Source organism: Oryctolagus cuniculus, chromosome 6 (assembly GCF_051225735.1).
Source record: "Oryctolagus cuniculus isolate XC-2025 breed Fujian yellow rabbit chromosome 6, ASM5122573v1, whole genome shotgun sequence".
NCBI classification, from domain to species: domain Eukaryota; kingdom Metazoa; phylum Chordata; class Mammalia; order Lagomorpha; family Leporidae; genus Oryctolagus; species Oryctolagus cuniculus.
In genome coordinates this window covers 64,758,311-64,880,237 of record NC_142872.1, presented here as the reverse complement: position 1 = coordinate 64,880,237, position 121,927 = coordinate 64,758,311, and the positions used below count along the sequence as shown (strand labels likewise).

General features: G+C 59.4%; 7 protein-coding genes across 31 annotated transcripts; 4 read left to right on the top strand and 3 right to left on the bottom strand.

Moving 5' to 3' along the window:
* The first annotated feature begins 3,326 nt into the window (after nt 1-3,326).
* PDLIM7 (PDZ and LIM domain 7) lies at nt 3,327-17,601 on the top strand. Of its 17 annotated transcripts, none has more exons than XM_051843656.3 (13): nt 3,327-3,409; nt 4,309-4,415; nt 7,622-7,773; nt 7,868-7,898; nt 8,874-8,890; nt 9,119-9,255; nt 9,370-9,406; nt 10,246-10,307; nt 10,458-10,695; nt 11,561-11,741; nt 16,805-16,925; nt 17,016-17,131; nt 17,268-17,601. In XM_051843656.3, exons 2-13 carry the CDS (start codon nt 4,320-4,322, stop codon nt 17,352-17,354), a joined length of 1,275 nt encoding a protein of 424 aa, XP_051699616.1. In that variant the 5' UTR covers nt 3,327-3,409; nt 4,309-4,319; the 3' UTR covers nt 17,355-17,601. The 17 variants fall into 17 exon arrangements, with proteins under 17 accessions (XP_051699616.1, XP_051699613.1, XP_089191261.1 ...); XM_051843653.3 differs by lacking the exon at nt 8,874-8,890 and adding an exon at nt 8,364-8,482; XM_089335135.1 differs by lacking the exon at nt 8,874-8,890 and adding an exon at nt 8,284-8,482.
* Nucleotides 17,602-27,045: 9,444 nt separating this feature from the next.
* DBN1 (drebrin 1) lies at nt 27,046-40,722 on the top strand. Of its 4 annotated transcripts, none has more exons than XM_051843252.3 (15): nt 27,046-27,323; nt 31,596-31,651; nt 32,266-32,378; nt 32,529-32,603; nt 32,717-32,863; nt 33,014-33,091; nt 33,316-33,467; nt 33,544-33,607; nt 36,785-36,844; nt 36,934-37,057; nt 37,762-37,899; nt 38,210-38,380; nt 38,722-39,428; nt 39,666-39,768; nt 39,865-40,722. In XM_051843252.3, exons 1-15 carry the CDS (start codon nt 27,238-27,240, stop codon nt 39,933-39,935), a joined length of 2,145 nt encoding a protein of 714 aa, XP_051699212.1. In that variant the 5' UTR covers nt 27,046-27,237; the 3' UTR covers nt 39,936-40,722.
* A 256-nt stretch (nt 40,723-40,978) lies between these two features.
* PRR7 (proline rich 7, synaptic) lies at nt 40,979-49,194 on the bottom strand. Its single transcript, XM_051843652.3, has 3 exons — nt 49,007-49,194; nt 41,752-42,407; nt 40,979-41,532 (listed from the first exon to the last, which is right to left on the bottom strand). The coding sequence occupies exons 2-3, from the start codon at nt 42,167-42,169 to the stop codon at nt 41,135-41,137; spliced, it is 816 nt and encodes a 271-aa protein (XP_051699612.1). The 5' UTR covers nt 42,170-42,407; nt 49,007-49,194; the 3' UTR covers nt 40,979-41,134.
* A 3,247-nt stretch (nt 49,195-52,441) lies between these two features.
* Nucleotides 52,442-66,630, bottom strand: GRK6 (G protein-coupled receptor kinase 6). Of its 5 annotated transcripts, none has more exons than XM_089335131.1 (16): nt 66,406-66,630; nt 63,091-63,186; nt 62,111-62,250; nt 61,941-62,018; nt 61,509-61,609; nt 61,167-61,259; nt 61,001-61,064; nt 60,752-60,892; nt 60,352-60,542; nt 59,656-59,693; nt 59,479-59,568; nt 57,438-57,646; nt 57,214-57,351; nt 54,406-54,543; nt 54,180-54,314; nt 52,442-53,594 (listed from the first exon to the last, which is right to left on the bottom strand). In XM_089335131.1, the coding sequence occupies exons 1-16, from the start codon at nt 66,455-66,457 to the stop codon at nt 53,484-53,486; spliced, it is 1,815 nt and encodes a 604-aa protein (XP_089191257.1). In that variant the 5' UTR covers nt 66,458-66,630; the 3' UTR covers nt 52,442-53,483. The 5 variants fall into 5 exon arrangements, with proteins under 5 accessions (XP_089191257.1, XP_008253692.1, XP_008253694.3 ...); XM_008255470.4 differs by having other exon boundaries at nt 52,442-53,592; nt 62,111-62,223; nt 66,406-66,611; XM_070076459.2 differs by lacking the exon at nt 52,442-53,594 and adding an exon at nt 53,867-54,001 and having other exon boundaries at nt 66,406-66,591.
* Nucleotides 66,631-89,907: 23,277 nt separating this feature from the next.
* F12 (coagulation factor XII) lies at nt 89,908-97,235 on the top strand. 2 transcript variants are annotated; one of them, XM_008255466.4, is made up of 14 exons: nt 89,908-90,036; nt 90,403-90,460; nt 93,459-93,558; nt 93,707-93,777; nt 94,039-94,149; nt 94,271-94,402; nt 94,526-94,630; nt 94,763-94,928; nt 95,043-95,257; nt 95,392-95,623; nt 95,849-95,985; nt 96,076-96,225; nt 96,721-96,869; nt 97,104-97,235. In XM_008255466.4, the coding sequence occupies exons 1-14, from the start codon at nt 89,980-89,982 to the stop codon at nt 97,119-97,121; spliced, it is 1,701 nt and encodes a 566-aa protein (XP_008253688.1). In that variant the 5' UTR covers nt 89,908-89,979; the 3' UTR covers nt 97,122-97,235. The 2 variants fall into 2 exon arrangements, with proteins under 2 accessions (XP_008253688.1, XP_008253687.1); XM_008255465.5 differs by having other exon boundaries at nt 96,954-97,235.
* A 697-nt stretch (nt 97,236-97,932) lies between these two features.
* Nucleotides 97,933-98,954, top strand: PFN3 (profilin 3). Its single transcript, XM_002710428.5, has one exon. It carries the CDS (start codon nt 98,067-98,069, stop codon nt 98,478-98,480), a length of 414 nt encoding a protein of 137 aa, XP_002710474.1. The 5' UTR covers nt 97,933-98,066; the 3' UTR covers nt 98,481-98,954.
* Nucleotides 98,955-99,751: 797 nt separating this feature from the next.
* SLC34A1 (solute carrier family 34 member 1) lies at nt 99,752-110,884 on the bottom strand. The gene is made up of 13 exons (NM_001082673.2): nt 110,845-110,884; nt 109,775-109,911; nt 109,477-109,626; nt 109,261-109,389; nt 109,040-109,183; nt 108,108-108,219; nt 107,788-107,983; nt 107,599-107,694; nt 103,164-103,233; nt 102,775-102,942; nt 101,638-101,754; nt 101,397-101,521; nt 99,752-100,765 (listed from the first exon to the last, which is right to left on the bottom strand). The coding sequence occupies exons 2-13, from the start codon at nt 109,890-109,892 to the stop codon at nt 100,262-100,264; spliced, it is 1,929 nt and encodes a 642-aa protein (NP_001076142.1). The 5' UTR covers nt 109,893-109,911; nt 110,845-110,884; the 3' UTR covers nt 99,752-100,261.
* Between the last annotated feature and the right edge of the window lie 11,043 nt (nt 110,885-121,927).

Genomic DNA, 121,927 nt, shown 5'->3' with positions numbered 1-121,927 from the left:
AGCGACTCAGGCTCATGACCCAAACTGGAACCTGGACTCTGGCGTCCTTTACTTTTTTATGAGCCCAGGTGTCTTTGTGTCCTAATGAATTCTGCGGTGGTCCAACCAGCCTGCTGTGCACAAGAAAATCCTTGGAAACCTCCAGGACCCTAGAGGCCTTGCCTGGAGCGGCAGGAGTCCAAGCCACCAGGGAGCGCTGTGTCCTAGCCCAGGCCCTGTTCCCTCCCCTGAGCTGTGTGTGTCTCAAGGCTCCCGCTCCACCCAGCCCTGTGAGGACCCCCAGGCTACCACGACTTTGCCCGTTTGCTGCTTCCCCCCCCCCTTTTTTTTTTTTTGACAGGCAGAGTGGACAGCGAGAGACCGAGAGAAAGGACTTCCTTTTGCCGTTGGTTCACCCTCTAATGGCCGCCGCAGCCGCCGCACAACGCTGATCCGAAGCCAGGAGCCAGGTGCTTTCTCCTGGTCTCCCATGCGGGTGCAGGGCCCAAGCACTTGGGCCATCCTCCACTGCACTCCTGGGCCACAGCAGAGAGCTGGCCGGGAAGAGGGGCAACCGGGACTAGAACCCGATGTGCCGGCGCCGCAGGTGGAGGATTAGCCTAGTGAGCCGCGGCGCCAGCCACCTGCTTCCCTTTCTCAATCTGTTCTTCATCTGCTCATTCACACTGCATGCAGGTACACAGCGACATGCGGGACAAGACACAGAGTCCTGGTCTCCGGGTGTGGGGAGCAATCCGGACTAGACTAGGTTACTCGAATTAAGACTTATTCTATGCATCTGCTCTCCCACAATATGGCGCTGGGAGAGAAGTAAACAGCTTCTGCACAGCTGCCTCCAGTTCAACTAATAAATTGTAGGACTTGCTCCTGATTGGAGGAGAGCAGCGTACTCGGCGTGTGGGCAGCCGAGTTGGGATTGGCGGAGGAGGACTATAAAGGAGGAGAGAGACGGCATGCACGGGGAACATCTATGGGGAACATCTAAGGGAACCCGTGCAGCCCCCGAGAGAACCGGCCGGCGGTGTGCCGCTCCCCTGCGGAAGTGGGGAATGTGGCCAGGGGGAACTGCCCTTCCACGGAGGTGGAAGGGATAGTAGCCAACCCGGGAAGAACCAGCAGCAAACCCGGGGAGGGCCGAGCAGACGAAAGAACAGCGCAGGGTCCTGTGTTGCTCCTCCACGAAGAGGGGGAGCGACATAATGGTGCCGTGACTCGGATATGAAGCCTAGGCAGGGCTTAGTGTCGTTCCTCCACGAAGAGGGGGAGCGACACCGGGGACTGACATTCTGATGGGAACAGGCAACAACTAAGAAACAAACATGGCACAGTGGGTAAAGCTGCCGCCTGCAGTGCCGGCATCCCATATGGGTGCCGGTTTGAATCCCAGCTGCTCCACTTCTGAGCCAGCTCTCTGCTATGGTCTGGGATAGTAGGTAGAAGATGGCCCAAGTCCTTGGGCCTCTGCACCCATATGGGAGACTCCGAAGAGGCTCCTGGTTTTGGACTGGCCCAGCTCTGGCTGTTGCGGCCATTTGGGGAGTGAACCAGTGGATGGAAGACCTCTGCCCCTGCCTCTCTGTAACTCTGCCTTTCAAATAATCTGTTTTTTTTTTGAAAGACACAAATGTTTAACATCAGAGGGTGGAAAGTGCAAGGGGATAAGAGGGGCGGGTGTTGGGCACAGAGGCTAAGTCCCCCCTCTTGGGGCACCCCACGCCCCTCATCAGGGTGCCTGGTTTGGCTCCATCTACTCTTCTGATTCAGCTCCCTGTTAATGCACATTCTGGGAGGCAGCAGTTGATGGTTAAAGTCCTTGGGTCCCTGTCACCTATGCGGGAGACCTGGATGGAATTCCGGGCTTCCGGCTTCAACCTGACCCAGCACTAGCTGTTTTGGACATTTTGGGGGTGAACCAGCAAATGGAATAAAAACTTTAAAAGCAGGGTAAAAGGACCAGTGTGTACTGTGAATTGCTGTTACAGATGGTGACCAGGGAAGACCCCTTAGAGCAGGCAGCATCTCAGCGGAGACTTGAGCAAACTGAAAGCAGCCAGAATGATCCGTGTAAAGGCCCTGAGGCCAGAACATCCTTGGCACATGGAGGAACAGTGAGGAGGCCACCTGGCTAGAGCAGAGTGAGCGAGCAATGGGCCCTGTTTACTACGGTTATATGAGTCTTCTTTATTTATTTGAAAGTCAGAGTTACACACAGAGAGAAGGAGAGGCAGAGAGAAAGAGAGAGAGAGAGGTCTTCCATCTGCTGGTCCACTCCCCAGATGACTGCAACGGCCAGAGCTGGGCCGACCCGAAGCCAGGAGCCAGGAGCCAGGAGCTTCTTCTGGGTCTCCCATGTGGGTGCAGGGGCCCAAGGACTTGGGCTATTGTCTACTGCTTTCCCAGGCCATAGCAGAGAGCTGGATCGGAAGTGGAGCAGCCAGGTCTGGAACCAGCGCCCATATCGGCTTTATCTGCTATGCCACAGCGTGGCCCCCAAGTTACATGAGTCTTAAGGCTTAGTTTTGAGCCTACTGGAATGCTAAAAGCTGAGTGTGAGTTCCCTTTAACAGTATCAGTTGAGCTGGTCCTTGGAGAAGGCCCCGGAGGGGACCAGGGTGAAAGCAGGGGCCCATTAGGAGACTGCTACAGGTCACCAGGAACAACCGGGGCCGCAGCGACCAGTGCGTGCCCCTCTAGGACTGGGGGCCGCGGAGGGGCGTGGGTTCAGGAGAGAATGTCTGTAAAGCGGAGGAGCGTGGGCGCCGGGCGCTCACCACGGTGCATGCGCTGCGCGTGGGGCCGGGCTCCGAGCTCCGGAGACCGGCGCGAGGCCGAGCCGAGGACGCCCTCCAGCTTCGTCCACTCAGGTTGTCCACGGCAAATGCAGCTGCACGGTCACTCCTCGTCCCTCTCATCCTTCCTCACCCCGACGCCCCCATACCGACCCTCTGGCAACCCCAATTGGGGAGCACTAGCGCCCCATTTTCCCGAGGACACGGCTAACGTCCAGTGGGGCCTGGCTTCGAAGGTCTCTCTCCCCTGCTGGCGGGAGGCGCAGGGGGCGGGGCGAGGCGTGGGCGGAGCAAAGTCCTCCCGACGCGGCGTCCCGCAGCCAGGCCCCGCCCAGGCCCTGCCCCGCTCAAGGAGAAGGGGCGGGCAGCGCCGTGTGCTCAGAGCCAGACGGGGCTTCGTGATTGGACAAGGCGGAAAGCTTGGGTGGGGCTCTCCCCCGGCAGAGCGACCGCCTGTGGGTGTGGACACGCGGAGGGCGTGGTCTCCCACTCCGCCCCCTTCCACAGGCTCAAAGCGGGCGGTGTCCGCGGGGGCGGGGCCAGAACGCGGTCTGCCGATCCGATTCCAGCGCGGCTCCTAGGAGCCCGCCGCGGAGCAGCGCCCCGGCGGGGCAGAGCAGGTACCGGCGGACGCGCGGGGCTCTTGGTCCGAACCAGGCGGGGGCCGGGGGCCTTCTGAAGACTACGGAGCGCACTGGGGGTCTTGGCCGGCGCTGGGCCTGCTCCTGCGGGTTCGGCCCCTGCCTCCGCCCCCGCCCCCGCCTTCCTGCGGCGAAGCCCGCTTGTGGCGGGGCCGGTTGGCGCCTGCGCCGCTGCATGGTGCCTGGGCTGGGGGCTGGAGGGAAACTGAGTCACGGCAGGGCGGGCACAGTCCTGTGCGGGAGGCACCAGCGTAGCTCCCCTTCCTGGCCACGTTTTGGGGTCCCCACTGCTCTCCGCTGGAGACTCGTCCCACTCCTGCCCCCAACCGCTCAGAGCGCCCAAGGGGTCCCGCCCCGGCTCCCAAAAGCCTCGACCTGCCCTGGAATGGCCAGGACGCGCTCCAGGCGCCTCGCGCCCGTACCCCTCCCCCTCGCGCGGAGCCCCCGTGGCTCCCTCCACTGCTCTCCGCGCAGTATCAGCTTACACGCCTTATATAGTCCGAGCAGGCTGCAGCCGCGGCCTGCCTGCCGGGACCTGGGGGCGGGGGAGCCGAGAGCCGGCCCCTGACTCACCCCGCTGCCCGAGGCTCCAGGCTGGCTTGGGGGGAAGCCGTGCCAAATTAGTCCCACCCGTGGATACCGAGAACTTTAAGCCTGGGAAAGGTTCACCCTCCCAGGCCCTGGGCGGGGGGCTGCCCTTGTCTGTTTTTTTTTTTTTTTTTGGAAGTGAGGTCTGCCAGCCAGCCTCACAGCCTAGCCTGGCCAGATACGTGCCCACCCGGGCCTGGGGTGCGCTCAGTGTCTGTCTTGCCTGCTTGGCACCTGTTCAAGGCTAGCGTCCGCAGCTGGGACGCTCACTTTCCCATTTCTCCTCTCAGGAGCCGACACCATGGACTCCTTCAAAGTACTGCTAGAGGGTCCAGCACCGTGGGGCTTCCGGCTGCAAGGGGGCAAGGACTTCAATGTGCCCCTCTCCATCTCCCGGGTAAGCCTGGTTGGGAGAGGGGCTCCGAATAGCGGCGGTGGGGTGGGAAGGTTGTCTTTGATTGCTCAGGTCTCCAGGGGGAATCTAAGCAGGAGGCCCAGGTGTCAGCAGGCCAGGAGGTGTCTGTCCAGGTCCAGAAAAGTGGTGGCTGCCTACTCCCAGGACCCCTGCCTAGGTAGACAGGGGAGTGGAGCCCCCAGACTCCCATATCTGTGCACTGTACCTGATGCCACTTCACCGAGCCTCTGCGGTCACCTCTGGGGGCCGAGCAGAAGGGAGAAGGCCCATTGGTGTGGGAGGGAGCTTGATGAATTCAGCAAGGATCTAAACTTGAGAACAGTGCTCGGGAGCCTGGCCCCAGGCAGAGCACCCTGTGGAATCTTACCACCGCCTCACTGCCACCTAGGGGATAGCAGCTGCCATCCTGTTTGTCCAAAGGAGGGAACTTGGAATGGTGGAGGGCTTGTCCACGGCAAAGCAGAGATTTGAAACTGGGCAAGGACAGCCTGCGGGTTTTACAGGTCCCCAAGTCAATGAGAGGACCTGTGTCTCCATCCAACTGGTCCTGGTTTAGGATGTAGTGGCCTTTGACCCTGAGCGAAGGTGTGGTGAGGCTAGGCTGTAGGGCTGGGACCCAAATTCCTGAGAGCCTGCCCTGGTGGGGCGGAGCTGGTGGCTGGCTCCTCCCCATGGCAGGGGGATTGCCTTATAAGCCCAAGAATGCAGCCCCAGGCTGGGATGGCCAACAGTGGCTGGAGTCTACCTAGCTGAAAAGGGCTGGCCTGTGCCTGGACCTCCGAGCCCCCTCCCCTGGTGGCCAGGCTGTGACTCCTGGGACCCAGAAAAGAAACCACCCGCCCAGAGCAGTGAGGCCAGCACTTGGGCCAGTCCCTCTCTCTCTCTCTCTCTCTGGCCTGGGGGTCAGGAGGGGGCGGGGACTTCCTGCCCCTACATCCGCCAGTGCAGGGAGGCCCACCCAGCCGCCTGGTGGGCAGACAGCTGTTGGCAGGAAGCCCAGGGCAAGCCCAGCCTGAGGGGCCTGAGTGTTGTCCAGGCACCAGGCAGTCTGAGAGAGGCCCAGGGCAGAGTCTGTTCGTGGCGGTTTGGCCTGGTGGCCGGGGCAGGCAGTGTTCTGCCCCCCGGTATCTTTCTGCAGAGTTTTGGGGCAGGCAGGTCCCTAACACACACACACACACACACACACACACACACACTCCACCCTGAAACCTACCCTGCATCCCCCTCCCTGGGAAAATGCCACCCCATGTGGCTGGGAGACTTGGTCGGACTGGTCTCCGCCTCACCTCTTTGCTGATGAGAGTGATCTTTCAGATGTGGCCTGCGGGGGGCACTGTGGGCCCAGGCTCCCCTGTCTGCCGCCCCAGCCCAGGGGTGGGACCAGCAGCTAAGCCCAGCCTTGGAGTTGGACCCAGGCCCTGGTGGTGGGTGGATGGAAGTGGTCTTTTTCAGCGTTGGGCCAGCCCCCTCCTCTTCTCCTGACCCCAGAATGAAGGGAGGCGGGAGGGGCGAGGGCTGGCTGTGGGCCCAGGCCTGGGAGATGAGGTAACGTCTGAGACTGGTGGGGGGAGGGGTTGGGCTGCCCAGTGGAGCCCTTGGGCTGACTCACGCCCCCCTCTCCTGTGTCCAGCCCCCTGGCTTTTCTCCTCCTTGTCTCTCTGGCCTTGCCCTGCCCCTGGCCTGAGCTGCTCCCTGCTTTTTTTTTTTTTTTTTTTTGCCAGCTGCCTTCCCCATCTCTTCTGCTTCCACTCCCCCCACTCCCACTCACCACCCGCCACCCCCTCAAACTTCCTGTCTTCCCAGTCCCAGGAAGGAAGTGGTCCCTGACCCTCATTCCTGCTCTGGGCCAGCTGATCCTGGCTTACTCCAAGGCCCCCGCCACACGCTCACCCGCACCTCCCAGTGTGGGGAGGGAGTGGCCGGGCCAGGTTCTACTGACTCACTGGTGACCGGGAGTAAGTCACTTCCCCTCGAGGGCATCACTTCCTCATCCCACTGTAAGAGACCTGACTGAACCAAAGGTGGACGGACATACAGGAGCCGGGTCCCAAAGCCAGCCGCCCAGGAGGGAGTCCTTCCAGGTGGACTGACCCCTCAGTACGCCCCATTCAGCAGAGATAGCCTAGAGTGGTAGAATCTTAGGGATAGGGTCACTTCCTGTCTCTGCCTCTTATCAGCTGGGTGACTTGAGGCAAATTGCTTAACCTCTCTGTTTTCCCGTGTGTAAACTGTATAATCGAAGACTCCTCCCCAAGCTTGTGGGAGAGTTCAGTATCTATGGCAATGCCAGGTGCTCATTAAATGCAGGCTGCTATCCTTGCTGGTTGGTCCTTGGCCAGTGAAGAAGGGACTGCCCGGGGCTGTCACACTTCTAACCGCACGCAAGCATGGAATTGAGCGGCAAGCCCAGCTCCCCTCCTCGTCCCAGTCTCTGTCCTCTCTCTAGAACAGCCCCACCCCAGGAGCTAGGAGCTTTCAGGGCCCCCTGTGGGCTCAGACCCATGGGCAGCCAGAGCCACCCTTGCTGTGTTGTGGGGTAGAGCTACAGGGCTTGGAGGGCCCCGTGGGGTCTGTCAGAGTCAGGTCTATCAGTGGCATTGGAAATACTCACCCTAGTTCCTTAAAACTGTTAGTGCCCCCCTGCCCTTGAGGTGGGGGCCAGGTGCTTCCCCCACAGCTGAGACTTTCATCAGGGGGGCCGGCCATTTCCATGGAGGCTTCAGCTCGTGCTGGTGGGATCGGGCCTCCCAGCCTGCTGGCATCCCCTGGTTTGCCACAGGAACCAGGAGTTCCCAACTCAGAGCCCACAGGGCTGGGCTGTAGTGGCAGTGGAGGCCTAGGGGTAATGCCCACTGATGGCCCAAGAAACCCAGGTCAGGCACTCCGGCCCTCGGGGCCCCAGTCCCCGCAGGTGGCCCCAGGACTGGGAGTTGGGAGGTGTCAGGGGGCAGGGACACGGTGGCACGAGGGCGGGCGGCTGTAGCCGAGAGGCCTTGGTTTCGGCCTGAGGTGGTTTGCCGATGTCCTAGCAGGTTCTGGACCCAAGGGGCAGGCCATGTGAGCAGGAGGCTGGAGAAGCTCCCTGGGCCTCCCGCAGCTCTCGCTTCCTGCGACCAAGGACAGTCCGGCCAACGACCGCCGGCCTCAGCCTGGGTCTCCGGGCTCTGACCCCTGCTCCCGCCCCACAGCTCACTCCCGGCGGCAAAGCAGCGCAGGCGGGCGTGGCCGTGGGTGACTGGGTGCTGAGCATCGACGGCGAGAACGCAGGCGGCCTCACGCACATTGAAGCCCAGAACAAGATCCGCGCTTGCGGGGAGCGCCTCAGCCTGGGCCTCAGCAGGTGTGCGGGTGTTGCCTGCCAGGCCAGCGGGCGGCAGCGGGTGCCGTCTGGGCCGCCCATCCGCCTGCCATCACCGCTTTCCCTTCTCCTCCAGGGCCCAGCCGGCTCAGAGCAAACCGCAGAAGGTGGGCGGCGGCCTGGGGACGTCTGGGCGTGGCGGGGGGAGGGCCCTGGTGGCTGGGTCGCCCGGGCTGACCCGTCCACCCCGTTGCAACCTCGGCACCCCGTCCTTGTGTGGGAGCAGGGGGCAGACACCAGAACCCGGGAGGGCAGGGGCTGGGGGACGGGGAGTTGGGCCCGGGGCTGCCGCACGGTCCGGCCCCACGCATGTGTGCCTGTCTGTCCGCCTGCCTGTGCTGCACCCGCGCGTTGCTCTGGGTTCTTCCCCCAGCCATGGGGGCTGACGTCATCGCTTCCCAGTGGACCTCCTTGAAACCCGAGTGACCCCCCTCTCGGTGGCCACCAGCCAGATATGTGGGGACGGGGCTGGAGCTGTGCTGTCTTCTCCAGGGGCGCCCCGCTCCCACCCGTGTCCCCCATCCCCGCCCGCCTTGCCCTGCCCTGCCCTGCCCGGCTCTGTCTCCGCCCAGGCCCTGGCCCCTGCCGCGGATCCCCCGCGGTACACCTTTGCACCCAGCGCCTCCCTCAACAAGACGGCCCGGCCCTTTGGGGCGCCCCCGCCCGCTGACAGCGCCCCGCAGCAGAATGGGTACGTCGGCCCCGCCTGCGCGCCCGTCCACCCACGCCTGCCAGCGGCCGCACACCTGCCCGCTGCGCGCTGCCGCTCCTGCACTGCGCGCTCCAGCCAGGCCGGAACCGTGCTGCAGCGACCCCTGGTGGCCGGGGCGGGGCTGCAGGCACCGGGCCCCTCCCAAGGGTGCGGCCGCTGCCCCTGCCCAGGCACTGCCCTCCTGGGGGGCTCTGGACGCGGTAGTGTGCCCTCCCCCACGCCGGCCGCCTGGGGTTGGGGTGGTGTTGGGCCAGCTGAGCCCCACTCGATGCCGCCTTGCCCAGGCTGTTCTGACCCCTCCCCATCTTTCTTCTCCCCCTGTGTCTGTCCCTTGGTTCCTTTATCTGTCCATCTGTCTATTTCTTCACAGGTGCAGACCCCTGACAAGTCAGTGAGCCCCCTCTGCCTGTCCCTCTCTTCCTTCCTTCCGGCACTCTGGGTGGTAGCCCCTCCCCACCCTGACTGCCCCCTGCCCTTTCGCCCACCCCCCCCACAGCCACTCCCCCCATCCTCCCCCTCCCCCACTCTCCCCCCACCGAAACTCCCCCCCTCCCCGGGAGGGGCTGCCCCCACCACGCCCACGACATGAAGTTCTGAGCCACCCCCTCCCCACAGACAGCCGCTCCGGCCGCTGGTCCCGGACGCCAGCAAACAGCGGCTGATGGAGGACACGGAAGACTGGCGGCCTCGGCCGGGGACAGGCCAGTCGCGCTCCTTCCGCATCCTCGCCCACCTCACGGGCACCGAGTTCAGTAAGTGCCAGTCTAGGGCAGGGCGGCTTTCTCGTGGCCCCAGCCCAGGGCTCTAAGCCGGAGGGGGGGTGACCCTGTGCTACTCTCGGTCACTGCCTGCCTCTGCCCTCTCAGTGCAAGACCCGGATGAGGAACACCTGAAGAAGTCGAGGTAAAAGGACAGGCACCAGCCCCGCCCCTTCCGCTGCGGCCACCAAGCTGTACCTGCTCCTGGTGCCCCCCCACACACCCACTTGATGCTGCCTTCTCCCTCCTTCCTCTGTCCTCGCTGCCGCCTGCCGCCTGTCCTTCCACTCCTTCTCCTTTTCTCTCTGTCCCCCAGGGAAAAGTATGTCCTGGAGCTGCAGAGCCCACGCTACACCCGTCTCCGGGACTGGCACCACCAGCGCTCTGCCCACGTGCTCAACGTGCAGTCGTAGCCTGGCCCTCTCTGGCCGGCTGCCCTCTCTGCCTCTCTCTCATCTCTCTCTCCCTCCTGCCCAGGGCGCCCCCTTGGTGCCTCCAGCTTTGCCTACCCCGCCCATCCCTCTCCTGCCGCTGGCCTGGCCCCGGCAGCCTGCCCAGCACAGGTCCGGCTCCGTCTGGCACTGCCTTCCCTCTTTGCCCTGCAGCCCTGCTGTCTGTCAGGTCTGCACTGCCCTGGGTGTGGAAATAAACGCTCTCAGCCCTGCTTCCTCTGCCTCTGACCTCCATCTTTGTGGGGCTGGTGGGCACGGGGGCAGGGGGGTGGGGGGCGGTTCAGAGCTGGCTCTTGGGGCTGAAGGGAAGTGGGAGCCCTGCTCTGCCTCCCCGCCCTGGACCACAGACCAGCTGGCTGGAACCTGGCTGGGAGACGCTGCCCCTCCCAGCCCTGCCCCAGAGGGACCTGGATCCAGCCCAGTAGCTCTCACGCACCCAGGCATCTCCTGTGGAGCCAGCAGGACCCAGGGTGGGGGTGGGGCCGTGACAGGAGCTTTGGCTAGGCGGGGCTTTGAATGGCAGATCTTACAGCCAGGTGCCCAGGACAGAAATCCCTGCCCCAGCCTCAACTACACCCCAGGAACCCTGGCCTGGTGAGAGAGAATGGGCTTGGGCCTGGGGAAGGGTGGGTAGCCCCTGGGGTTGTGGGGGTGGTGGGCTCTTCTCACCTGCCCCAGGCTTCACCCCCTGTCCTAAGGGGTCCCCGGGCACCTCTGTGGAGCCACTTTCCTTGGCCTTGGCAGGCCCTACCACCCCCAGCGCTACCAGCCGCCCACCCTGGGCCGTGGACCCTGCATTTGCTGAGCGCTACGCCCCGGACAAAACAAGCACGGTGCTGACCCGGCACAGCCAACCGGCCACGCCCACGCCTCTGCAGAACCGCACCTCCATCGTGCAGGCTGCTGCTGGAGGGGGCACCGGAGGGGGCGGTGGCAGCAATGGCAAGACTCCTGTGTGCCACCAGTGCCACAAGGTCATCCGGTGGGTGACCCTGTTCCTCTCCTGCCTTGACCTTTCCTGTCCCAAAGCCTGATCCTGGCCCAGCTGCCCACTCTTCTGGCTTCAGCAGCCACGGGAGCAAGATAAGATTCTAGTTCCCAGGGGGAGTGGGGGAGGGACCTGTCCTGGCTCCTCAGGTTCTCAGTCCCGCAGTCCATATCCCACACACACACCTCACTGGCATCAGCCACTAGCCAGCCGCATCTGGGGACGTGACCGCAGGTGCCAGTGTGGTCCCAAAGCTCACTGCTGTCCTGGCAGAGAAGGGCCAGCGAGGCAGCCACCTGTCTCTCCTTCCTGCTCGTTCAGTGGCGGCTCACCTCTGCCCTCAGAGCGCATGGCCAGTCAGTGTACCAGATTCTAGAACCTTCCTTCTTCTCAGCCCTGGCCTGCTCTTGACTCCCATCAGCTTGTAGGCAGAGACTCCGCAAAGCGCTTTGCCTTTCAAACACATGTTTAGTTGGGACCAGCAGGCCAAGGTGGGCAGGCAGGCCGGACAGGGTGGGCACGGGGGTGTCTGCCCATGTTATTGCTTGGCCCTCCGGGCTTTCCGCTCCCAGGGCACCAGCTCCTCAGGGTGGTCTCCTTAGGCTCAGGTCATCAGCCGCACCCAGGTCTCTTCTGTCATCAGTCAGCACAGGGCAACCACAGAGCTGGTCCCTTCACGCTTCGTCCCGCCTTGCCGTGGGACCTGGGGCAGGCCACTTCCGGTGCTTGTCTTTGCTGTCCTAGTTGGGAAATGGGGAAAATGAGGTTTGCTACCTGGTGCTTCCAGTGGGTGACCAGTAAGCCCGTGGGGCGCGTTCTCGTCCCACACTGCCTCTCACTGCCCTGCCCTCCCCCTCAGGGGCCGCTACCTGGTGGCGCTGGGCCATGCGTACCACCCCGAGGAGTTTGTGTGCAGCCAGTGTGGGAAGGTCCTGGAAGAGGGCGGCTTCTTTGAGGAAAAGGGTGCTATCTTCTGCCCGCCGTGCTACGACGTGCGCTATGCTCCCAGCTGTGCCAAGTGCAAGAAGAAGATTACAGGCGTGAGTGGGGCTGGTGGGCGGGCAGGGGTGGGCTAGGAAGGAAAGCACACCTGTTGGTGTGGAAAAAATGGTGAGCAGCCTGAGCCTCTGTGAGCCCTTTGGCTTCTTAACGGCCTAAGAAGTGGCCGCCCTTGACATTAGCTAGAATCTTCTTAACAAATGACCAAAATCCTCCTGGCTCAGACAAATCCCTGCAAAGCCCAGGGCGCCAGCTTCAGACCTGGCTGAATCTGGACACCAGTGTCAGAGGACTCTGTCTCTTGTTTTCATCTGCGTTCACTTCCTCTCCTGGAAGGCAGCAAAGATGGTGCCACAGTGTCCCCATGGGTGACACCGCCCCAGCTTAATTAGCACCACAGACTGAAAGACAGCACCTGAACCAAGCCCTGGGACTCTGATTGGCCAGGCCTGCGTTATGCCCATCCCTGGAGCTGAGGGTGAACCCCAGATAGAGAATGAGGGAGGAGTGGGTCCCTAAAATCAAGCCAGGAGAACATGACCTAAGAAGGAAGAGCCGGACAGGCCGGAAGCTGCTGCGGGGAGCAGTTGGGTTGCATTTGGCTGCGGTGACAGAAGGCTCCACTGCCGAGACTTGGACAGGGTTATTAGCTCAGGGAGGAGAATCCCAGGGAGGCCTCTAGGAACCTGTTTTCCCCACCTTTTTGTCTGAAATCCTTAGCATGTAGAGAACTTTGTTCAAGTCAATCATTCTAGCAGCTCAAGGTCGAGACCGACATTCTCATCCCAGGCAGGAAGTGGGGAGAGCAACTGGTGTTCCTTTAATGAGGTACTGCCTTTGGAAGAAAAACTGGAGTCTGGAGCTGTTACCCTAGGACTGCCCTGGGCCAGAGGGCCAAGGGATCGGGGTGAGCCTCCACCCTCAGGAAGGGAGGAAGGCAGCAGGGAAGGGGTTTGTGAAAAGTTTCTTTTATCATTATCTTTTTTTTTTAAGATCATCTATTAGAGAGAGAATCTTTCATCCACTGATGTAACTCCTCAAAGGGCAACAAGAGCCAGGGCTGTGCCAGGCAGGAGCCAGGAGCTCCATCCTGGTCTCCCACATGGGTGGCAGGGGCCCAAGCACTTGAGCCATCATCCAACATCTTCCCAAGTGCATTAGCAGGGAGCTGGAATGGAAGAAGGGGCAGCCAGGACTCAAACTGGCACTCAACATGGTGTACCAGCATCGCAGGTGGTGGCTTAGCCCACTGTGCCGTAACGAGGGCCCCTGTGAAAGGTGTTGGAGGCTGATCCACAACACCTGCTCCTCTAGTGCACGACTGGGAGATAACTAAGGGGCTTTATCTGCACAGGACTGGTGAGTAGCAAAGCCAGCAACGCAGGGCTCAAACACCGGTGATCCAAGATCTTTTTCCTCCTGTGGAGGCTGACAGAGCTCAGCCTGTCCCAGCTTCAGACTTGGACTTGAACTTGGACTTGGACATCAAGAGCTGACCTGGCTGGGCCCCTTGCTCGGGTCACATGGACAAGACAGAGTGCACACGAAGGGAGGGGTGGCAAGTGGAGGGCAGGTGTGTTGTTCTTGTACACGCATGGAAACAGAGGCCTGGGGAGGGCGGCAGCTGCCCCGGACAGCACAGGTAACGGTGCGGTGGGGAGGGAGCCAGGGGCAGCCCACGCCAGACCACCCCTCCCACCATGGGCTCTCTCTGCCTTCCACTTCCTCCTCCTTTCTGAACCAACAGGGAAAGCTGCCAGGGAGTTCTGTGATGGGGGTAATCTTGTTAGTGAGGTTACCTTGACCACGAAGAATAGGAAACTCGAAACAATGGCGGCTTATTTCTCAACTGAAAAGTCCAGAAGGGGATGGCCTGGCACAGGTGAGGTGGACCCAGGCTCCTGGATCCCCTTGCTTGGCCATTCTTGGCCTGTTTCCTTACCATTCAGAGTCCAAGGTGGCTCCTGAGCCCCAGCCAAAGTGTCTACATTGGAGCCAGTGGGATGTTGGGAGGGAAAAAAGGGACAGAGGCCCATGGTCCATCTGTCTCCGTCCCACTGGTCAGAGTTAAGTCATATAACCCCACTGAGCTGCAGAGGAGGCTGAGAAACATGGTAGAGAGGGGCCCAGCCAAAAAGATAATAAATAAAAAAATAAGAGTTCCCCCAGCAGGCAGGAAGAGAATGGACATTGTTGTAGCCAATGTCATAATAGCAGGTCCCTTGGTGAGGGTGCTTGCTCTGTGTGGGCATCCTGCTTCACCATCCCATGGGAACCCAGAAAGTTTGGTGACAAATGAGGGCCTTTTGCCCAAGTTCACAGTCATTTTCCTGCCAGCCTAGGCCTCACTCCGCGGAACTGTTCCAGAGAGAAGGGCAGGTTCCCAGGACCTTTCTCGAGCTGGGCATCTGGGTTTGCTTCCCCAGGTCGAGGCCATGCTGCAGGCTGACCACTCCTGCCCTCTGCCAGCCTTGCATACAACACCAGAGGGGCCCAAATGCCTGGCTGCCTCCTGGGTCCTGGGGTGCGCCTTGGTGGCCAAGCCAGGGCTTCTGACAGCCCCTAGAGGGCTCCCACCTCACCTTGCTGGGGGCAGGAATCACCACCAGCTGCTCCAGGAGGGGCTGTCAGGGCTCTCATGGCCCATCAGGTCCTGGGAACCTGTGCCCACCTGCATCCAGCGCTCAGAGCTGCACCTGCTCTCAGAGCACTGAGGTGGAGCGTGGTGGGAGCAACACAGGGGAGGCCGATTGTTTCAGCGGAGGTGGAGGAGAGCTGGGGGTTTTAGAAGGGATCTGGCACAGTCAGTCATCCAAGGACCCCTGTGAACTCAGGTGTGGGCACTCGCTGCAGCCCCCCATTCGTCCACACGGGCCTCTCTGTTTCACCAGTGAGCTCTGGTCTGTCTACTGCAGGGCCTTTGCACATGACTGATCTGACACTCAGATATCAGAAACACTCATCCCTGGCACTGGCACTCCCAGCCAGGCCAGGGCTCTGCACTCTGCTCACTGCACCCCAGTCCTTCATTCAGGTCTGAGTCCCCCGAGGCTGAAGGTAGGGCTGCCTGCAAAGAAAAGGTGATCAGCAAACACTTGAACAAGTAGATGGGCGTGGCCTTTAAGTGGAATGCACCTGGCCAAGGATCCCAGGAGGGATCCTTGTGTGTGTGTGTCTGTGTCTGTCTGGTAAGGCGACCCCTGGGGAGGGTGTGGGGGGAGGCGAGGGAGCAGGCGAGGGACTGATATCAGAGGTGCCATGTGCAGCTTCCTCCAGGGCAGGGTGGAAGACAGCTAGCGATGGAAGTGGGGGCTGCTGGGTCCTGAGTCAGGGCAGTAGGGGTAGCAGAGGCAGAGACTAGGATCCCCGGCAGGAGGGGAAGTGGACGTGGACAACAGGCCTACAGGTGCTTGATAACCAGGAGAAAGCTGCTTGCCCGCCCCAGCATCACCCCAGCTGCAGCTGCCTCTCCCAGCAACTTGCAGCCCAAGTTCCCTCACTTTGACCCCCCCACCCCGGCCCCGTCTGCCCCCTTGAGAAAGGGAAGACCAGGCAATTGAAGAGCCAGCCAGATGCAGCGCCAAACCCCTTGCTGTCATCATTGTTGCTGTGTGAACTGGGGTGAGGCATCCTCCTGGGCGAGTGAGATGCGATACACTAGAGGGCGCACGCGAGCTGAGCAGGAGCTTGGTGCCACCTCGCTCAGGTCGTGCTTGGCTGCACTGGGTCTTTTCTCATCAGTGGCCAACATTGAAAACTCCCTGACTGGTCTTTAACACATAGATTTCACTGGAGCCCTTCCTGGCATTCCTGAGTGAGCCAGCAGCACCTTCCTTAGAGGCAGGGCAGGTGTGCCCCATGACAAAGCCCCACCCAGCCCTGGCTCTGCAGGGCTCCACTGCAGCCACTGGAGCTGTGCCCCTGGCTTCAGACACAGGGCCCTTCCCACAACAGCCCTGCAAGGCTGGGATGGGGCTCCCAGTTCACAAAGGAAGCAAGCAGGTGGGAAGCGAGGGTAAGGCAGTTGGCCACATCTCCAGGTTGAGAAGCAAGGTCCGGCCAAAGCCACAGATCTCACACTGCCCACCCTGCCTCCTGCCTGCTCCAGCTCTGGCTGGCGAGGGCAGGGAGGGTCCCGGAGATGTGGAGCCCCACAAGCCTCTGCTTCCTCCAGCTTTAGTTGACCCCTAAACCCTTGCTGAGCTCCCACTGAGCGGTAGGTACTGTGGGCACAGAGCTGTTACCAAAACAGTCAGGGCTTCCTCCCTCAGCCTTCAGATCCAGGAAGTAGGAGGGGAGGGGAGAGGGGAGAGAGTCAGCAGGAGACACTAAGTAAGGGATGTGGCAGGAAGTTGGTACCGTGAGTGCTGGGGGGAAGGAGAGAGCAGAATAAGAATTCCTGGGGCTGCAGTGTGAGCGGCGAGAGGGCATTAACTGGAGTGCACCTTGTGGAGAAGGTGACATTGGGGCAGAAACTTGGAGGTGAGGGGTGAGCCTTGAGCTACCTGGAGCACAGCCCAGGACGGGTGCCTGGTACATCAGTGATCTGGCCAGAGGCCAGCGTGGCAGAATCAACAGGCAAGCAGGAGGAGGGAGGGAGCAGCCTCCAGCCCCTGCTCCAGACTTGGCTTTTATTCAGATTGGAAGCACTGCAGAGTTGGGGGATTTTCTGTGGGGTGGGGTGGGAGTGGCCTGGCCTGTCTTGAGCTGCTGGGGCTCACTGTGGGATGAGAATTGTCTGAGAGACCACGGTCCGAGCACAGGGGCCACTCTTACTTAGCTGGAGGTGGTCTGTGGGCCTTTGCATCTTGCAGCATGGGGCTGTGAGAAGCAGCCAGGAACTGGGTGTGCCTTGGGGTTGGAGAAGGAGAAGGGGGTTCGGCTTGAGCAGGTAGAAGGGTCCAGTTGCCATCAGCAGAGCTGGGGCAGCTGTAGGAGGGATGAGTCTGGGGGAGTTTTGGACATTTCATGTCTGCCAGATGCAGTGGACGTCCACGTGGAGACCTTAGGTTGGACTTGGAGGTGTGCACACAATACTTTGAGAAGGAAGAGGCGTGCCGGGGAGGGGCTGAGAGCCCCCTGAGTGACCGTGGCCCCCTTGCAGGAGATCATGCATGCCCTGAAGATGACCTGGCACGTGCACTGCTTCACCTGCACCGCCTGCAAGACGCCCATTCGGAACAGGGCCTTCTACATGGAGGAAGGGGCGCCCTACTGCGAGCGAGGTGTGGGGCTGGCCCTGCGAGGGGGAGAGGGGGACAAGGCACGGGGCAGGCACACACCCAGGCCCTTGGCCGCCTCGCCTCTGTCTTCAGATTATGAGAAGATGTTTGGCACCAAGTGCCGTGGCTGTGACTTCAAGATCGACGCCGGGGACCGCTTCCTGGAGGCCCTGGGCTTCAGCTGGCACGACACCTGCTTTGTTTGTGCGGTGAGAGCCCACCCCTGCCTCAGCCCCAGTCTCGCTCCCCTCCCCACCTCCACCTCCCCGCTGTGGGCCCAGTGAGAGGCTGGGGCGGTCCCTGCCACTGCTCCCTCTCCACTGACCGCGGCTCTGCTGCCTGCAGATATGTCAGATCAACCTGGAAGGAAAGACCTTCTACTCCAAGAAGGACAAGCCCCTGTGCAAGAGCCACGCCTTCTCTCACGTGTGAGCCCTCCAGCCCACCGCCACCTCCGTCCCACTCGGCCCAAGGCGTCTGGAGTCATCGCCTGGCGTTTCGGGGTAGGGCTGGCAGTGGCTGCCCCAAAGCCCAACTCCTAGCCTGAGCGTGGGGTGCCCTGGACCCTGTTCCATCCCCTCACCCCCCACACACACACTCCCTCCACCACAGTCACCGCTGCTGGCCACACCGGCCCCTGTTCACCTCCACTGCCACAATAAACCTGTGTCCAGCTGCAGCTCTGCCCTTTGCCTGGCGCTGGGTGGGAGTGATGGGACTTGATGCATACAAAGGGTTGGAGGTTCCAATAGTTTTCCAGTTTGCCCATCTCGGTGGCCCTTGGGAAGAGAACAGCTCAGGGAAGAGGTCCAGGGAGGGACCCACTAGCCATAGATGTGATGGCAGCTGCTGGCCTGGTGTGAAGTCTGGAGAAGAGTGACTGGGGCTGGGGTACAACGAGCAGCAGAGGAAGGCCCCTAGGTGCATCCAGTGCCCACCTTCATCACGCTTGAGAACTGGGACGGGAGAGGGTGGGGCCGAAGAGCACAGCCCCCAGGTCCCGGGAGGCTGCATGTCCAGGCGGGGAAGCTGGGTCAGACATCAGTGGTGTTGGAGAGGCAGGGCCTGAGGGCAGTGAGCGTGATGGACAGTGGGGAAAGACGGGAAATGTTGGAGCAGTGGCTGCAGAGGTCAGGGGCGAGGGCACGGCCTGGCAGAGGCAGATCTGGGCTGGGCAGAAGGCCAGCGCCTGGGACGTACCAGGTACCGCTCACAGCATCTCACAAAGTTGTCATGGCAACTCCTTTGTGGTGTCTGCAGTTTCTGTTTTTCAACCTGGACATTCTTGGCAGAACGAGAGAGAAAAACAAAAGATCTTCCACCTGCTGGTTCACTCCTCAAATGCCTGCAAACAGCTGAGGCTGGGCCAGGCTGAAGCCAGGAACCAGGAGCTCCATCTGGGTCTCTCGAAAGACTGGCAGGGGCCCAAGCATTTGAGCCATCACCTGCTGCCTCCCAGGATGCATTAGCAAGACGCTAGATTGGAAGCAGCGTAGTTGGTATAGGATGTGGGCACCTCAAAGGGCCACTTAACCTGCTGCACCAGCAGTCCCCACCCTAAAGTTACTGTTTAATTGTTTTTTAGTGGGAGGCATGCGAGCAAAGTTTAATAAAGAGGAAGAGTGAAGAGCACACCTGACAGACCAGGCGGGCATCTCAGCAACGAGCTGAGAGCCCAAGTTACTTGTCTTTAGGGTGCAACTCCGGCTGGGAGGAGACCTGACTAGTTATGCACAGCGGCCAGGCCTGAAGCTGTGGGCACTGTGCTAGGACTGGCAGGCACCGGGTGCTGTTCCCCAGCCAGTGCCTCACTGGGAAACGCTACTTCAGACTGCACCTCGAGGACTGGACATTTTGGTGGTGACCCTGCTGTCCCTGGGCCCCCCTGTTTCCCACTGATGCCCTCTGTCATCCTGGAAGGACTGTCATCTCTCTACCCAAGGCCTGTACTAGGAAGCCAGGACTACTGGCACACTTGTGGTCAGCCATCCTTTGTGGGGGTCTCTGGCATGGGGGGCTTTGGCACATCTACCAGGCACCTCAGCCATTCTTTGGACTGTTCCCCTTTAAGAGAAGAGCAGGGTCTCCATGGCCCCCTGGGGAGTAAGCAGAATATGCTGCTAGGGGTTTTCCTCTCTCGCCTGCCTGCTGGGAGAACGCTGCCTGGCATGTGGCCAGATGCCCAATACGTGGATGAGGTGCCTGTGGGATACGGAGGGGGCGCATCCAGGAAGCAGCGGAGGGATCAAGTCTGGATTCACTGATTTGCGACTGCATCTGGGACAGGCTCAGGATGACCAATACGACGAGGGTTGTAAGTGGTGCCCGGCAGGGCCTGGGAGTAGAGCAGGTGGGTCTGGCTTCCTTTCAATCTAGACATCCATCCGCGGCATAGTCAACACATGGTACCTTTCATTCCACAAGCAAATGCACTCCCCCCCTCTTGAACCGTGGAGCCCTCTCAGTCCACTCTCAGTTTCCATGGCTACAAGCTCACAAGAGCACAGGGGCGGCCGAGGCGGCGTGGCCTGAACCATGCCGCGTGGGAAGGCAGGGCAGCGTGGCGGGTCTGCCAGCCCGTCGGTGGCATCCGGAGGTTCAGATTTTTATGTGAGAGCTCAGTTTTCAACATTGGCAGCTGCACTCCTTTAAAAAAAAAAAAAAAAAAAAAAAAAAAAAAAAAAAAACAGATTTATTTGAAAGGCAGAGTTACAGAGAGGCAGAGACATAGAGATCTTCCATCTGATGGTTCACTCCCCAGATGATGCCAGCGCTGCAACGATCAGGAGCCAGGAGCTTCTTCCAGGTCTCCCATTTGGGGTGCAGGGGCCCAAGAACTTGAACCATTTTCTACTGCTTTCCCAGGCCATAGCAGAGAGCTGGATCGGAAGAGGAGCAGCCGGGACTAGAACCAGTGCCCAGTGCCCATATGGGATACTGGCACTGCAGGTGGCAGCTTTACCCACTACAGCATCGGCCCCTACACTCCATTTTTAAAAATCCTATTAAAACAATAATAGACACAGACCAAATCCAGTGAGAAGACGGCCGAGACCTCAGCATAGAGAAGGGACCAGAGACCCAGGCCCAGCCTCCCAGCGCTGGGCAGAGACCGCCAGCAGGCAAGCAGCCAGAAACAGAGAATGGCAGCCTCCATGGAGCGCCGGGCAGGGAAGCCGGGCAGGGCGAGAGTGCTTCGAGAAGCTGCCAGCAGTGTCACCCAGGCAGATAAGGCCAAGGAATCCCCGTGGTGTTGCATAACAAGGTGACAGTTGCCAGATCAGTTTATCGGAGAGCTGGGGCGGCTGCCAGGGTTAAAGAGACAAGAGAGGGAGGGGTGAGGAAGTGGACCGAGAGGGTGCAGACAGCTCTTGTAAGAGGTTTGGCTGGGGTGGGCCGGGAGGAGGCTGAGCGCTGCTGAGGGCTTGTGGCTGAAGATGGGAGGGGTTGAAGTGTCCCCAGAGTTGGGAGGGCAGTAGGGGACTGTTGAATCTTAGGAAGGAAGAGTGAATACTGGGCATTTCTCCAGAGGCCACCCCCACTATACTGGAAACAAAACAACTGCCCGTGTGTCATTTACACATCACTGTAACTCAAGAGTTTTTTTTAAAGCATTTTTAAAAGATTTGTGTTATTTATTAGAAAGACAGAGTGGCAGAGACAGATGGACACAGAGAGATGCTCCCTCCACTGGTTCACTCTCCCAGTGGCCACAACAGCCAGGACTGGGCCAGGCCAAAGCCAGGATCTGGGGGCTCCATCTGAGTCTCCCATGTAGGTAGCAGGGACCCAAGCACTTGGGCCATCCTCCACTGTTTTCCCAGGCATGTTAGCAGAGAGCTTGATCGGGAGTGCATGGGACTCAAAGCAGCACTCTGATATGAGATGTGGACATCCCGACTGATGGCTTAACCTGCTGCACCACAAGCCCACCCCGAGACAGATGCTGCTAAAGGCACGTTCCAAATGATGGAGCTGAGGCTCAGGAGGTAAGACTGGTCTGCGCAGGGGCCAGCACCTGCAGCACAGCGGGTTAAGCCATAGCACCTGCAACTCCAACATCCCAGGTGGGCACCAGCTCCTCCACTTCCAACCCAGCTCCCGGCTAATGCACCTGGGAAAGCAGCAGAAGATGCCCAAGTCCCTGGGCCTCTTCCACACATGTGGGAGATCTGGCTGGAGTTCCAGGCTCCTGGCTTCAGTGTGGCCCAGCCCTAGTTGTTGCAGCTGTTTGGGGAGTGAACCAGTGGATGGAAGAGTCCTTTTCTCTCTCTCTCTCTCGTAACTCTGCCTTTATAAATATATATATATTTAAAGATTTATTTTATTTACTTGAAACAATTACACAGAGAGGAGAGGCAGAGAGAGAGAGAGAGAGAGAGAGAGAGAGAGAGAGGTCTTTCATCCACTGGTTCACTCCCCCAATTGGCCACAACAGCCAGAGCTGTGCTGATCCAAAGCCAGTAGCCAGGAGCTGCTTCCAGGTCTCCCTCACAGGTGCAGGGGCTCAAGGACTTGGGCCATCTTCTACTGCTTTCCCAGGCCATAGCAGAGAGAGAGCTGGATTGGAAGTGGAGCAGCTGGGACTCGAACTGGCACCCTTATGGGATGCCGACACTACAGGCTGCAGCTTTTTTTTTTTTTTTTGACAGGCAGAGTGGACAGTGAGAGAGAGAGACAGAGAGAAAGGTCTTCCTTTGCCGTTGGTTCATCCTCCAATGGCCGCCGGCGCACCGCGCTGATCCGATGGCAGGAGCCAGGAGCCAGGTGCTTTTCCTGGTCTCCCATGGGGTGCAGGGCCCAAGCACCTGGGCCATCCTCCACTGCACTCCCTGGCCACAGCGGAGGGCTGGCCTGGAAGAGGGCAACGGGGACAGAATCCGGCACCCCGACCGGGACTAGAACCCGGTGTGCCGGCGCCGCTAGGCGGAGGATTAGCCTAGTGAGCCACGGCGCCGGCCCAGGCTGCAGCTTTACCCACTACACCACAGTACCAGCCCCAAATAAATATTTTTTAGAAAAGTGATCTGTACGGAGCCACCCAGCAGAAATGGCCTGGGTCTGCTTCTCCAAGGATCAAAGGCCATAAGAGCGGACTCCGGCCCAAGGGTTAAGACATCTGCATCCCACTTTGGAGGACCTGGGTTTGATTCCCAGCTCCTCTTCTGACCCCAGCTTTCTGCTAATGCAGACCCTAGGAGGCAGCATCGATGGCTCAAGTACTTCGGTTTTTGCCACCCATGTGGGAGACCTGGATTGCATTTCTGTCTCCTGCCTTCAGCTGTGGTCTTGTTCCAGCTGCTGTCTGTCTGTCCCTCCCCTCCCTGGTTCTGCCTCTCAAGTGTGTAAATCAAAGTGAAGGAAAAAAGAAAATGGCCAAGGCATTCCTCACCAAACCAGCCAGCCCGTTGCATGCCCCACCACCATCCGTTGCTACCGCAGAGCTGCAAAGATCACAGTGTTCCAAAGCTGGGTGCAGGTGGAGGCCACAGGGACTGGGAAGTGAATGTCTTTGTGCCAGGCAGGGGAGCCCATTAGCACCCTCGGAGAGTGCAGTGTCCCCAGCCGAGGGGGCAGAGCCTGTGGCAGGGGGCTGAGTGGGCAACCAAAGAGGCAGCAGGCAAAGGAGGGACGTTCCCAGCTCCAAGCAGCTGGAGCTCACTGGGAGTCAGCAGGGAGAGAGGCGGTGAAGGGCGAGGGACTGTTGCGCCAGAACTGATGATTCTGTCACTGCCTCCTCAGTACTGGGCCCCACATGGCCTCGGTACGCGCATAAGGCACGCACCCTCCTAGCCCGGGCTGAAGCCCTAGGCTGACGGGCCTGGCTGCAGGTCATCCCAGGAGAAGCACACAGACCGGGGACTTGGGCTGGGGTTGGCTCCAAGCCAAAGCCACCCCTGAGAAGGGAGGAAGGGCCCCTCCCCAGATGGGGCCTGATGGGGAGGGGGCCAGGGGCAAGGGTCAGGGTTCTGGAGTCACAGTGGGGCATGGAGCCTGCCAGCACACAGAGGTCGCTTCACAAGTGTCCTCCCTCAGGACTTGGACAGTAGCAGGTGGACTCAGGTTCCACCCATGTCTTTGTCACAATGACCACTACTTGAAGCCATCGCCTGTGACACCTGCATCCCAAATGGGAATGCCAGTTCCAGTGCTTGCTGGCTGCCACTAGCTCCCTGCTAGTGCTCCTGGGAAGGCAGAAGATGGCACAAATACCTGCGTCCCTGTCATTCATATGGGAGCCCTGGATGGAGTTCCTGGGTCTTGGCTCAATCCAGCCATTGCAGCTATTCAGGGAGCGATCCAGCAGATGGAAGATGTGTGTGTGTGCGTTCGTTACCACTACCTGGGGACCAGGCAGATTCCGAAAGACTGTTGCTGCCATTCAAACCAGTTTAAGCAAAACCCCAGATGATGGAACTGAAATGGTGAATGGCTTCAGACACGGCTGGCACCAGGAACCCAAGGACATCACAGGCAGTGGCACACTCCCCATCTCTCATTCTGCTGTTCTCAGCACTGGCCTTGGTCTCAGAAGAGGAGCCCCAGAGGCAGCCTCCAGCTGCCCCAGGCTCCAGCAAAAGTCCCCTGGGCCAATGCCATGGATTGACTTAGCTCGCACGTCACAGGGTCGGAGCCACCAGGTTTGGATCCTGTAGCAGAACAACAGCATGAAGCTGGGGGGGTGTGGGGGCGGGAGCCCGGATGCTGAGCAGGCAGACCACAGGTGTCCCTCCACGCTTGGGACACCTGCTCCTGACCCCTGTCCTGGCACCCCTGAGAACTGCTTATCACCAAGCTCCAGGCTGGACCTGGCCTCTGGATGTAGAAGTAAGGGTGCTAAAGTGACACAGCTCCCCATCCGCCTTGGTGCCTCCATGCAGGGTGGTGCCCCTCCCTGAGCCTTGGTTCCCCTCTGCCAAATGGTGATGACAACCAGCCGGGCCACCCACTGTGCACACCCTTTTGGGACACTTTATTTATTTATTTATTTATTTGAAAGGCGGCATTACAGAGGCAGTGGCAGAGAGAGAGAGAGAGAGCGAGGTCTTCCATCCACTGGTTCACTCCCCAAATGGCCACAATGACCAGAGCTGTGCTGATCCAAAGCCAGGAGCCTGGAGCTTCCTCCAGGTCTCCCATGGGGGTGCAGGGGACCAAAGACCTGGGCCATCTTCTGCTGCTTTCCCAGGCCATAGCAGGGAGCTGGACTGGAAGTGGAGCAGCCAGGACTTGCACCAGCGCCCTACACGGGGTGCCAGGACTGCAGGCGGCAGCCCCTCAGCCCCTTGGGACACTTTTTAAAAAATCCTTAAACTGACCCTGTGAGGTGGGTTCCCTCACTGCCCCATATCAGAGCTGATGCTGAGTGAGGCTAAGTTCTCATTGTCAGCAAAGCTGGCAGTGCTGCACCAGGGCCACCGCAGAGCCGGCCCTGGGGCCCAGGGCTCCTGCCCTAGGGAAGTGCTGGGCGCTGTGCAGGAGGAGGTGGCACTTGGGAAGGTGTGCCTGGGAGGCTCCTGCAGAGCAGGGGGAGGCCAGCGAAGGCTCCACCAGCCAGCTCTTGCCACCCTCACCTTAACACCTTTTCTGAGAGTGTGAGGGGGTGCACAGAACAGGAAGTGGGGGTGGAGGGTGGGGTGGGGCTTCTTCTCCCAAGCCTCCCTGCAGTGGCAGTTACCCTTTGCCCCAGGTTCTCAAAAGGAAATGCAGAGGAGGGAGGTGTTTCTGCCAAGGTCACCCAACCAGGGACCTTTCTCCACTTTTCCAAGCTGGGGGCCCAGGAGCCCCGGGCTGGGGCTTGTAGCAGCGTGTAGGGCGGGCAGCACAGTCCTGGGGGACTTGCATGCAGAGATTGGCATGTCAGCACGTTGAAGGGTGATTACGGCTGGGGAGTGGCAGACATCAGGGCTGGGGGGAGGCCCTCCAGGGAGGCAGCCACCTGCCACCTCGCACCCAGAGCCTGGATGTGTGAGTGTGTATGGGGCGGGGCGGAGGGGGGGGGTGGGCAGCCAGTGGCCTACAGGAAGCGTTCTCAAAGGCTAAGTGACAAATGGCTCCCATTCCCACTGCTCAAGGAACCTGAGGACCACGAGAGGGCCACTCTATTTGTCAGTACAGGGGTCACTCTGACCACTGCAGTGCCAAGGAAAATAGGGGATGGGGAGACCGTGCACAGGTGTTTGATTGCAGTCTATGAGCCACAGGGGAAAGATTGTATGGAAGTATGGAGAGAGAGTGAGGGGTCCGGAGCAGTGGGCTCCACAGCCCCAGAGCAGGAGACCCTCTTGCATCCTGCAAATACCGACTGCTGGGAGCAAGGTCCTTGGGAGCTCGCTCTGCGCTACCTTTGCAATTTTTTGCTGTAAACCTGAAACCACTCTGAAATAGAAAGTTTATCCCAAAATAGCGAAGGCAAGAGGTGAGAGAGTAGGTGTGGCTGAAGAGAGATGTAGGTGGCTCGTGGGGAGGCAGGAGTTTGAGGAAGGGAGAGCTGGCAGGCACTTAGGGGGTTTTGAGATGTGAAACTGGAAGAGCAGGAGGCTGGGGAGGGAGCCGGGGTTGGCCACACGGTGGGTGGAGCTGTGAGCTGGGACAAGTCAAAGGGAGCAGGCAGAGGCTGAGGCCAGAGAGCAGATGCCCGGCCATCTGCCTCCCCTCCCAGGCACCCCCAGGCCCTGCAACAGGGCGTGTCCTCCCCCCCCAACCTGGGGCGGGGGGAAGGAGGCTGCCACTGCTGCTGCTCTCTCCCTGTGGCTCCTCACCCCTTCCCTTCCTGCCCTTTGTCACTCAGTCGGTCCCTTACTGATTCCCAATGCACCCCTTCTGGCCAGCAGGCCAGGGGCTCAGGGGCTGGATCTCCGTGGGGGCCACAGAGACACTGCCAGGTCCAGGGGCTCCGGGGCGTTGGTGGGCACTGAGTGCTCCTGAGGCAGGGGTCTGGGAATGTTTGCAGTTGTGAAAGGGTCCTCTCCACCCCAGGATGCTGGGAACCACTGCTGGAGCAAAGTGCCCACTCTGCTTTCTCCTGGCACAGCCGGTTACCCAGCTCAGAACTGAGAGGCCCTGTAGGAGCCAATGTCCTCCTCCACCCCCGGCCCCCAACTGCACCAGATGGAGGTGCCCGGGTTCTGCCTCCCCTGGGGAGATGGGGCTGGGGGGCTTCCTGATGGTGGGACAGGATTCTAAGGGCTTGGAGGGTCCCAGGGGCCCACTCCAGCAGGGAGTTGCCATGCCCCGGGAGGCCCTGGCTCTGGCAGCTCCTCCCCAGCCCCTTGTCTTTCCCCTGCTTCGGGAATAAAGGTGCCGGCAGACAGGCCCTCAAGTTTCCCTGGAGGAGCCCTGTCCTGGGAGTCTGGGGTTAGATGCTGCTTCTGGGAACTCCCCCTGGGATTCCTCTGGGAGCTGTGAGGCTGGGGAGGGAAGCAAGGGATTTCCTAGCCAGGCCCCATCCGGGAAGGCACAGCTGTGAGTGGATGGTGGCATTACCAGCTGGGGTGGCCTGAAATGACATGGGCACGGAGCAGGGGTGGAGGGATCTGCTTAGGCACTGGGATCAGGATGGGAATAGGACAGGCTAGTCTGCAGGGATGCAGCCAGGGATGGGTAGGTGCACAGGTGTACAGGGAGTGCACGGAACATGGGCTTGGGGATGGGGTGGGGGTCGGGGGTAGGGGGGAAGATGTGGGGCTGGGACTCATGGCACTGCATAGTGATGGGGGTGGGCCAGGAACGGCCCGTTCAGAGGCAGAGATGCGCTGCAGGCAGACAGGTTGGGGGAAAATGGGGTTTGGGGTGTGAATGGGATTGGGACGGGGTCGGGGGTGAGCTGGGATGGAGCTAAATTAAGTGGGCACTGGGGTGGGACGGGGTTAGACCTGGGTTTGAAATCTTCGTGAGGTGGGGACTGGGCTGGGTAGGGGCCGGGGACTAGGGGGCGACGGGCCATGCGCGCGGGGCGGGCGTCCAGACTCAGGCCGCCCCGCGAGGGGGGCTGCGGGCGAGGGGCGTGGGGACGCCCCAGGGCAGGCCGGGAAGGGGGGGCGGGCCTCCCCCTGGGCCGGGCCGCGGCGGCGCTAGGACCAAGCGCGCGGAGGGAGCGAGCCGGGCGGAGCCAGCGCCCCCCGCCCCCCGCCGGCCGGCTCCCCTCCCCCGGCCGCTGGCTCGCTCGCTCGCAGCGCTGCAGAGGCTCCGAGGCGGCGGCGGCGACGGCTCCGTCTTCCCCTCCCTCCTCCTCTTCCTCTTCTTCCTCCTCCTCCTCCTCAGTCAGTCAGTCCGTCCGTGCGTCCGTGCGCTTGGCCTCCGTCCGGCCCGCAGCATGGCCGGCGTCAGCTTCAGCGGCCACCGCCTGGAGCTGCTGGCGGCGTACGAGGAGGTGATTCGGGAGGAGAGCGCGGCCGACTGGTGAGCCCCCCGCCCCCGCCCCGGCCCCTTTGTCCCCGCGCCGCCGCTGCCGCCGCCGCCGCCGCCGCCTTTGTCTGCTCCGGCCCCGCCGCCGGGAGGGAGGGGGCGACCCCGAAATGGTGCAGCGGGCCGGGGAGGGGCTGCCTTTGTGCGCGCCGGGGAGGGGCCGGGCGGGGCGCGGCCGGCCCGGGCGCCCGGAGGCGGCCCCAGGCGCGCCGGAGAGCGGTGGCCGGACGCAGGCCGGGAGGACTCGAGGTCCAGATGTGGGGCCAGGGCCGCAGGGCCCTGTAGGAGCCCATCCCCCCCGGGGCCCCGGGGACAGGTGTGCAGAGGCCGGCCAAGGGCACCTTCGCCACCTTCGAGCGGGCCAGGGCCGGGCGGGGACGGGGCGGGGACCGAGCCAGCGGAGCGAGCGCAGCCTTCCCGGCCCCGGCCCGGCCCGGCCCGGCCGCAGCACAAAGGAAAGCGGGGCGGGGGAGGAGCGCCGCGGGCTGGGCACCGGGTGCCCCGCCCACTGGGGGGCTTCTCTGGGTCGGCCGCCCTCCCCCCACCTGGCTTGGGGTGTGACGGATGGATGTTCCCTGCTGGCCACATGGCGACCGCGAAGTCACTGCTTTACCCCTCGCCCTGGCGGAGGTGGCTAGGCTGAGCCCCTTGCCCCTACCTGAAGGGGATAGCGATTCCGCGGCTACAGGGCAGGGAAGGGTTGAGGACATCCGTAGGGCCTCCGGCCCCTTCACCCTGCAGCAGGCTTCCCTGTAATGAATGAGCCTGCTGCACCTCTCCCCCTCCCCGGTGTTGCCCCCCCCAGCCCTCCCACCCCGCCCAGCTGGGGGAGGGGATGACCACCACCTGCTCTCAACTGCTGCCCCATCCTGGATTCACTGGCACCCTGAGGACTCACTCTTCTCTCAGGGCAGGAGCCCATCCTGTTCCTAGACCTTCTTCCCCAAGCCCTTTCCAAAGAAGCTGAGGCCGGGTGTGAGTGCAGGTCTGAGGGACCTCACTGGAGCAGCAAGGTGGGGACACGATGGCCCTGGGGGCTGGCAGAGGGCTCAGGATGACCAGGCATCCATGCTGTGTTGCTGCAGCACTGGCCGGCGGCCAGGCCTGGAGGGATGGACGCGGGAGGCAAGCTGTGGTGTCCTGCAGGTTGGTCACGGGAGGGGGCCGGCACAGGCTAAGCAGGCAGGCGGCCCACCCATTGTCCCAGCCCTGCCCCAGGGGTGCTGAGATCATAGGAGGAGTTCTGGGCAAGTGGCCGGCTTGGCCGGTGGAGGAGCTGGCCCTGGGATGTTGGAGAGGCGTAGTCCAGGCTGAAGGTCTCCATTGCCCTTGGGTCTGGGGGGATTCACTTTCACCACCCCCTTCTCTCTTACCCCTTCCCCGAATTCGGGTGCCCCGGTGCTGGGGCCACACAGCCGCTGCTGCCCCATATCCTGGCCAGCAGCAGCCTGGGCCCCCACCTCCCAGCAACTTCCACGTGGCCAGGGCGAGTTATTCATCACAGGCATGCGTCAGCCCCCATCTGTGTTGTGTGTGGGACACACACGCAGATGCACACATGCACCCTTGCACATACACACATATGCTGGATCCCAAGGGCCCACGTGGCATTTGCTGAGAAAGGCGTGAGCATCACATACTGTAGAAGGGGCGGCAAGTGCCCCCAGCAACCAGCGTGGAGCCCGGAGACCGTGAGGTCTCAGGCTCAGGGCAAACAGCTTGCACTTGCAGTCCAAGGGGAGGGGCGTTTGGGTAAAACTGCTGTCTGGGCAAAGGGGAGTTGGCACTTTCCTCCCCTCCCTTGCCTCTGAATGGGGGGAGCAGCTTCAGTGGGGGAGAAGGAGGGGCGGGAGGGGGTTTGCTCCTGGGTGGCAGGGCCTCTGAGATAGACAGCCCCTGACACTGGGAGCGGAGCCCCGGGAAGTGAGGTTGTACAGCAGAAATGGCCCATGATGCCCCGTTGTGGAATGACTCACGGTGTGACTGCTCACAAGTTCCTGCTCCTCTCTGGTCTTGAGAAGACTGGGCTCAGTGTGGGGAGGTCTTTTCAGCTTAAGCCTCTGAGTGTGGTGGTCCGAAGGGACCCACCCACCCCAGTCTTTGCACCCCCAGCCCCGGCTGACCCCGGGATTTTCCTGGAGCTACCACATTCCAGCTCCCACCTCACCCTAATCCAGTTTCTTTGGCCTAGATAGTTTCTAAGCGTGTGACAGTATCACAGATGCTACTAATGTCACCCTACGCTGGACACGGGGACCCCCAGAGCCGTGTGTGGTACCTGAGTTCCTGCCTTCACAAAGCTCACCCTGTGGGCGCTGCCTGTCTCCAGGGGCTGGAGCTGGGGAGGTGTGTGCTGATTCCCTGTGGATTCACCAGCTTCACCCCTCTCACCCTGGCCCAGGGGGTCTGAAATGGGGTTGAGAAGACTGTTTCCATCGGATCGGGGTGGGCGCAGGTGCTTCTTCTTGTCTCTGCTGGTGTATGACAGATGCCCAGGGGAGGTGCAGCGCAGGGAAGCTGCTGGGGGCTGGTCCCGGGTCCTGGGCGTGGAGGGGAAGGTTGCCTTGTGAACAAAGGCTTTGGGAAGACATTTCCAGAGCATACTGGAGCTGAGAACCATCAGGGAGCTCGTGTGTGGTGTGAGGGGAAGGGCAGGCTGGGGCGAAGGGTGCACCTCCGGTGGGTTCCTCTGGGGTTGGGGGGTTGGGGGAGGGCTACGGCCCTAGCAGGAAGGGGTGGTGGGGAGGTGAGCCTCAGAGAGCCTGCCCCTGGCTGAGACCAGCGGCCCAGTGGCCTGGGACCTGTGGATGTTTAGAGCAGTGTCTAGGAACTAGAATCCCTGGGCTCTGCCTCAGTTTCTCATCTGCAAACAAAAGGGGCAGACCCTACTTCTGTGAGAACCCTTTGTTCCCAGCAGGGGCTAGGGCAGCTGGACAGGTGGTGGGACAGCTGTGCCCGGAAGCAGCTGTCCTCGGGGCCTGGGCTGGGGCAACAGTTGGGCCAGGAGCTCCCAGCCCAGGGCCCACCTGTGCTTTTAGCTGGGGGCAGAGAGGGGAGGGAGGCAGGAAGAGGAGGGGCTGGGGGTCACCCAGCTCTGGCACTGCTGACCCATGGGGATGGGGCCGTGCCTCCCTCTTCCCTCCTGGTTTTCTCTCCTTCTGTTCCTCCCTCCTTCCTTTTTAACCCCTTCACTTCCCTCCTTTCTCTTCTTCCTTGTCACTGCCTCTCCCTTTCTCTTCTCCAGCCCCCCGGGCTCCTGCCTGTCTTCCTGGCATCTCCCAGCCTCCTGCTTTGGCAGTGGGGAGGTGGGAGTTTGGAGAAGGGTCTGAGCTCTTCTGAGCCTCAGGCACAGGGCCCAGGCCTCTCCGCCCAGTGGGTCCCCGGCTTGGGCCGCCTCCTGATGGGAGGCGTCTCTGCATTTCCTTCCGTGAAATGGATGCTCTGCCGTTCGCCCAGGGAGAAAGAGCCAGGGCAGAAGAAGCCAGGCAGGAGGAGAAAGGAGGCGGGGTGGGGGGAGGAAGGCTGCTAGGTCAGCTTTCTGGCCGGAAGCTGGTAGTCCCAGGAGGCCCCCACTAGGGCGGAGGCGGCCTAGGGTCTGGAAGACCAGGAGGGTGAGGCCACCCTGAGGCCAGTGTCTGGGCAGTGACCTCATCCCCATTTCTGAGAGGCGGAGATGGAGTCTGAGGGCGGGTCCCTGGGGTCCTTTGTGTGAGAGGAGAATGCAGCTCTGGTGGGCCAGGCGAGTGCCAATTGCTGAGTTGCCATGGTTACCGGGGGATGCCCAGAGCTGTGCGATCACTAGGTTCTCTCTCTCTCTCTTCCCCCTCCTTCTCCAAGAGGGGAGGGGCCTCGGGTACCAAGGCGTGCGCCAGGTAGGTTCCTGGCCCTGGCCAATGGGGGATGAGGATTGTGGTAGCCAGGGAACGGTAACCAAGGAACCGTTGCCTTGGAGTTTCCATCGCACACCCGCTCCGCTGGGTTGTGGGCTGCCAGGGCCGGGGCTGGACGCGCTGAGCTCCATCAGGAAGCGGCTTCGCCCCTGATTCTCTGCTCTGCACCTGACCCAGGCCTCCACCAGGTTCCCAGAATGCACCCTGCCGGGCTGCAACCAGAAACACTCCTCGGCCCTGTAGTCATGGTGACAGCAGGAGCCTCCCCGCTCCGCCCAATCCCCTCTGTGTCCCTCTCCCTCCCCAGAGCCATCCCCACCCAAATTTGGCAGCCTGAGCCCTGACAGTTCCAGGAGCCTCCCCTCCCTCTCCCCAGGGCTCTGTACACATATGAGGATGGCTCAGATGACCTCAAGCTGGCGGCCTCCGGAGGTAAGAATTCCAGCCATTCCTCCGCCTTCTTTCCCGCCCCCTCCTCTGGTTGTTTTCTTCCCCACCGCCTGGCTCTTCGCGCGGCCAGCCTCCCGCCCGTACTGGTCTGGGGGCTGTCTTCCTCCTGGTCGTCCCTACTAGCCCCGTGCTGGGCCGGGAGGGGGCTCTTGCTTCCTGTGTGATCCTGGAGATGGAGTCTCAGAGACGGAAAACCACTTGTCCAAAGTCCCACAGCTCAGAGGGAAGGGGGCCAGCAAGAATGGCCCAGGTCAGCCCCACATTCTCAAACCCGGAAGGCTTTGTTAACGAGAGCTGTATCTGACCTCTCTGGGCACTAGCACCTGGGGAGATGAGTGTGTGGAGAGTGAGAAATGTGGAAGGAAGTGTGAAGAACAGACGCTTCCTGGGGCCCTGGAGGATTCAGAGGCAAAGTTAGGTCTTGTAGGCACCCCCAGCACACAGCGCGAAGCTCTGGGGGACCTCCCGTGCTCAGGGCCCAAAATTCCTGGAGGGTGACTGCCCAGCCCACCGAAGTCCTTCCTTGGGGTCCCAGGCCCTTGGCTGGGTCAGGGTTTAGGAGGCCCAGAGGCCTGACGCCTTCTTGACTCCCCCAGAAGGGGGCTTGCAGGAGCTCTCAGGCCACTTCGAGAACCAGAAGGTGATGTACGGCTTCTGCAGCGTCAAGGACTCGCAGGCGGCTCTGCCAAAATACGTGCTCATCAACTGGGTATGCAGCCGCCGGCCGGGCACGGGAGTGCGAAGCCCTGCACCCCCTCTGCCCGCTGACGCGGGGCGAGCAAACCCGCTGGGCCCTGGGGCCTCGGGCTGCTGCCTCTCTCCTCCTTTCCTGATCCCTGCTTCTCTGGGGACTTCACAGGTCGGCGAAGATGTGCCCGATGCCCGCAAGTGTGCCTGTGCCAGCCACGTGGCTAAGGTGGCTGAATTCTTCCAGGTGAGTGCGGGCCCAGGGTAACCACCCCCAACCTGGGTGGGGGCTGCGGCTGTGCCCTGAGTGGTGACGGGAATGGGGCTCACCGCTGTCTGAACACTGCCCTCTTGTGGTAGGGCGTGGATGTCATTGTGAATGCCAGCAGCGTGGAGGACATCGATGCGGGCGCCATCGGGCAGCGGCTCTCCAATGGTCTGGCCCGGCTCTCCAGCCCCGTGCTGCACCGACTGCGGCTGCGGGAGGATGAGAACGCTGAGCCTGTGGTCAGTGCATGCCTGGGGCCAGCTGGCCTCGCCTGGGCTCTCTGCTGGCGTGGCCTGGCCTTCCCCCTAAGCCCTGCCCCTTGGTGTGCGGGAAGCTCCCGGAGCATACAGCCTGCTCTGGTGCTCATGCCTGCTCACCTGACACCGCAGGGCACCACCTACCAGAAGACGGACGCCGCGGTGGAAATGAAACGCATCAACCGCGAGCAGTTCTGGGAGCAGGCCAAGGTGTGGGACCCCCAGCCTGGCCTTCGGGCCGAGCTGCACCCCCCATCACCGACCCCACGGCATAGCCCCGAGTTGCTCACCTTTCACTGTGTGTCCCATCCTCGCGTTCCCCACCTATGAGTGGGAGCAGCCTCCTCCCTGAGCCCGAGTGAGCGGGGTGGAGGGACGGGGCACCCTGGGCACCTAGGCTCAGGGCCTGCACTTGCTGGGCGTGGGGGTCACAGAAGGAAGAAGAGCTGCGGAAGGAAGAGGAGCGGAAGAAGGCCCTGGATGAGAGACTCCGATTTGAGCAAGAGCGGATGGAGCAGGAGCGACAGGAACAGGAGGAGCGGGAGCGGCGCTACCGTGAGCGGGAGCAGCAGATCGAGGAGCACAGGTGAGCCCTGCCCAGCCGGTGGCTCGGGACCCCCGGGGCCACCGTGACCCAGGCGCTTGCTTCCTTGTCATTCCAGGCGGAAACAGCAGACGCTCGAAGCTGAAGAGGCCAAGAGGCGGCTGAAGGAGCAGTCCATCTTTGTAAGTCCTTCTCCAGGATGCTCGTCTCCTGGCCAGTGCTCCCCACATTCCTGGACCCCTGGCTCAGGGCTGCACTGGGTGTTGTGGGGGCCTGCATGGGCCTGGCACCCTGTCCTGTGGGGCTGTGGCCTCTGGATGGAGAAAGACTTCTTGACTGGAAGAGAAAAACCTGGACCCAGACCCTCAGTCCCTATGTGGTCTCAGGGTAGATTCCACAGGGCTCCTGTGGGTGGAGGGCTCTGGCTGCAGAGCTGTGGGAATGGGGTGGGCCTGTGCTTTGAGCATCCACCCCAGGCGCGCAGCGTCTCCTTTGGGGTAGCCCCCATGTCCCAGGGCTGCCGTGGGAATCGCCACAAATTAGCAATGGCCCCAAGAGCCTGTGGATTGGTCCCTGAAAATCCTAGCAATGCTATCTTTGCACTTTGAATTGAATTGAGTATTTCAGAAGCCACTGGGGTTATTCAGGACCCAGCCTGGTACAGTTCAGGAAGATGAGGTGAGACACGGAATGGGACGAGGGTGAGCAGATGTTGGGCAGTGGGGACTCCAGTGAACTCCAGGACACACCCACAAGAAGACAGAGGGAGGAGGCAAGACAGGGCTGCAGGCCCCTGCAGTGAGTGCTGGCCAAGGTCACCCGAGTTACATCAGCCCATTGTGGGGGTGGAGAGGGTGGGGGGGGGTGAGCTCCGGGCTCTCTGGTTCCTGCGGCAAACACTTGCTGCCCGCTACGTGCCAGGTGTGAAGAACGTGGTGGAGAAGCAGATGGGAAGTTGATCCACTCTTTTTTAATCGTGGCGCCATTTACATAGCCTGAAATGCACTGCTTCAGTGAAATGCCACTCTGCAGTGTGGCATTTGGGACGGCCTCACAGTTGTGCACCTGTCGCTGCCATCCGTCTCCGGAAAGCTCACAGCTCTGAAGCTCTGTGCTCCTTAGCCATTCCCCAGCGTTTTTCCCGTGTCCAGGGGAATCACCCGTGTCTGTTCCTTTTGCCTGTGGATCTTTTCCTTCACGTTGTAGTGTGTCACAATTTCCTGCCTTTCCAAGGCCAGATAACATGCCAGTGGGTGGATGGAGACATGTTGTTTATCCATTCATAGCAAAGCCTTTTGGGAATAACCTGTTCTCATGGAAAATTCCAAACACACACACATGTACGTACGTGCGTTCACACACAAGCACACACCTATGAAGTAGACGGAAGACGGATGGCTCATCTTCGCCAGTTGTCAACATTTCAGGCAATCTGAAGGAACCCACGCCATGTCTTAGACCTGTCTATCCCTTAAGGTGTAGCTCACGTGACAGTGGCCGTTCTAGCAGGTCAGTATGGTGGCCTTGCAACCGCACGTCCGTTACAGAGGGTTCCACATGAGACACTTTGCAATTGAGTTCTGTCACATTCTTTCTTTGGGTCTCTCGGAGGTGTTCTGCTACCTGTCCCCTGTTGATAAGCTGTTTCTGGTCTGGGTTCCCTTTTTGCCTGGGCTGCTAGGGAACTCCCACATACCTGAAAATGCTTCAGCACAACAGAGCTCTTGAGCCCAGTGGTTAGGGTCTTGATCTCTCCACTGCCTTGTTTCTGTGTGGTTCACACAGTTGATGGTTAGAGATGCTGCAGTCCAGAGCTCCTCTGGTTCTGAATGAGACCCGGGAGGCTAGCAGGATGATCCAGGGGTGGATCCAGGCAAAGGCTGGTGGGATGTCTATTGGAAGGGAAGGAGCTGGGCCCAGCTGGAGCGAGGGGGCTGAGGAGCAGGGCAGATTGGTTGGGAAAGGAGAGGTTAGAGTTCATTCTGGGAGACACGGCTATTGGAGTGAAGTCCTCTTGCAGTGGGGATGGTGGTGGTGGTGATGGACTTTTCTCCTGATGCACCCCAGTAGGAATGTTGAGGTTCCAAGTTCTTGTGGAGTCTTATCCCCCCACCACCTTACCTGCAGCTTTCCTCCCAAGCCCCCCTCCCCCAGTGCCCTGGAGCAGTTGGGGACACTGAGGCAGAGGCATTTTGGTGTTGTGAGTTCACTCAAGCAACCCTGTGTCCACCTATGCTGGTCTCACACAGAGACCTGAGCCCTCCTCCTGTGTGGTTCATGGAGCCGGGGAGGTGAGCCTAGAGGCAGGACATCAGGCCACAGAGCCACGAACACCCTATGGGGACTCCGAAAAGGGAGTGAACCTCAATGGACCAGGGCTGGAAACTAAGGGGTTGGACCTGGGTCAGTGGGTGGGCATTTGGTAGAGCTGGGTGGGTCCCCCATGCCGAGGCGGAAGTGGAGAAGTGGGGTGCACTTGCTGGGAACTGTGACCCCATTATGCTGAGAACTTTGTGTCTGCACCCCAGAGTGTGTGGGTTGGGGCTGGGGGCAAGGGGTAGTGGTGGAGAGGTGGCAGGGGCTAGGTCAGGAAGGGGGTGGGGGCTAGGCCAGGTGGGGCCAGGCGGGGCCCCTTCTACCTGGGCTCCTGGGTTACAGTCTCCAAGCCTGGCACTGAGGTGGGCCGGGGACATAGGAGGGAGGGAGGCTGTCCTGAGCCGGACAGCGCTCGCCTGGCGCAGTGTGGCTGAGGCAGAGCTCTGGCCAGTGGCTGCTTCTGCGGGCTTGTGGGCAAGCGCTGCCAGGGCTTCTGGCGTTTCCAGAGAAGCCGGGATCCCAAATTCAGTGCGCAACTCCCTGGTTTTCAAGTGGTGACAGCTAATTACTGTGCTGTGACAACATCCAGCTGTGGGCCATGTTTAGCCGCTGCCTGCTGTGGCTCCTGGGAAGCCCTGATGGGTTGGAAGCTCTAGGGAGTTCTAGGTCTAGGCTGGAGCATTTTTGGGGCGCAGAAGCGGGAGGTGGCGGATAAATGCAAAAGCCTTGGCCTTGGCCGTCATGCCCAGCTCTAGGTGGGGACAGTGGGAGCACGCAGACCTGTATGCCTGGGGGTAGGTCCAAAGAGTCAGCCGCATAGTAAGGGTGCTCCCGGAAGTCCCTGGTGCCTGGTTAGTTATGGGGTGAGCCAGTGAGTGAGTCAGTCAGTGAGCTGAGTGCCAGGGACCTGACGAGGTGGGAGGGTGACATGATGGCCTGCAGAAAGGTGGTGTGGCGGGTGGGGAGGGGAGGGGGCGCCGCCTCAGGGCACCTGGTCCCCCTGTGGGAGTGGATGGCCAGGACACTGCCCCCTTGGTCTCCAGGGTGACCAGCGGGATGATGAGGAAGAAACTCAGATGAAGAAGTCGGAATCAGAGGTGGAGGTGAGAGCTGCGGAGACGGGGCAGGGGAGATGGGCAGGGGCTCCTTCTGCTGGGCCCAGCCCCGCCCTGATCCTTCCCTGCGCCGCCAGGAGGCAGCGGCCATTATCGCCCAGCGGCCCGACAACCCCCGGGAGTTCTTCAAGCAGCAAGAACGAGTGGCCTCGGCCTCTGCGGGCAGCTGTGATGTGCCCTCACCCTTCAACCACCGGCCAGGTAGTCCTCGGCCCTACCCCCACCGGACCCCCATTCCTCGGGGTGTGGCCCTGAGCCCCTCTTAGACTCTTTCTTGGAAGAGAAGCCTTGCCCAAGGACCCCCACCTTGGAGAAGGCAAGACCCTCATCCAGCGTGTCCCACCCACCACTTCCCAAGTGGCAGGACCTTCAGAGGGGCTGCCAGTGGTGTCAGTGCGGGGCCTCGGCGGAACTGAGGGTGGTGCTGGCAGCCAGCTGGGCCGCTATGGCATGGGCTGAGGCACACACTGGCCTTGGGGAGCAGCCTTGCTGGGGTCGACTCGGTCGGGCCTGCAGGGCCTCGGGTGCATGTGCAGGCAGCCCTGGAGCCTGTCCCCAGGCTTCCGCGTTTGGCTTCTCCACGTACAGCTTCCGCTGTCCCCGAGCCCTCTTCCTCTCTGTCTGCCGGCCTGAGCGTGCCTGCACTTGCTGTGTGCTTGGTGCTGTGCTGTGCTCCCGGGGCAGTGGAGGCTGCCGCTGAACCCAGCTCCTTGCTGTGTCTGGTGCTGGTGGGAGGCATTGGCTGGGTTGTGGCTGTGGTGCAGCTTGGCTGAATGCGTGCCCTGGCTGAAGGCAGCTTGGACATCCAGGGCCAGCCCCGGGGTGGGTGAGGCCTCCAGGCGGGGGTGGGGGAGACTGACCCTCTCTTGTCCTCTGTCTCTTTCTCTGTCTGTCTCTCTCGGCAGGTCGTCCGCACTGCCCTTTCATAAAGGCATCGGACAGTGGGCCTTCCTCCTCCTCCTCTTCCTCCTCTTCCCCTCCACGGACTCCCTTTCCCTATATCACCTGTCACCGCACCCCAAACCTCTCTTCCTCCCTCCCATGTAGGTAGCAGCCTCAGGCCTCGGCGGGCGGGGGTAAGGAGGGCCCCGCTTCCCCTTCGCTGCCCCAGCCTGATCGCTGGTCTCAGGGCAGGAACTGCCTAACTCATGCCCCTGGCCCTGCGGGGCCCTGGCTCCCAGGGGCCTGGCTTACAGGGTCTGGAGTGGTGTTCTGCTCCCTGGGGGCGGCCTGGAGAGCTCCCAGCCTCCCACCCAGACTCCGGAGGAGGGGCTGGCCAGGCCCCAAGGTGGACAGTCCTGGCGCCAACCAGCTGCCGCCCTCCTGCTGACGCACTGGGGGTTTGCTCCACAGGCAGCCACCTGGACAGCCACCGGCGGATGGCGCCCACCCCCATCCCTGCCCGGAGCCCCTCAGACTCCAGCACGGCCTCCACCCCCGTCACCGAGCGGATTGAGAAGGCCCTGGATGAGGTCACGTCCTCGCAGCCGCCACCACTGCCACCGCCACCCCCACCTGCGCAAGGTGAGGAAGGGGCCTCCCGTGGGTCTCTGGGTTGGGGACCCCCGGGTTGCCATGGTAACAATGCCCTAGGGCTCCACGGCTGTGGCAGGGGGAAGAGTCCTGAGTGGGAGTGGGACCTGCCTTCCCTAGACCTCAGCATCCCCCCCTCTGGAGTAGGGGCTGGGCCACCTCCCTGGGGATCGTGGCTGCTGTCGGTGTGGCAGAGCCTTGTATGGGGTCTGAGTGGAAGGATTCTTGCCTGGAAGTCCCCACCTCCCTCCCTGCTTGGGGTGGGGCTGGGGGTTGGGGCTGCAGGGTCTCCATCATTCCCCAGGGAGCTAATTGCCTCTGTGCTGTGACAGAGACCCAGGAGCCCCGCCACAGCGAAGAGACCAGCAAGGAAGCCCGGGCAGCGGCAGCAGCAGCTCCTCAGGCCTGGGCCAGCCCCATAGAGGAGCCCCCTCAGGCCCAGGAGCCTCCCCAGGGGCAAGGCGGGCCCATGGAGGACTTGGTGTTGATGACGTCTCCAGAGCCGGCCGATGCGCCGGCCCTCGGGGAACCTGCCACCGCAGAGACCACGGAGGCCGATGCTTCGGTAGCTGACGCCCACGTGGCTGATGCCGATGAAACCGACACTGCCGCTGCTGACACCGCTGTTGCCAACAACGTGGCCCTCACCACTGCCAGCTTTGTTGACCTATGGCCTGGCAATGGGGAAGGGGCCTCAGCACCCCAGGCCGAGCCCAGGGCCCCCACCCCACCCTCAGGCGCTGAGGCCCCTTTGGCAGAGGTACCCCAGCTGAATGAGGTGGCTCAGGAGCCACTGGCCCCTGCGGGTGAAGGCTGTGCCAACCTCCTCAGTTTCGATGAGCTGCCTGAGCCGCCAGCCACCTTCTGTGACCCAGAGGAGGAAGCAGAAGGGGAGCCCCTGGCTGCGCCCCAAGCCCCAGCTCCGCCCTCGGCTCCAGAGGGGCCAGAGCAGGAGCAGGAGCTGGAGCAGGAGCAGGAGCTGGGACCCGAAACCCATCTACTGACCAACGGGGAGACCACCCAGAAGGAGGGAACTCAGGTGGGGCAGGGGCTGCCTGGTGGGAGGGGTGGCTTGCTCTGTGACCCACATTGTGAGTCCAGTTCGATTCCCGGCCCTGAGCTCGGCTCTGCCGTGGTTCCCTAGGCGGGCATCTCTGTTTCCTTGACAACCACTGAGGGAATCACTGGTTGCCGGAGAAACGCCGAGCTCGGACCTGATAGGCCAGCCCTCGTTCTGCTGGGTGGGGCCCAGGGACCTGGTGCTTGTCCCCTGCAGGCCAGCGAGGGGTACTTCAGCCAGTCGCAGGAGGAGGAGTTCGCCCAATCAGAAGAGCTGTGTGCGAAGGCTCCGCCTCCCGTGTTCTACAACAAGCCCCCAGGTAGTGTGGGCGGGGTGTCGGGAAGGAATTAGGGCGCGGATGCTGCGTCCACCCCCTCCCCACCATCGCGGGTCCTTTCCTCTCCCAATGCCGTAGAAATCGACATCACGTGCTGGGATGCAGACCCGGTCCCGGAAGAGGAGGAGGGCTTCGAGGGCGGCGATTAGCCTCGGCGCCCGCCCTCAGGCTGCCCTCGCCCAGGAGGCCACTCGCCCGCGCCGGCCTCTGGTCAGACGGCCCGCAGCGCCTGCGTTCACCGCCCCGCCTGGCGCCCACTCGGGATTCTGGGCCCTCGCCGGGGACTTGGCCGCTTCCCCACTCACAGGGCCTGACTTTTACAGCTTTTCTCTCTCTCTTTTTTTTAAAGTTGATAGGACACTTGTACAGTTGACTGGTTTTCCTCCGGTTGGTAGTTGAGACGCTGTTGCAAATCCCACCCCCTCCCCGCCCGGTCCAGTTTGTAGCTCTTAGCCCTCCCTGCTCAGCTGGCCCGGGTGGGGCCTGGCGTGGTGGGGGGAGCTGTGGAGGGAAAATGTGCCCCCACCTCTTTTCCTAGTTTTATGTTTCTTGGAAAAATATCACTTTGTATTCTCTGTCCAGGGCTTCGGATATTTTGCACGAATTTTAAAACATGGCAATAAAAGGCTCGTGGGCTCTGGCTCCCTGGGACCCCATCCCCGCCCTCCCTACCTGGCCCAAAGGAAGTAGTAGGCCCAGCTGGGGCCCCTCGGCATCCCGCCCACTCCTGCCGGGCAGGTCCCAGGCTGGAGGCCCCAGGCGTGATTCAGGTTGGGGCTACGGATGGGGCCCAGGGGCTTGGGAGGCCCCTCCCCAACTCCTCTTTGCTTGGGCTCCTTTTTCCTTTTTCACATTCAGTACATTTTTTTTTTTTTTAAAGCACAAACTTCTGTAACGGGTCGTGCTCATGTCTGTTAATAAAGAAATCCAGATCCCTTCGGGTCTGCTGCTCTGGCGTGGGCTGGCGGCCCTGACAGCGCCCCCTCCGCAGTCCTCCCCACTCCAAGGCGGCGGAGCGCAGGGCGCCTCACTGCAGCCAGGGGGCACCTTAACGTGACCGCAAGGGCGGGACCAGGGTTCTGCACTCCCAGGCTAGCTTGTAGCGGAAACGAAGACAGGGGTCCATCCTGCTGGGGCCCCAGCGTGCCCGGTCTTCAGAACCTTGGGCTTAAGCAGCGGGTGCCCCCTCCGCTTGTACCAAACCAGATCACACAGCTTTATTATCCTCAAAATGTAACAAACGGGGTAAGAAATCCCTCCCCCCCCCCCAACCCGTCCCCGCAGTCCAAGGGAAGCGGTTAAAAAGCCCCGCCGTGAGGCCAGGAGTCCGCCGGGGGTGGGCGCCGCTCTATACGGCTGTAGTCCTCCCGAACAAGGGGATGGAGACCGGCAGGCGCCAGGCTCCGTGCTCCATGGGCTCGCGGCTGCTGAGCTCCGAGTCGGTCCAGCTGGGGAAAACCCGGCGGCCACGGTCGGCCTGCAGGCAGAGGGCAGGGCAGGGCGGCGCGGGCCGCGGGGCGCTGGGCAGGTGCAGCGCCGACGTGTAGCCCCGGTCCAGGAAGAGCGGCTTATAGCTGGGCGGCGGCTGCTCCTGCTTCTCCGCGCTGTCGCGGCGGCTCAGGAAGGGCGTGACGATCTTGCGGTAGAGGCCGCGCGTGTCCGTGAGCACCTCGCTGTAGGGCGGCGGCGGCTCCGCCATCAGCACCGCCTCTTCGTAACACGGCGGCTTGGACATGTCCGATTCCGCTGTGGGGCGGGATACGGCCCGAGGGGGTGAGGCCACACCGGCCATCGGCCCCCTGGCTCCCACCCCACCCCGCAGAGGCCTCAGCCGGCCGCCGGCTCCAGCGCTCTCCCCAGCTTCCCGGGATCTCGCAGCGAGCGGCGAGCCCGCCCCGCTACCGGGCCCCTGCCCTGCCCAGCCCCGGTGGTCCCGGCCGCTTCCCAGCCGAGAGCGACCCTTACCTTGGCGCGGGTAGCTCCAGGGCCGCGGCGGCACCGCGAGGTGCGGTGGCGGCGGGTGAGGAAGAGCGTGGTGGTGCGGGTGCGGGTGCGGGTGCGCGTGCGGCTGCGCGGGGCCGTGGTGCAGCAGCGGGTGCACGTGCACGTGCTGGTGGGCGTGCGCCGGCGCCTCCAGGCGGCCGCGGTGCGGGGGCGGCGGCGGCGCCAGGCCCGGGGGACTCCCGGCCAGGCTGCCCTCGAGCTCCAGGGGCTCCAGCTCCAGGGCTCGGAGGTTCTGCTCCCGCAGTCGCTCCTCCTGGCGCCGTTTGAGGCGGCGGCGCAGGAAGCTGCAGAAGCAGCAGAGCAAGACGATGAGACCCCAGATCAGCCAGAAGCCGGCGAAGCACGTGAGGAACGTGTAGGTGCCCTGGGACATCACCATGGCGGCGGCGCGGGCGGCGGTTCTCGGCGGCTTCACTGGACACTGGGCTCCTCTGCGTGGCCCCTAGCCCGCGCCCCGCGCCCAGGTGCCGCCAGTGTCACTCGGGAACCCGCGGCCGGGGGCTGCCCACGGCGGGGCTCAAGTCGTGCGCGCGCCGGCGGGGGGCAGCTGCGGCGCCCGCTCCTTCCCATGGCGCCGGCGGGCGCGCGGGCGTGCCTCACCCGCGGGCGCGCGGGACCTGTGGGGAGACACGGGGCGCGGTGAAGGCGCGCCGCGGCGCGCCCTGCGCCGTCCCGGGGAAACCGCCTCTGTGGGAACCCCCGCACTCCCTTGGGGGCCGGGGACGTCACCGCGGCGGATGACGTCACGCCCGGAGGTTCCCCCGGTAGGGTTTCCCCAGATCTGAGTCGGGGCCTCCGCTCGGCGGCGAAGCCCTGGTGCCCAGGTGGGGGAGGGGGAGGGGAGACCCAAGGTGGGCCAGCAGGGGGCGCGCGAAGGCCAGACTTGGACTCAGAGGCCGCCACCAGCGAGATGGGCTGCTCGCGAAGCCCGGCCCGGGGTGGCCCAGCTCCGGGAAGGGTTTCCGAGGCCTCTGGACGCCAAGGCGCTGAAGAGGGGCCTGCGCTGCGGGGAAGGAGTGTGCCACCTCTGAGAGTCCCAGTGCACACGCCGCCGGCACGGGCGGCTCCGCCTGCTCTGACTGCTGCTGCGTGCGCGGCCCTGCCTTTGCCTGCTCCTGACGCCCGGTGCCGGGCGTGGGCCGGTCCCTCTTCCTTTGCTCCAAGTGCCTCCGCCCGCCGGATCCCAGCTCCAATTCGGCGGCCCCCGCCTCCTCCCCACGCACAGCCCCACTTGGCTCTCCTACTCGTCTCCAGGCCGCCACCTCCCTTCCCCCAGGAAAGCTATCGAGGTTCCGAGCCTGTCTTTCCTACGCGCTGGCGTCCCCAGCTCCATCGCTCCGCTCGGCAGTAGATGCGGAAGGAAGCCGGGCATCCCAAGCCATATGCAGGAGGGACCGGCCAGAGGCGACTGCTCACCGGCCCCTTGGAACAGAAACCCCCTCCTTGAATGTGTTCCTTATATACCCGGTGGCTTTAACACACAGCCCTCTGGGGGCACTGGGATTCTTACCCCACAGATGAGGAGTGGAGGAGCAGCTAGCCATGCAGATGGCAGAAGCCAAGCCTGGCCGCCAAACGTTAGCCTGAGTGGGTGGCAGTCCTCAGCTGCTGGAGACCCCCTCCCCCCCAGCCTCACCTCAGCATGGCCGGGCACACACACTCGGTGTTGGGGGGTCATAGTCTGAAACCCAAGCTGGAAGGAAGCCAGGGCGCACGCCACCCTTCTCTGCAGGTGGCTCCTGTCTGACTCCAGGGCTGCCATCAGCCATGTGCCCCTCCGGGCCCGTGCCAGTCCTTTCTCCTGGGCCCGCGTTCCAGAACAGACAATAGCAGGAACAATAGCTCTGCCCGCCCCCTCTACAACCCCACCATGAGGCTGCCATGGCGACACAGCCCAGATAAAAACCCGATGCTGCCAGTCACTGGGAGTTAATTAAATCTGCTGTCTGCTTTCCCGGAGCCCTCAGGAGCGGGAATGACGGGAGGGCCCGCTGACCCTGGGCAGGAGCAGCCCCGGGTTAGAGAAGGCGCCGCGGGGCTGGAGGGGAGGCATTTGCTGAGTCAGAAGCACCTGTCAGGCACCAGCAGGCCATGATCCGGTGCTGCTCCGTGCAGAATCTTACACCCTCACTGCCACCACCTTGTCACTGGTGGTCCCACCTGTTCCATGGAGCAGGCAGAGACGGATGCTGCCCCAGGGCACACAGCTAATAAAGGGCAGAGCCAGGATTTAGCCCAAGCCAGAAACTGCACCGTGTGTCCACACACTTTTCCCACGTGACGGGTGGGGTGTAAGTGCAAAGCCCAGAGCTCAGGAGTGCCCAGTCCACGCAGACTTAACAGCCATGGGGGCAGGGGCCAGCCGCAAGGTGCATTTCCGTTCCTTCCCCCAGCCCCCTCTGTGGAATAACTCAAGGGAGGGAAAGGGCTCCAGGATGAGGGAGAGGGGAGTAGCATTTCCAGGGTTACCGATGACTAGGGGACAGGGACCGGGCCCCATGCACTGGGCAGACCAGGATCCACCAGGTGCCACCGACCCCCTCAGCCAGAAGGCAAGCGTGTGGCTGCACTAGACATAGACTGCGGTCACAGGGAGGCAGTCTCTTGCCCAGGGCCTCCCAGTCAAGCTGGTCCTCAGCCCTAAAGCTGGCATTCAAGGGGGCAGGGGCTTCATGCCAAACACTCTCCCTTCAGGAGCTGCGTGGAGCGCTTGTTAGAGCGTCCCGTGGGCAGCTCCCTGTCCTCTGTGTGATCCATCCACAGCGGGAACTCAACATACAAGCAGGGAAAGGCTCACTCAGACCTTCCAGAACGCTCTCCTGGCCTGGCTGACCGCCTGCAAGCCGCGCCCCTCCCGCTCCAGGCCTCAGGGCAGCTCTGGCTCTCAGCCTCTGCCCTAGCGCTCACCTTGCCCACACCCTCCGGCCTGCTTGCAGCAGCCCTGCGCCGCTGCTCCAGCTCAGTCTGCCATTTGCTCAAGTGTTTCTGTCTGTTTCCTCCATTTCCCTCTCCTCAGGCTCTTGCAGGCCACTAGAACACGTTTGTGGGGTTGCGTCTTAACTGGTGAGCAGTAGCTCTGTGGTTTCTGAGCTCACATGCAATCAAGACCCCAGGGTGAACGAACCTTGCATTGCTTCAGTGTGCTCATCAGCAGCCGTGGTGAAGCTCCAAGGGCTTGGAGATGCCCAACAAACAACACCAGCTCTGATGAAGCAGCCCTGAGCCGGGCACAGGGATGAGTGTGTCCCCCAAGGCACTGCACCTGCAGTCACCTCCATGTGACAGATGAGAACACTTGGCTCACACAGATGAAGTGACACCAGCACACACCCATCTCTTATTCTAGGACCTGATGGCATTGCTGCAGGCACCTCCCACAATGCCCCTGGCACCTCAACCTCAGACTCCCAGGAGCCGCTGCCAGGGCCTTTATCCCAGCAGAGGGCTCACCACTGGCCCGCCTGCCACATCCGCCTTCTCCTCTCCCCAGTGTGTCTGTCCACTTTCTCTGGTTCTCCTGCCACTGAGTGCCTTGGCCAGGCCGCCATCACCTCTTACCTGGGCTCCTCTGCTTGCCACCCTGCCCAGGTCTGCCAGGCGCTCTCCTGTGTGCACCCTGCAGCGCCCCCCCCCCCCCACCTCGGGAGACGGTTCCCACAGATGCCTCACCAGCCCCGGGGAGAGCTTGTTACAACACCACACTGCGCTCCCCACCCTGCCTTGGAGCCAGCAAGTCTGGGGAGGGGCCAACAGTCTGTATTTCTGACAAGTTTCAGTGGCTGCTGGTGCTGCTGGCCCACACTTTGAGAACCACTGACCTTGATCATGATCTCCAAGATAAGCGTCCGCCAAGGCCTCTTGGCCTCACCAGTCACTTCCCTGCACAAGTCACCTGAGCCACCTCTACCCCTAGTGCTGGATGAGACTCGCCTGGGCCCAACACTGAGATGCTGCCTCTGTCTTGATCAGCTGGCCCATGGCAGCTCAGAAACCACCAGTTACCTGATTGGTGTTTTAGTCTTAGGACGGGGCACCTCAAGAGCTGGATCCGCATCCAGTCCACTCCTGGTAAAGGCCGGCCAGTCCCCAAAATGTCACTAAGAAAGAAGCCATGGCCTAGCTCCCCTGGCTCCTGGCTTGCAAATGGTGTCTTATAAGCAAACCGTGAGCCTGTGCAATGGTCCAAAGGAAAAGACCACATGGAGGCAGACGCCAGAGTGGAGAGAAAATCCCCACAGAGGAGACAAGGCCTGGGCGTGAGGCTTCCGTGAAGAGGCAGGGGCTCGCAGCAGGACACAGAGGGCAGAAGCAGTGTGTGGTGTGGTGTGCAGGGCCGGGTAGTGCCTGTCAACCAGTCCCGTGGGCCTCACACACACCAGGCAAACACTGGTCTCCCTACATTGTCTCCTGCTGACTCAGGAGGCGCCGGCCCTCAGCCCTTCCACAGACAAGGATGTCACAAGGCTCAACAAGGAGCTGGTCCAGCCCAGGCCAGGGCAGTGGTTGGGAGGCCCTGGCAAAACCCCCAGTCCTGGCAGAAAGGGCATTTCAGGGTGGTGCCGGGAGCGTTTTTATACCCCTGCCCCTTGAAGATCAGAGAGAGGAGGAGGCTTGTCCCAGCTCCCAAAGTCACAACCATTTGCAGGTGGGCCAAATACCCACCGGGCACCTGTTATCTCATCGGTACACCAGTCAGGAACTGGGGACTTGGGAAGTGGCAAACAGGAGTGCAGAGACGGTGGCCCCAGTGGGCCTGTGGGTAGAAAGGCCTTCCTCAGGCCAGTGTCCACTGCACTCGTGTCTGCGCCTTCCAAGGGCCATCAGAGACCAGACTCCTGCACCCAGACCCCAGACCCGTGGTCCTCCGGGGCCTCCATCCCTTTCCAGCATGGATGTAATTTCTGTCCTTTTGAGGGAGCTGCCGTATGCCGTGTGGGGGATGTGATGATGAGACCCTCTTAGGGGGCAGCTGTGTAGCGCTGAGGGGAGCTCTGGCTTTGGGTCCTGCTTCTGCCCTAACAGGGTAGGTCAGGGGTGATGGGGTTTATCTGGCACAGCCCCGATGATGGACATGGCACCACTTCCAGCCCAGGGTACATGGCTACACCTGACCAAACCGAATGCCAGCATCTCGCCGGCTGCCCCTTTGGAGGAATCCTGCCATGTATGTGGGCTGGGGGCTGGGCAGCAAAAGCTGGTCTTGGTATACCACGGCCCAGGGGTCTCTGATTCATTACCCCCAGGCTAAACCCAGTCCACGGATGTGTTTTGTTGGCTCATGACCTATCTTAAACTAGTCCAGTGCACTGTCAATGTGAAAAACTCAGATTGCTGCATAAGGGTCTTGGATGCCGGGCTCACCTTGAGAACTGGACCACCATCAGGCCACAGAGCCCAGAACCAAGCACGAGCTGCAGGGCTCCCAGCCCTCACTGCTTGTCTCACCCAGAGAGAAAATGGAGGGAGGGAGGGAGCGGAGGGAGGGGGAAGCCAGCTCGGCAGCGGCGCAACCCTAAGCATGGCAGGAGGGGGAGAGAGTCTGGCTGGTTTTGCTGGAAGAAAGAAAGGGATGCTGGGGGCTGAAGGCCAATCCTGAGGGGATCTCACTGCATGGTGGAGTGGGAAGGGAGGGGAACCACGCTCCTGAGAGGCCTCCACAGTCCCTTCCTGCCTGGGTTACAGGACAAGTGCACAGCAGGTGGAAAGAGTCACACTGCAAACCTGGCCTCCTGGCCCTGCCACTTCCTGGTTGTGTGACCTTGGGCGAGTCATTGCCCCCCCCCCCGGAGTCTTTCACCGCTCAAATGGCAATGACTTACCTTGCCTGACTGTAAGAGCTAGGAGAAAGTGGACGCAGGGTGCACGAGCCAGGTCTCCCACAGAGCAGGGCCAGAGTGAAAAGAGCGCCCGGAGCTAGTTCTAAAGGCCTCCTTCCAGTGGGGGAAGCCGGGCACCTTCCACTGAGGGCACCTTATGCCCAGCCCTCAAATGTCTCTACCACCAGTCACCTCTGGTGCCCAGCACACCTCCCCAGCAGTGGCTGTGGTCTCTGGGGTGGTGCATCCGAAGCCTGTGGCCGGGCCTGGCATCTGCTGAGTCAGCCTGAGAGGGCTGGCAGGAGGGCGCTTTCTCTCCAGCACACTGCCCGCCTTGCAGAGGGGAGCCTGGGAGGGAAGCCAGAGATCACTTCCTCTGACTCAGCTGCCTGTCTCCCGCCAGAGGAGCTCCCCTGGAGGACCGGCCACCTCCATGTGGCGCTGGCCTCCGTGCCGGCCAACCTGCACACCACCCGGAACAGTCGAGGCATTGTGTTCCCACAAGAAAGGGGCACTTGTAATCCAGACAATGAGCTGGGTGGCTCCTATCTGGCCTGGGCTTCAGCTTCCCTGGGTCAGCAATGTCCTTTCCTCGGCTCCTGCCCACCCCAGGTCCACCCCTCCCTCGGGAGAAGTGTGGCCAGGCCCTGGGAGCCGAGCTCCACTGCCAGCCCGGGCGGCGGTTTTGGCACACGCCTTGGCCCTGAGGTGGAGGGATGTGAGTGTCTTCCCTCTCCCCTGGTAGGGAACAGCGCCTCTGGGGAATGCAACTTGGCCAGGCCCCGTGGCCGTGGCCCGCAGATGGCCAGGCGGCAGAGAGCCCTGATAGTTGGTAGGGATGGTGGGGGTTATGGGGCCCAGACTCGGCCCCTCCTCCCGTGGCAGGCCCGAGGTCTGGGCCTCCTCCACGTTTGCAGCCACCCCAGGAGCCCTGCGGCGACGACTGCAGCCACGTGGGAGCCAGCTCGTGCCCACGGAGACGCTCGCCCCCGCCCTGGCCGGGCTCGGAGGCAGGCACACCCTGACCAGGTCGGAGGGACGCCGTCCCCCGCCCGGCGCCCACCCGCGCCCCGGCGCTGTGGCCCCGCGTGGGGCGGGGGAGGGGGCGTCGCCATCCCACAGTCGCGTTGCCGGGGAGCGCAACCCCGTTGCTGTGGCAACGGTTTCCAAGCGAACTGGTGGCGGCTCGCGCCCCGTTCGGGCTCCCTCGCTCACTGGCGCTCTCCCTCCCTGCCTCCCTCCAGTGTGGGCTGGGGGAGGGGCTCCCGGGACCAGGCGGGGGTCCGGGGAGGCGACCCCGGGCCCAGGCGCGGAGCCGCCCGCGGGGAGGGGTTCAGCCACCGGACCATCTTCCGCCCGCGCTCCGTGCCCGCCCGGCCCGCAGCCGCCGCGGTACTCACGGGCCCGGGCATCCTTCTCGAGCTCGTCTCCTCCTGGCTCGAAGCGAGCAGCTCAGCGGACAGAGCCCTCGATCTGAGGGAGACGGCGGCGGCGGCGGCGGCGGCGGCGGTAGCCCCGGGGAGCAGGCGGCGGCAGCGAAAGCGGCTCCCAGCGCTGGGCTGGCGGCGCGGGGCGCGCGCACGGGCGCGTACACGGCGCGTGCCGAGCCCGGCGTGCGCGCGCGCGGCCGCCAGCAGAGGGCCCCCCACCCCCAGCCACACGCCGCGGAGGCGGCCGCTCCGGGAGCCCAGGGGACGACGCGACCCCCCACCCAGCACGCCGAGACCAGGCACCCGGGAGTCCTGGTCGCGCCCCCCGAGGGCAGCAGGCATGGCGAACGCGTACGCAACAGGCTGTCCGGCCGCACACAGGGATCGTACACGCGGGGTGTCCAGCCTTGCGGCTGAAGCCAGATTCCCGACGTGCACACGGCTCAGCCCGAAGAGCACACGTGCAGCGAGCAGGGGTTCCAGCAGGCCGGCACGCCGCCGGTTCCGTTCTTCCTCACCTCTAGGGCCCTCCCGCTGTGTCCCCCGCAGCCATACATCCCCGCATACCTATAGGAAGTAGCACAGGCAGGAGGACTTGGTGCTCAACCAGTAGGCCCGGCTCCCACGGACGTGCTCACCCCAGGACAACAGAGAAGACCCCTCTGTCGACCCTGACTTGAGTCTGCCTGTCGTAACTGGGTTCCACTCTGCCTTCTCTACAGCTTTGGTGGGACTTTGAAAACACCCGCCACCATCACATCAGTTGGCGCATTATGGGTTGCAGTCCCCAAGAGTTTCTGGGTCACACAAGTACAGTTGATTCCAGGTGTTCCAGCAATGGCAACAAGCCTGAGTTTGCTTCTCTCCACTGCTTGCTTTCCCGTTTGCCTTGTCCTTAGGCAAGTTCTCCCCAGGCTGTGGCAGGGGTCACCTCCACAGTTCTGAGCAAACCAAAAATACCCACAAATGACTCTGGACTGCTGGCGAGCGGCCCTTAGTGAACTAATCCCCATGGCCATGCCGGGGGGAGGGGGGGGCGCTATGTGCTCGACATGGAATGGCCATCCCGTATCCATTCCCTTCCCTCTGGGCACAAGCGCTCTGACTTCTTGGACAATCATTGCCCGCCCTCTCCCTGCCCCACTGTCACCATGGACCCATATGCTCTACTCCCCAAGCACAGCATGGGCGGCCTGGCCATTCGGACTCCTTGGGTTTGAAGTTGAGCGCCACGGTGCAGACAGAAATGGCTGTAGCATCTCGCTTCTGATCATGGCTTGGTGAGAAGGAGGTCTGCAGCTAAGACCCCGGAACAACTTCAGTTGTCTAAGCCCCCACACAGCCTTTGAACACTTCGGAAGAGCTGGAGGATGGGACTGTCACTTGGAACACTCCCACTTGGGTCACACCACCTGGGTGGGTGTGGGGCTAACTATATGCAAGCTCAGAGACCTTTCTCTCTGTCTCTCTCTCACTGTCCACTCTGCCTGTCAAAAATAAAAAAATATATATGCAAGCTCAGGTGCATCTAGACCTCATGGATGGGGAGTGAGAGTTCTCCAAAACAAACTTGGGGTGCATCTGTAGATGCCAGGGCAGACACCCCACACAGCCAGTGAAACCTGCAGAGTCCCCCACCACCTTCCAGGGGAGGCCCTGAGTTCTGGGTGCAGCTTTCAGCTTTCTCACTAACAGCTGTGGCCACACCCTCCAGCCCACAGTCAGCCATCAACCGCTGGAGGCCTTTGGCCACCCATCTGTCCTGTGTCCCAGATGGCACCAACCTGACAGTCTTGTGGCCTGCTTGGTACTGCTCGCCGGCCCTGCCAGCTTGACTCCTCTGCCACGGCACTCATCACCTGGGAGCCCACTGCCGGCACCTGCCTCCCTACCAGGCTGAGCTCCAAGCTAGTGGCGCCTCATCTCCATAAGGGTCCCCCTGCTCCCACCACAGAGCTGGGTGGGGAGGAGATGAGCTCCAGGAGGGCTTGTTGGGAAATGCACTCTGCCAAGGATCCACCAGGATAAGATCCAAGGTGAGCCTACCCCTTGCCAAGAAGCTCCCCGGATGCCTCCCTGGCCTGAGGAGCTTGGTGGAAGGGTCTGCATCCCTCACAGGGCAAGCACTGAGTCCTGCACGTACACCTGGTACCACTCACCTTCACACACCTGCCCAGGGCGGGGCTTTGGCCATGCGTGCTAATACCTACCTAACCACCACATCCTCACCCCCCAAACAGCCTGCAGTTGGTGGTGGTTGGTGTCTCAGACCCCAGCCTCACAGCTTATGAGCTACACCCAGCATTTCATCTTCCCCTGCCTTTCCCTCCAAACCACAGTGGCCACTTGCCAGCTGCAGGAGCCTGAGCAGCCCCTGTCCCCCACCCCCTCCCTGCCTCAGCACCATTTCCCTCCAGTTGATGAAGAGGCTGCAGGTACCGCATCAGACGACCCCTTCTCCTCACCCTCAAGATGGCTGTCAGAGTGGCACCTGGTACCCAACCCCCAGACAGCCGAGTCCTGGATTCTCACAGCTGCCCCTGAGATGAGGGGCCTTATGCATCTTTCCAAGGGGAAAGCCTGTGCAAAGCCAGCTGAAGTGCCGAGCTGGGGTTTGGACCCAGAACTGTTGACACTGAAGCTCACATGCCCAGCCCAGAGGTCAAGAATAAAATGGTGGTTGCTGAGCATCCTGGGCGGGGGGAGGGAAGTAGGGGAACCCAGGGAGTCGCTGGAGCAGATGGGTTTGCAAAGTCTGGGACAGACTTGGGCTGAAAAACTCTCACCCCCAGGTGTTTGCATAGGTGGTTCCCCCAATTAGGGTTCTCCCTAATCCGTCTTTGTCCACCAGACAACTGTCTCCTTCAAGGCCAGGTTCAATCGCTACCCTCAAAGAACCTTCCACGATGCCCATGTGGATCCTCTCCCAGCGCAGCCTTGTGCCCAGCAGCGTTCCCACCTTGGAGGTCTTTGCTCATTCACACTTCAGTGTTTCAAGGGGTGGGTTTACTACATGTGCACCTGCCCAGGGCCAGGCATCCAGGTGAAGAAAGACCTGGAGCAGCAGCTCCCCAGGGCCACTCCAAGTTCACACTGGGCAGCCAAACCCACCTTGGCCTTGGAGGAGAAGACATCAGCTGGGTCTTCCTTTCTGGCACTCAAGAGAGACCTACATCCCAGCAGGTACCCAAGGCTTCTTTCTTCTGGTCCTGTCCCATTTGGGAACGTGGGAAACCATCAGGGTAGCCCAGGGACAAAGGCTTGGCTGCCTGGAGCAGCTCCTCTAAAGTCAGCCTAATGGCTCCTGGGCACCCTGCTTCCAACCTCCTCCCCCTTCCAGCTGGGCCAGGGAAGCAGGAATACCCCTGGAGCACAGAAGCAATGAGGCAGGCAGGGGCAGCTGGCCAGGTTTGTGCTCGGACTGTATTCACACAGAGACACGTGGCAGCTTAACATTGGACAAAAGGAGTAATAAAAATTGGCTTTAAATATGGAAAAACCAAGGCCCTGTCATCCCATCTACCCTAACACTGGGACCAGGTAGGCCATCACAGTCTGGGAAGGGCCTGGGCTGGGGCCTGGGCGCAGGCACAGCCTCACCCTAGCCCAGCACACACACATCGACACACACACACACACACACACACACACACAGAGGCGGATTATTGCTGGGCACGTGTGTCTACAGTTATGAGGGGAGTTCGGAATGTCAGGGTCAGCCAGGCCACCCCGCCTCCTCCTGCAGTCTAGGCTGGGGCGCTTCTGCCAGAGGTGTCTGCAGGACAGAGCAGCGCCCAGGGAGCTGGAAGGCAGTGGTAGACTGTCTGCGATGCGACAGCTTGGGCAGTGGACTGATGGGTCCCACAGTCACCCAGTCACTGGCCACATTTTGGCCCAGGCCGAAAGGGACAACAGGAGCCCCAGACCCAGCTGTGACAAGCATGGAGAATGGACAGTGTTGGGTCCCAGAAGGTGGCAGCCTGAGCCCGGGCCAGCAGGGGTAGGCACGAGTCTCACTTGGAGGTCGGTGGTGCCCAGCGCGGTGCTGGGGGCTTGGGGTCAGGCCTGGCTCAGCCTTGGCCCATCTCAGCTGGACCTGAGGAGCCCCGAGTTTGGCATCGGCTCCTCTGCCAGCTCTCGGCTCTCCCAGCCAGGGCAGTCTGCTCCGGGGAGCCGAGACCAGGCCACGGTCCAGGGAGGGAATTAAGAACGCTCTTCCTATATACATTCGTACAGAGACATAAATACAGACAGCCCCGAGCTCTGTGGGAGAGCCCCGGGGACGCACCTTTGTCCCAGGAATGGCCCAGGCCTCGCCAGACTCAGCCAGGCTGGGGCCGAGGGGCGGACGCTGGGGACAGCTCCGGCTGTGTTCCCCAGGCCATGACTTGAGTGGACAATGGGGAAGACCACTGTGCAAAACTGTAAACAGCACTCGGAGTAGCTGCTACCGCCAACCGCCGGTAGGGACCTCTGGCTGGGGGCTAGAGGCGGGTGGGGGGCTCGAGGCGGGTGGGGGGCTCTTCTTCACTGTCGCTGCAGTTCCCACAGCAATCCTGGATGGACAGGGGAGACACGGAGGGAGAGAGGCAGAGCGTGTGCTGTTAGCCACCAAGTGGGGGGGCACCACTCCCGGGGAGGGGGGGTCACGCCTGGGGAGGAGGCTCCTTGAGAGGGGCTGAGCAAGCTGCTGGCATGGGCTGAAGGAAGCGGGGCTAGGCAAATCCCAAGTTGCACCAGGGGAGGGCCTCCATCCAGCCCTTCCCCAGGGGGCTGGTAGATGCAAGCTCACAGCTGGAAGGGGCCAGGGTGCAGGGGACTGCAGCAGTGGGGTGGGAAGGGGAGGGAGGAAGCGGGCACCAGACTTCTTTCTCCCACATCTCGCCTCTGCCATGGAAGGGCTGCCCGGGGCTCCCCGAGGCCAGGCAGCAAGGCCAACCCACGGGGAGCCCACACTGCTCACCTCTGGAAAGAGAAAAGAGGCCATGAGCCCAGCCTGGGGTGGGGGGGCAGGCGGGCACGAGGCCAGAGACCCCGGGCACCACTGGCAGCGCTAGAGGATGCCCACTCCCAGCGCATGCGGGCACTGGCTCTGCCTCCCGCTCACCACCCTTTGCAGCTAGGCTGGCCCAGGGTGGGTTACCTGGCGACTGAAGAGTCTCTGCAGCAGGCCCTTTTTGGGGGGCGCCGGTGGCTGGCCCTTCCAGTCCAGGTCTGGGGGAACCGAGCCGTCCAGCCCAAAGACATTGAGCTCCTGGAAGCACTCCGTCTCCACCATCTGCTGAGGCACAGGCAGTGTGAGGGCTGCCCCCAGGCCTGCTGCCCCCTCCACCCCGCCCCGAGGCACCCTACCCGTGGGCAGGCCCCACCTCGTTCTGCCAGGGGATGGGCACACTCCCTGTGGCAAACTTCTGGTAGAAGTCCTGGTCTGTGGGCTCCAGCTCCACGCCCTTCACTGTGGAGAACTGTTCGATGTCCAGAACATCCTTGCAATAAATAGCCTGGGGCTGGGGGTGGAGGCAGTGGTCAGATGGGAAACACACACCCACATACACACACCTGCATGCGCACGCCCAAGAGGGCAGCTCAGCCCTGAGTCTTCCTCCAGCCTTGGCCTGGTTCTGCCCTGATGCTGGTTTGGAGTGAGAAGCGGGGTGCCCCACGCACCCCCCCAAGCACAGCTGTTCCTTCTCTGGAGCCCAGTCTCCCCTCAGTCCTCAATGATCAGTGATTGTGTACAGGCCCGATGCGGGGCCACCCCCTGCTCCCACTGTTGTCGGGGATCTGCAGCTGGTGACGGGAGCCCAGGCTGAAGCAGGTTGGTGCCTTGGGCTGAGCAGCCCCCTGCAAGGGCCTGGGGCAGGTGCATCGTGCTCCGGGATATCTGTGGCTTTCTGTTCCCACTCACAGTTGATCAAAGAACTGGAACGGTCCTCTGGCCCCTCTCTCCTCCCAGCCCCGTGCCGGGAGCCTACCGCAGCTCCACAAGGCCACCTGCCTTCTCATCTCCATGGTCTTTTCAAAATCCTGCTATTAAGGATGTCGATGAGAATATAGTTGTCGTCTAAGAGGGACATTACTTTGGAAAGCAGTCTGGCAGTCTCCCCAAAAGGTTAGCACTCAGTTATCACACGACCGAACGATGCTACTCCCCAGCGTGCCTCAATATCTGCCCACAGATATTCACAGTATCAGTCACAACTGTGAAAAAAAGTGGGAATGACCAGTGTACACATAAGCACTCTGGTACTCTCCCTACAGTGGGCTAGTATCGGGCCTGAGAAAGGAACGGGGACCCACCTGCCACACGCAACTGCACGGGTGAATTTTAAAGACCTGCTCAGAGAAGTGAGTCACACAGCACCTGAACTGTGTGCCTCCATGGATGCGAAATGTCCAGAACAAATGCTTATAGAGGCAGAGAGTAGATTAGTGACTGCCAGGGGCCAAGGAGAGGGGGGAATGGGGAATGATGGCTAAGGGTTTTTTTTGGTGGGCGATGAAAATCTTCTAAAATACATTGTGATGATGGTCGCACAACTGAGAACACGCTAAAGACCGTGGGATTGTAGGGTACGAACAGCTGAACTGGATGGGATGTGGCAGTCAAGCTTGGGTTTTTTGTCTACTGCTACTAGAGGGTTAAACTCAGGGCGCTGCTTGTGTCTAACTTTGAGGAAAGGTTCAGAGACAGCCTGATTACTTCAGAGTTAAGGGAGTGGGGCAGAAACTTGAGTAGCGGCCCCCACCGCTGGGGCGGGCTGATGGAAGTCAGGCTCGCTGGGTCCCAGGGAGGTCTACTCTGGGGGATAATCACTCAGGGGCCGCAGCGCCCCACCCCAGCTCTTCCCCACTCACAGCCTATATGGCCCACTGCACACACCTCCCACACCTGCTGAAGATCCCCCATGGCTCCTGGTCATGCAGAACATAGCACCCTCTTCCTCCCTGCACCTGCCGCTCCAGCCATCCTGGAGTTCCACCTCACAAGGCTGCTTTCTGCCCCGCGACCTCCCTGCCTGGGGTCTTCAGGCCCCAGATCTCAGCATGGCTCTCTCTACATATTTTCAGCTTCTGCTGAAGCATCAGTTCCTCAGAGAACCCCCTCGCCCCGTCTAAAAACACTCCACCCTCCTGCCCTGCCACCATTCTGTCTTCCTGGCCTCTTTATTTTATTACACTGAGTGCCACCTGAAACTCTTCTGTGGTTATTGGTTTATTTTTGCATGTCTCCCCATCAGGGCAGGACCAGGTGCACATACGGGCACTCAGATATTTGTCCCATGAGTAAACAGACACGTGATCTGCCCATCACCTTCTGGCTTCTCTAGTGGTTCTGGTGAGCTATCAATCACAGGACCCAGTCCCTACAGACATGGGAGGTGGCAAGCACATGACCTAATTTTGGCCAATCAGAGCCTTCCCTGTGACTTTACACACAGAGAGCCTGGATTCAGTGGGAGGGATTGAGTCAATGGGTTGAAGTAGAGCTGAGGGCTAGAGAGTCCTGGCAACACAGTGTGGAGTCCTGGGGTTGGCCCTGTTCTGGGACTCTCTGGCCAAATGGACCAGTCTACTCCATGTTGGGCTTAAGTAAGTCTGAACTGGATTTCTGCCACTTGGAATCAGATGACTGAAAGGCATTCTTGCCTGCTGGGGACCTGACCCACCAAGATGCTCAGTCGTGGTCCAAGTAGGCACGTGATCCGGGTGTGGCCCTGAGGGTCCTCTGAGCAGTTGGAGGCAAGGAGCATCAGCCTTAGGACTCCCCCTGCTCCTGCCTGGAGGCTTCCTTTTGAAATTATTGCACAAGAGGTGCTGTCTGCTAGGGTGGCCACACTGGCAGGATGTGGGCCCGAGCTGTTGGGGGCTGCCATTGTCACACCCCAGGGAGCACTGCCTGAGTCAAGATCACACACTCAATGGTGCAGTGGGAGACACAGCATCCCTCCGCCACTGTCGTCAGCGGCTCCCCCCTCCTCCATTTGACTATGTCAAAACCCAGACCTCTCTTGGGGCTTTTCATTTTGTGAGGCCAGGGGATTTTCTCTCTTTTTTTGGCTGAGCCATTGGATTGGGTTTCCTATCACTCGCCAGTGTTAGGAACATGGCCTGACCCAAGCTTCAAGTACTCCCCACCCTGGCTCGGCCGTGGCTTCAGCAGAGCGGCCACTCACGTCAGGCTTGAAGGGCGGCTCCAGCATGCCAGCTCCCAGCCGCTTGAAGTTCAGCTTCTTGAAGAGGGGGTGCTCCTTCACCTCTCGGGCAGCACCCCCGCGGCAGCCCAGGCGCTCGGCAGGGTCTTTGCAGAGGAGCTGTGGCAGAGCAGGCAGGGGCCGTCAGGGTGCCCTGGCGCGGGGCGAGGGGCCCCAGCTGGTCAGGCCTCCCACCGTGGCCATACCTGGGAGCAGAGCGAGCGGGCCTGCGGGGAGAAGCGCTCCGAGTACTCCTCGGGCACTTCCCTCACCAGCCGTTCTACCTCCTCCCGCTTGATCTTCTTCTTCCTCTGCTGGAAGGGCGACTGGCCGGCGATCATCTCATAGAGGAGGCAGCCAAGCGCCCACCAGTCGGGGCTGAACGTGTACCGTTCGTTCTTCACCACCTCCGGAGCTGAGGAGGCAGCGTGCAGTTAGGGCTGGTGCCAGGCAGGGGACGAGCCCCGAAGGCCCCTAACTGGGGGCTCGACTCAACACCCACTAGCCACGCCGGTACTGTGGCTTGAAGGAGACCCAGGCAAGTAGGAGAGCACGTGTCCCACCAAAGGGAACTGTTGGGGCACCACTCGGGAATCCACGTCCCATATCGGAGTGCCCGGTTTGAGTCCCGGCTCCTCCGCTTCCCACCAGCTTCCTGGTAATTCACTCGGGAAGCAGCGCATGGTGATCCAAGTATTTGGGCCCTGCCACCCATGTGGGAAACCCAGTTGGAGTTCTAGGTTTCTGGTTTTAGCCTGGCCCAGCCCCGGCTGTTATAGGTATTTGGGGAGCGAACTAATAAATGGAAGACACTCCCACACATATCCTGTTTCTCTGTTACTCTGCCTTTCAAGTAAATAAACAAATAAAAATATAAAAAACAAGGGAACGCTAATGCAACCCCACAATGAATTCCTAGGTCTTCTGAGTTTTTAAGAAAAGTCAGAGGGGCTGGCGCTGTGGTGCAGTAGGTTAAGCATCTGCCTACAGCACCGGCATCCCATATGGGCACTGATTCGAGTCCTGGCTGCTCCTCTCTTGATCTAGCTCTCTGCTATGGCCTGGGAAAGCAGTAGAAGATGGCTCCTGCACCTGTGTGGGAGACCTGGAAGAAGCTCCGGGCTCCTAGCTTTGGATAGGCAGAGCTCCAGCCGTTGTAGCCATTTGGGGAGTGAACCAGTTGATGGAAGACCTCTCTCTCCATCTCTCCCTCTCTCTGTCTGTAGTGCTGCCTCTCAGTAAATAAATAAACCTTTAAAAAAAAGTCAGAAATCCATCCTTTTTCTGTGAAGGTGTCTGGCTGACTAAGTTAGCAACTGTTCTTAAAAAAAAATTTGATTTAGGGGGGCCGGCACCATAGCTTACTAGGTTAATCCTCTGCCTGCAGTGCCGGCATCCCATATGGGCACCGGGTTCTAGTCCCTGTTGCTCTTCTTCCAGTCCAGCTCTCTGCTGTGGCCTGGGAAAGCAGTGGAGGATGGCCCAAGTGCTTGGGCACCTGCACCTGCATGGGAGACCAGGAAGAAGCACCTGGCTCCTGGCTTCGGATCGGTGTAGTTCCAGCCATAGCAGTCATTTGGGGGGGGGTGGTGAACCAATGGAAGGAAGACCTTTCTCTCTATCTCTCTCTCTCACTGTCTAACTCTGCCTGTCTAATAAAAAAAGTATAAAAATTTTTTTATTTAAAGACAATTCTAGGCCAAACTGGACCCATCTTGCTACCAGTTTCCTGGATTTCCTAGGGGAGAGAAGGAAGGAAGAGACTCCTCTTTGCTGGACACCTGCTACCTGCCAGGGCAGGTGCATGGGCGTTTCCCTTTGCTGCCTCCTTTTATCTCAAGGCAATCCTGATTGTTTTACAGTCATAGAAAGTGAGGCTGGGAGCCGTGTCTGGCCTAGGGGCTGGGTGACAGGCAATAGTCAGAGCCTGCAGAGCTGCGACTCTCACACGGACCCCAAGGGGAACATGGGGCCGCACCTGGGCTCCTGCACCGATGGATGCGCCCACCTCGAGCGCGGGCAACTCAGGGCAGAGGGCAGAGCTCAGGCTATGGAAATGGCCTCAGTTCTTCTCCTCGATTCACTGGTAGCCCTGCTAAGCCCATATTTAGTGAATGAATGATATGGACTTACAACTACGCAGCTAAGTCTCGGTCTACTGATGAAGGGGGAATGCCAGCACCAGCCCTCTGGGTTCTAGGAGACATGGGAGGCTCCCACACAGAAGGCAGGCAGGGGACGACTCACCCATGTAGCCCACGGTGCCTACGCGGCCTTTGATGGTCTGGCCCTCGGGCACGTGCACAGCCAGGCCCAGGTCAGAGATGCGGATGTGGCCTGTGTGGGCAGGACGGGGCAGGCGCTCATTCATGGGCCAGGCCTCCCCTAACCTCCCCTTCCCCGCCCCCAGGGGCCCCCACCCACCGTGGTCATCCAGCAGAATGTTCTCTGGCTTCAGGTCTCTGTGGGGAGAGAAGGGCAGGATCAGAAGCTGTTTGGTTCACTAGGGAGCCAGGTGGCACCAGCCCCACCGAACTCACTGGCCTCCTGGGACTGGGGGGACGGGACTTGTTGGTTGCTGGGGCCGCAGACAGCCCTGCCCTCCCCAACGGCAGCCCTAACTCACGGGAGCAGAGATCTGCTGAGCCATGACTCCCTGGGGAAAGGCGCCTGCCACACAGGGGGGTTCTCTGGTGTCCCAGCAGCCTTGTCCATCCCTGGGGTCGAGGAGCTGACTCTACCTTTCCTGTGTGTCCATCCCCTCGTGGGGCTGTTGAGACCCCCGCCCCCAAGCATCCCATGCCCCCGTGACCCAGCCCAGTGCACCTGCTCCGTGTGGGAACTCTGTCTACCACACTATCTCACCCAGCTCCTCCACCAATCTCAAAGGTGGGAGCCATATACTCTGTTTCCTAGAAAAACAGCACTGGGGGTTGGGAGCACACAGAGAGGGCTGACAGAGCTGGGTGTCGTCCCAGAGTCAAACAGACCCCAAAGGCGACATGTGACCGACCTACTCAAGTCTGCCAGGTGCCCCGCCCCCAGGATTCTCCCACTACCTGGCCTGACCAGCAGGTGGCAGCTCCTGGCTGGGAAGGGTGGCACCTGCGCCCCCCTCACCTGTACACGATGCGCTCCCGGTGCAGGTCCTCCAGGCCGCAGCAGATTTCCGCGGCGTAGAAGACGGCGCGCGCCTCAGGGAAGCCAGCCTGGCCCATGTGGTAGATGTGGAACTTGAGGTCGCCGCCGTTCATCAGCGTCAGCACCAGGCACAGGGCATCCTTGGTCTCATAGGCATAGGCCAAGCTCACCTGTGGTGGAGGGGACCCGTGCCCTCAGGTGGGATCTGAGGAGCCACACGGTGGTGGGGCTAATGCCAGCCACCCCCGCTCCCGCCTCTTCCAAGTCCTGGGTGCCTCTCCTCAATGCAACAGCTCAACACCCCAAACCTGCTTTCCTCAGGGTAGGGAGGCGGGGCCTGGAGGGGGCGGGGCAAGGGAAGGTCTCCTTTCGTACTTACTACAAACCTACTGTTCACTTTCTCCAGGATCTGCTTCTCGTTGAGCGCCATGGCTTCCCCTTTCCGCTTCTTGATGCGTTTCTTCTCCAGCTTCTTGCAGGCGTACATCTTGCCTGTGGCCCGCACCTGGCAGGCACACACCTGGGGCCAAGGTAGACAGGGGCAGATAAGGGCCAGCCATGCCCTTGTTGCCGGCTGGTCCAGGACCCAACCTACATGGGGGCCAGGGCTCCTGGTCCGTCTACTCACCTCCCCAAAGCCGCCTTTGCCCAGCACTCGGTACTGCCTGAAGGTGTTTTTGGTCACTGGCTGCCTGCAGGCAAGGGGCAGGGGAAGAATTGTTAGCTGAGCAGGGGTCCGAGGCCCGTGAGGAGCCCCAGCCACCTGGTCTACCCCAGCCCTGCCACTGTTTCACCTTTCTAGCCACTTCCACTGCAGGAAACGGTTGAAGTAGATGCTGTCGAGGTAGTCGGCAAAGGGGGCTACGCTCAGGTACTCGTGGGTCAGCCTGGCGAGGGAAAGCCCAGCCCCGTGGTCAGCACCTGACACCCTGACTTGGCAGATGGGCCAGCCCTCCTGATCACTCCCCCCAAGGTAGGCAGACACGCATGCTGGGCTGACACAGCAAAGGCAAGGGTGAGGTGTGCGACCGGGAGCTCCTTCGCAGGAGTTGTCCACAGCCTTTTGCGTGCCCGGCAGCCCCTCCTTGGGGCGCGATGCCAGGCAGGTGGGCGGTGGAGGCGGGGGGAGGCTTTACCGGGTGAGTTCCTGGAAGAGGTCTTTGCAGGGCCCCTGCTCCAGTTGCTGTGCACAGTTAGTCACCAGTTGCCGGGGCACCTCGGGGATGAGGTCAGGACCCTGGGGACAGACCACAGACAGGTCGCTGCAGGGGGATCCCGGGCATGGAGGCTTACTCCCAGGGTGGCGATGCCAGCTAGCTCAGGCTAGTGCCAGCGGCGGCTGCAGGCCAGCCAGCGGCGCCCCAGCCTGTCCAGCAGCTGAGCTCCCTTCCTGCCACCCCCAAGCGAAGTGAAGCCCTACTGCTGGCAGCCCGCCTGGCCCCACGCCGGCCCGCCCGGGCTCCCTGCCTGCAGCCTTGCTTGGAGAGGCTCCAGGGCACTCTCTGCCCAGGCTGTGGTCACTCCTCTCCCTGCCCGCTGCCGTCATCTCTCCATCACTGCTCGCTCACCGTGTGGCTCAGAAAATCCTGCATTAGCCGCCGCCCACACGCCTTCCGCTTCTCATCAGGGGTCACTTCGTACTCAGCCTGCAGAGCGGGAGGCACAGAAGCGTGGGGTCTGGGCGGAGTGACAGGGGTGGGGGGACACGGGCCCTGGGCGGCTGGGTTGGGCCACTCACCACCCCGTCCAGGAAGGCAGTGCAGCGGGTCAGCTCGGGCCTCGTGGCGCAGAACTCGCGGAACAGCAGGCGGCCGATGGGCTGCCGCTCGCACAGGCTGTGGTAGTCACGTTCTGCAGGCACAGATCGGAGCTGCTGGGCTTGCAGCGGGGGCCACCGGTGGGGTGGGTGCTCCAGCCCACGGGGCCCGGGCCTCCCCACCAGCCCCGTGCACCCACAGGCATCACTGTCATTGCCAAGAAGCCCAGAGAGGGTGGCTGCCTAGCTCAGTGGTGTACAGCCTGCGAGCCCAGGCCTTCTCTCCCCTTGCCCGTGGTCTCCGGGTTCACACTTGTGTATGTCACGGTGCTGGGGCTGGGTGTGGTCTGTGAGGTTCCGCGAGTCCGGGGCCAGGCCCACACCTGTTGCCTGCCTGGCGAAAGTGCGGGAGGAAGCTGTGGCTTCCGGCACACTCTCGGCTGGGCCTCCTTCCCAGGCGGTGGGAGCGGCACACTCTTGGCCCACGTGCGGGGCCATCAGAGGCAGCCTGGGCAACCTTGCGTGCTGCTGAGACCTGGTGCGTTGGCCAAGAGAAGCAGGAACTGGGGCCCTGGGCGCTTCTGTCCCCCTCCCAGAAGTAAGCCGGTCACACTACCCAGGCTAAGGGCTAGATGGGTGGCCAGGCAAAGCCAATGGCTTCCAGAGCAGGCCACCTGGGGCTGCCGCTCTCTCTCAGACTGCCCCCAATCTGCCCCTCCCTTCCCCCACCCCCACACTTTGGCTCACCCCAGGCAGTCCCTCTCTGCTCTCTGCCCTCCACCCACACCCCAAGCCCAGGAACTGAAACCGGGCTGGGTGGTGTAGCCTCAGTCTTCCTGCCTGCTGGACCCCCGGTCTTGCCCTTTGCCCCAGGGCAAGGTCTCATGGGAGGCTGCCCGCCCCGCCCCTGCCCCCAGCTGGTCCCCGGAGCCTCCACGCCCCAGCCTCCGCCCAGGCCTCACCAAGGCTGAGCCGCAGCTCTTCACACTGGCTGATGTGGGGAAATTGGAGCATCTGCCGCCATTTCTTGCTTTTGCCTTTGCGATTCCCTCCACCACCTGCGGGAGTGAGCAGGCACCGGGTCTCGAGGCCGCTGAGCCCACCAGCCGAGGCCCTGCTGCGTTGGGCAGCATCTCGGGCCTCCCCTCCACACGCCCCAGTGTGCCTGGACACACACATGGTCTGCCAGGCCCTCTTGCTAGGGGCTCCTGGGCTGGAGGGAGGGCCAGTGAGGCCGCTAGGGCTGGGGGCATTGCAAGCAGCTTTGGCAAAGGCTCTGGCCTCAGCGGCTTTCCATCCGGTAGGAGTTCCCCAGAAGAAGGTAGAGCAGGGCATCGCGTGCTGAGAACTGTGTAAGGCAGACGGGGGAGGGAAGGGTGGGGGCACTTGTCCCAGAAATGCCAGAGCAGAGGGCAGCCTGGGCCACCAAGGAGGCTTCCCAGAGAGCCGTCAGAGGCCCAAGTGAGGTGGCAGCAGGAGGGCAGGCACACAAGGGCAGTCCCAGCACACCTGTAGCTGCTAAGGCCGCAGTAGCAGCTTGAGTGCCTGCAGAGCCCAACAGGTCCCGCCGGCATGTGAGACTCCAGGGCATGGTGGGGGGTGTGGGGAACTGGACCAGGGACAGCTACTTGACTGTGGCCAGGCGGCGGGGGTGCCAGCTCAGTGCCCCCAGTTGCAACTGACTTTTCAAAAGCGGCTGGAAACCCAGACTGTTACACGAGATACTGGTTTCTAGTTCACTGAAAATCTGAAACCAAAAACAAAATCCCACTACAGGCAAGTTGATCAGGCACAGGCAGCTGTGGCCCTGGGGCCTCGGTTCAGGCTCCTCTCTTGCCCCCTATGACCCTCACTTCTCTAGGTGTCCTGGCCTCAGTTTCCCCTTTGGATTTACTCAGCCCTACTTCCATCTGGCCTGGGCGAAGGCAGGAGGTGCAAAGGGAAGAGCTGCCTACGGGCGAGGGGGCAGGGCTGGGTCCCTCGGAGGGCTCCCTGGAGGAGGAAGTGTTGCAGGGGCCCATTGAGAAAGCTCCGAGCGGGCCTCCTTGCAGCCTGCACCCCCACACACCTCCTGGCCGTTGCTTCACTGTGTGTGAGCAACGGACCTCCACCCGGGCAAGGCCTCCCCAGAAGGGGAACTCCTCCCCCACCCCCGCAGGTCCCTCACCCAACCTTCCATCCGCCTGCCGTCCCCACCAGCTACTTCCTCCTCCCCCTCCTCCCAGCCACATCAAGGCAGCAGCAAAGAGTCACATGCAAATATCCTGTCCTGGAACTGCCACCCAGTCTGTGTGGGGCTCCTCTGAACCCTGTCCTGGGCCTCTGGGCGCCTGGGAAAGGAGTGGGGCTTTATGCCCCTACCACCACCATGAGGTATCACTTCGTGGGCTCTGCCAGACTGGGGCCATGCTCATGAGCCAAGTGCGGAATGGGTTTGTCCAAGATCCCCGACTCAGAGGTGACAAGGCAAGATTCAGAGCCGGCTCCCGGTGACCACCAGCCAAGCTCCACTGCTACGCAGCCCGTGCCTGGCATCCTTTGAGATGCCAACTGTACCCATACACCACGGGCTCCCACACAACTCAAGACCTCGGCTCACTTCCCCAGCCCCACGCCATCTGCCAGCTCAGCAAACGAGTCTGACGCAGGTGGTCCAGGGGTCCCGAGGGTTCAGGGCTCCCTGACAATCAGGATTTCCTTTCGTCTTCATGTCCTGGCCCCAGCCACTCCACAAAAAGGAGCGCTTGAGATTCAGAGAGCAGACACCTGGCTAAAGCCACGCAGGTGGCTTAGGGGCCAAGGTCAGGGTCAGGGTCAGGAAAGAGCATCCGTTAGGCTCATCGTGCCCTGCGCCTTCCTCACAGCCCCACAAACTTGTCCATAGGTGTGCAGAGCGTCTGGCCAGGAGAGGCAGCGTGCCCACGGCAGCCCTGAGGCCTGAACTGGCTACAGCCCTGGGCAGGGAGGCCTGGCCGGGCTCTCCCCCACCCCTCCTCCCTGGCCGGCTGGATGACGAGGCAGAACAGAATGGGCAGATGCCCCCAGAGGCTGAGAGGAAGGCCCAGCCCCTGGGCTGGATAAGAGACGGGAGATAAGTCAGGCTGCAGGGCATGAGGCACTCAGCCTGCGTGCCTACTTCCAGGCAGCGCCTCCCCAGGGGAACCGGGACTGGGCAGGCACAGGGCACCAGGTGCTGCACCGGCTGGGGGCTCCTCCACCCTTCCTGGGCGTCTGGGTCCCAGGCCTGGGGGAACCACAAGCTTGCAGTGTGACCTGCGCCAGTCCTTGGTCTGGGCCTCAGTTTCCCATTTGCAAAATGGGGCAGAAAAGTGAAGCAGGTGAGTCTTTGAGCCCAGAAGCCCAGCCAAGAGTGGAAAAACCCCTGTCATGATGTCCCCACCTCTTAGGGTGCCCCCAAAGAAGGGACTTGTTCCCTGCTGCTTTCCCAGCACCCTGGACAGGGTGGGGCACTGGGTAGGTGTCTAGTGATGATGTTACTGCAGTGGACAGTAGCAGGGCAGGGCAGACCAACCACAAGGCAGTGAGAACCAGGTCTGTGTCCTCCAGGGCCCTCACACAGCAGGTGCCTGACGCCATGTGGGGTGGGAGCCATGAGGAGCCACACATACACACACACACTCAGTCCACCCCTCCAGCACCCTCAGCTAGGCGCGTGCACTAGTGGGCAGCCCGGCCTGCATAGCTTCTATGGAACGCTGGCCACTTTGCCCCTCTAGACCGTGGGCTTCCTGAGGGCAAAAATCCCGACCCATTAACCCCTGTCCTCGGCTCCCCCAGGCTCCGAGCAAGTGGCAGCGTGCTGTCAGCTTATGTGACCAGGAGTTTCCCCAAGTCGGGTGGGCAGTGCCACGCAGGGGCTCCGTTCATTCATTCTCCAGCCTCTACAGAACACCAACTTTGCGTCGGTCCAGGAGCTGCAGGCCTGGGGCACGTGGGGTATCCTCTGGCCTCTCACCTGGAGGAGGCCTGAGACGCTCCTCTGGGGCGCAGGGCCCACCCTTCCCTCTTCCGTCCCCTCTGCTTCCCTCATCCTCACCCCCTCCCCCGCCGCGAGGGCGGCGGCCTGACCCCCGCCCCTTCCTGGGCCCGGCTCTCCAGGGCAGGTGCGGAGGAGGGCGACGGGCCGGAAGGGCTCGGGTCTGCACCGGGCTCGCGGCCCCAGGGAATCTGGCGGCCAGAGCGCCCTGCCGAGCCCGGAGGCCGCGCGCCCGCTCTCCCAGCACCCGGGCCCGGTCGCGCCCGCCCGGCTGCCTCACCTTCCCGGGCCTTGAGGAGCACGGTGTTCGCTACGATGTTCTCGAGCTCCATGGGCTGCGGCGCCGCCGGGCCCGCCGGGCCGCGACGCCGGCCGGGATCGCGCGCTAGAGCCGGGGCCGGAGGGCGATCGGCGCGGCTGGGCTCGGCTCGCAGTGACCGCGCCGCGGCCTCCCGGGCCTCCCCGGCCGCCGCCGCCCGCCGCGCACTCTCCGCCCCCCCCCGGGGCCACCCGGGCGCCGGCCCGCCCCGCCCCGCCCTCTGTTTACTTTACCCGACCAATAGCCAGGCGGACGCTCCCCGCGCCGCCTTCTCATTCGTCTGCCTCTTCATCCTCCCCCGCCCCCCGAGCCAGGGATTCGCCCAAAGAAGCGTGAGGGCGGGACTAAATACGTCATCTCTTCCTGGTTGGTCTGGGGGCGGAGTTAGGCCCCCAGGTTCGAATTTGTAGGCCTTCGTAGGATACAGAACTGCCAATTAGGGCCGAGCCCTCGGAGGAGGGTCCCCCTGGGTCACGCCCAGGAAATCGGATGTGTGATTGGGCGAAGGAAGCGTCGGTCGTCTCAAAACTGCATTCTTATTGGGCCTTCAGCTGGGGGTGTGGCCCGGTGGCTGGCTCGCGGACGGCTTTTCTAGGGTTTTGTTGGTACGCGCTCCGTGCCCTGTGGCCTCTAGTGGGCAGGCCGCAAGCTTGTTTGGGCCGTGTGCCCGGCCGGCCCATCCTGGAGGGCGCATGTCGGAAGCCCGGAGAGACCAGGAGCCGGCGGCCTCCCCAGCGGTCCCCGGGGCCTCGCGTCCGGCCCCCGCGGCCGGATGTTGTGATTTCCCTCCACCCACAGGGCCGCGCCCGCCCTGGGCCTCTGCGGCCTTATAAGGCAGTGCTACCACCCCTAGACTTGGGTGAGCTCACGCCCATTGTACAGGTGGGGAGCCGAGGCGCCCGACGTAGTGTGAGCTGGCTGCAGGCCCAAAGCCAGGGCGAAAGCACCTCCCAGCCCCGCAACCCGCTTCCTGCACCCCCACTTCACACGGCAGGAAACGGAGGCTGGCCCAAAGGCAGCCGGTGCTGCACCGCCCAAGTCTACCCTGGCCATTACCGCGTCCGAAGACGCTCAGCTCAGAGCCGGGTGCTGGAGAACAGAGACCGAACTCCTGCTTCCACGCTAGCAGCGGGGCGGGGCTGGGGCTGAGTGCACGGACGGAAGGTGCCCCGTGACACTGAGGGGGCCTGGTTTCAACAGACCCGGCGGGCGCGAATGCCTCCAGCAAGTCTGGTGCATTCCAGGGACAGGAAGCAGGCTGCAGTTTCGGAGCCAGCTGGTCTGAGAGAGAAGCAGGGCGCTGGCCAGATCGCTCGCTTTCCTAAGTGAAATGTGAAGACTGAAAGCATGATTTATACTTAAAAAAAAAAAAAAAAAAAAATCGCTCTGGTGGGTGGATTCTTGGAGGCAGAGAGTGGAAGCCAAGAGAGCAGTTTAGGGCCTGCACTTCGGCGTAGCGGGTTAAAGCCCCAGCCTGCAATGCCAGAATCCCACATAGGCAACTGTTGGAGTACCGGCTGCTCCACTTCCGAAATAGTTCCCTGCTAATGCGCCTGGGGAAGCCGCGGAAGATGGCCCAAGTGCGGATGCCCTCTGCACCCACGTGGGAGACCTGGAGAAAGCTGCTGGCTCCTGGCTTTGGCCTGGCTCAGCCATGGTCTTTGCAGCCATTTGGGGAGTGAAGGAGAGGATGGAAGATCCATCTCTCTGTAACTCTGCCTCTCAAATAAATAAACAAGTCTTAGAGAGGGGAGAGAGAAAGCACAGTTTGGAGGCTGCAGATCTCCAGGAGAGTGGATTAACAAGGTGGCAGTGGAGATGGAGCAGAGCACCTGGACCTAAGACACATTTGGGAGTTATACCTTGAAGGGCCAGCATTTGGCTGCTTGGGATACCTGCAGCCCATATGAGAGTGCCGGGGTTCAAGCCCTGGCTCTGCTCCCAATTTCAGCTTCCTGCTAATGTGCACCTTGGGAAGTGACAGATGCTGGCCGAGGGACTTGGGACTCTGACACCTGCATGGGAGACCCGGATTTAGTTCTCGGCTCTTGACTCCTGCCTGGATCAGTCTCGGCTCTGGCTGTGGCAGGCATCTGGGGAGTGAACCAGTAGATGGGAGATAGCTCTCTTCCATGCTCTCTTTCCCAAAACAAAACAAACAACAACAACAAACACCTACCTGGAAAGAGGGACCCTCAGTAGCCAGGGAGACAAAGGACCCACTGAGGGAGACTTGAGTGTAGAGGGGGGATTTGCAGGTTTCAAGCTTGCTGTAGAGGGCATTCAAGAGCCTTCAGGACAAAAGACTGCCGCATGGCCAAAGGTCAGCACTGCAGGCCAGGACGGCAGGTCGCAGTTTAAAGGTGCACCTGAGCCGAGACTCAAACCCACCGCACCTGCTGTGGCACAGTGGGTTAGGCTCCCATTTGGGACACCCACAGCCCATGTTGGAGTGTCGGTTGGAGTCTTGGCTACTCTGCTTCGAATCCAGCTTCCTGCTAATGTGCTGGGAGACAGCAGGTGATGATCCTAGTATTAGGTACCTGCCACCCATGTGGGAGACCCAGATGGAGGTCTAGGCTCCTAGCTTTGGCCATTGTGGACATTTGGGGAGTGACCAGCAAACGGAAGATCTCTCTCTCTCTGTCTCTCTCTCCTTTGTCACTCTGCCTTTTAAATAAGTAAATATTTTTAAGTGAGAATACAGCCCACAGTGGAAATTATAGTGGGAAATACTTTTTAAATTCTTATTCTTTTTTTTTTTTTTTGACAGGCAGAGTGGACAGTGAGAGAGAGAGACAGAGAGAAAGGTCTTCCCTTGCCGTTGGTTCACCCTCCAATGGCCGCCACGGCTGGTGCACTGCGGCCAACGCACCTCACTGATCCGATGGCAGGAGCCAGGCACTTATCCTGGTCTCCCATGGGGTGCAGGGCCCAAGCACTTGGGCCATCCTCCACTGCACTCCCTGGCCACAGCAGAGAGCTGGCCTGGAAGAGGGGCAACTGGGAGAGAATCCGGTGCCCTGACCGGGACTAGAACCCGGTGTGCCGGTGCCGCAAGGCGGAGGATTAGCCTAGTGAGCCACGGCGCCGGCCTAAATTCTTCTTTTTTAAAATTATTCATTTATTTGCGAGGCAGAGTTACATACAGAGCAAGAGAGAGACAGACAGAAAGGCCTTCCATCTGCTGGTTCACTCCCCAGTTGGCCACAACGGCCAGTGCTGCGCTGATCCGAAGCCAGGAGCCATGGGCCATCTTTTACTGCTTTCCCAGGCTATAGCAGAGAGTGGATCAGAAGTGGTGCAGCTGAGACTCAAACTGGTGCCCATACGGGATGCTGGCACTGCAGGGAGAAAGAGGCTTAGCCTACTGTGCTACAGTGCCATCCCCCAGGAAAATACTTTTAAAAAATAAAGGTGCGCATGAAGGTGGGTGTGGGGGCGAGGAATAAAGCTGAGACCTTAGCAGGGGTCCAGCTCAGGGAAGTCCTTGGAAGCCAGGTAAGGAGTTTTATTTGCTTGTTTTTGAGAGGCTAAGATAGTGAGAGAGACAACCAGACAGAGCTTCTCTCTACTGGTTCACTCCTCAGATACTTGCAACTGCTGAGGCTGGGCTGGACTGAATCCAGGAGCCTGGAACTCAGCCAAGGCCTCCCACACGCGTGGCTGGCAAGCAACTGACTGCCTGAAGCATCTCCTGCTCTCCCCTAAGGTGCCATCAGGAGGGAGCCAGCTCCAGAGAGAGGAACTGGGACTCAAATTCAGGCACCCACCAGCAGCCTCTGGAGCAAACGCACCCCCGGGCTTCTATTTTGAGTTCCCAGGGAGTCGTGGTTGTTTTAAAATGTATGTGCAGGACCAGCGCTGTGGTGTAGTGGGTAAAGCTACCGCCTGTGGTACCAGCATCCCATATTGATGGCAGTTTGAGACCCAGCTGCTGCTCTTCCGATCCAGCTCTCTGCTGTGGCCTGGGAAAGCAGCAGAAGATGACTCAAGTGCTTGGGCCCCTGCACCCACCTGGGTGATCCAGAAGAAGCTCCTGGCTCCTGGCTTTGGATCATCCTAGCTCCAGTCATTGTGACCATTTGGGGAGTGAACCAGCAAATAGAAGATGTCTCTCTCTCTCTCTCTCTCTCTCTCTCTCTCTGCCTTTCAAATAAATCTTTAAAAAAAAAATAAAATGTATGTGCAATGATCTTCAAATAAATATTTTTAAAGATTTATTTATTTTAATTTTATTTAAAAGGCAGTGTGTGTGTGAGAGAGAACTTCCATCCACCAATTTACTCCCCAATTGACCACAACCAGTGGGGCTGAGCCAGGCCAAAGCCAGGAGCTAGGAACTTCATCTGAGTAGATCCCCATGGATGGCAGGGACCCCTGCACTTGGGCCATCTTCCACTGCTTTCCCAGGCACATTAGCAGGAAGCTGGATCAGAAGCAGAGTATGTGGGGCTTGAACCGGCACTCTGATAGAGGCTACCAGCATTGCAAGCAGTAGCCTCGCCTGCTATACCACAACACCAGCCCCAGTGGAGAAGGTTCTGGACTGAGGGGCAGTGAGGTCAGTTTTGCTTTCACGAAGGGCTCTAGGCTGCAGTGGAGGCTGGGCTAGGGGGTGAGAACAGGGGCTGACTTGCAGACACGCATTCCTTTGGTGCTCAGCATTTAAACATTGCTCTTTGGGAGGAATTGCGTAGGAGACGGGGAGGCAGGCACTGCCTTCCAGGAGGAAATCAAAGACAAGAGGCAGAAGTTCTTCTCCCAGGCCCCTGGCAGCTGGAGCAGGTTTCCAACCAGTCTTGGAATGCAGGCAAGGGATCAACACAAGACATCCCAGGGCCAAGGAGAACTCATCGTGGAGGGGGGAAAGGGGTCAGCCCGTGAAGCCGGGGCTCTACCTGGAGGGGAGGGGCTTCAGCTTACTCTCCAGGAGCCATCCAATTGGCTCCTTGCTGCTGGACTTAGAATTGGCTTGGTTTGTGGGTGAGTACCCCGACTAAGAGATGGGACAGACTTTAGAAGGAGCCATTAGAGCTAGGGATGACGGTGCCCTGTGCTGTGGTAGCGACCAGGGTGTGCGGAGAAGTGACAGACTGAGAGTTCCCACGCAGCTGGGATGCACTGGACTTGCCAGTTAACAAGGGGTGAAGAGAAGAGAGCATTCAGGACCGTTAGGTTCTGATCAAGCCATTCCCCACCCACAGCCAAAGTGACCTTTTCAAAAAGGAAGGCTGCGGCCGATGCTGTGGCGTAGCAGGTAAAGCTGCCGCCTGCAGTGCCGGCATCCCATATGGGCCAAGTCTTTAGGCCTCCTGCACCCGTGTGAGAGACCACATCTCTGGCCATTGTGGCCATTTGGGGAGTGAACCAGGAAATGGAAGACCTCTCTCTCTCTCTCTGCCTTTGCCTCTCTGTAACTCTGCCTTTCAAATAAATAAATAAATCTTAAAAAAAAGAAAAAGAAAAAAAGGGAAGGCTGCCACCAAGCATCTGAGACATGTGCTTCTAGGAACTTAACCCACAGAAATCACTGACTCAAGCAAAATAAGAAATACTCAGGCCTTTTTTAAAAATATTTATTTGAAAGGTAGAGAAAGAGAGAGAGAGAGAGATTGATTTATTTTCCATTCCTTGCTTCACTTCCCAAATGGCCACAACCACCAGGCAGAAGCCAGGAGCCAGCAACTCCATCTGGGTCTCCCATGTGGGTGGCAGGGGCTCAAATACTTGAGCCATCATCTACTGTTTCCCTGATACATTAGCACAGAGCTGGATAGGAGGCGGAGCAGCCAGGACTTGACCTTGTACTGCGTTGTGGGATGTGGGCATCTCTGGCATGGGCTTTAACCCACTGTGCCACAGTGCCAGCCCCATTCAGTGTTCCTTTTCACATCACTGTCCAAAAATATGGGTTGCACTAAATGTCCTCAATGGAGCTGAGCTAAGCAAACTTTGGGCCTTTCCTACACAGGAATACTATGTAGCTGCTTAAAAAAAAATTAGTGTGCAGGTAGGCGTTTAGTGTGGTGGCTGAGACGCTGCCTGGGGTGGCTGCATTCCATACTGGAGCCTGGATTTGAGTTCCAGTTCCACCCCTGATTCCTGCTTTCTGCTAATGTGCACCCCGGACGGCAGTAGGTGATGACTTAAGTGCTTGGGTCCCTGCCAGCCGCATGGGAGATCCAGACTGAATTCCAGACTTCTGGCTTTGGCCTGGCCCAGCCTTGGTTTTTGTGAACGTTTGGAGAATTGAACAAGTAAATGGAAAATCTCTCTCTCTGTGTCCCTCCCTCTCTGTCTCTCTGCCTTTCAAGTTAATAAATATTATATATATACATATAATAATACATATACATATATAATATATACATATACATATATATATATATATATATCTGCTGTTTCACTCCCCAATTGGCCACAACAGCCAGAACTGTGCAGATCCGAAGCCAGGAACCAGGAGCTTCCTCTGGGTCTCCCACATGGGTTCAGGGACCCAAGGACTTGGGCCATCTCCGCTGCTTTCCCAGGCCATAGCAGAGAGCTGGATCAGAAGTGGAGCAGCTGGGATTCAAACCAGAGCCCATATGGGTTGCTGGCACTGCAGGTGGTGGCTTTACCTGCTATGCCACAGCACCAGCCCCCATATATATTTTTAAAATGCAGAGATGCCCATGTGCTGAAATAAGCAGCCTCCAAGACAGATTGTTAAATGGAAAAAATCAAGGTGCCGACCAGTGTGTAAGGTTTGCTCCCATTTGTGTGGGAAGGGTCCAGAGAGGCTGGGTTGTGCTAGAGGAAGAAATGACCCAAGGTGTCAGTGACTCAACCAACAAAAGTGTGCTTCCCACATGCACGCCACACTGCGCCGGGGAGGGGAGCAGCTCCGCTCACCGCAGTCCCTCAGGCCCGGGATGACGGGGGCTGCATCTCAGGCCGTGCTTCTGCAGGGGCAGGCAATGGCAGTAAATGTGGCAGTTTGTACAATGGCCCTTAAAGTGTGCACCCCAAAGTGACACAAGTCACTTATGCTCATTTTCCATCTGTCAAAGCAAAGCCACATGGCCACAGACCATAGGCAGGCAGCAGTTAACGGCAGGGATACCCTCTAAGAAACATGTCCTTAGGGGATGCCCTCATCATGTGACCAGCCTAGAGTGACTTAAACTCACCTGGATGGTGTCTGGCAATCACCCAACGTGGTCTCAAGATGGAATCGGGGGCTAGCGCTGTGGCATAGCAGGTGAAACTGCCGCCTGCAGTGCCGGCATCCCATATGGGTGCCGGTTCGAGTCCCAGCTGCTCCACTTCCAATCCAGTTCTCTGCTATGGCCTGGGAAAGCAGTAGAAGATGGCCCAAGTCCTTGGGTCCCTGCACCCATGTGGGAGACCCGGAGGAAGCTCCTGGCTCCTGGCTTCAGATCTGCACAGATCCAGCTGTTGCAGTCAACTGGGGAGTGAACCAGCGGATGGAGGACCTCTTTGACTCTCCTCTCTCTGTGTAACTGACTTCCAAGTAAAATAAATCTTAAAAAAAAAAAAAAAAAGAATCAGGAGATGATGCAGGAGGCTGCTGCTGGCACCACACAGCCTGCTGGTTTGTTTGTTTCAGGACTTATTTTATTTGTTTGAAGGGCAGAGTGACACAGAGAGAAAAAGAGCTCTCCCATGTGCTAGTTCACTCCCTAAGAGGCTGCAACAACCAGGCTGGGCCAGGCAAAAACCTGGAGCCTGGTGCTTTATCTGGGTCTCCCAAGCAGGTGCAGCAGCCAAAGCACTTGACCGTCTTCTACTGCTTTCCCAGGTCATCAGCAGGGAGCTGGATCAGAAGTGGAGCAGCCAGGACTCAAAGCAGTGCTCCGAAATGAAATGTCAGTGTCGCAGGGGGAACCCGCTACACCACAATGGCCAGCTTCCAGCCCGCTGTTGACAGTAGGTGGTTGTTTTACAAGTAGGAGTGCACTCCAGGATAACAATGAAAAATACAGGCTGATAAATACAGAGAGAGGTTGCGTAGCCATTTTGCATCAACAAGTTTGCTGCAGTGGACCTAGTTGTGGGTGCTGTCCTTTTTCTCAATCGGCTGTGCACAGTGCAGGCAGAAATCCACTGAGCCACACAGCAGGAGTTTTCAGCTCCATTGAAGTCTGTCGGGACCTCCATCACACACGCAACTGTGCAACACATGACTGTAACTCTGCACGGGCTGGGGAGGCATAACCACAGCAGATTGTATTTTGCTAAAAGACGAGAGTGGCAATATGCTCCTGGCCCACAAGCGCCCTGTGATGTGTGACCTCGCCGCCTCCTCCATCGGGAGGTGGAGTCCGAGTCCCCTCTCCCTGAATGTGATCTGTCACCAGCAGAGTGTGGTGGCAGTGCCGCAGAGCGAGGTCTGGGGCCACGCCGCTGGGCTGCCTTGCGATGTTCGCTCTCCAGGTGCCACCTCTTCTGTTTCAGAATCAGCGGCTGCTTGTGAGAAGCCAAAACAGAGGGGGTGCACCTGCAGGCATTCCACTCTCCTCAGTAATCCCCAGCGAGCCCATCCTTCCACTCTGCCTAAGCAAGCACCAGACATATGAGTGAGGAAGCTTCTGGAAGATTCCTGTCGCGGCCATTCTAGTCAGCCCCAGCTGAGCCCCCCGCACCCCACCGCTCAGCAGAAAGCTCTTGCTGCTGGGCCAGCCTGAATTCCCGGCCACGGAATCCATGAGGGTCCTGACGTGGTTTGCTGTGCTACTTTGTTCGGTGCATTTGCTGCGCTGGCATTGGTAGCCTGGGCCTGGAAGGAGAGCAGAACTGGACGTATTTGCTGCTGCCCAAGTGGACGATGTTCGCAGGGACAGCCTCTGCAGGGTCATGTGAGGCCCCAGAAACTGCGGGCGCCCCGGGAAGCACAGATCGGTGGCTGGAACAGCGGTGGGAGGAAGGCGAATTTGTAACCTCCCATCGTGATTGGATTGTTACTTTTTCAATTTCTCATTTTATTTTTAAATCTTTTTATTTATTTTCATTTGAAAGGCAAAGTGACAGAGACAGAGACAGACAGATCTTCCATCTACTCATTCATGATCCAAATACCTGCATCAGCCAGGGTTGGGTGAGGCTGCAGCCAGGAGCCCGGAACTCCATCTGGGTCTTCCACACGGATGGCAGGGGCCCAGGGACTTGAGTCCACATCTGCCGCCTCCTCAGACGCATCAGCAGGAAGCTGGGTCATGAACGCGGTAGCGGACCTGCACTGGCATTTCAGTATGAGATGCCAGTATCCCAGGTGCTGGTCGCCTCTGTGCCACACCCACACCTTAACTTTTCTACCTTAATTTAGTTTCCCTTTATATGAGAGGCAGAGAGAGAGAGAGAGAGAGAGAGAGAGAGATCTTATCCATTGATTCACTCCTGAAGTTCCCCCCAGCAGCCAGGACTCTGCTGGGCCAGGAGCCTGGAACTCCATCCACATCTCCCACCTGGGTGGCAGGTGGCAGCCAGCCCCTGCTGCTCCTCAGGGTGTGCAGTAGCCGGAAACTGGATCAGAAGCAGAGGAGCCAGGATTCGAACCAGATACTCTGATGTCTGATGTGGGCATCTCTAGTGGTGTTCTGACTGCTGCATCAAACGCACATCCCAGATCACCTGTTTTTAAAGCAACCAACCTGGGCCAGAGCTGTGACGCAGCGGGTAAAGCCGCCGCCTGCAGTGCCAGCATCCCAGATGGGTGCTGATTTGAGACCCTGCAGCTCCACTTCTGGTCCAGCTCTCTCCTGTGGCCTGGGAAAGCAGTAGAAGATGGCCCAAGTCCTTGGGTCTCTGCACCTGCATGGGAGACCCGGAAGAAGCTCCTGGCTCCTGGCTTCGGATGGGTGCAGCTCTGGCCATTACGGCCAACTGGGGAGTGAACCAGCAGATGGAAGACCTCTCGCTCTCTTTCTCTCTCTCTCTCTCTCTGCTTCTCCTTCTCTCTGTGTAACTCTGACTTTTAAATAAATAAATAAATCTTAAAACAACAACAACCTGACTCGGTCACTCTCCTGCTGAGAGCCCCCCAGTGGCTTCCTGTGGTGGGAACCTTGAAGGCGCTCCTCCCGCATATCCACTGGTGTTCACACTCTGGTGTCATCCCCACTCCTTGAGTGTGAGTTGGACCCAGTGAGAAAGAATGCGACAGAAGTGAAGGAATGTCATTTCCAAGGTTGGGGTCCTAACCACCTGAGGCTGTTGTTTTAGGCACCTCCCTCACTGGCTGAGGCTAGGGCAGCCAGCTGCCACCATCTGAGCTGATGTCTCCAGCCAGCAGCCAGGGAGGCATTGAGGCCTGTGAGTGACCTTGGAAGTGGGTGCTCCCCCACTGGCATCGACTGTAATCTTGTGAGAGGTGGGTGCTTGCATTCCTGATCCATAGGGACTGTGACATGTACCCATGTGTTGTTTCAAGCGGCTAGGTCTTGAGACAATTAGCTATTAGGCAATAGATAATAAAGAATTTGCTGGTTCACTCCCTAACTGGCCGCAACAGCCAGAGCTGGGCCCATCTAAAGTCAGGAGCCAGGAGCTTCTTCCGGGTCTCTCATACAGGTACAGGGCCCAAACACTTGAGCCATCTTCCACTGCTTTCCCAGGCCATAAGTAAAGAGCTGGATTGGAAGAGGAGCAGCTGGGATACAAAGTGGTAAATTGGTGCCCATATGGGATGCTGGTGCTGCAGGCGGAGGCTTAGCCTACTACACCGCAGTGTCAGTTCCTAAACAAATAAATCTTAAAAAGAAAAGAAACCCAGGGACAAGTGTTTAGCCCAGTGGGTAAGGTGCCAACTAGAAGGTTGACATCCCACCTGGGAGTGCCTGGGTTAGATACCCAGCTCTGGCTCCTGGCTCCAGCTTCCAGAGAATGCAGCCTCTGAGGGCAGCAAAGGTAGTGTTACGGCAAATGAGTGTCCATATTCTTGTCAGCACCTCAAGAAAGAATTCTAGGGGGCTGGCGTTGTGGCATAGCAGGTGATGCTGCTGCCTGCAGTGCCAGCATCCATATGGGTGCCGGTTTGTGTCCCACCTGTTCCTCTTCCAATCCAGCTCTCTGCTGTGGCCTGGGAAGGCAGTGGAAGATGGCCCAAGTCCTTGGGTCCCTGCACCCATGTGGGAGACCCGGAAGAAGCTCCTGGCTTCAGATCATCTTAGCTCTGACCGTTGCGACCAACTGGGGAGTGAACCAATGGATGGAAGACCTCTCTCTGGCTCTGCCTCTATCTGCAACTCTGTCTTTCAAATAAATAAATCTTAAAAAAAAAAAAAAAGAAAGAAAAAGCTTGCTCATCCACCTGGGATGCCGGCACTGCAGGCTGGGGCTTTAACCTGCTGTGCCACAGCACCGGCCCCAATAAGCAAAGTTTATGGTAAGCCAAAGTACACTCCCAGGAGCAGGAGCAGGCAGGCTGGGAGAGGAGCCGCTGCCCAGAGCGTCGGAGGAAGTTTCTTTATATCTTGTAACGGGGGGCGGGACTATTCATGGGGTGGGGAGGACGAGATTTTCCTGGAATCGGGGCACCACCACGATTCCTCCTTAATTGTGTCTTTCTGGCTCCGTCATGGCCATTTTGGAGGGGGCTGCACTGCTCAGGAAATGGAAGAAGGCTGAGGCGAATGACGGTGAGGAGGTGGCTGGAGGTGTGGCTGCCTCTTCTGGGAGACTGGCCAGCCCTGTAGTCTCTGGGTTGTTAGGGTTCTGCATGCGAGAGAGACCTTGAGAGTCCCTCCCGGGGACTTCTGGGCTCCGCCCATATCTAGCTGTGTGCTGATCTCACAGTTGCAGCTCCAGTAGCTGTGCCCCTGCTACCCACGTGGGAGACCTGGACAGAGCTCCTGGCTCCTGGCTCCCAGCCAGTGTTTTTGCGGGGAGTGAACCAGTGGCTAGGAGCTCTCTGTCTGCCTCTTGAATAGATGAATAGTAATAAAAAGTAAATATATGAAAACCAGACTCTCGCAGCACCTACAAAGGCTCAGCTTAACCTGGTCCTGTTTACCTCTCCAACGTGGCCCCAGGCCCCTCCCCCTGGATTGGTGTGCACCTGCAGCCACACGCTGGTGCAGCTCTGTCTGATACAGCAGCCACTTGCAGCCATGTGTGGCTATTTAAATTTAAATGAAATAAAATGAACATGCACTTCTTCAGCCTCATTAAGCCACCTTTAAAGTGCTCCACTGCCACATGCGGGCAGCAGCTATGTTCGTAAAACGCAGAACACTTTCATGGTCACAGGAAGTTCTGTAGGACAGCTTGGGGCCGGAGGAGGGATCAGCTTCTGCCTGTGTGCAGGCTCCATGGTGACAGCGCCAGGGACTGGGTGGGCCAGGGAATGAGTGGTAGGCCGGGCCTCCTCCCAGCTCCCAGATTTCTCTTTGAATGGGCACTTCTGCACCCCATTGAAAGCTCTGTACCAAGTTCCTGCTTAAGGAGGAATGGGCTTTATCTGTGTGTGTATATGTGGGGGTTCAGGCATCTGTGGGTGGAAACCTGGCGTTTTCTCTCTTAGGTACCCACAGCTCAGTTGTAGAAAAACAGAAAGTATGGGGGCCAGCACTGTGGTGTAGCGGGTAAAGCTGCTGCCTGCAGTGTCGGCATCCCATATGAGCACCGGTTCAGGTCCTGGCTGCTCCACTTCCAATTCAGCTCTCTGCTGTGGCCTGGGAAAGCAGTAGAAGATGGCCCAAGTCCTTGGGCCCTACACCCGTGTGGGAGATCCAGAAGAAGCTCCTGGCTCCTGGCTTTGGTTGGGCACAGCTCCAGCCACTGTGGCCAGTTGGAGAGTGAACCAGTGAATGGAAGACCCCCCCCCCCCTTTCTCTGTGTAACTCTGATTTTCAAATAAGTAAATAAATATTAAAAGAAAGAAAGAGGCCAGGGCCCAGAGCTGGTGTTTCTCTGCTCTGGTCTAAAGCAGTCGATGGAAGAGCCCAGATGTGCAGGGAGAACTGAGGGCGGCATGCGGGGGCAATGCTGAGAAAGGTGCATCCACATGGGATGACTTCTTGGTAAATTTCTATGAACTTTGCCTTTTTCTATGCATTCCCTTCAGATATCACAAGTCTGCCAGACTGTGTGAGCGGCCCCCCCTCTCTACATTATCATGGCTGGTGAGGCTCCCAGACATTGAGCCGGATTCTAACCCCTTGCTGGGAGTCAGAGGCAGAGATGGGATCGAAGGGTTTCTTGACTCGAGTCCAGTGAGCCCCTGCCTTGCTCCTAGCCTGCTCCAAGGGCCATTGCTGACTAGCACCACCGATTGGGAAGGGTTTTGTTTTGTTTTGTTTCAGGAACTTCCTGGTAACAATGTATGAACTCTTGCATCAGTTTGAACATTTTCTTGCAACTAGAAGTGGCTCAGACAAAAACAGGAATTCATTTATCTATCTTAAATTGCATTTATATATTTGAAAGACAGACGAGAGAGAGAGACAGACAGACAGAGACAGATAGAGAGAGAGAGAGAGATCTTTCATCTACTGATTCATTCCCCAAATGCCCACAAAAGCAGAGGCTGGGTCTGGTTGAAGCCAGGAGCTGGGAACTGCATCCAGGTCTCCCACGTGGGTGGCAGAGACCCAAGCACTTGAGCCAAATAACTAACACGTGCAGGCGGTGGTCCTGACGCCAGTGGCCGACGGATCGTGGGGCTCCATGAGTGTCACTCACAACCTGCCTCCTGTGCTCTGGCTCCCAGCTACCTTCACACTGACAGGGTGAGTTCAACCCCAGGCTTGCTACAAACGTGGCAACCTTGCTGATTCTGGGAGAGATCCCAGGGCTGCCTCTCCCTGGTTTGATCTAGGTCCGGTGTCCATCTTGGGCCGAGCGAGGGCAGGCAGAGTGTTGGGCTTGTTGGCCGGGGGTGGGATGTGCGTCTGGCTCCCATGCCCGTGTTACTCTCAGCTAAGGGGTTTGGTTGATTTTTCCCATACAGATGAAGGGAGTGAATGGGTGATTCCCACCAGGAACACCGAAGGCCATCAGGGGCCAGCAGACTGTGCACCATGGCTGCAGCCATCTGGAACTTTCTGGCAGTCCAGCAAAAGAGCCCTCAGGGGCTCACAGCACCAACCAGGAGGCAGAGGCTTGGAATTGGGCAGGGACGACTGGCCAGGGCAGGACTAGGTGACAGCAAGCGGAATGATGTCCCCGAGCAGACGCTGCGGCTGCCTGGGCCATGCCCCTTCCTTGTTTGCAGAATCCGCATTCTGTTCCAGGGGTCACGGTGCCCACAGACCACTGACCCAGCTCCAGAGCTAATTGATCCGAGCCACTTAGGGGTATCCCTTTACTGGAGGTGATCAAGGGACATCACGTGGTCCAGTCCTGACCAATGAGCCATGAGCAGAGGTCTGCTTTTTATTTTTTTCTTACTTTATTTGAAAGGCAGAGCATGGGAAGGGGGGAGATCTGAGGCTCATTCCTGAAATGGCTGCATTAGGCAGGGCTGGGCTAGGCTGAAGCCAGGACCCAGGAACTCCATCCGGGCCTCCCACATGGGTGACAGATACTTTGGGCCTTTATCCACTATCTTCCAGGCGTGCTACCAGGGAGACGGGTCAGAAGCTGAGCACCTGGGATGGGAACCCCCACTCCAATATGGGATGCCGGCCATGAAAGTGGTAGCTTAGCCCCCTGCACCACAAACATCGGTTCCTGGTTTCTTTTAAAGTTTTTTATTTATTTATTTTCAGAGAGAGAGAGAGAGAGAGAGAGAGAGAGAGAGAGAGAGAGAATACACCAGGCCAAAGCCAGGAACCAGGAACTCCATCTGGGTTTCCCCCATGTATGGCAGGAATGGAATCCAACCACTTGAGCCATCATCTGCTGCTTCCCAGGGTGCACATTAGAAGGAAGCTGGACCAGAAGAGGAGGAATCCAGGCTGGTGCTGTGGTGCAGTGGGTTCAAGCCCAGGCCTGCAACACTGGCATCCCATTTGGGCGCTGGTTCAAGTCCTGGCTGCTCTACTTCCAGTCCAGCTCCCTGCTAATGTTCCTGGGAAAGCAGTAGAAGATGGCCCCAGTCCTTGGGCTCCTGCATCTGCGTGGGAGACCCAGAAGAAACTCCTAGCTCCTGGCTTCAGATCTGTGCAGCTCCAGCCATTGCGGCCATCTGGGGAGTGAACCAGTGGATGGAAGACCTCTCTCTCTCTCTCTCTCTCTCTCTCTCTCTCTCTCTCTAACTCTGTCTTTCAAATAAATAAAATAGGTCTTAAACAAACAAACAAGAACAGAAACAGGACTTGAACCAGACTCTCTGATATGGGATGCAGGCATCCCAAGCAGCATCTTAACTGCTGCACCTGCCCCTGCTTGTTTTTAATTTTCTATTTTGGGGGGGGGGATTCTTCATTTCTTTTTTTTTTTAATGTATTTATTTGAAAGGCAGAGATACAAAGAGAAGCACGGAGAGAGACAGAACTTCAATCTGCTGGTTCATTCCCAAATGGCTGCAATGGCTGGGGCTGGCCCCGACCGAAGCCAAGAGCCCCAGAACTTCTTCCAGGTCTCCCACATGCGTGCAGAGGCCCAAACTGAGCAGCAGAGACTTGAACCAGAGCCCATATAGTATGCCAGCACTGCAGGAGGAGGCTTAATGTTCTATGCCACAGCACCGGCCCCAAGATTCTTCATTCCTAAGGAGGAGCTGGTGGAAGGCAAGGTCCCTCTTTTTCACGTGAACAATCTGGAATTTAGATGTGATTCCTGGAGTGGTGACAGCCATCTTGTGACCACAATGGGAGTTGGCATGAAGGTTTGCACACCAAAGATCATAGGAAAAAAAAAAAAGAACTTGGGTGTTTGATGACATTGTTAAGCCACAGAAAATACTATTCATGGAGCCCCTCTACTCTAGACACCCTGATGTGAGGCAATGAATCCAAACTACTGTTTCATCTTGGATTTTGGAAGGAAGGCTGTGGTGGAATGAGAAGGTGAGAAGGTCATGAGAAGGTGAGAAGGTCATGCCAAGATGGTCGCTGACAACAGAGCCTGACTGGCAACAGGCTGTGACTGGATGGCTTCGGAAACCAAATGACAACAGAACCTGACTGGCAACAGGCTGTGATTGGATGGTTTCAGAAACTGCCTGGCAACAGAGCCTGACTGGCAACAGGCCACGATTGGATGGCTTTGGAAACTGCCTGGCAACAGGCTGTGATTGGTTAGGGCATAGACCGCCCCTTGACCGGATTGGCTGGTCTTGGCTCTATAAGCAGCTGTAGCAACTGAAATAAAGGAGTCTGCAGGCTGCTTGCCTCTGGCCCGTTTTAACCCGACTCCCGGGGTCTGTGTGGTGACTCCACGCCTCTTGCCCCCACCATGCTCTTCCTCTCAGAAATGAATCCACTGCAACATCTGGCGCGCCAATGTGACTGAGAGAGAGACTGTGTGTCGGACTCGGCAGGGTCCCCCCGGATTTCGGTAAGTAGGCCCCTCGGTGTTTTGTGTGCTGTTCGGTTCTGTGAGGGTGAGCACAGCACCCCCTCCTATGCCCCTTTCCTTGTCCTTGTCCTCGGTCTGAGTGACCCCAGGTTAGCACACACCACCCAGAAGCATACGCCGCTTCTCGGCTCCTCCTTTTACTTTCGGTTCTCCCAGCGAATTCACATAAGGGACTGATCATCCCAGAATTCGGAACCAAGTCATCTTCCCAAATTCCAGCTCCCCACAAAAAGACTTCAGTGGACAGTACTCCCACAAGGCATGAAAAATAGCCCTGCCATTTGCCAAAGATACGTTTCTCATGCGACCAGCACACTTAAAGATCAGTGCTTGGTCATACATTATGTGGATGATATCTTACTTGCTCACAAAAATGCAGCAACTCTGAAGGCCTAAGTGAGACAGTAAGAAATTTACAATTCCTGGGTTTGTCTATTGCCACAGAAAAGGTACAGCATTTTCCTCCCTTTCAATTCTTGGGTTATCAAATCTCCTCCCATATATCTCCAAAGGGCCCAAACCTAAAAGTCAAGCATAAATACTCACTTAATGAACTTCAGCAACTATGTGGCCAAATCAATTGGCTGAAGCCCTTCCTTCCCTAACACCTGCAGAACTTAGACCGCTATACGATCTACTAAGGGAAACAGCCCTTCTTCAAAAATCACATTGACACCAGCAGCCAAATCCACTATTTAAAAAATCAACACCCAGTTGTCAAATTTAAAAACCTTTATATATGACCCTCAGGTGCCTCTTTTTGCCATAACCATATCTACCCTCAAGGCCCCCTTAGGAGTTATTTGGCAACAACGTGGACCACTTTTTTGGGTGCACATAGCCTGGAGCGAGTGTTGTAAAATAGTTAACAAAGTAGGTGCCATCCTTATGATGGGACTTAAATTAAGATATTATGCCGGCCGGCGCCGCAGCTCACTAGGCTAATCCTCCGCCTAGTGGCGCCAGCACACTGGGTTCTAGTCCCGGTTGGGGCGCCGGATTCTGTCCCGGTTGCCCCTCTTCCAGGCCAGCTCTCTGCTGTGGCCAGGGAGTGCAGTGGAGGATGGCCCAGGTGCTTGGGCCCTGCACCCCATGGGAGACCAGGAAAAGCACCTGGCTCCTGGCTCCTGCCATCGGATCAGCGCGGTGCGCCGACCGCAGCGCACCGGCCGCGGCGGCCATTGGAGGGTGAACCAACGGCAAAGGAAGACCTTTCTCTCTGTCTCTCTCTCTCTCTCACTGTCCACTCTGCCTGTCAAAAAAAAAAAAAAAAAGATATTATGCCAATAAGATATTTAACACAGAGCCAGACATAGTGGTCCTACCCCTATCACAATTAGAACTGTCGACATTGATGCAGAATTACATGCTCTTTCAAACGTTAAGGATAAATTTCCCAGGACAGGTTAACAATCACCTGCCAGCAGACAGGCTACTCCAGACACTACAAACCTTAGAAATAGACTATCCAAAACATGTTTTCCCTGCTAATCAACCTATACCCATGGCACCATGTGCGTTTACGGATGCCAGCAAGTCACTGTTTGGAATAGTGATCAAATCCTCAACAGAAAAAGATAAGATCCACGTAGAACCCCACGGGGGATCAGTACAATTGGGAGGAATAAGGACAATAATCAAGGTTCTACTCCTTAGCCGGGATGGGCCGGTAAATATATTTTCGGACAGCAAATATTCAGTACAGGTAGCAAAGATGATCCTTTTTGCAGTCTTTAACCCAACCAATAAGCCAATTGACCAGATGTTCACAACACTTAAAGAGCTAACTGAGAACAGAAGACACCCATAGTATATCTCACACGTAAGATCACATACTGGGTTACCTGGCTTTATTAACCAAGGGAACAAAAAGGTTGATCATCTTATCTCCTGCAACACGGCTTCCATTGGACACCTAGAACAAGCCTGTATTCTACACCAAAAATTTCATATGTCAGCAAGCAACATAAAATTGCTTTTCCCGGAGCTAACAATGAGCCAATGCAAACACCTAGTGCACTCTTGCAAGAATTGTGCACCCCTCGCCCCATTAGGCCCACTGCAACAAGCAGGAGTGAACCCGCAGAACCTTGCTCCTGATAAGCTCTGGCAAGTGGACATCACCCCCATTAACTCCTTTGGTAGACTTAAGTTTGTCCATGTGGTGGTAGATACTTATTCAAAGGCTGTATTTGCAACAGCCAATCCGGAGAAAAGGCTAATAATGCAATAAAGGCGGTTAAATCAGCATGCTGCTACTTGGTGTCCCCTGGACCATAAAGACTGATAACGGGCCAGCGTATACATCACAGGAATTTAATTCCTTCCTGAAATCCTGGAACATACAGTCTGCCACAGGTATCCCATACAACCCACAGTGACAGGCAATCATTGAAAGAACTCATGGGACGATTAAAGATCTCTTACAAAGACAGAAAAACAATCATATGCCCCCAGATCCACAGCTTGCTTTGACTGAGGTCCTTTTCACTATCAATTTTCTTAGTTTTGATTCCCAAGGGATTAGACCAGTTTATAAACACTGGGGATGCTTTCCATCCCAGACCCCACCCCCTATGGTTAGGTGGAAAGACCCCCTGACAGGAGAATGGAAGGGACCACACCCTCTGCTAACCAAGGGTTGAGGATATGCTTGTGTCTTTCCAGAGAATGCAAAACAGCCTATTTGGGTACCAGCCAGAAACATCAAGCCTGCACCTGACAGCCAATCAGAACCAGCTGAACAAGACTGAGAGTCCGCCTTGTTAGCAGACGCACCTGCCCTATTATTCTACCCTGAGAAATTGCCCATAGCCACATCTGTTACTGTTTTATACCCCACTAGCTCTGGTCAGCCAATCAAATGGTCCACAGCCTGTGTGTGGTCACGCCATTCCTGATTACCATTGTTCCTCATTCCTACCCCCATCTGAGCAAACACTCCTGTGGTCTCCTGTTTTGAGCACTGGTTAGTTAATGACGGGTAAGATCCTCTGGGGGACAACCTAAGACAGGCACAGCCACTTACGGAGACCACATGGAAACAGGGTCAACAATGGTATGGCCAAGAATTGGGCCTCCTGTCGCTCAAAAATAAAGGAAAAGGGGGAAATGTGGTGGAATGAGAAGGTGAGAAGGTCATGACAAGATGGTCGCTGACAACAGAAACTGCCTGGCAACAGGCTGTGATTGGATGGCTTCGGAAACCACATGACAACAGAGCCTGACTGGCAACAGGCCACGATTGGATGGCTTTGGAAACTGCCTGGCAACAGGCTGTGATTGGTTGGGGCATAGACCGCCCCTTGACCAGATTGGCTGGTCTTGGCTCTATAAACAGCTGTAGCAACTGAAATAAAGGAGTCTGCAGGCTGCTTGCCTCAGGCCTGCTTTCACCCGACTCCCAGGGTCTGTGTGGTGACTCCACACCTCTTGCCCCCACCACACTCCTCCTCTCAGAAACGAATCCACAGCAACAGAAGGCGTGCTGAGTTATACCTCGTAGCAGGGATGATCTGGCCAGGGCATAGGTCTCTAACTCTTTTTTTTTTTTTTTTTTTTTTTTTGACAGGCAGAGTGGACAGTGTGAGAGAGAGACAGAGAGAAAGGTCTTCCTTTGCCGTTGGTTCACCCTCCAATGGCCGGCACGGCCGGCGCACTGCGCACTGCGCTGATCCGATGGCAGGAGCCAGGTGCTTCTCCTGGTCTCCCATGGGGTGCAGGGCCCAAGCACTTGGGCCATCCTCCACTGCACTCCCGGGCCACAGCAGAGAGCTGGCCTGGAAGAGGGCAACCGGGACAGGATCCGGCGCCCCGACCGGGACTAGAACCCGGTGTGCCGGTGCCGCAAGGCGGAGGATTAGCCTAGTGAGCCGCGGCGCCGGCCATAGGTCTCTAACTCTTGATGCTATTGTTGTGCAGTATGATCAGGATGCAGAGCCCTGGGAGGGAGCATGGTTGGCTGTGTGCAGGAGAGAGAGCTGGTTCCATAGACTTCCACAGCGGGAAATGGTTGTTAGAAATCCCCCTTTCACAGTGGGGAGGGGGATGCACAAGCAGAATCTGGGAGACAAGTGGAAGGGGGACCAGACACTGAGCATCCACATACCCGTCAGTGTCCACCTTCGGACTCCATGCCTCGGCTGGAGGTGCTTCCCTCCCTTTGCCATCGTTGGCAAACCCCGATCATCATGCAGACCTGTTTCAAAGGCCCCTTCCGTATAGAGGGACAGCAGGCTGCTCCCAGGAGGAAGGCGCCAGTGTGGGACTGGCCCTGGGGGTCAAGGTCAGTCCTCAGTGCAATCAAGAGCTGACGAGGGTGCTTTCACTTTCACGAGCTCACCAGAGTTTTGCTTTTTTTTTAAAAAAAAAAAAAGATTTATTTATTATTTATTTGAAAGGCAGAGTTAGAGAGAGAGAAAGAGGTCTTCCATCCATTGGTTCACTCCCCAGTTGGCCACAATGGCCAGAGCTGTGCTAATTCAAAGCCAGGAGCCAGGAGCTTCTTCCGGGTCTCCCACGCGGGTGCAGGGGCCTAAGCACTTGGGCCATCTTCTACTGCTTTTCCAGGCCATAGCAGAGAGCTGGATCGGAAGAGGAGCAGCCGGGTCTCAAATCGACGCCCATATGGGCGCTTCAGGCCAGGGCTTTAACCCGCTGCGCCACAGCACCAGCCCCCAGGATGTCTTCTAAAGCTGCCTGGCTCCCAGCAGTGAGGAAGCCACTACTTTCTATCTTCACTTCCTACGCACTGCTTTGTGTCCATCGGGCACCTTCGATTGAGCAGTGGTCTATGCAGAGCAGTTCTGTTAGTTCATAGAACAGAGAAGTCTTAAGGACTCCAGCTTCGGGGTCCAGGGTCTCTTGTTATCCAGAAGCCATTCCCCTGCATTCATTATTAAATGTGAAGCAGCCCCCTCCAGAACTTACTGCCCAAGCACCAGCCACCAGCGATCGGCCTTCGCGGTTTCTGATAGGGATTCCGAAGCAGCTTGGCTAGGTGCTTGGTTCGGGCTTGAGAACTGGCGTGAGCCCGTCCATCAGAGGTCTGCCAGGGCTGCAGCTCGTGCACGTGGCTGTCCAATCAGGGCCGGCTGCTGGCGGGAGGCTTGCATTCTCCCCACGGGGGGGTGGGGGGTGGGATGCTGCTTGCACATCCTCAGAGCACGGCTGCTGGCTTCCCCCAGAGCGAGCAAACCAAGAAACGGCAGCGTCCCCTAGGAGCCTCTGTCACATGCGACTGGATGCACGGAACAGCTCTGACCCGTGGGGGAAGAGACTATACAAGGGCACAAATTTCAGAATGGGAACTGTGTTGGGGCGGCCAAGCAGGGCGTTCCTCCTCCCTTCCTTCCCCATTCGCTCTGCTAGTCCAGGCTTCATTCCCAGACAGCGGCAAAGGTGGCCACCAACAACCGTGTGCTTGGTGACGCCACTGGAAAGCAGCACCCTATTTCCCAAAAGTCCAAAGGCATTTTTCATGTTTATTATTTGCTTTCTTCTACTCGAAAGGCAGAGAGAAAGAGAGTGGGAGAGCACGAATCCTGTGTCTGCTGCCTCACTCCCCCGATGCCTGTGATGACAGGGACTAGGTCAGGCTGAAGTCAGGAACCCGGAATTCCATCCGAGACTCTCACATGGGTGAGGGGCCCAGGCACACAGCCATCATCTGCTGCCTCCCAGGATGCACCCATGGGATGCAGGCACCCAAAGCACCCCAGCCTCAACACCCGACCCCACCACCCAAGGCAGTGAGTCGGCCTAACTTGTGTGTATGTCGATCTCCGAAGCAATCACTGTGCTCTAGAGATGCCCTGTCTTGGGGCTGACCTTTGTGTCATGCCGGTAAAGCCTCTGGCTGCAGTGCCAGCATTCCATATGGGTGCCGGTTCAAGTCCCGGCTGCTCCAATTCCGATCCAGCTCCCTGCTAATGTGCCTGGGAAAGCAGCAGAAGATGGCCCAAATCACTGAGCCCCTGAACCCACGTGGGAGACCTGGAAGAAGCTCTTGGCTCCTGGTTTCACCCCACCGTCTCGCACTCCAGCAGCACACTGTCATGCCCCTTGGTTTAGGGTCCTCGTTATAATTTGCTTTTGTGAATGTAAATCCCCAGCTTGGTAAAATGCTAAGCTGCCCCTCCCTCCCAAAACCTCCACCACTTGCAGTGTGTGCATCTTTTCCCAGTTATTCAAAGACTAATCTAGGTGCTTCTGTGGGGAAAAAAAAAGCTGCAGAAGTAATTAAGGTTTTAAATTGGTTGATCTTGGAGAAAGTATCCCTGGGGGACCTGACCTAATCCAGTGAGCCCTTAAAAGAGACAAGGCTCCTCCTGGCAAAGGAGATGCAAAACATGAGCGCCTCTTAACACAGCAGCGTGTCTGTTTCTGACTGCAACTGGAGGGGGGCGCGTGCACAGAAATGCAAGCAGCCTCCAGGAGCTGGGAGTGGCTCCTGGCCACAGCCCACAGGGCAGCAGGGACTTCAGCCTGCAGCAAGAGGAGAGGAGTTCCACCAGCCACCTGAGTGACCTTGGAAGTGGATCTTCCGCAGAACCTGGCCTTGACCTCAGCTTCGTGATATCCTGAAGAGAAAAGCCAGGCATGCAGTACCAGGTTTCTGAGCTAGAGATTTACCAAATAACGCACGAACACTGTGTGCAGCTGCCAAATTTGTGATCATCTGTTTATGCGCCAGCAGAAAACTAGTACACTTCCCGATGGGTTCCAAGATCCCGAAAGTGGGGAGCTTCTCTCCGGCCGCCCTAACCCCTTATGCCCAAAAGGACCTGGAATGTACGAATGGCCCCTTTCCTGCTTCCAGTCTCACTACCCAGCAAAGAGGGGAAACCTAGCTCCTCCTCGCCTAGCCCTGCCTGCACCTCCCAACCCTCCCCTGGGGGCCTCCCGAGGAAGCTGCTCTGCTTGGCTTTCCACAAACAGCCTGTGCCCGCCCCCGCCATGCCCAGGAGGGCAGCTTGACCAATCTCCACTTCCCAGGCCTCCCAGACCTTTGGCCAGCCCTATTGATCTGGACTCCTGGGCAGGCCACTGCACCAAAGAACGGACGCCATGAGGACCCTGCTGCTGCTGGGGTCCCTGCTGATGAGCCTGGACTCCGTGCTTACGGTGAGGGCTGTGAGAACCAGGATTGTGCCACCATGGCTCTGGGGCGGGGGGTGTGTGTCTCCATCACAGCCTTGGCCGCTGCCCATGGCCTAGTGGTGCCAGTGATGGGCAGGCCTGCATGGAAAACTGGGACCAGTGCAGAAGGCACAGGCAAAGCAGGAGGACAGTGGAGCTGGTGGACATGAAGGCATGGCCCTGCCCGTCTTGGGGGCCTTCAGGAGACAATGAGAGGAGGAAGGAAGGGTCCTGGTCCTGTGAGGAAATGCCAGCCTGTCCAGGCTAGGAGAGGAAGCTGGGGTGGAACATGGGATCAGGGGCCAGGCTGTGCTTTTCTAGGCAAATCCCTTGCTTTCTCTCCTCCTGTAGATCCCCCCTTGGAAAGTCCCCAAGGGACATAAACAAAGAGCAGATGTGCACATGATGGGTGAGTAGCCAGGCTTCCCTTCTGAGACCTCTCGGGGTGTGTGTGTGTGTGTGTGTGTGTGTGCATGAGCCCTTGTGGTAGGGGAAGGATCTTGGGCACTCTAGGCACCAAGGATGCAGGGTGGTGGTGCGCTGTGTCCCCTCGAGGGCAGGGCTGGGCTGTTGACTGAGGGAGGGGCCAGGGTGTGTGCCCTGATGCCACCGCACCTGCTCCCCCAGGCTCCCCCAGCATCTCCCCTCCCCTTCCTTCCCTGAGTCGTGCCCTACAGAGGCCAGGGCCTGGAGGCACAAGGAGGCTCCGGGGCCCAAAGTGCCTCTGAGTTCCGGCTTTGTGACTGCTGAGCCTGGTGACCCTGGGCCAGCGGCTCAACCTCATCGAGCTCCGTCTCCCCGTTTCAGAAAGAGAAATGAGCTGCTGAGCCGCATAAAGCCCTGGGCTCAGAGCCTGGTGCGTGGTAAGGGCTTACAAGCGCTAACTGTAGGGGCAGACCTTTGTCCTGGGGGTTGAGGCACCTGCTCTATGTCAGGGCGCCTGACTTGCCCCCCACCCCGATTCCATCTTCTTGCTCGTGAGGACCCTGGGAGGCTCAGTGCCCAGCAAGCATTTGAGGAATGAATCGTTGGATGGGACTCTCTCTCTCTCTCTCTCTGCCTGCATGACATTGAAGCCCTGCACAATCCAACCCACGGCCAAGATAAACTGCTCTCCTCTTTCCTGCCTGACTCAAGCTTGATGCCCTGGCCTGGCCTAACCCCCTGCCCAGGTGCCCCCTCCCCTCGATCCACCCCATTTGCACCTTGTGGATCCCATGCAGATCCTTCATCTTTCTCTACCATCCTGGTCCTGGTTTGGCCCCAGGAAGTGCCACTGTGTTTTTTTAAAAAAATATTTATTTATCTGAAAGTCAGAGCTACAGAGAAGGAGAGGCCGAGAGAGAGAGAGAGAGAGAGAGAGAGAGAGATCTTCCATCTGCTGGTTCACTCCCCAGATGGCCACAACAACCAGCGCTGCACTGATTCGAAGCCAGGAGCCAGAAGCTTCTGGGTCTCCCACACAGGTGCAGGGGCCCAAGGACTTGGGCCATCTTTTACTGCTTTCCCAGGCCATAGCAGAGAGCTGGATTGGAAGTGGAGCAGTTGGGACTTGAACTGGTGCCCATATGGGATGCTGGCACTGCAGGCAGAAGTTTTACCTGCTATGCTACAGCACCAGCCTCTCATAACCTTGCTTTTACATGGGATTCTATTTAAAGACAGCTAATGTAATATACCTGTTGCTGGTTCCGTAACATTGAATGACAGCCAACAGCACCATAACTCATGCCTGACTGACACTTCTGCAACACACATTTTCTCCAGAAGGCGATTATACCTTTATCCTGCACCAAGGAATGGTATGTAGTACTGCAGGAAGAGGTTGGGGAGCCGTTTCCAACAGCAAAATCACAACAGAAAGCACACAATGTGAAAACATTGCATCATGAGCCTGTGAGAATGGACATCCCCTTGAACCTCAGCTGGGGACAGGCACTTTCCCACCACTCTGTGAGACTCAGCGGCTGTAAAAATACACGAGCACCCATCTGGGGCTTGGAAACACATTTGAGCAAGTAGTCACATTTGCAAATATGGAGTAGGTGAATAATGGGGATTGACTGCACTATTATTCTCTTTTTAATAATCTTGCTCCTGTTGTTAAGTTTATTTATTTACTTATTTGCAAAGCAGAGGAGATTTCTCCCATTTGCTGGCTCACTCCCCAAACACCTGCATTGGCTGGGGCTGGGCCAGGCCAGGTCTCCCTTGTGGGTAGCAGGAGCCCAGCCACTTGAGGCACCGTCTGCTGCCTGCAAGAGTGCGCACTGGCAGTGAGGTGAGTCAGAAGTAGAGCTGGGACTCAAATGCAGGGACGTGGGCATGCCTAGCAGCGACTTCACAGCTGCATCAAATGCTTGCTCTTGGCTCAGAGTGGCTAAGTGACTTCAGCGTCCAATGGGCTGGCACTTGTTAAGTGCCAGCTTTGTGGTAAGCACTCTTCCAGACCTTGGAGCTGTGAACTTGCCTGAGCTCATGTAGGTAACAGGTGGTGGAATCAAGAATATTCCAACAGTCTCACTCCGAAATCCAACTTCTTTAAGTTTAAATTTATTTTTATGTATTTAAAAGGTGGAGAGAGGGCCAGCGCCACAGCTCACTAGGCTAATCCTCCGCCTTGCGGCGCCAGCACACCGGGTTCTAGTCCCGGTCGGGGCGCCGGATTCTGTCCCGGTTGCCCCTCTTTCAGATCAGCTCTCTGCTATGGCCCAGGAGTGCAGTGGAGGATGGCCCAGGTGGTTGGGCCCTGCACCCCATGGGAGACCAGGAGAAGCACCTGACTCCTGGATTCGGATCTGCGCGATGTGCCAGCCGTAGCGCGCCGGCCGCGGTGGCCATTGGAGGGTGAACCAACGGCAAAAAGGAAGACCTTTCTCTCTGTCTCTCTCTCTCTCTCTCACTGTCCACTCTGCCTGTCAAAATAAATAAATAAATAAATAAATAAATAAATAAATAAATAAAAGGTGGAGAGAGAGAGAGAGCACTTCTATTTACTGCCTTACTCCCTAAGTGCCTGCAACAGCTGGGGATGGGACAGGCTGCAGCCAGGATCCAGGAGCTGGGCCAATCTGAAGCCAGGAGCTTCTTCCGGGTCTCCACATGGGTGCAGGGGCCCAAGGACTTGGGCTATTTCCTACTGCTTTCCCAGGCCATAGCAGAGAGCTGGATCGGAAGTGGAGCAGCCAGGACTTGAACCCACACCCATATGGGATGCTGGCACCACAGGCGGTGGCTTTACCTGCTATGCCACAGCGCCGGCCCCCTGAAGCTGGCTTTTTACGCAAGACAATGTCTTGAACACACTCTGGTTTTTTGAGGGTCTGTCCTTCCCTAACTAGACCCGAGGGGTGGAGCCTGCACAGGCGGGCACCTGGGAAGTCTTCGGACGTGTGCTATTCCTGCAGTGCTCACGGTCACCGGGGAGCCCTGCCACTTCCCCTTCCAGTACCACCGGCAGCTGTACCACACCTGCATTCACAAAGGCCGGCCAGGCCCTCGGCCCTGGTAAGACTGTTCCGCAGTTGCAGCGGGGCCCGGGAGGGATGGATGCTGCCCCTCCTGCTGTCCAAGGAGCCCTGGAGAGAGGGGACTGTGAGAGGGAGGGTGGGCCGGGTCCCTGGGCAGAGCAGGGGAGCCTTATGTCTTTCTCCAGGTGTGCTACCACCCCCAACTTTGATCGGGACCAGCAATGGGCACACTGCCTGGAGCACAGGGATGTGAAAGGTGCTGTTCACAGCCACCAGGGTGGCGGGGGCCTCCCTCCCCCAGTTACTCTCCTGGGTATCCTCAGACCCCCACACCTGGGATCCTAGCCCCAGCCCCTTCCCTCCCTCCAGAACACCTTTCAGAAGCCCAGAGGAGTAGTCCCATTTTGCTGGTGGGTAAACCAAGGCTTGGAGGCTTCAAGTTCCATGGTTCCAAGTGGGTTCAGGTAGGGGCCTGACTCAGGCTCCTGCCTTCTTCCTCCCGGTGCCCATCTCCCAGATCATTGCAGCAAACACAGCCCCTGCCACAAAGGAGGGACGTGTGTGAACACACCCAGGGGGCCGCACTGCTTCTGTCCGGGACACCTCACTGGGAAGCACTGCCAGAGAGGCAAGCAGATGCTGCAGGCCCGGGGGGCGTGGGCGCGGGGACCCGGGAGGGAGGGGCAGCGCTCGGCCGACCAAAGAGGTTCCTGGATCTCTGCTGAGGCCACTGTCCCCATCTTCCCCAGAGAAATGCTTTGAGCCCCAGCTTCACCGCTTCTTCCACGAGAATGACATGTGGTACCGATTCGAGCGGGCAGGTGTGGCCAAATGCCGTTGCAAGGGCCCCGACGCCCACTGCAAGCTGCTGGCCAGCCAGGGTGAGTGCACTGGCTGGGACCTGGCCAGGGACTGGGGCTAGAGGTCAGGAGGAGGAGCTGGCAGGGGTGTGCTGGGGGGGGGTGTGCCTTAGCAAAGGGGTCTCAGTGCCCTCCTTCCTCCAGCGTGCCCCACCAACAAGTGCCTGAACCAAGGCAGCTGCCTAGTGGCAGAGGGACACCACCTGTGCCATTGCCGCCCACCCTACACAGGACCCTTCTGCGACTTGGGTAAGTGAGGGTCTCAGGCCAAGCAGAAGTCCCGCCTCCACGTGGGAAGGGCTTGGGAGAGGGAGGACGAATAGGGTAGCGGTTGCGATGGCGGGAGAGCCACCCACGGGCTGCCAGAGTCTCTCTCTCTAGACACTCAGGCCAACTGCTATAAAGACCGCGGGCTCAGCTACCGGGGCTTGGCCAGGACCACGCTCTCAGGAGCCTCGTGTCAGTCCTGGGCTTCGGAGGCCACCTACCGGAACATGACTGCAGAACAAGCGCTGAGTCGGGGTCTGGGCGACCACGCCTTCTGCCGGTGCGCCGGAGTGGGGGCGGGGCAAGGTGTTATCCCCCCTCCCCACCTCCCCGGTACCTCAGGGCCGTCTGTGGCCCCTCACTCTCTAGCAGCTCCCCCGCCCCGTGGTTACAGGAATCCGGACAACGACATCCGCCCGTGGTGCTTCGTGTTGAGCGGAGACCGGCTGAGCTGGGAGTATTGCGACCTGGCGCCATGCCAGGTTCCAACCCAGGCAACACCTCCAGTGCAGGTCCTTCCTGAGCGTCAGAACCTACCCTTGCCCCCGCCCTCCGCAGTGCAGAAGCCTCAGCCCACCACGCAGCCGCCACCGCGGGCTCCCACCCCAGGTAGTTAGGGAGCGGGGACAGCGAGGGAGGCCTGGGGCGGGGGTGGGGGCGAGTTCCAGCAGGGGGCAGGAGTCGAGCCAGACTCCAGCCAACCCCCAGGGCCCTCCTGGCCTCAGCCTGGACTCCTCCCACAGCCTCGCCCGAGGTGTCCCAGCTGCAAATTCCCCTATCCCGGGCCGACTCGCTCAGCTGCGGACAGCGGCTCCGTAAGCGGCTGTCCTCGCTGAGCCGTGTCGTCGGCGGGCTAGTCGCTCTCCCCGGGGCACACCCCTATATGGCCGCGCTATACTGGGGCCACAACTTCTGCGCCGGCAGTCTCATCGACTCCTGCTGGGTGCTGACGGCGGCCCACTGCCTGCAGGACCGGTGAGTACTCCCACCCCACCTTCCCGGGCCAGCGCCCCTCCGGGGAACCTACTCCTCCATCCTCCGAGCCTGGTAAGCACGCCAACCCGAGCCTGAACCCTACCTTCCGCGCCCCTCTGGAGCTCTCCAGGAGCAAGTGGAAAGCCAGGAAGGGGTTCGGGAGCAGCCCCCCTCCCCCGGGCCTTTCAGCTCAGGGGCGCGGCCTGTCCCCCACTGCGATCATAGGCCGGCGCCCGAGGAGCTGACGGTGGTGCTGGGCCAGAGCCGCCATAACCAAAGCTGCGAGCAGTGCCAGACGCTGGCCGTGCGCTCCTATCGCCTGCACGAGGCCTTCTCGCCCAACAGCTACCAGCACGACCTAGGTGCGTGGGGGCATCCCCTGGGAGTGCGAGGGGGAACGGTGGGCTCCAGGCCTCAGCGCCCCGTCTCACGCTTCTCACCGCCCGGGTTAGCTTTGTTGCGCCTGCGGGAGAGCGCCGACGGCAGCTGCGCGCTCCTGTCGCCTTACGTGCAGCCGGTGTGCCTGCCTAGCGGCGCCGCCCAAACTCCCGAGTCCAAGACGGCGCTCTGCGAGGTGGCTGGCTGGGGCCACCAGTATGAGGGTAGGCGCAGGAGCTGAGGGCGGGAGGGAGCCCTATGGGCAAGTTTGGGGCCCGTGCGCCGGGATGCCTACAGGGGAGGCGGCTCTGGGAGAATGCAGGGAGGGTCCTTGTCTCTGCAGTCTGCTCTCCCCGGGGGCCTGGGATTCACTGCTGGGGTCCCCAGGTCTCCTGAGGGTACCGGGAAGGCACTTCCTTCTTGCCTCTGGGTGCTAGGCTGCAAAAGCTAATTAGGACGCTGGCTGCGCGCTCCAGCAGCCAGAGGACCAGTTCGGCAGCCGGGTTCTGAGACCCAAGGAGCCGGCTCCTCTTGGAGCTCCGCCCTTGCAAATCCCTGCTCCTCTCTGGGCCCCTGAAACCGAGTGAACGTCACTGCCTCGCTGTCGCGCTTGCTGCGACGGAGTGAGGACCGGAGCGAGCGTCGGGGCGCCGGCCCGGTTTCGCCCCTCCTGGGGGCGTGGTCCGGACGGCTGCCTGGAAGACGCTCTGGGTCGGCAGGGGCGGAGGAATACTCCAGCTTCCTGCAGGAGGCGCAGGTGCCCTTCATCCCCTTGGAGCGCTGCTCGGCCCCCGATGTGCACGGAGCCGCCATCCTCCCTGGAATGCTGTGCGCTGGCTTCTTGGAGGGCGGCACCGACGCCTGCCAGGTGAGCCCTCGGGCCGGCTTGGCGCCTCCTCCCAGCCCAGCAGACCCCAGGCCGAGGGCGCTGAACTGCGTGTCCCCGACTCAGGGTGACTCCGGGGGCCCTCTGGTGTGTGAGGAAGGGACCGCTGAGCTTAGGCTCACCCTGCGAGGCATCATCAGCTGGGGCTCGGGCTGTGGAGACCGCTACAAGCCAGGCGTCTACACTAACGTGGCCAACTACTTGGCATGGATCCAGGAGCACACCGCTTCCTGAGCACCCGGAGACGTGTCTAGGACGTGATCGTGGTCGGCGAGGACAATGGCCATTCCCCCACTGCGCCGCCAGCCTGCGCTAGGCGCCGGAATTTAATAAAGCGCTTTGGAAAACCGTGAGGGGCAGTTCTTTCCGGGGGTCCGCTTGGAAACGCCAGGCCGAAAACCCGCGCACTGCTTCTACACAGCTTGCAGATAACAGGGCCTGTGAGATCGCCACACGCGCGTTTTAGGTCCCTAACCAGCTCACATTTCTGTGTGGCACACCCTGGGCGAGGTGGCCGCGTGTTACCGCTCACGAGAAATTCAGGCACACCTGCAGTCTACGGAGAGGCAGATCCCAGCCTTGTTTGCGCATCGGGGTCACCCGGGGAGCTTTCTCTATGCCCAAGACCCACCTTGGGCCAGTTAACTCGGTGTCTCCAGGCACGGGGAGTGGAGAGCAGGACGCTTCCAAAACTCCCCAGGTGATGGCATGCGCAACCGCGATGGAAAACCACGGGTAGAGCTGGAGGACCGGCCGGCGGCTCCTCTCGCCCTTCTGCCTGCTCAGAATGTCACCGGGGTTGCCCTGCACCTTGTTGGCCGCGACAATGCTTAGGCTGCAGAAGCTCCAGCTGGGACCCCGCGGTCTGGAGATCCGGCTGCACTTAGGGGCTGCGAGGGTGCACAGTCCAGGCACGCGGCGTCATTTTGTCCTTAAATCCCTCTTTTTTCACCTAGATGTTGGCGTCCGTGGGTTACTTTGACGACTCTGTCTCTCCCACAAGCTAACTTTAGAACTCCCCCACCCCCACCCCCCTCGCCAGACTCCCTCCAGCCCAAGTAGCCTCTCTGTGACGCCACAGCGCGTCACAGTCCCGCACTCGCACGCGCCCCAGCGCCAGGAGCCGGAGCGGCGAGACCTCTCTCTCCGAAGCAGGCGGAGGGGCGCGCTCCGAGCAGGATGGGCGACTGGAAGGGCTACATCAGTGCGGTGCTGCGGGACCAGCGCATCGACGACGTGGCCATCGTGGGCCACTCGGACAACCGCTGCGTGTGGGCGTCGAGGCCCGGGGGCCTGCTGGCGGCCATCTCCCCGCAGGAGGTGGGCGTGCTCACCGGGCCCGACCGACAGACCTTCCTGCAGGCGGGCCTGAGCGTGGCCGGCCGCCGCTGCTGCGTCATCCGAGACTACCTGCTGGCCGAGGGAGACGGCGTACTGGACGCGCGCACCAAGGGGCTGGACGGGCGCGCCGTCTGCGTGGGCCACACGCCGCGCGCGCTGCTGGTGCTCATGGGCCGGCGCGGCGTGCATGGCGGCCTCCTTAACAAGACCGTGCACGAGCTGATCCGCGGGTTGCGCACCCAGGGCGCCTAGCCGGCCAGCCAGACCCAATAAACTGTGATCCGGGGAGCCGCAGATTCACGCTCCTGTTGTGTGTGTGCGCGCGCACGGGCCTGGGGGGTTGCAAATAAGGAAAACGGCTTCTGGTAAGAGCCTTGCAAAAGAGCTACCTGGTGAGGCTGGGATTAGGGCTCCCTAAGGGGACCTGCACCCCACCTGCCCTTACACTTTGCAGAGGCCTGTGGCCTGATGGGAGGCTCCTTGGCGCCCTGCCAGAGTCCTAGGGACCCTGCAACCGAGAAAGTCCAAGGGTGTGGGCCTTAGCGTCTTGTTTCCAGATATTTCCGCACATCTAGGCAGGACAAAGAGCTGCCAACACCTGTCCACAGGCAGCCACCCGCTAGGGGCTGTGTGGTCAGGGAGTCGGAGAGGCTCCGCTCCACTGGGCAGAGCTCTAGCAAGGCTTGGGGAGTGAGTGATGGGATGCGGCTGGAGGCTTGGAGAGCAGCTCTGTGGGTCCTGGGCCCCTGCATCTCCTCCCCCCTTGCCCCTACCCTACCCCTGGCACACAACGCCCCATATACTCAGAGGGGAGCCTACTGAGCAGACAAATGTGCAAGACCATCCCAGCCAGGTGTGGGGTCCTACAGCCTGCCTTCCCTGCTTGCTGCCTCCCTGGGGTCCAGGGCCTGAGAAGAGTCTGTGGACTAGAGGGAGGAGCGTTGCCCACCCCCAGGCCCTGCGGCTCACTCTGCAGACCTCAGCCCCAGGATGCCCTAGGAGAAGGAGGAATTGGAAAGCCCGGGTGAGTGTAAGTGAGGCCTGGTTTATGCCCAAAGATGGAAGGTAAAGATGAGAGGGGTGGTGTCTGGCCCCTGTGTCCTACGTGCTGGGGCCCAGAGCCTGGCCTCTGGCCCATCTCCCACCCTCCCTGTGCCTCCTCCAGTGGCCCTGCCAGACTTGCACCTATCACTGCTCTGCAACCTGCTCCTGTCCCAGCGAGGGGAAGTGTGTAGGGGTGAGTTCAGAGGACAGGGGGAAACCGGAGGGTGCAGGCAGGTCAGCAAATGGAGTTGCAGAGTCTGCCTCACGCCTGCCTTGGGCTGGTCCCGGGCCCCCACACGCTTCCAGGGAGTTTGCATTGAGGAGTGGATTCAACACAGGGCCAGGCGGGTCCTAGGGGGAGCCTGCAGGAATGACCTCTGCAACTGTGTGCCTCCGGCCAGGGCAGCCTGCTGTTGCAGCGAGACTTTGGTGGGGGGATAGCGCTACCGTCTTACCCATGGCTGGAGAGCAAACAGACTTCCAAATGCACACTGAGAGTTTAATTCCTTTCTCGTTTCTTATCAGGTAGTGCTGGCAAAGGGGGTTGGAGAGGTGCGGAGGACCTGGGTGACGATGAGAGTGGGATAGCAAAGGAAGGTGGCAGGGAGGGGGTGGAAATTCAGTCAGTGACTCAGTCACCCACATCTGTGCATCAGCAAATGGCTGTAGTCATGTACTCAGTCCCACTCTTATTCCTGCCCATCACAGGCCTCCCCACAGGTGCAGAGGACCCAGAATCGTACCCAGATACCCGGCAGCCTGCACTCAGTGCCCCCGCAGGTGCATCTGCACACACATGTACTCAAACGTGCCAGCTTCTACACAGGTTCAAGTGCACACACAGTCACCCCCAAGTGTCACATGCTTAAGGACAGGCGCCCAGGGTGGCGTGCATGCACATTCAGGTGCACACGCAGCCCTCCGCCCTGCCACCTTGGGCTCCGTGCATGGGCCATCACCTGCACCAGGCAGCAGTCTGGGCCCATGGTCTAGAGGCGGGTAGCATTGTGGTGAGCAGGCAGTGCGAGGCGGGGGGAGGGCGTGGCGGGGGGCAGTTCCTCCAGGAAGACCCTGGCAGGCAGCTGGGGTGAGCGGGGCTCGGACCTGGAACAGCACAAGGTGGCGTGGGTGATGAGGTGGTCCAGGGGTTGCAGGGAGTGCATCCAGTGTGGCAGGAAGTCCCACGTCTGCAGCCACTTGGGCAAGCGCCCGGGACTTCGACTTTGCAGGACGTTGATGAGCACCACGAAGGCCAGCAGGGCCCCAAAGGGTGCACCCACCCCTACCATGGCCCGCCAGCCTGCCATGGAGATGCCAAACACCAGCGAGGGCAGCAGCAGGAAGCATACGAGGAGGTAGAGGACAGCGAACCAACGGTACTTGGCGGTGCGTTTGCCCAGCGCCTTGGCCATGCGGATGGGCAGGCGTGTGCAGGGCAGCGGGTACCAGAGCAGGATGCCCGAGATGTTGAAGAAGAAGTGGCACAGGGCGATCTGCAGGGGCGCAGGCAGCGAGACCGAGGTAAGCAGCTCCCACCTCCCATGTGGGGCCTGGTATAGCCACCACTTAAGGTTGCGGTGACCCGGACCCCACCCCACCCCCACCCCACGCTGGCTGCACTGAAGACTTGAGATGCTTCTGAGTAGCTGTATGTTGTCACTCCCTGAACTCCCCCGCTGTCACCTCTCCCGGGAGCTCCCAAGTGATTTCATTGATCCCCAGCAGCTCCAAGATCTCTCTGGACTCTGGTTGGCTCAAGGCTGTGAGTTGCCAGTCACTCCTTTGCTTCCAGAACAGCCCCCCTTTGCTATCTGCACCCAACCCTTCCCCTACCCCCACTGTTCTCCTCCCAGACTGAGCCAGGTCTGCCTCAGCACCGCTTGCTCCTGGTGCAATCCCCCTTGCCAGGGTTCGTGGTGAGATTACTGAGCAGTGTCTCTCTCCCTGCCATGTGCTGATGTGTTTGGGGGAGGAATCAGGTTGACTTTGGCCATGCTGGTTTGCACATGGCATAGCGAGTGGCTCTTAATAGGCAGTCAGAACCTAGTTGTTACCTGTGGCCACACGCTGGGTCCCGTGCCCAGCCCCATCCTGCCTCTCCGGCGGGGCCACTCCCAGACATACCTGGAAGGAGCTGGACAGCTTCTCCCGGGGGCTGGCCAGGGCAGCCAGGATAGCGGTGGTGGTGGTGCCGATGTTGGAGCCCAGTGTGAGAGGGTAGGCTCGCTCGATGCTGATCACTCCCAAGCCTGGGTGGGGGTAGGGGGCCGGGTGGGGTAGGGGAAGAGGATGCGGTTCCCCAAGCTCCCCCCCAACCAGCCTGCTGTCCTCAGTCTACCCCACCTTGGCTCGGCCAGGCACTCACCGACGAGTGGAGTGATGGCCGAGGTGAACACGGAGCTACTTTGGACAATGAAGGTCATAGCCGCTCCCACCACCATGGCGAAGTAGCCCGTGACCCAGGTGAAGGGGGCAGGCAGGTCTGCAAGGAAAGCCCATGCCAGCAGCCCGAGTCAGCAGAGGGGGCTGGGAGAGCAGGGCCTGCCCTGGGCAGCAGGCGTCCGAGGCCAGGCCCCTGCTCAGTGCCCTCCACTCACTCTTGATCGTGGACGAGAGGCCTTTTCCCACCTGCTGTGCCCAGGCCGCCATGCCTTTGCCTGGCCGGGCCCGCAGCTTCCCCACAAGACCCTACTCAGTGTCTGAGTGTGCATCCTCAGGACACGGCCCAGACACCTGGCAGTAAAGCCCTCCTTGGCCCCACCCACCTGCAGGCTTGGTGTCTCCCCTCTCTGGGCCCCCACGATACCACAGTGCCCTTTCCTCCAGCGCCTGTCACAGGCCACTCCCAGGGCCAGTGTCCCCAAGGCTCACAGTGAAGCTTACCATGAACGTCGGATGATGTCGCCTCCGCCCCAACCCCCTGATGGCTCCCCTTACCCTTGCCAGGCTGGGAGCAGAGCCTCGAGGCCCTGAGGTCTGGCCCGGCCCCCTCACTTCTCTGGCCATGCCCTGAAGTCTCCTCTACTGCCGTGCTGCTAGCCGCTCTTCTGTGCCACGAGCCTGCCCCCGAGCCTGGGCACTTGCTGCTCCCACCACCCAGAATGCTCTTGGTCCACAACCTGACCGCGTGTAGAGGCCGCTGCCCATCAAAGCAGCCTGTGCCGCACTCCTCAGCTGCCATCTTTGCTGTCTCCCTGGCAGCCACCTTCCTTGTTCTCTGCGATTATCCTGCGTTCCCACCTTGCCCTCTTGGGCTCTGAGCCCCTGAAAGCAGCCTCTGCATCCCCCACATCCTGCAAGTGGCTTCGTGACTTTGTCTACAGCCTCTGAGAAGCTGCACCTGCCGGGATGGTGGCCCTGAGGCTCACCCTCCAGGCGACTTTGAAATCGCCTGGTCTGATCCCTTCTGTGTTCACGTGCGGAAATACAGGCCCAGGAGATGGTAGGGGCAGGACATGGCTTTGGAAGGATTTGGAGGGGCCGCTCGCTGCTTGCTGCTCACCGGTGTTGATCACTTTCTGGATGACCTTGGCCACTTGGCCCTTGAGCAGGGAGTTGAGCATCTTGACAAGGAGAATGAGACAGGTGCACAGGAGCACCAAGGAGCCGGCCAGCAGGATGAGCCCCACGGCCAGGTCGGGCAGCTGCGTGTCCACGAAGATGTGATTGCCTGCAGGGGAGTAGCTGAGCTTCTGGGAGCTGGCCCCACATGCAGCCCCCACTGCCCACCTTGGCCACCCCTTTGGCTCTGGGCCTCAGGTCCCACTCTGGGCTCCTTCGGCCTCCAGACCAAGGCCTGAGTCTCCCTTCCTGGGGCTGGAGGCGGCAGTGGCTGGGCTGGGGCGGCCCCACCCTGCCGTGGGGGACACCTGCCGTGTCGCAGGCACTTACATTTCTCCATGGTGGCATTTCCATGGGTCCGGCTGATGTTGGTCTCTGCCCTGGCCATGGAGGTGGAAGCCTAGATTAAGAGGAGTGTGGATTTAGGAAAACGCAGTCTGGGGTTGGCACTGAAGTGGGGGCGGGGGAGACGGGGTTTCCTGACTCTGCGGCGGTGGGCAGGTCACTTGCCTTCTCTGAGCCTGTTTCCTTTGCTAAAGAAACGTGGCTGAGCATGCTTGCCCCATGAGAAGCTGAGCCTGGCCGGCCCTCTGCACAGTCTGTCTGCCCCATCACCCCTCTGGCCTGGCTCCCTGGGGGCCAGCAGGTTCCCAAACCCAGCAGCTCTGGGCTCCACTTTCCTCCACGCTCAGTGGCATTGGATGCTGCTGACGGGCGCAGAGGCCACAGGGTGGGCAGGATGCCTAACTGAGGAGCTCAGCTAGGAGAGGAGGAGGTGGGTGTGTGTGTGCTGGGTCTATGGGGGCGGCAGCTCCTGAGCTCCAAGCCATCGTCACCATCGGAAGCCACGGCTCTGATACCTTAGGTGAAATCTCCCAATCTTCACAGTGCAGGGGGCAGTATGGCAGCCTTGCCTGGTCCACGGGCCACTAATTTGTAGTCCCACTGGGTCAAGGAGTCATTATAGAAAATGTGGCCCAGGTCTTGTCACTGGTGCCCCCCAGGAGCCCAGCAAAACCCAGCGGTGACAATAGAAAGTGGGCGGGGCATAGATGGGCAGACACCCTGCTCACTGCTAGGGAATCCTCTCCACAATGGACAGCTGTTCCCAGGGCTGCACGTTAGTGCCCCCTCCCTGCAGTCTTGGGGCCCCAAGCAAAATGCAAGAGCTGTAGCTTCCTCCTGTTCACATTGCGCCTCTTCTGGGAGCTGCTTTGGGCACTGAAGCCATCTCTGCCCGGGGAGCTCAGCACCCCCCCCCCCAGGGCCCTCCCCCGGTGCCGAGGGTAGGGGCTGGCACTTCAGCGTTCATAGCTCCTTCAGGTTTTGTTCTGAGCCCTGTGTCATAGGGCAGCCATCAGAACCGCTGATGACATTCCGCTTGCTACTGTTAGGGTTCACCTGCGTGGCACATGCTGCCTTGGGGAGAGCGCTGTGTGTTCCCAACTTGACCCCCACTAGGCCTTGGGGTACTGCCAAGCCTGGAGGCCTGAGCTGCAGGCCCATAAACCAAGGGCAAATGACCTCCAATGGGCTAGATAGGAAAACCAGGCTGGGAAACTGATGCTAGCCCCATGCAGGCAGAGGAGAGGGACTTTGCTTTGCCTGCCTGGGCTGTTCAGGCTCCCAGGGTTGTGTGAGGGTGATTTCCTGGGTCAGGACCGAGGGCTCCAGGCCTGGTAGGGAGGGTCCTGGGAAGCAGGTGACCCCCTGAGGAATTACCTGACCAACTCATACCCTTCTGACCTACCCTGGGCCGAGCCCAGGGGTCCAGGGGTCGGGGCCTGTGGCATCTGGGGAGGCTGGAGGACACTACTGAGCTTTGCAAGGCAGAGTCAGGAGCAGGGCAGGGCTGAGGGCCAAGACCTAAGGGATTGTGGAGCCTTGGTCTTCTTGGTTGGACTTGTGTGGTCCTGGCTGTGCCCCAGGGGTAGTGAAGTATGAGAGAGCAGTGCAGAGGTGGAGCGGGGTGGGGGTGGAGGGGTGGGATGGGGACAGAGAGCAGGAGCAGGCCCTGGGGCTTTCTTGCAGGGCAGGGGGAGGAGGTGGGAAGTCCAGCCTTGCTTGGGATGCCTGTATCTCCTAGCACAATGCTGGTTTGAAGCCCTACTCCATTAAAAATACATTTATTTATTATTTTTATTTGAATGTCAGAGTGACAGAAGGGGTGAGACAGAGAGAAAGACAGATCTTCCACCTGCTGGTTCACTCCCCAAATGCCCACAACAGCCAGGGCTGGGCCAGGCTGAAGCCAGGAGCTCAGAACTCCATCCATGTCTCCCATGTGGGTGGCAGGGACCCAAGGACTCATCGAGACACCATCATTGGGTGTCTCCTAGGTGCATAGCAGGAAGCAGGATCGGATGCAGAGAGACCCAGATGGAGTACTGGGCTCCTGGCTTCAGCCTGGCCCAGCCCCAGCCACTGTGACCGTTCAGGGAGTGAACCAGGGGATAGAAGATCTCTTTCGTCTCTCCCTGTCTCCATCACTCTACCCTTCAAATACATACATAAATAACTCTTAAAGAAGCTCCAGCCTGGGTGACAAAGCTGGGGGCCCTGGGACCTGGGGGTGCATTGCCAGCATGCCCCTGTTCCTGCCTGGCCCTGGGGGGTGGGGAGGCTTGGTGAGCCCTCGGGGAGAAGCAGAATGAACAAGCCGCACCCCAGCTGAGCCATTCCCAGCTTTGACGCTGGCCCGCTGGCCCGGGTAGTCCACCACGCGGCCCGCCTCTCGCTGGCGCCAGCTGGTAGCATCGTGGAAGCGGGAGTTGGGGTTGAAGTGCCTGCAGGGATGCCTCCAATAAGGCAGACACCTCTGGGACCAGCGGGCGCTGAGGCGGCTCCGGGAATCCTTCCTCGGAGACAGCACGGGACGTGGGCCTGCGCAGTAGCTTCCCCTGCAGCCTTTGTTCTTCTGAGACCTGCGAGCACGCTGCCAGCAGCGCCATCTGGTGGCGAACAGGGGCTCTCGCTCCCCGAATGGGTTTCCCCGCGGTAGGGTCTCCGGCCGTGTGAGAAAGCGACACGAGGACACCCGACGGGCGTCTTGGAAAGGCAAGACGGGAGTCGGGATCGTTCCAGGGTCTGCAGCCTACTTCAATTGCTTCAACTTAAGCGAGGCACTTTCCTCTCTGAAATGGGGATGTGACCATCCCGGCTTCCCAGGTGACAAGTCCTGGAGAGATGCTGTGCAGACCAGGCCGATCTGGGTGACAGTAGGCGGTAATGTGGCTGCACAGGAAGGTGATTCCCTGGAGCAGCGAGACGTGCTTGAACACTAAAAATGCCTGCTTGTTCTTTCCCCATCTGCAAAGCCTCAGACTCTCAGCCTCTGTTCGGTGGAGTGGGCTCCCTGGAGACTGCCTTGGGCTGGGTCGGGTCCAGCGTGGTGACAGCTGGGGGCGCTGAGAGCAGTTTGGAAGGCAGCACAAGGAGGACTCTGTGGTCAGAGTGAAAACACGCACCCTGCAGGTGGCATCCCAGCAGCATTGCATCCGAGGCCGGGGTAGGGGGCGGGAATGACCATGTAGCAGCAGGTGGAAGGCGGGGTGCTCAGAGGAAGCAAGTGCCGCGTCTCTTCCCCGGCTTGTTTTCGGTGAAGATGAAAGCGAGCGATTTCTCTCTCCCCTTACAGGCTTTGCTCAGAAGTAGAGAGGCTTGTGTTGGCTCAGAGAGCTCGGGGAGTGCCCAGGGCGCTGGCGAGAAGGCAGCTGGTGTGTCAGGGAGGTCACAGAGCCAGCATAAAGCTGCCTGCATGCGCTTTTTGATGTCATACTGCCTCGAATAGACTCAGAGGTGCTGAGCTGGAGCTGCACGCCACTTCAGAGGCAAAGGCTCATCCAAGGCGAGGTGATCGAGGGTTTCCCTTCATGTGGGGATGAAGGCTCAGTAACACGGAGCAGCGAGAGGAGAGAGTGGTGCTGGTGCCGTGGGCTGCGGGTTTCCCTGAGCATTGTTCTAAACGGAGTCGCTCGGAGGAAATAATCAAGGACAAGACGCAGTGGGTAGTGATTTAGATGAAGGCTTTTCCTTTCGGTAGCTGCTCATGGTTCCCGAGTGCCTGCTTCCTGGTTAGCCTGGCGTACTGGCCAGCCCCGACTGTGCAGCCCATCCAAGCAGGTCTTCCAGGGACTTGCACCTGGGGCGGTGTCCCAGAGAAGCAGCATGGATGGCAGCACGCACACACGGCTGTGGTGTCTGCGAGGGGTCTCCACACAGCGCCCCATCCCGTCCCCGAGCCAGCTTTCCTGTGTGCCTCTACCCCACATCAGGCAGAGCTGGTCACAGAACCCCCGATGCTCTAGGGCCCTGGCTCCTCAGCTCTGGCAAGTTTCTCAGCCTCTCTGAGCCTGTGAATCCAGAGAGTTGTGCTAGAACAGTGGAGAACACACTTGAGCCTGGTGCAGACCCGGAGGGCTTGCTGAAACACAGGCTGCTGGGCCCCTCCCGGGGTGGGGGGTCTTGTGACATAGGGGGTCCAGGGAACGGTAGGCTGATCTGCATGGTTAAGATTCCCACATGGCACTGGCTGCTGGTCTGAGTCCACCCTGAGAACCATTGGACTAGATCGATGACACCCCAACTGCCATTGATTGGTAATGTCTGCATAGGGCAGTGTGTGAGGCTGGGAGCAATTAGCAATGTGTGACACAGGCACGGTCTCAATGAAAGTGCCACCTTTCTGGAGATTTTGAACAATGAATCCAACAGACTGATGTTTGAAGAGGGAGCCCTCTTACCAGGGTTCAGGCCTGAGACTCACCTCCACGGGGTCTCGGTGGCACCAGATCCGGATGAGACTGTGGTTCCTTAGGGATTCGTCACCTGTGGCAATGCTGGTGATCACGGACCTGTCCAGCTATGGGCCAGAGATGGGCAGGGGGAGTGAGGCTGAGACTCCTGACTGCTTCCCAGCTGCCCACCCACACCCCATGCCAGATCCTGCCCCTGCCTGGATGATGAGCTTTGTGAAGGGCTCCGTGATGGTCTTGAGCAGGTCAGGAGCATCGCGGCCACCACGGATGTTGAAGGAGGCGACCACGAGCCCAGTGACGTGGTGCAGGTAGCCGGTGGCAGCCTCCAGGGGCAGCAGGACCAGAACGGACAGCCAGTTAAAACAGTCATGCACTGTGGCCCCTGCGAAGGCCCTGGGCAGGGGAGGCCACATTGCAGGACAGGCCGGAGCCAAGGGCAGGGCTTGGGCTGGGGGTATCCTGGTGTCTCCTCCCCACCCTCCGACAAGCACAAACCCTCCACCCCCTCCCCCCTCACCGCCGGAAGTCAGTCCTGTCCCCTGCCTGCATCAGGGCCACGATGGTGTTGGTGACGGAGGTGCCAATGTTGGAGCCCATGATGATGGGGATGGCAGAGCTCACCTCCAGCACTGGTGAAAGAGGGGACCCCTAAGCTAACTGGGTGAGGGCCACCCAGCTCCTCACCCCCCAGAGTCCCCATCAGGGCAAGGCAGCCATTCCCACCAGACCACACATCTGCCCGGCCCCGTGTCACTGTGTGGGGGGACACGCTCTGTCATTCTGTGTGTGCATGCCAGGCCAGGGTGGTGACGAGTGTTACGTGCCCACTTGCCTAGACTGCTGTTGTATCCAGTTTCTCAATCCAACACAAATCCCAGTGTCTCTGTGTAGGTGCTTGGTAGATGTGGTTCACACCCACAAGTAGTTGAAGTATGGGAGACCATCCTCAGTTACCTGGGCAGGCCCCCACCCCATAAGAGGAAAGGCCTTGAGGGGGAGAACTGGGGCTGCCCCCAGGGAGAGGATTTTGTAACAATGGCCGCAGCCCTGGCTCCTGCCTGAGCAGCCTGGCCTCTCTTGCAGCGAGGCTGTGCTACGATCCCAGACTGGCCCAGCCAGCAGCTCTTCCTCCATAGAAACCAGTTCTGTGGATCCTCTCGTTAGCGCCTGCAGGATTGGTCTCTCTGGCTTCCCTGACTGGTCCAAGGAGTGACTGTGAGGCCGTATGGAGAAAAGCAGTCCCGGGGGGCTATGCACCCCGTTTTCCACCTTGCCCAGTTCCGGGGCTGCCCCTCCTGGATCCCGTCCTTGCCCATGCTTGAGGTGGTGCCAGGACCCGATCTCCGCCCTCTGCCCCTGTCCCCACTCTGCCTGCCCAGGCCCTCTGCCCCAGTCCCCACTCTGCCTGCCCAGGCCCTCTGCCCCGGTCCCCACTCTGGGCCAACTCACAGCCTGAGGAGACCATGCTGACGATGATGGAGGTGGCGGTGCTGGAACTCTGCACCAGCACGGTGACCAGGATCCCCACCACCAGCCCTGCCACAGGGTTGGCCAGGATGGCGTTGTCCTTGAAGATGTCACCAGCCACCTTCCCTGGGAAGCATGACCAGCGTTGTGCACAGCCCTTCAGGAAGTCCCCCTGACCCCTGTCCCCGCCAATGGGGTCTTACCTCCCGCCAGCTGGAAGGCAGAGCTAAGCACGTCAAGGGAGCAGACAAAGAGGTAGAGGAAGGTGACCATGAGTGGCAACTTGAGAAGTGTCATGGCCGTCCGCCGCAGCTCCTGGGCCCAGCCGGACTCTGGAGGGCGCAGGTCAGCCATGAGCACAGCTGCAGGGTTGGGGCGGGGACTGCCCACACCCAGGTTGCCCCCACCAGGCAGCCCACCTGGCTTCTGCTCCTCCTCCAGGGCCAGCTTGGCAGGCAGTGGCTCGTGTCGCTCCCGGGCCTCCCCATAGGGGCAGCCATGCTCCGTGAGGGCCACAGGACTCAAGCTGGGGAAGGCATAGGCAGAGGTCCCTGGGATCCTGTGCAGAGCTGGAGAGGAGAGGGAGGCTGGTCAGGTGCTCCCAGGGGCCCCAGGGGGAGGGGGCAGGCAGGGGTGTTGAGGCCTCCCCCCAAACCCTGCCTCCGAGAATAAGCAACAGTGGGCAAGCAGACTCCAGGGCAGGGCAGCAGCACTCACCCTGGGGGCTGGGCACATATGCAAAGGTGGCCCCATGCATCATGGGGCCCCTGAGTCCTGCGCGGACTAGGGGTGGGGACACAGCCGGGCTGCTCAGCTGCTCTCCATAGGATATCATCCTGGGTACCCGTGTGCACCTGCATTGGGAGGGGGTGGCAGCAAGGCTGAATGACAACAGCTGCACCTCAGGGGCACACACACACATGCACACATGCACACACGCCCGCCAACCCCCAGACCACACGGAGACGCACACTCGGGCTCAGTGCAACGTTGGGCATCATTTATTCGGCAATCGACTCCATCCCAGGCTCTGAGCTGAGTGTTGGGGTACAGCAGTGACTCAGCTCCTGCCCTTGGCAAGTAGGGAGACAAACATAACTTGAATAATCCTCTGCCAGACAGAAAATAGCCAAGAGCATGTTGGCATGACAGCCAGGATGCCACCAGAGCACCCCGGACGGGGGGTGCAGAGTGTGGGATCTGGGGGCGGGGAGATCATCTAACTGTGGTGCTACCTGGGCAGTGGGGCCAGGGAAGTGTGGCCGATGGGCCAGGGACCAGGAGGTGAAGCAGACGCTGCAGGTGTGGCCCAGGCCCCGGGCTGCACAGGGGGTAGTGGACACTCCTGGCACACACTGCTGGAGGGTGCCCTGGCCTGTATCCCAGGTTCCTGGTTTCCCCTCCCCATGAGCTCTGCCTCTCCAGGGCAGGAAACAAGCACTTTCTTCCCCCAATGGGGTTTCCCTCGCACCATCCAGGAGTTCCTGACGATTGGAGTGGGGGCTCTGCCTCCCTCAGGACCCCTCTGTTGTCCCAGGGGTCATTGGCTTTGGGGTGGGGAAGTGTGCAGAGCTGAATTCCCAGTGCAGTCTAGGGGAAGGAGCCAGGCCGGGTTGGGGTTGTGACGCTCACGATGCTGTAAGGAGTGGGAAGAGGGAATGGGGAGGGGGCACAGATAGGAGTGGGGGGTAGTGGGGAGGGCACAGATAGGACAGAAACGGAGCTTAGGTGATAGGCTGTTTCCTGCCGAGACGGGGTCGGGTGGGGATGCGGGGACCCTGGCTCACCTTGGCGTCTGTGTTTCAGCTCCTGCTCAGTGGCTCAAGGAAGCCTCCAGGAGCCCGAGAACCTCCTAGCCTCTTCTTTATACCCTCGGGTCAAGGGCAAAGTCTCTAGAATCCTAGCTGCCCTCCCTCTCTTCCCCAATTAACCTCACCCCCAAGATTCCTTCCAGTTAATTGCTAATCGTGGGTTCTGCAGGGGGCGTCTGAAGTCAGGCTCCCCTCCCCCACACAGACACTGGGCCTGGACTGCAACACAGGAGGGCCCAGGTGACCCTCTGCCCCCAGCAGGGACCCTGATACAAGGGTCTGGGAAGAGATTCTGTGGCTCTGGTCCATTCTCCTCATTACTGGCCCAATAGCACTACCTGGGAAGTGCCCTAAGTATAGTGTGGCCTTGCTCTTCAGCTGAGTGTCTGTGGGTCCATCTGGGCATCTTGGGGTGGGGTGGGAGCTCAGAAGAGGGAGCAGGTGCTGGAGAAAGCATCAGGGGACAAGCCCAGATTGGCTGTACAGCGTTGAGTTGTAGAGGGGCCCAGTGCCTGGCCAAGGGTGGTAGATCCAGGCTGTGAGTGGCCAGACTGGGAAGGGCCTGGTCCAATGAGCGTTCTGGGAGGGGGGTCACAGAGAAAGCATTTGGAAGGCTGATGAGACGGTCCAGGGGAGAGAGGATGAGACCAGAATAAGGTGGGAACAGGAGGGATGGGGAAGCTGCATGCCTCCCCAGGACACTCCAGCAGTGGATTGGTGAGGAGGAGAGGAGCAGATGGCGTAGTTGATGGCTGCATCTCTTCATCAGAAAGTTGGTGATGAGACGAGGTCTGTGCAAAGGAGTCTCAGGGAGCCTTAGAGAGCCATGTTTCTCTCTCATGGGACTGTGGAGCATGAGCAGTGACCCAGATTCACAGGGAGATGAGAGGGAACTTGGGGAGGGATTAAAGGTTTGATCAGATTGAGCAATGGTGAGTTCTGTTCAGGATCTAAGTTGGAAAGCTGAGTAACAACAGTAACTCCCCAATAATATCCATGCATCTCCATCCATCCACCCATCCATCATCCATCCATCCCCCCACCATCCATCCATCCATCCATCCACCTACCATCCATCCATCATCTACCCATCTATCCATCCATCATCCATTCAGCCACCCATCAATCCATCTGGTTCATCTACCCATCCATCTATCCATTCATCCCTCTAGCTAACCAGCCCTCCACCCAGCCACCCACCTATCCGTCATCCATCCATCCACCCATCCACCCATGCACCCATTCACCCATTCACCCATCCATCATCCATCAATCCATCTGGTTCATCTACCCATCCATCTATCCACTCATCCATCCATCCACCCACCCATCTGGTCATCCAGCCAGCTGTGTGTCTTTCCATCCATTCCTGAGCACATTTGTTGAGCTCCTCTTTATGCTGGGCCAAGACCAGCAAGGCCAACTTCTCTCCTGGTCTGAGCAAGAGCCTAAGCAATCCCTGAATCAGCACTGGATTCTGAGGCAAGTCGTGTCACTTCCCTCCACGTCTAAAATGGCAATGAGTTAGCAGTGCTTTTTCAGGGAGTTGTAGAATTCAGTGTTGCCATGGTTGGAGCAGAGTCCCTCGGCTGGCAGTGCCAACCGGGAGAAAGCCCCCATGTTCTCTAGACTGGCCCTGTTTCAGGTCGACACCTGCTCTCAGCTTACCAGCTGAGAAGTCCCCTAGCTGCAGTCCCATGGCAGGGTGACACAGACCCAGCCTTTCCATGAGAAAGACAGATGGGTCTGCATGGGTCCCCCTTAATTTGACAAAGGTTAATGAATTAAAAAAAATTTTTAAATTTATTTTTCACTTAATTGAAAGACAGAGTTAGGAGACAGAGAGAGGAGACAGAAAGAAAGAGAGAGAGAGAGAGTGTCCATCATTGGATCAGTACCAGAATGACCACAATGGCCAGGGGCTATGCCACACTGAAGCCAGGAGCCAGGAGATGCTGGCACTGCAGGCGATGGCTTAGCCCACTACACCACAATGCCAGCCCCACAAATTCATTCTGATTTTTTTTAAGATTCATTTATTTATTTGAAAGGCAGAGCTATAGAGAGAGAGACAGACAGAGAGAGAGATGGAGGGGGGCTTCCATCCACTGGTTCGCTCCCCAAATGGCCACTATGGCCAGGGCTGGGCCAGGCCAAAGCCAGGAGCTTCTTCCAGGTCTCCCACACGAGTACAGGGGTCAAGCACTTAGGCCATCTTCTTCTGCTTTCCTGGGCCATAGCAGAGAGCTGGATCGGAAGTAGAGCATCTGGGACTCGAGTTGGCACCCATATGGATACCAGTGCTGCAGGCCAGGGCTTTAACCCCCTACACCACAGTGCTGGCCCCATGAATTCTTTTTTTTTTTTTTTTTTTTTTTTTTTACAGACAGAGTGGACAGTGAGAGAGAGAAACAGAGAGAAAGGTCTTCCTTTGCTGTTGGTTCACCCCCCAGTGGCCGCTGTGGCTGGTGCGCTGCGGCTGGCACACCTCGCTGATCCGAAGCCAGGAGCCAGGTGCTTCTCCTGGTCTCCCATGGGGTGCAGGGCCCGAGCACTTGGGCCATCCTCCACTACACTCCCGGGCCACAGCAGAGAGCTGGCCTGGAAGAGGGGCAACCAGGACAGAATCCGGCGCCCCGAATTCATTCTTAATTCACTGCCTGGGCATAGAAGTGGTCCCCTGCATAGACTTCATAATGGACTTTGTCAGAGTAGCCAGGAGTAGAGACCCAGCCCAGCCTGGCTATGGATCCCAGGCCGGTGACAACATGGCTTTGTCAGTGTAGACCTCAGAATCCCCAGGGGAGAGGAGAAGGTGAGGCGCGGGTGCTGCTGGGAGTGGGTTTGGAGTGAGTGACTGCAAGTTCTGGTTGGCTTGAGCATTTTCTGGTTTCAGACTATTGACCCAGAGTCCTGTTTCACTCTGAAAAGTGTCCTGGTTTGAACGCCAAACCGTAGCATCAGCCTGTGTGGGGACAACCCGGGGAACTCAAGAGCCTGTGTGGGGACATCCCGGGGAACTCAAGTAGAAAAGCAGCCACCTCAGAGAGCTTCTCAAAAGGTCTCCAATTACCCAGCAGCCCCACTTCCCAGAGAGGCCGCCAGGACGCTGGGGACACGGCTGTCCACCCCTCCTCCTGCACTATCGGGCCATCAGCCGAGTTCTGTCTTCACACGCAGCACACACGCTGGTTCTAATGGTTGGATCACATCCTGTCATGAACCCTATTTAGGTAGCGGGTCTTCGGGTGTCTTAGAACCTCTTCAGTTTGGAGGGTATGGCTTGGTTAAGGTTGGCACTCAGAGGTTGGGCAAGGGGGACTTCCCTGGGTCAGAGAAATGCCATCATTAGAAGTTTTGCATCCCGGGGCTGAGGCCCTGTTAAGGTCACATCAGGGAGGGGCTTGGAGGCTGTCTGGGCCCAAGCACCACCCCCACAGACACCTTGACACCACCTGCCCCAAGCATAAAGAACTCAGAAACCCCGCCCACAAGAGCTGCACTTGTGCCGCTGTCAGGAGCAGCCGTGTCCAAAGGTGATCCTGATGACCCAGGGCGCTTCTTCTTTTCAATGAGGTTAATTTTTAAATAGGTTTTTTTGAACTGGTGTTGTGGTGCAACAGGTCGAGCTGCCACCTTCGATGCCAGCAATCCATATGGGCACTGGTTCAAGTCCCGCCTGTTCCATTCCTTTCTGGCTCCCTGCTGGTGTGCCTAGGAAAGCAACAGAAGGTGGATCAAGTACTTGGGCCCCTGCCACCCACATGGAAGACTCAGATGGAGTTCCAGGCTCCTGGCTTTGGCCTGGGCCAGGCCATTTGGGGAATAAATTAACAGATGGAAGACCTCTCTGTCTTTGTCTCTCTCTGTAACTCTACCTTTCAAATAAATAAATATATTTTTTTTGACAGGCAGAGTGGACAGTGAGAGAGAGAGACAGAGAAAAAGGTCTTCCTTTTGCCGTTGGTTCACCCTCCAATGGCCGCCGCGGCCCTGGCGCGCTGCGGCCGGTGCACCGCGCTGATCCGATGGCAGGAGCCAGGTGCTTCTCCTGGTCTCCCATGGGGTGCAGGGCCCAAGCACTTGGGCCATCCTCCACTGCACTCCCTGGCCACAGGCAGAGAGCTGGCCTGGAAGAGGGGCAACCGGGACAGAATCCGGCGCCCCGACCGGGACTAGAACCTGGAGTGCCGGCGCTGTAAGGCGGAGGATTAGCCTAGTGAGCCGCGGCTCCGGCCTAAATAAATATTTTTAAATTTTATTTTTTAAAGATTTATTTATTGGGGCTAGCACTGTGGCATAGCAGGTAAAGCCACTGCCTGCAGTGCCGCTATCCCATATGGGTGCTGGTTCTAGTCCCAGCTCCTCCTCTTCTGATTCAGTTCTCTGCTATGGCCTAGGAAATCAGTAGAAGATGGCCCAAGTCCTTGGGCCCCTGCACTCACGTGGGAGACCTGGAAGAAGCTCCAGGCTCCTGGCTTCAGATCGACCCATGTTCGGCTGTTGCGACCATTTGGGAGTAAATCAGTGGATGGAAGGCCTCTTTTTCTCTCTCTCTCTACTTTTGTCTCTGTATTTATTTGAAAGGCAGAATTACAGAGAGAGAGAGAGACAGAGACAGAGATTGAGAGAGAGAGAAATTGTCCACCTGCTGGTTCACTCCCCCAATGACTGCAATGGCTGTAGCTGGGCTGATCCAAAGCCAGGAGCTTCTTCTGGGTCTCCCACATGGGTGCAGGGGCCCAAGCACTTGGGCCATCTTCTACTGATTTCCTAGGCCATAGCAGAGAGCTGGATCGGAAGAGGAGGAGCTGGGACTAGAACCAGCACCCATATGGGATAGCGGCACTGCAGGCAGCAGCTTTACCTCCTACGCCACAGTGCCGGGCCCCCAAAAATCTTTCTTCCTTTCTTTGTTTTTTAAGATTTATTTATTATTTGCAAGGCAGAGTTAGAGAGAGAGAAGTATCATCCATCTGCCTGCTCACTCTCTAAATGGCCACAGTGTTTGGGGATGGGCCAGGCCGAACCAAGAAGCCTGGAACTCCATTCAGGTCTCCCACATGGGTGGCAGGGCCATCATTCACTGCCTTCCCAGACACATCAGCAGGGAGCTGCATTGGAAATGGAGCAGCCAGGACTCAAACCTGTGCTCATATAGGATGCCAGCATTGTAGGTGACAGCTTAACCCATTGCACCACAACCCCAACCCCTATTTTAAAATTGTTAATTATTTATTTGAAAAATAGACAGAGACTTGGAATGACAGAGAAAGGTCTCTCATCCACCGGTTTACTTTCCAAATTCCTGAAGCAGATGGGTTTGCACCACACTGAAGCCAGGAGCCCTAACTCAATCTGGGTCTCCCACGTGGGTGGCTGGGAACCAAGTACTTGAGCCTCCCAGGGTGTGGAATGGAGAGCTGAGCCGGGACTCAAATCCAGGTCCTCCAACTTGGAATGTGGATATCCCTGGCGGCAGCTTACCTGCGGAGGTAATGATGTATGGCACCTGTGAGACTACTTTCCCTGATGTCATAGAGCTCTGGGTCCAGTGGGGAGGAGTTACTGATCAAACACATCACAGAGATACAAGAGGGCTTCATAATGCTCATGGAACATGGAATTAAAAGATGAGCTTATTTTGGTGTAAAAAAAATTGCCCCCAAATCCATGCAGTTTTTTCATAATATGCATTTTCCATGAAGTCCTTGAAGACCCTGTCATGTCATTCCGAATTGCTGGGGATTTATGTTGCTATTTCCAAATCCAGTTTTTGGAGGGTGGGGCTGCTACAGGCCTAGTTATCCCAGCAAACCTTTGAAGCTGACCCCAGCTGCCTTGGGGACTCTTGAGAGCTGCGGAGAAAGCAGCCCCACTCCAGCCCCCTGGCCCCCTCACTACTTGCCTCATCCCTGGTCACTGGTAGTCTGTGTGTCCCTCTAGATGGGGGTGCCCGTGACGTCTGTGCTCGGGCTCTGGCAGGTCCTCCCTAGACTTCCTGGGAGCCCAGCAGACCGGGGACTGCTCCCGAGAGGAGGCAAGCAGGAGGATGCGCCAGCACGTGTGTGCACTGGCGGTGCCGCCAGGGCTCTGCAGGGGCAGGCGGCCGTGTGTCTGAGTACCTGCTGTGCCGCTCACCCCCAGCCTCCTCGAATTCCCAGCTGTGTCCATCCACCCTGGCCCTGGAGGCTTCCTTCTCTGCTGCCTCCACGGTTCTAACCCACTCCCAGGCACCCAGTTTTGACTTCTCCAGGTGCTCCCCAACCTCCCGCTTCACTGGCCTGAGCCACCGCCATCTCCCTTGGGTGACTGCACCTGCCTCCCAAATGCTCTTCCTTCTTCTCCCGGGCTCCCCCCACTCCCCCCAAAAGCCTCCGTTTGTCATTTCAAAACAGAAGCAATCACATCCTCTCATTTTTTTTAAAGGTTGATAGGGGCTGGTGCTGTGGCATAGAGGGTAAAAGCTGCCCCCTGAGTCCTGGCTGCTCCACTTCTGATCCAGCTCTCTGCTGTGGCCTGGGAAAGCAGAAGACGGCCCAAGTGCTTGGGCCCCTGCACCCATATGGGAGGCCCTGAAGAAGCTCCTGGCTCCTGGCTTCAGATCATGCAGCTCTGGCCATTGTGGTCATCTGGGGAGTGAACCAGCAGATGGAAGACCTCTCTCTCTCTCTCTCTCTCTCTCTCTCTACCTCTCCTCTGTGTAACTCTGACTTTCAAATAAATAAATAAATCTTTTTTTAAAAAAAGGTTGATTTATTTACTTGCATGCAGTTTCAGAGAGAGAGGAAGAAAGGGAGGGATCTTCTATCTGCTTGGGTCATTCCCCAAATGGTCACAACAGCCAGAAGCCAAGAACTCCACCCAGCTCTCCCACATGGGTGCAGGGTCTCAAGCTCTTGGGCCATCTTCCGCTGCTTTCCCAGGCACATTTGCAGTGAGCTGGATCACAAGTGGAACAGCTGGGACTCGAACCTTCACCCAGATGGGCTGCTGGTGTCACAGGCGGTGGCTTCACTTGCTGTGCCACAACTCTGGCCCCACCCCTCTTATTTTTAAATGCTGCCCCACCACCACCACATGAACTGTTTAGCATAAATCCCAGCATCCTGTCCTCGTAACTCAGCTATCTGCTACCTTGCCAGCCTAAAGCCAGGTCTAGGAAGTCGTGCCCCAGGGAGCACCCCCACTTAAAGGTGGGGCTCAGGCAGAGGGACGGAGCCAGAAGGAGTGCTGAAAAGCCCAGGTAGGACCACAACCTGACAGCCACGCTGACCAGCTTGGTAAAATGCTGCCTCAGGGTCAGGCCATTTGAGAGCAGTGATGTAGCAGGTGGAGGCTGGCAGGGACGGGGCCCGCCCTGTTGGGGAAGGAGACAGCAGGGCCAGCGTGAGTGCGAGAGGCTGTATGAGCACAGGATGTCATCGCACCAGCGGGAACACTGTCCCCAGGAGGTGCAGAGGGGAGAACGCCCGAGAACAAGAGTGCCGTCCCGGAACTACAAGCTGTGACGGTTGGCACAGCCAGCGCGTCTGTGTTCTCTGCTCCATGCAGCTGCTCCCTAAGTATCGCATGTGGCTGTTCCACGGCACCTGACATTTGGGGGCGATCAAGAGCACCCTGTCCTGGAACTGGCAAACTGGGGGGCCAGGTGTCACCCCATTGTAGGGCTCCCTGTCAGCCAAGTCTGAGGTAACACAAGCGTGTTACCGAGCTGGCGAACATGTGAGTCGCCACAGCACTGGACATTAGGAACATGGCAGCAGTCATCTCATCCCAGCCCCGGACGGGCACACGGTTGCACACGCACACCATCACGTGTGTGTCTTGCACACACGGCAGATGCACCCCCTGCACACTGTGGCCACAGCAGTTCCTGGCACCAGGCTGCATGACGGCGTGGGGAAGACCACCTGGCACCTTCCTCTGGGGGCACAGCCATCTCTCCCCTGGCTCTCTTGGCTTTGTTCCTGAAGAACTTGGAATTCAATTTGAGCTGCCCAGTGCTAGCCTGGAGCAGGCCGGGCCCCAGACACCGTCTCATCCGAGGCTCCTCCTGTGGGCCCAGGGCCAGAGTGGCTGTCCTGAGGGGGCCCCAGCCCCTTTTGGGAGATAAGTCCCCTGCATAATGAGTAACCCTGGTGGCTCCGGGTGGCCGGTCACTCATTTACTGACAAGGTCAAAGTCTGTGACCAAAAGAGCTGAGGCTGCTCTGGGTTTTTCTCAGAAAGCCTGTTCCCCTCTGTGCCTTCCTCTGTGGCTGCAGCCCTGTGCCCTTCACACTGGCCCCAGGGGCCAGGCCTGGGGGAGGCTCTGGCGCCTGCATTTCCGGACTTGGAGCTCCAAGGTCTGGGCTCCAGAGTGCAGGCCTGGAGCTTAGCCCTGGGTTTTCGGGCCCACGCTCCTTGGCAGCCTCTCACAGTGAGTTCTAGGGCCTTGACTGCATTTTTTTCAATTCACTTCCCGGGCTCCCGGTCCAGAGTTTGAGTCTCCCAGCTCTAGGTTCAGGCTGTGGCTGTCAAACTTGAAGTTCTAGTCCTAGGTGCTGGGACCGAGGTTTCGGCTCTCTCATCAAGTTCCTGGCTCCAGGTGCTGTGTTCTGGGCTCCAACAGTCAGCACCCACAATTGAATCCACTCTCCCTGGTTTTCTGTCCCTGTCCCAAGCCAGTGCTCTGGAGACAGGTCTCATGGTGGCCACAGAGCCCAGACCCTGCATTCTCAGACATTTGTGGTCCCAGCTCTCCCTGGGCCCCAATGGGACCACTGAGGACATGGAGGGTGGCCCCCTGGAGCTGCAAAGCTCACGGCCTTGTGCCCAGCCTAGGCTACACCTGGTTCAGTGTAACCTGCTGTGTGTGTGTCTCCGTCTCTTGGCCTGCGTTTCCCTGTGGAAGTGGAATTCCAGCTCCCAGAACTCTCAGAAGCCAGAGTCACCTGACCTGCACCTGGTACAGCCAAGCCCCCTGCAGGCTGCACCTTGCGCTCACCCTGGTGGGTAAAGGTGGCTGCCCCAGGGAGCACCAGCCCACTGCTGCGTCAGCACTTCTAGTGCGGGCTCCAGGTGAGCAGCCGGTACCTCTACCTGCCCCCACCCTGGCCCAGAACTGAAGTCACTGGGTGTCTGGGCTTGCCTGTGCCACCTCGTGCCACCTCCTCTGCCAGTCCCAAGACTGTCGGGGAGGGAAAAGGAGAAGAGATGAGTAGCAAGATTGTCTCTTGGAGGCTTGGAATCCATGGGCTTGGTCCTACGGGGGTCACACCTGCTCTGCTGGCTGGTGGCGTCTGCACACGGGAGCTGGGGGGATGCAGAGTGGTCCACATGTGAATGTGTGTTCTTGCCTTTCCTTCATGGTATGTGCAGTGTGCACAGGACAGACCCCTCTCCTAGTTTCCCAGCTGGTGAGGGGGTAAGGGGACACTCCTTCACCTTCCCTTGGTCCCCAGGAGTCAAGTCGGCCCATGTCCCACGGGTTGGCCTCTGCTGCAGGTCTGAGGGTTGAGGTCATAGTCGGGTCCCTGCTCCCTGCAGGTGGGACCTGAACAGGCTGCTGGGGAGGGCCAGCAGCCTTGAGGGACTGTGGGAGCACAGAGACTTGGAGGAAAGAACTGGGTCTTCCCCCGGCCCAGGCTTGCTTTGCGGCTGTGCAGGAGGGTGTCCCAGAGGGTATGAGGGCAGAGGGGCACACCCAGACAAACCAAAAGGGTAAGGTAGAGAGCCCAGGCTCCCATCAGAACTGGAGCCCTGGTGGGGGTGAGCAGCCAGCAGTGGCACAGAGGGGCCTGGAAGAACTCTGCAGTCAGCATGGCGGAAAATCACACACTTTAAAAAGAAGGTAGGGGCTGGAGCCGTGGCACAGTAGGTTAATCCTCCACCATATGGGTGCCACTTCTAGTCCTGGCTGCTCCTCTTCCAGTCCAGCTCTCTGCTGTGGCCCGGGAAGGCAGTGGAGGATGGCCCAACTCCTTGGGCCCTGCACCCATGTGGGAGACCTGGAAGAAGCACCTGGCTCCTGGCTTCAGATTGGCGCAGCTCTGGCTGCTGCGGCCATTTGGGGAGTGAACCAACGGAAGGAAGATATTTCTCTCTGTCTCTCTTTCTCAATGTCTGTAACTCTTACCTCTCAAATAAATAAATAAATAAATAAATTGGGGAAAAAGAAAGAAGCTAAAACTAAGGTGGGCCGGCGCTGCGGCTCACTAGGCTAATCCTCCGCCTGTGGCGCCGGCACCCTGGGTTCTAGTCCCAGTTGGGGCACTGGATTCTGTCCCGGTTGTTCCTCTTCCAGTCTAGTTCTCTGCTGTGGCCCGGGAGTGCAGTGGAGGATGGCCCAGGTCCTTGGGCCCTGCACACGCATGGGAGACTGGGGGAAGCACTTGGCTCCTGGCTTCGGATCAGCACGGTACCCCGGCCGCAGCGCGCCGCTTCCAGCCATTGTGGGGTGAACCAACGGAAAAAGGAAGACCTTTCTCTCTGTCTCTCTCTCTTACTGTCCACTCTGCCTGTCAAAAAACAAACAAACAAACAAACAAACAAACTAAGGTGAATGTCTCCTGTGATCACTGGCCCAACCCTGGTCTCTCCCCCATATTCTTGTCAGCTTGGCAGGAGTCCTTCCGGGACCCTCACTCCTTTCTGTACACTTGAAAGTGCCTGTGTGTGTGAAGACAAAGGTATTGCAGTGGTTTTGGTGGGCCCCACTGCAGCAGTGTTGAGAGGTAAAGCCTTAGGGAGGTGCCTGGGTCAATAGAGTGAGCGGATACATCCATTTCCTTTTTTCTTTTTCTTTTTTTTTTTTTTTAAGATTTTATTTGAGAGTTAGAGTTACAGACAGTGAGAGAGAGAGATAGAAAGGTCTTCCTTCCGTTGGCTCGCTCCCCAAATGGCCGCAATGGCCGGAGCTGTGACGATCCAAAGCCAGGAGCCAGGTGCTTTTTCCTGGTCTCCCACGTGAGTGCAGGGGCCCAAGGACGTGGGCCATCCTCCACTGCTCTCCCAGGCCATAGCAGAGAGCTGGATCAGAAGAGCAGAAGAGGAGCAGCCAGGACTAAAACCGGCAC

What these genes read in the sequence shown, in the direction of transcription:
- PFN3 (XM_002710428.5), top strand. Translation starts at nt 98,067, where the DNA reads ATGGGCGACTGGAAGGGCTACATCAGTGCGGTGCTGCGGGACCAGCGC.
- DBN1 (XM_051843250.3), top strand. Translation starts at nt 29,551, where the DNA reads ATGCTACTAATGTCACCCTACGCTGGACACGGGGACCCCCAGAGCCGT. An exon ending in AATACGTGCTCATCAACTGG is followed by an intron (nt 32,379 to 32,528) that starts GTATGCAGCCGC and finishes GGGACTTCACAG; the next exon opens with GTCGGCGAAGATGTGCCCGA. An exon ending in CCTCTCTTCCTCCCTCCCAT is followed by an intron (nt 37,900 to 38,209) that starts GTAGGTAGCAGC and finishes TTTGCTCCACAG; the next exon opens with GCAGCCACCTGGACAGCCAC.
- F12 (XM_008255465.5), top strand. Translation starts at nt 89,980, where the DNA reads ATGAGGACCCTGCTGCTGCTGGGGTCCCTGCTGATGAGCCTGGACTCC. An exon ending in AGGACCCTTCTGCGACTTGG is followed by an intron (nt 94,631 to 94,762) that starts GTAAGTGAGGGT and finishes CTCTCTCTCTAG; the next exon opens with ACACTCAGGCCAACTGCTAT. An exon ending in ACCGCGGGCTCCCACCCCAG is followed by an intron (nt 95,258 to 95,391) that starts GTAGTTAGGGAG and finishes CTCCTCCCACAG; the next exon opens with CCTCGCCCGAGGTGTCCCAG.
- GRK6 (XM_089335131.1), bottom strand. Translation starts at nt 66,457, where the DNA reads ATGGAGCTCGAGAACATCGTAGCGAACACCGTGCTCCTCAAGGCCCGG. An exon ending in CGGGAGCGCATCGTGTACAG is followed by an intron (nt 59,694 to 60,351) that starts GTGAGGGGGGCG and finishes CTCTCCCCACAG; the next exon opens with AGACCTGAAGCCAGAGAACA. An exon ending in AGCCGCCCTTCAAGCCTGAC is followed by an intron (nt 54,544 to 57,213) that starts GTGAGTGGCCGC and finishes CTCCACCCCCAG; the next exon opens with CCCCAGGCTATTTATTGCAA.
- SLC34A1 (NM_001082673.2), bottom strand. Translation starts at nt 109,892, where the DNA reads ATGATATCCTATGGAGAGCAGCTGAGCAGCCCGGCTGTGTCCCCACCC. An exon ending in GGAGGAGGAGCAGAAGCCAG is followed by an intron (nt 109,390 to 109,476) that starts GTGGGCTGCCTG and finishes TGCGCCCTCCAG; the next exon opens with AGTCCGGCTGGGCCCAGGAG. An exon ending in AGCTGTCCAGCTCCTTCCAG is followed by an intron (nt 100,766 to 101,396) that starts GTATGTCTGGGA and finishes GCGCCCCTGCAG; the next exon opens with ATCGCCCTGTGCCACTTCTT.
- PRR7 (XM_051843652.3), bottom strand. Translation starts at nt 42,169, where the DNA reads ATGGTGATGTCCCAGGGCACCTACACGTTCCTCACGTGCTTCGCCGGC. An exon ending in CTGGAGCTACCCGCGCCAAG is followed by an intron (nt 41,533 to 41,751) that starts GTAAGGGTCGCT and finishes CCCGCCCCACAG; the next exon opens with CGGAATCGGACATGTCCAAG.
- PDLIM7 (XM_051843653.3), top strand. Translation starts at nt 4,320, where the DNA reads ATGGACTCCTTCAAAGTACTGCTAGAGGGTCCAGCACCGTGGGGCTTC. An exon ending in ACCCCAGGAACCCTGGCCTG is followed by an intron (nt 10,308 to 10,457) that starts GTGAGAGAGAAT and finishes TGGCCTTGGCAG; the next exon opens with GCCCTACCACCCCCAGCGCT. An exon ending in ACACCTGCTTTGTTTGTGCG is followed by an intron (nt 17,132 to 17,267) that starts GTGAGAGCCCAC and finishes TGCTGCCTGCAG; the next exon opens with ATATGTCAGATCAACCTGGA.